The sequence below is a fragment of the Ananas comosus genome, linkage group 7 (genome assembly GCF_001540865.1).
Source record: "Ananas comosus cultivar F153 linkage group 7, ASM154086v1, whole genome shotgun sequence".
Taxonomy (NCBI): Eukaryota; Viridiplantae; Streptophyta; class Magnoliopsida; order Poales; family Bromeliaceae; genus Ananas; species Ananas comosus.
Genome location: NC_033627.1, coordinates 3,683,769 through 3,785,297, shown reverse-complemented (window position 1 = coordinate 3,785,297; position 101,529 = coordinate 3,683,769). Strand labels below are relative to the sequence as shown.

Genomic DNA, 101,529 nt, shown 5'->3' with positions numbered 1-101,529 from the left:
CCTGCATCAAACTTTCCATGTTCTCACTACAACTTTGATGCTCTCTCATTTTATGTGTGCTTAATTGGTTATCCAAAGCTAGATCTCTATGAATCATCCTTTATTGGGGATTTAGAAACCCTATCTTTTGATAGTTAAAAAGCTAAAAGCACCATGAAATTAGTGCTTCTAAAAGCACCTTATCTTTGATAAAGGGTCTTTTCTCAATTGTACTTTATCCTGGTCACTTATAAAAATTATTGGATGAGGTTACCTTGGTTCCAATAGCTAGTCATTATTGACAAGATGTAGTTGGATTGATGATCTAAATGAATCAAGCTTGACAAGGCCAACCACTAATAGGTTAGATGATCTTCACTCACACTTAAAATAAAATAAAAAAATAAAATTAGAAGGTTTAATACATGCATGAGAAAGTTCAAAAAATTTTAAAGCACTTACAAACTTCCTTTCTCTTACAATATAGTAGTTTAAACCTTTCAATTTGTAGAGTGGAAGCTCCAAAGCACTTTCAAATTTTTTGACTACTCTAAAGCATCAAAATAATTCTATTTAGAAAAATTAGAATTTGATCAGAACTAGACCTTAGACCTATTTCTGAATCGATATATAAAATCTTCATTTTGTCTCGAATTTGAGGCTTGCTTGACCTGGCCTCTTGGCTCTATCGAAATGGAAAAAATTTTAAATTTCTATAATGAAAATCAGAAACGAGATTCTGCAGCTCAAAAGTAGGTATTTTCGTTACAACCTCCGCTTCTGCTCAAAAGTAATTTTTTTTTTTTAAATATACTTTATTGTTATGACGAGTGCACAAACAAAAACGAAGAACGGCGAACGCAATAAATCACAAATAGAAAATAAAATGAAACACAAAAATTTACGTGAAATTTTTTTGCACAAAAAAAAAAAATCACGAGCGAAGAAGGAGAGAATTTTACTATGAAAAAAGGAGAGTACAAAGTTTGTGAGTACAATACGATATTTCATGCCTAGGGTAAAAAAAAGAAAAAAAAACTCTTAACGGGTTTCTTCGTTATCGGATCCAATTCATACTACGGGGGTAGAGCCTACTGCAGCCCCCGTCCGATGTCAACGGTGGGTTACAGGCTCGAACCTCTACCTACCAATAACATTTAGTTTTTTCTTCACAAAGTTCTTTTTCCAAATTTATCGCACAGTAAAATTGTTGAATTTTTCCATCGCAAAGTTTTTTCCAAATTTATCGCACAGCAAAATTATTGACAAATCGGGGGGAGCGGTCCAAATTAAAATCGAACACTAAATTTGGAGACACATCTAACATTATACTATTCAGCTGAACCAAACAGGTGCTTATCCCAAATGCAAGAGAGATGAAGCCCACCCCACTAGCTTTTAGATGAGTATTCCAAAACAATCACATACCTGCTAATGCAGATGCTTCCAAAGTGAGCTTCAATTTCATATCCTCTTTTACACCAGCAGTATACCTCTCACAGTGTTTCCATTCTTGGTTTCTGCTTTAAATTGTGTGAAATCATTAACTGATCTGTCCCCACTGCCCTGCTAGAGCTTTCTTGGAAATACTGTCTGAATTGAAATATTCCTAAAATTTTTAATGCTTTGGAAGATTCTCCCACTGGATTTCCACATGCAAACTTATAATTATTTCATAGAAAGCTTGTAATTATTGCCGACTGTTTCTGACGCAAGCGGCAAAGGACTTGGTAGTTGGTATCCGAAGTCCCAAATTCGAATCCTATTTGATTCATATTTCTAGCTAAGTTTACTGTAATGAAATGTTTCGAACTTTCACTCGTATTAACTTATTGAGCACGTGGGGTTCAAAATGGAAATCGACATCAGAATAGGAATAGAAATGGATCAGAATCGAAAGGTTTGGTTCATAAGAAGAATCAAAATTAGAATTATATTCAAATGAAAATTCAAAAAGTTAAATTTTTAATTCAAATTTAAATCTACTGTGCAAATTTGTAATCAAAATTTGAATCTAAATTTCAATGAACGAAGCAGGTAGCGTGCTACCTATTCTCAAAAAAAAAAAAAAAAATTGAATCTAAATTAAGACTCTAGTCTTTAAATTTATATGTCAAATTCAAGTTCAAGTCAAATATTTAAATTTAGAACCTAAGTCAAATGTCAAACTTATATTAGAATTTAAAAAGTGAACTTAAAAATTAAAAACTTAATTTTGAATCCATATTTCAAAATCAAATGTAAGATTACATTGTATTTTGAAATTAAATGTAGATTAGTATTTAAATTAACATAATTGTTAATGGAAAAAAAATCCTCTTTTCTTAATTCTTCTCGGAATCAAAGTTGATTTCCGCGTACCTCATCTTGGGTGGATTCGATTCCCCCAGAATGAGAATTAGAATATCGATCCCTTAAACCAGACATCAACAATAGAAATTAATCATTCCGATTCTTATTTCAAACCTCAAATCATTCAAACCAAATATGCCCTAAATTTACTTACTGTTTGCTGATTGAATTCAGCCAAATTTAAAACATATGGTGTCTCCACAAGAGAAACAGACATGCTAGAAGTTCCAACCCCCCAAAAAACTCCTTCACAAGCTATTATACAACATATTTAAGCCTAGTTTGATAATATAATGGTTAAAAGAATTATTTCTAAACTATAGAAATAAAAAAAAATTTTAATTTTTTTTATACTATAAAATTGTGATGCGTGCAACCGCGGCCGGAGAAGTATGGAGCCATCTCTGGCGATTGCACCCGTAACTTTTAAGCATTGGAGGGCGAAAGATTATAAGCCCTTATAAATTTTTTACATATTTTATTATATAAAAATAGAATTGGACCGGAATACTATTAATAGTATTTGAACTCTTTTTGTATCGATTTTTTAATCCTTGAATGAAAAATTATGGGATTAGGTTGATAGTGATCGTCTAGAATTTAGTGAGTGATTAGTTGAATATTATAATTTAAAAAATGAAATTGATCAAAGCGTAGATCTAACGGCTAAAAAATCGATACCAGAAAAACTTAAATATTATTGATATATAGTCTTCTAGTTTAATTTTATAAAAATAATATTTTTACCCATCTTATTATTATCAAATTAAGGCTTAATCTGAAGAGCAGGAGGTTGGAAATCCCTTTTCTCTCGTAGATGCATAGGTGGGAAATCATCAAACCACTCGATCTTTTGGGGTTCACAATATTACGTACGGAAATAAATAAGATATTTTTTCAACGTACTTTCTCACCGCACTCAATGCAATCTCCAGCCATACGAAGCCTAAATAAATACAAATAAAGTTAGATGTGTCCAAAAAAGTCGTTGTTGTGCGCTGGGCCTCATCAGTCATCACTCTGTGTGAACATAATTCCGGGTCAGACAAGGCTTTCCCATGAAGAATGCCTACGATTCTGGCAACTGTCGCCTTTTTTATGTAATTTTAATCTGCAAATGTTGTAACAAATTAATTAATGCCACCATTTTTATTTACACTAAATTATAGACAATTTTTTCTATCAATACCTTTTTTTTTATTCTTTTCTCTGCCATTCAAAAATCTATAGTTATTCTCAAAAAAAATAAAAAATATTCACGAGAGAGTACGTTGCGACAAAATGATCAAATTGTCTCTCATCTTATTTGGGGTCGACATGGACGGAGAGGTGGGCGAGGGCAAGGGTGAGGTGGCGGAGGCAAGCGATCGGGCTTGCGTGTGGGCATGAACAAAAAAATGGGAGAGGGCGAGCCGGCACAGCGGAAGGCGAGGTAGTGCGGCTGAGGATAAGGAAAGAGGAGGGTTTCAGAAATATTTTGAATATACAAAATAGGATATAAACGAATACCTAATGGAACAATGATGGTGGGGGTCAAAGTGAATATTTTTTATTTTTTAAGAAGGTAAGGTATAGTTTTTGAATGACACTAAGAAAAAAACAAAAAATATTGACAAAAGAATTTTCTGTAATTTAGTATTTTATTTGCACCTACTTATGCAACTCTAATGAAGGGTGTCATCCAGCTGCTCTAGATTAAATTATATTATTAGTTTTCACTTTAATTCTTAAAAATTTATAAATTGTTATAATTAAATTCAGCAGTTTAATTTAAATGACGAAATATTAACATATCACTGATATGTGAGTGATGTAGTATTTTAAATTGTTTATCGTGTTGTCAATCAGAGCACCGTCAAATCACTTCCATAATAGCTAAGCATTAATATTAATATTTAGTTAATCAAATTAGCATATAAAATTTGATCCTTATAATTTAAAAAGTTTGAATAAAAAATAGAAAAAACTTCAAAAACTTCTCTTGCGGTTTCACACTTTTTCATTTTAATACCCTATGGTTTAAAGTGTACCAAGTTAGTACTCTCTGGTTTCTTACTTTATCACTTTAGTACCATGTGATTTAAAGCGTATTAAGTTAGTACTATGTAGTTTTATTTTTGTATCAAGTTAGTACCCTGTGGTTTTATTTTTGTATCAAGTTAGTACCTTGTAGTTTTTAAACCACAGGGTACTAAAGTGATAAAGTGCGAAACCACAGGGTACTAAAGTGATAAAGTGCAAAACCACAGGGTACTAACTTGATACACTTTAAACCACAGAGTACTAAAGTGATAAAGTGAGAAACCACAAGGTACTAACTTGATACATTTTAAACCATAGGGTACTAAAGTAAAAAAAAGTGAAACCACAAGAATAGTATTTGAAGTTTTTCCTAAAAAATATAAATAAACTAAATTTTAAGGAGTGAGGCTACTATGCTGCCTTCCGTGCTTTCAGGTCGTTTACCATGTTGCGATTTTCGAATCGTCGATCGGCTCCGTTAAACTTGATCTAGAGTATTTAAAGTACCTAAAAAATAAATTATGCGATTTTTTAATATTATTTGCTTAGTGAACAAAGGGGCTCAAAATCAACAGCTGAAAATAAAAATCTTACAAAACGTAATAATATGACATTAAAATTTTAGATCAAAGATATTGATCTTGTTTTATATACTGTAAAGAATTTTCTATTGAAATTTCACGTGATTTGGATATTTCTACACCGTTAAACTTGCAAACAGCTCACTACGGTCATTAAAATTATTGAGTTTGAGCCCCTTCGATCACTAGGCAAATGATATAGAAAAATTATAAAATTTATTTTATAGGTACTTCAAATATTCTAGATCAAGTTTAACGGAGCCGATCGACGATTCGAAAGTCACAATATTGAAAACGACCTGAAAGTACAGAAGGCTCCGTGTTTTTAAAAGCACAGTAGCCTCACACTATAGAACCAAAATGTCCAAAACTTCCTTCCATTTAATTTGGACTTTCCTCTGAAGCGGCATCAAGTTCTGTTCCTAAAGTTGAATTAATTTATCTCTAAGCTTAGGGCGAGTTTGATAAAAGTATTGTTTTTATTTTTGTAAGACTCAAAAACATAAAATAAAAATATTTTTAATCTTTTCTCCAATAATATTATAAAATTTACGCCCGCATTGCAATCGGAGAAGGACGTCATTACTCCTTTATATGTGATAATTGCGAGCGCAATTTTATATTATTAATGAAAAAAATATTAGTACATTTTAATTTTGTAGGTCCTTTAAAAAGTAAAATTAATACATTTAGTCACGGCACTATTAAATTAGACATTAATAGGAGTCGAAATATTAGCTTGGGTGTTCAAAAGATGCTACCAAATATATTTGCCAACCGCGATGATTTATTTTTGAGCTTGGGTGTTCAAAAGATGCTACCAAATATATTTGCCAACCGCGATGATTTATTTTTGAACCCGTAAAAGACAATTACACTTTATATCAATTTAAGAAAAAACTTCGAATAACACCCTACAGTTTAGGACATTCTTACTTTGGTATTATAACGTACAAACTGTATTATTTTAATACTCTGTAGTTTTATTTTCTCTTTCTGTTATTCCCTCCAATAACTCTTGCGCTTAATCAGTAATAAGTTAAAACAATAGAGTACTAAAGTGAAATATTAGTAAACCATAGAAAGGAATATCTAAAGTTTTTTTCTAAATGATGTATCGGAAAAGTTAGTAAAGGACCGACAAAAAATTAATAAAAAATAAAATTACAGGAGTAGGACTTATGTGTTATTAGGAGTATGGAGGCCTCCATACTTCTAAACCATTAGTTATGATGGAACTTTCGAATCGATGATCGGCTCCGTTATATTTGATCTAGCGTGTTTAAAGTATTTAGAAAATAATTTTTGTGAATTTTCGATATCATTTACCTGGTGATCAAAAGTATTCAAAAATCAACAATTCTTAATGATTGATGTGTGCCGTTTGCAAATTTAACAGTGTAGAAGTATTTAAATTAAATAAAATTTTGATAAAAAATTCTTTATGCTATTTACAACAAGATTAATATCTTTGATCCAAACTTTTAGTGCTACATCATAACATTTTGTGAGAATTTTATTTTTTAACTGTTGATTTTGAGTTCTTCAATAACTAGATAAATGATATTGAAAAATTACAAAATTTAGTTCTAAATAGTTTAAATGTACTTGATCAAATTTATCAGAATCGGTCGTCAATTCGAAAGTTGTGTGAGCTATCTGGAGTGTTTTTTAAAATTTTTGTTTTTGGTCGGTCAGTCAAACTGCAGGTACAGAGATTAAAACTTCTCCTTAAATTGGCAGTACAGACAGTAATTGAACTTTCTTTTTTCTGAGCACTTTTTGAAGATCTGCCGCACAGGATCAGAACGTTTGGCGTGCAACCGTACAGAAAGGCAGGGGCAGAAGCGCAAGCATCCAAAAATGACGCCAGCTGGAGTCGACGCAATTGAGGAAAAATAAAAATTTTAAAAAAAACAACAACAATTAGTTAGCATAGGCGAAATCATCATCAAATGAATTAATTACTTTGGTGCGTTTGTTTCTCCGACAAAGAGTTAAAAAAAAAAAAAAAAAAAAAATACAGTCTATGGAGGTAGTCCACCACCTCAGAAAATGATTTACTTTGGTTTTATTTAAAAAAAAAAAGAAAAGATATAATTTTCGACTGTAAATAATCGCTTTTATTGTTTAGTTTATTATAACTTCACATTAGGTCGAAGTGCAAATTCTCCAAAAATATAATACTTGACTTCGAACCATGTCATAGGGAAGTCGGTCGATTACGGGCAAAAAAAATAATGATATTGAATTTTAATTTTTTCGTCATTACTTCCTGTCAAATAAATAATTAAATTAGAAACGCTTCAGTTTAATAATGTAGAAATAAACGATGAAAAAAAAAAATTATCTAAACTCTAGTTCACCTGAAAGCCTAGTTTAATATAAACTTTACATTCGGTGAAACAAATTAACAGACCCTTAGACAGTAATTTGATTGCTCTGAGAAGAAGTTTTTCACTTATTTCTTTTTTTATTTTCATTTATCAGAATTTTTTTTCTTTTTTGTAAGTCGCACTTTTAGTTCTAAAACTATTAAATAAATTATATTATTATAATCAAATCTCATAATCCAATTTAGTTGACTAAATTTTGACATTATTTTTACATTAATAACACATAAATTTTTAGTCAACTAGATTGGATTATGAAATTTAGTATAATAATTTATAAAATTTGAACTAGAAATTGTAGTAACTTAATGCTTGTCAATTAAAGTGTCACGAACCTCATAATTCGAAGACCAAAGATATATTTAAACCATTTTTTTGTCCCCAAGAAAACACAAATTGCAAACTAAATACATGTGCAATCTCTCACTAGGCTAGAAATTTTTTTTTTTCCAACTTAAATAGACACCAAATAAAATATTTCTTTCTAACTAGAAACCTCCTTTCTCTTGAAACTATTTTCAATAATTTAATTTGGCCTCAAGCAACACTTTATAAGTTTTACTCTTTATAAATTTTTTAAATAATTTATTTTAAAAAATATATTAAAGTTAGGATGGAGTGTAATTTTAACAAGAAAAGATTATTTATAAATTGGTTAAAAGTAGTTTGTTAGCATTGATTTATTAATTATATTCTCATAGAATTTATAACTCTTGTTAAATATAAAATATAAAAATATCATTAATTAGCCGCTTACAATTTCAAAAATAAATAATTATTTTATATGATATCAGAGTACTTTTAAACTTTTTCCATTGTAAGAGATCAATTATTTTGATAAATATTAAATATAATTAGCCTACATATTTTAACTCAAGTAAAATTTTTAACCAGTAATAACTAAATATTTTTTATCAAACATTGACATAAAAAAAAAGGGAATACTTCCAAAACTCCTCCTGTGGCTTCACACTTTTCCATTTTAATACTCTATGGTTTAAAGTTTATCAAGTTAGTATTCTGTGGTTTCTCACTTTATCACTTTAGTATCCTGTGGTTTAAAGTGTATCAAGTTAGTACCCTGTAGTTTTGCACTTTATCACTTTAGTATCCTGTGGTTTAAAGTGTATCAAGTTAGCACCCTGTGGTTTTGCACTTTATCACTTTAGTATCCTGTGGTTTCACACTTTATCACTTTAGTATCCTGTGATTTAAAAAACCACAGGGTACTAACTTGATGCAAAATTAAAACCACATGGTACTAAAGTGATAAAGTACAAAGCCACAGGGTACTAACTTATATACTTTAAACCACAGGATACTAAAGTGATAAAGTGAGGAAACCACGTGCTACTAACATGATATATTTTAAACCATAGAATATTAAAGTAAAAATAATTAAAACCACAAGAAAAATTTTTAAAGTTTTTCCAAAAAAAATATACCTATGATATAGTTTATAAATTTTGAGAGGTCGACAATTTGGAACGGGCACCTATGATATTTTTAAAATTTGAGGGCACGTAATTTACCCCAAATATTTAAAAATAATTAGCTGACGTGGTGGACCGGGTGCATGCACGAAAACATTGATTGTCCCCTTCTTAGATGTGTTCCAACGCGGTTTCGCGTCACCCACGTGGCCCTTCTCTCCTCCCACCCCTTTTCCCACCCACTCCTTCGGTCCTCCCCTCCTCTCTCTATCTCTCACTCTCAGACTCTATCTCTCACTCTCAGACTGTTTATAAAATAATTTTTTAAAATTTAAAATTTACGAAATAATTTTTCTAAAGTTATATTTAAAAAATTAATCATTTTTTCAGCGCGTAGATGCCAGGCAGAGTTTTTCTATGAAGGCAGAAAGACGCTGAATGATTCATCATCTTTCTAATATAACTAATAAAAACGGTGAATGAAGGCAGTGAATCATTCGTCGTCTTTTTATGCTTCTTGTCGAAATTTTTATTTTCGTAAAAATTTTTGTTCCAAACTTGTAAAAATTATTATTGAAGACTTGAGGAAGAGGGTTGGAGCAGTTTGCACTAAAGACGATGAACCGTTTACATTCTTTATGAAGACGGTTAATGATTTACTGTCTTATCTATATTTCGACCTAGTCGAAGACTTAGAAAAAATCTGACCTCAGGACTAAGAAAATTTCTGAGGGATGTAAAGTTGCACTAAATACGATGAATGGTTCACCCTTAGTGAAGGCGGTGAATCATTCATCGTTTTCATTAGTTACATTAGAAAGACGGTGAATCGTTCACCGTCGTCTTTATAGAAAAACTTCATCCTGTCGCCTATCTAGTGAAAGGAGTTTTAGTTTTCTAAATATAATTTTGAAAGATTATTTTACAAATTTTTAAAAATTATTTTGAAAAAACGTCCCTCAATCTCTCTATGTAGTTAAATTAAATAAAACACCCCTCCTTTTCATTTTTCATTTTTCATTCTTCATTTTTCACACTCCTTTTTCATTTTATTTTCATTCGTTTTATATATATATATATATATAGAGAGAGAGAGAGAGAGAGAGTTAGGCTGGTATACTATGGTAACATGAAGGTTTTCGTGCTATCAAGTTGTTTTTAATAATACGGCTTCCAAATCAACGATCGGCTCCGTCAGACTTGATCTAAATTATTAAAAGTATTTGAAAACTAAATTTTATAATTTTTCGAAATCATTTGGCTAGTAATCAAAATGTCTCAAAATTGACAATTTTAATGATCGATATGATGTATTTGTGAATTTAACGGTGTAAAGCAATTCAAATCTGATGAAATTTTTACAAAAATTTTTTTTACTACTTAAAGCAAGAACAGTACCTCTCGATCTTAAATTCAAGTCTTTTATCATTATTTTTTATAAAATTTTTATTTTAAGCCGTCCATTTTTAGACTATTCGTTTGATAAGTAAATGATGTAAAAAAATTATGAAATTTAGTTTTCAAATATTTTCAATAGTCTAGATCAAATATAGCAGAGCCGATTGTCGATTTAGAAACTATTTCATTAAAAATAACTTAGTAGTACGGAAGCCTCTGTACTACTGATAATATACCGGTCTACCCCTCTCTCTCTCTCTCTCTATATATATATAACAAGGAGTAGAGCTCACTCGCTCTTTAGGCGATCGAGGAGAGAGAGAGAGAGAGAGAGAGAGAGAGAGAGAGAGAGAGAGAGAGAGAGAGAAGGGGGGGATTGGAGTGGGGGGATCAGGAAATATTATTACAAAATGGGTGGCATGAAGTGTCTTATGCGGAGCTTCGTAGATTGCGTGAGTTGCTCCCCCTTCTTGGGAAACGAGTCCTCCGACGAGACCAAGCTGGTCGAAGGAGGAGGGGTCGTCGACGTCGACGTCGACGTCGAGGCGAAGAAGCGAGAGCCCGGGGGATGGAAATGCATGCCCTACATCATCGGTGCGTGCGCTCCCACCAATTTATCTATGCGACGACCCCCCTCCCCCCAATTATATATATACTTTGTGTAGTTTCAAAATTAAGTTTTACAACTTAATTTTTTCAGAGTTTTTCCTGATGAAAAACCTAAAGATGGGTGGGTTTGAGCCCATTAATTTTAACTATATTTGGATGTATCTATCTATCTATCTATCTATCTATGTATACATAATTGATTTTGAGGGGTTTATTTATTTAATTAGCGTGTATGATAATTAATTAATTTTCCTCCTCTTTGGAAAGCTTTTTACGGCCTAATTAGTTAATTTGGGAGCAGTACGTACGGTGCTAAAACTTAATTATATGCCCCATAGGTTCGAAGTGTACAAACACTACTAAAACTTAATTTATTGTTTTCTAACAATAAATAGTGTTATTATTGATAACTATTAATTAATTAAGAGTAATGCCAAGCGGTACACTTCAATATATAGTTTGCGTAAATTGGTATCATAAATTTTTTTTTTTTACTTTTATAAAATTTTAAAAAAATTTTACACTCTTGAACGAAAGGGTGTAAATCATGCATTTTTTTTTTTTTTTAGAATGTTAAGTAGTATTTTCTAATTTTTTTTGTTGTAGTAATAATTTTTTACAATAAATAAAAATTATTATAAATTATAGCTATAAATTTTACGATAATTATATAAGCATTTTCAAACGCTGTTGTAGCGATGATTGTGTTTGATTATCTGATCTAATCATCAATGTAAAAAAAAAATAATTAAAAAAAATAGGGAACGAGACGTTCGAGAGGTTGGCGTCGTACGGGCTGACGGCGAACTTCACGGTGTACCTGGTGAAGCGCTTCCACATGCAGCAGCTGGTGGCGGTGAACGTCGCCAACGTCTTCAACGGCACCGCCAACTTCGCCCCCCTCCTCGGCGCCTTCCTCTCCGACGCCTACTGGGGCCGCTTCCGCACCCTCGCCTACGCCTCCTTCGCCTCCTTACTGGTACACAAACACTCTCTCTTCTCCCCCCCACCCCTCCTCTCTTTCTATTTTAACTAGTTTCGACCCATTGAATATGAGCCGTCGGATAGCACTCAAATAAAAATAAATAATTAATTTTTATATGATTTTCTGTAAATATATCGAATAGTAAATTTTTTTTTAACAGAAGATAAGTAAAATGACATTTTTATCATCACAAATATACCTTCCAAAAATCCAAACTGCTAGAATTATTCAAAAATGTCTTCTCTTAAATTCTCAACGATCTTTTTCTTTTCTACCATCACAAATAATATAAAAGAAATAAAAAGATCAATTTATCTCATTCACTAATCAGAATGAATCCTAACTACAGAAATATATTTGAAAATGTTAGAATTTTTGTTAGGATAAATATAAAATGTTAAATTTTATAGAAATATATCTGTTATTTGATATGCTTATAGAGAGCTTATGTATATTTAACCCAAAAAAATATATACAAGAACTATCCTAACTGCCAATCTTTTTCGAGATTCGCACTCAGAATCAATAATTTAACATTTTATATTTTAATTGTAGTATCGAAACGTATTCTACTAAATTATTTATGTACGGCTTAATTAGTAGAATACCATCTTGGGGACGAATTTTAAAGCAAGATTTAGACGCAGCGTTGATTTTTTTTTTTTTTTTTGTTGAATTCTCTGCTTGAAGAGAATAGTTTATACTAATTAAAATTAAAGGACCAAAATAGACCGATTTGAATAAATGAAGAAGATAAAGAAATAGAAGTGTAGTTAAATGATGCTGCTTAGTTTGACTAAGATCGTGGACCGTATATATAGCATGTGAAATCGCGGTACGCATCGAAGCTCATAATTTTTCTCTAGAGATAAATAAATGAATTATACAAGTACGAACGAGGAAGCTACATTAATTATTGTGCACGTCACACCTTATATAGATTAATTTCTTAATGTTGTAGGCACTGTAATTAGGTGTGAGTATTAATTAGATTCCTCTTGTAGCAACACGACAATAATAAGTTGCTGCATCAAACAATTGCTGTGGGGCTAACATTTATGGCCCCAACCATTAATTCAGGCATTTAGGTTGGTTTTTTGTGTATTTATACTGGTCAGGATGGGTCAGGACGGGCCGGGTCGGGTCGGGTCGGGTCAAAGTAGACGAGAAAACCAAAGTTTTTAAAGTTTTCTTGAGATAGAAGTGACCGCGAATATGTTTTTTATTTGAGGAGAGCTTTCGAGAGTCTCTACGAAAGGCTCGTTTCGAGCTAGGGCAAGTTTTTCTCGAATTACCAATCGTTTTTAGCGCAAGTGGTAAAGAGCTTTCTGGTTGATTAGTGAGGTCTCAAGTTAAAAACCTAGTTACTTCACATTTTTAGCTAAATTTATTTTTAAAAAAAATAAATTAAGCGAATAGTAGTATGCTACATTTCTCTCTAAAAAAAAAAGGTTTTCCTCCAAATGGTCTTAAAACTTTTCTTGAGATAGATATAAAGATTGAAATATATTCTTATTTCTCCCAAGAAAATTTTTTAGATTAGTATGTTGGCTTAAAAGGGCTACATCGAGGCTAGATTAGATCGAGTCACAATAAAAATTAATGAACTTTGTGTTTCTGTTATCTTATAAGATTATGCATGCAATATTAATTAAAAACGATTGTGTAATTGATAACTTTGATTGAGGAGAGCGACATGTTCGACCTAGTTGATGAAATTTAAGGTGTCAAATTGTCAAAATTAAAAGTTTAGGCGCTAACTTATAAAACAAGCAAAGTTTAGAGGGTCTTTGTACTTTTTTTCTCCCCTTTTTTTATTTTCATAGAATAAAGTCCGTAGGCGAAATTCGTTGAAGAAGAGCTTGATTACAAATTTTACGGATGCAATAAAGAGCATATCATCTATTAAGTAGGGAAAAATTGTAAGTAAAATTCCAACCTAAACAAACTAACAACAAAGGAGAAGATTTTAATTAATACACGGTCCCAAACACGAAAAACTTAAAAAAAGAATAATCAAACTCTAAAATTTAAACTCGTCATAAAAGAAAAAAAAAGAAAAGAAAGTAAAACAGATAAAAATAATCACCGAGCTTCAAATCAAGTAACCTAATGCATAATTTTCAACTTTTCCGCCCCGGTAGAAGCATCCATGGCTTTGAGCGCCGCCGACGTGTTCCTAAGAAGTGATCGACAAAGACAAAGATAAAAGATAATGGGAGGGGAAAAAAAGAAGAATATTGCTATAATCGCTGAATCGGCAAATTCAATGAGCCAATTCTGTTTGCCAAATCGGCAAAAAAAAGGAAAAAAAAAAAGGGGGACAAAATTAGGGTGCAAATGTAAAATCTGAAATTTGGAGATCATGCAGCAAAGAGGTATGAGGAGATAGAGAAGTGAGCCTAGGCTTGTTAAAAGTGGGGAAAAAATTGAAATATCATTACTCTTATCCATTTTTTGAAACCTAAATGAGCTAATAAATTAGGCATGTCCTTTTCATTGCTTTTAGGAAAGATTCTATGGCCTTTATAATGTAGTTTAAGTTCACTCTCCCAAAATAATGTACCAAATGCTTTAAGTCTCATCACTCTTTATTTATTGGGGGACACCACATGGTATGAATCTCCCTACCAACCCCAATATTTCCCTACTAGGCAATGCTAGCTGTGCACCAATATTTTTCCCTAGAATTCCTATGACTTACCATTTTTTTTTTTTTCTTTCTTTTTTTTGGTCTTTACTGAGAAACCTGAGAGATTTTTTTCTTTTTTTTCTTTTGAGAGATAGGTAACATGCAACCCGCTTCGTTTATTTCATTTAAAAATAAACTTAGTTGAAAATGTGAATCAACTAGAATTCGAATTTGGGTCTCGGGTACCAACCATCAAATCTTTTGCCACTTGCTCTAGGGACGGTCGGTAACCTGAGAGATTTTTTAAACTATAGAATTTAAGAATGTAAGATGCAAGGTAGCATTTTACTTCCATATTAGGCTAGTTCAGCTTCTCTTGTATGGTATAACATCTGCTGAACCTGATCGACCACATTACCCATGAACTATACTAGCTTAGAATCTGTTAGAATGTTAGAATAAGTTATTTAGTAATAAGTTGTTTCTCATGGTGATTTGTTCTTTTAGTATATCGGCATATATATGTCTGCTTAGTTCATTACAGGCTCGTTAGGATGTTAAGATAATCTACAAAGTAATAACTTGTGTAGTGTCAGGTTGTTTTTCTTTTTTTTAAAAATTTTTTCTTTTGCTTTCAATATTGCATTTAACCTTTACATACAAAATGTTGATGGGCACTGAGGAGTTGTTGGAATGATGCATTGCACTTACCAGATGATTTATCTAGTTCCAAATATAAGATGTGAAGGTTAGATATAGTTGAGCCATTATAGACATCCGATCATACTACTTGTCTATCAGTTTCCGCATTCTTTCTGAAAAAATAAAAGAGAGGTGCCGAACAAGATATTCACGCATCTAGAGTAATTGGAATAGCTTACTTAATCCTCAGGTCATTTTCTCGGAGTAAGATCAATTACGTTGTATGCGGTGCACAATATTTCTGAAAATCAAGAACTCGAGAACTTGGAACGGACTAAATGTGATCTTCCAATTTGCAACCACACTAAAAAAATAAAAAACTTTGTTTCACACAAATTATTGAGAGATAACTTGTTCCAACATTCAAACAAGCCCCCCAAGATTTTGATAGTAGTTACTAAGTATAATAATTCCTTTATGTGATTTGATCCCCTTTTTTGCTTGCAATTTGTAAATCAGCTTAGAACTAAGTGCAAAGCCAATGAAAACTTTCATGCAAAGATTCCACCTAGCTAGTATCAAATTTTTGGCTAATGCAGCAAGAGAGTACAATTATTGCAGGGGATGGTGATCCTAACCCTGACATCAGCAATCCGGCAGCTCCGCCCGCCGAGCTGCAGCCAATCGACGGCCCTGACCGGGCATTGCGCGGGCCCGTCCCACGCGCAGCTCGGCGTGCTCATCCTCTCCCTCGCCCTGCTGGCCCTCGGTGCGGGCGGCATCCGCCCGTGCAGCCTGCCCTTCGGCGTGGACCAGTTCGACAAGGAGACCGAGAAGGGCCGCCACGGCCTCGCCAGCTACTTCAACTGGTACTACTGCACCTCCACGGCCGGAGTCCTGATCGGCATGACCGTCGTTGTCTACATCCAGGATTCGTATAGCTGGACACTCGGGTTCAGCATTCCGACGTGCCTCATGGTGCTGTCGATCGCGTTCTTCTTTCTCGGCACGAGGCTGTACGTCTACGTGCTGCCCGAAGGGAGCGTCTTTTCCGGGGTGGTGCACGCTTTCGTCGCGGCGATAAGGAAGAGGCGGCTGCAGCTGCCCGCAGCGGAGGACGCGGCGGAGCAGGAGGCGAAGCTGTATCGCGGACAGCTCGCTAAGGGCTCGCGGATTACGCGGCTTCCGTTGACACTCCAGTTCAGGTTAGGAAAAGCTGATCAATATAGTTTCCTTTGTTGGCTTAGTGGGGCCAACATTCTGCCCTGCGGCGGAAAGCCAGATTGAACTGAGTTACATTCGAAATGGCGGGAGCTCAGTTTGGACCAAATTATATTCAAAGTGGTGTGAGACTGGTTGGATTGAGTCACAATCAAGACCCACAGTTGGTTGCGTATTTCTAATAATTAGCGCCACCGATCCACACCAACGATCCGGCATACTTGTGTTCTGCATTTCTGTTTTTACATAAATTGATAGAAGTGAACTTAAACTCTCGCACATTGTCTTGTTTTTCGCTTTTCTTATGTTCAGTTGGTTGAATAAGGCCGCGATCGTCTGCGATGGCGAGGTCAAAGAAGACGGCAGCGTCGCAAACCCATGGCGGCTCTGCAGCGTGCAGCAGGTTGAGGAGATGAAGTGCCTCATCAGGATCATCCCCGTCTGGGCCGCCGGCATCATCTGCTTCGTGGCCTTGGCCCAGCAGTGGACCTTCGCAGTGCTCCAGGCCTTGACAATGGACCGCCACCTCGGACCGCACTTCCAGATCCCCGCGGGCTCCTTCGCCACCATCGCCTTGCTCACCCTCACCCTCTTCATCCCCATCTACGACCAGCTCTTCGTCCCCCTCGCTAGACGCATCACCGGTACGTAAAACAAGCCGTTTTATTGTTTCCCTCCAAAAGCGTAAACTGTTTAGAGTTAACTCCACAACAGAAAAAGCTATCCATACACTCTATTTTGTAATGTATGATTTATACCAATTCATCCAGAGAATGAAATTTAGATGAGTGGGATGTACGATATACATCTCTTTTGGAGAGGGATAGTCGTGTAAACAGGTTGTTTTTATTGAAGATATATTTGTACATGTATATATCGTAATATTTCATATTCAACAGGTATCGAGAGCGGGATAACATTGCTCCAACGGCAAGGAGTGGGCCTGGTGATCTCCGTCTTCTCCATGGTGGTGGCCGGACTGGTCGAAGAGAAGCGGAGGCGCTCGGCCATCGCCCACGGCGGCGTTTCGCCCCTCTCCGCCCTGTGGCTTGCGCCGCAGCTCGTTCTCTTGGGCGTCGCCGAGGCGTTCAACGCGGTGGGTCAGATCGAGTTCTACAACCGGCAGTTCCCCGAGCAAATGCAGTCCATCGCCGGGTCGCTCTTCTACTGCAGCGTGGCGGGGGCGAGCTACCTGAGCAGCATCATCGTCGCCGTGATACACAAGAGCACGGGAGGCGACGGGCGGCCGAGCTGGCTGAACGACAACATAAACACAGGGAAGTTGGATTACTTCTACTACGTGTTAGCCGGTATGGGCGCCGTGAATTTCGCGTATTTCGTGGTGTGCGCGCATTCCTACAGATACAAGGGCACGCCGGAGACGGCGAAGGTGGAGGCCGGAGAAGGGGGCGGGGAAGGTAAAGTAGTTCCATAAAAGCTGTGAGTTTCTTGAGCAAAATGGGAGTAATGCAGAGTAGCTAGATGATTCTCAAGGAAAATTGGTAGTGATGGGGCTTCTTCTAAGTTGTTGGATAACCTGGGAATTTTTTTTTTTTTTCTCTCAAATAGCAACAAGAGTGAGAGAGTGCGCAACACTTGTGTAGCAGAATCTATTTCTACTATTGCTACATGAAGTTACTTTGCTTGGATTGGATAGAAAGTGTGATAAGGATGATTACATATTACATATATAAATTACTAGAAGGGTGAGTAGAAGTGGAATGGTGAGTGATTTGTGTAGAGAAACAAAAGCTTTGAAATGGGAGTGGGTTTGGTGAGGGACTCAGCAACCTGCATCAGGTTTGGGAGTCAAGTTGTGTATGCTTTGTATTTTGTATACATCGACACTCAGCAATGAATACTATATTTTGTATAATGCAAATCCTTTGTGATCAAGTGCGTAGCTCCAATGCTTGATGTGATGAAAAAGGTTTTAAGTACATGTCCTACACCTCTATGATAGACTCCACAAAATCAAAAATTTAACTCATTTGATGTGTTCTGTGCGATATTCAAAAGATTTACATGACAAAAATCAAATTTGAACACCAAATCAAGTGCAGGGAATAATTTCTCGAATGCAGCACAATTGAAGCCCGAATATTCAATTTCGCCGATAAAGCATCCGAATTGATATTTTTATCTCTGGATAGAGTACTATCCCAAAATTTTGTTTTATGTTCAATAAAAGAGGCAGCTCAAACTCATGCATAACATTTTAGCTTAATTACTTACATGCACATGCAGTACCATGTCTTTAGTCCAAATTTGTTAACTAGCAACAAATATAGGAATTTCTGATGCTTATACCTCAGACGAAAAATTGTTTTACAGAGTACATGTTGCGACTACAGTATCACACATCAGTGCTCTTTGTAAGAAGATATATCCAAATACGACTACCACCCTATTGTACTAAAAATTAAATGAGTTCTACTAAGAATTCACAAATCTAATGCTGCTGTTATGAAAGAAAACATCAGATTATCAATGTTGTGTTAGTCACACTATCATCTACAAGAGTCTACAAAACTGCATACAAGGTCGGCAAACTTGGAGTTAAGGAACGATTAGGAGGTTATTCTCATTGCCGTTATTATTCACAGTGGGAAGCAGCGGGTCTATTTTCCAGGTACCATCAACAATAAACTTTATCTGCAGCATCGCGATAAAATTTTAGCAACGATAACGTAGACAATTCATCATCGGTACTAAGTAGACAATAACTTGCCTCATATCGCCCAGGATACAACTTCAGATACAACAGAAAGATGCCTGTTCTTGACTTCTCCATCCTTCTCTGCGCAATTAAGACATGAGCAACAGCAAGTGCAAGAGAGATCTAAATATTTGACATGATTCTTAATTCTTAAATTATATAGAATGAAACATAGTAGAAACTGGGATGATCTTTGTATCGTTTTACAAAAGGAAGAATATGGAGAAAGTTTGATTGAGGACAAAATGATTTAGTTAACAGGTCCAACATGTCGGATTTAGCCTTGTGCTTGTGGTAAGAAGAAATGTTGATTGAGGACGGTCTATTGATTTAGAATTTCTTGCCAACCTATTCTTCACTGATATTTTCGATGTTCCATAAGAGCCGAATTTTTCACTCATTCGCTTCATATGAATAAATTAACCACTCCGAAATAAAACTCTGCACATCACTTTCTGGTGCTGTAGGGGACACAGAGAGAATAGAGGGGGNCTAATAATTTGGCGATATAAATATACAAAGTGCATTGACTTTGCAAAAAGGAATCCAATAATGCATCATGAGCCTAACTAGATAAGGTATCACAGTTGCACTCGTAAGCATAAAGCGACCAGTTTGGGACGCCACTATACAGGAGACAGGAGACATGGTATGCTTTCAAGCATGGGCATTGGGCAAATATGGAGAGTATTTATCTTCTTCACAAACTAAAGGCTCACCAAATTCAGGTGGGGCACCATAACCCCAATAATTGCACATGGATATATCTTCTCCATGATTGCAAAGTTATCATAATCCTGTAGTCCCAAAAATGTTGAATGGATAAACCTATGGAATTTCCTTCCTCTATAGCCTAACATGCATTTCACTTGGAGAACTTTGTATCCATGATCCACATAAACTGACTGCTCAAATGCAGTGCTCAAATGTAATGCCATTCCACAAGTGGATTGATTGTGAATACTTGTCTTTAGGTGTTAGTAATTAGCATCAACAAATCAGCAACCCCTCGTTAGTACAAAAAATAGGTGGCTGCTGGCTATCCTCAAGCTTTGACACCCTTATTGTTGGATAACTAAATTTTGATCTAATCTACTAATATCCAAACTAAAACTAGGACTGCTAATATGCTTATTTGTTACATGACTTGGTCTAATTTGGCAAGAAGTACAAATTCCATTATGACATTCAGAATCAACTTATATAATGGACAGATGTGAACTATATGAAGTCTTTAAGAATTTTCAGATTATTTTTGGATGCTAAAAGTGGGAATTAAAAGGAAATTCCTGGACAGTTAGATTCATCGCAGCTGTGATTCTAAACAGGCAAGCAGAATATTAGAACACAAGACGCTGCTTGAGAGACCCAAATCTTGAGTTACTAGTTGGAGTTAATTACTTCATCCCAGCTCTGATCTAAAGTGGCAAGATAGAGCATTCAAAAGAAGTGCTCCGAGGACTTTAATCTTGAATTGTTTGTTAAAGTAAACCACTTTGGAAGTGGTTTCTTCTAATGCCTGGAACATCAGAATGACAGGCTCAGTGATAAGATGGCTATGTCAGGCTCACAAGGGTGTTCTCATTTTCCAAGATTTTGAGCCTGAACCATATGGTTCCAAGAATAAGAATTGAGCCGCAGCAGACACCTACAGTTCAACCCAAGCTCACTTTTCCTATTGAGATTTTTCCGACTCTTAACTGAAAATTAACAGCCTTCAACAATAATCAAACAAAGCACCTGTTCGGTTAGCAGGTTCAAATTCAAGCTCTAACATAATTGCAAGAAGTCTTATAACGGTACAAGATACAAAAAAGGAACTGACTAAATACAGATAGCAACAGCAGACCAAATACGAAAGCTAATCAGTAAATATCTTCTTTGAGTGAAATTAAGATCCCAAATACAAACCTGACTTGTCCATCCATCAAAAGATCCAGCCAAAAAAACCTCCGAGGCAGGATTAGGCCACACAATGCAAGCTGTACGAAGAAAGTGTAAAGCCTTCTGAGCAGCATCAAGCTTCTTCTGCCTCTCTTCTATCACCTTTTGTGCTTCACTGTCCAAAACACAACATGCTGCTAATGCTACTAAATTTAAGTAGCGTGGGAAGAAAGATCAATGTCAAGTAATGCATACATCATCTGAAGTGCCATTTTTCCTTCAAGTACTGCCAATTTGGCACGAATAGACCGTAGCTGATCTCGAGCATGCATTATCTCAGTCTCTTGGAACTCCCAAGCATCGGAGAGCCTATGCAGCTCGTCCAACGAATTTTCTTTGCCCTGAAAATCAAAAAAGCCAAAATTAACAACTTCACAGCTAAACCTACTGAGTATTTTCCAAGTTTACCTGATATAGAAACATGTAGAATCTTAACATCACCTAAGACAAGGACAAAATTTGGGAAACAAAAAAAGAAAGCCGAACTATAAAACTTATGGTAAACATCTCCATATGAAAAATGTATATTAACAGCTAAATTACTCCTAAAATATTTTGCTGATAGATACAGGTCAGGAAGTCAAAGAGCATTAGGCTCCAGAATAAATCAAATTATTAATGATGACACACCTCATGTGATAGAAGACTATTAGCTTTCGATCTTAATGATTGAAGTGCCGAGGTAAGATCTGATTCCAAATGCTGAAGACGCATACGTATCTGATTTTGCTCAGAGTACAAATTACTGCTTGCCTTACCAATTCCAACCACACTCTTGCTTGGTCGATGCATCTCGCCATCAAGTGAAACATCACTTAGCGAACCATTTTCAACAATCTTTCTGTCACCATTTGGAACAATTTCAGCAGCTGCACAAGAGAGTTGGCATAGTATGAATATCTAAAATTTCTACATTGCAATGGCACCAAATGAGAAAAAGACAACCTTGAAAGTCAGTATCAGGAAATCCTGCCCTTCGTGTGCTCCATTTTCTCCACATGCTAGAAGTTAAATTTCTCGTGTTATTGACATCTGTTAGTGTTCCATATTGCGAATGAGTACCCCCATAATCATACAAAAGTTTCTTTTCAAAATCTCGTAATATACCATTACTTCCTATCTCACTTCTATCAACTGTGATTTTGTCGTTGATTAAAACTGCATCTTCAATAGTACAGCGTCTGTTCAGTTAAGGAAATAGAATACTAGAGATTGGAAAGAAAACGAGCAGCCAATCCACAAAAAAAATGTATAAAAATCTAGCAAAGAGCACTCTCAGAAATTTTGAATGCACAATAAAAAGTGTGCCTGCGTATAAGCAACTATTACTCAATACCAAGTGATAAGTGACGACTGTTACCCAAATGTGGAATAAGAAATTCAAATGTGGGAAACCAGATTTTCAAACCATCTTTGGTTTCATCCTAAGTTATAACTAAACACTAGAATGAAAAACCTTAAACAAGTATGCCATGTAGTGACTATGCAGCTGAACATTTTGCATACAGACAAGGTACCGCATGGTAAATATGCTATAGGCGGGTGTTCAGTTAAGATGCATAAGATATAACAAATATAAGAATATATGAAAACATATGATAAATAAAAAATATCAAAGAATCAAGAAAAATAACTAAGATATAGAATTTCTGACAATCGAACTAAATTCCAGGACATTTTAAATATACATATCTAAGATTCAATTAGATTTTCTTAAGAAAAAAATTGTATGTACAAAGTAGTCTATAATCAAAATTATTAACAAAGCCCTACATAGCAAGTTTTATATTAAGAAAAAAAATTGTAAGTACAAAGTAGTCTATAATCAAAATTATTAACAAAGCCCTATACAGCAAGTTTTTTTTTATTGAAGAGGTCATACCATGCTATAAACCTACTTATTTGCTTATAGTGACTGACAATACACGATCTTCCTACGTGCTCATCATGCAGTAGTTACACGACATGCAAATTGTAATCTGTGTAGGGTTGTCACAAAACCTCATCAGCATACGCAGGTGGGCACACCGCCTCTTAGAATAATGTCATGCGGAATAAACCTGATTGTGTCAAATTATCTAAGTTCACAAAATCAGTCGTATTAACTTTATTGTATGCCAATTAAGCTTGCCAGAAGATCGTAAGTTAATATTACAGGAAAAAAGATAAAAAACTACAAGTATAGATTTTCAATAAAGAATATGAAAATATGATACACAACCATATTAGCAAGAATAAAAGGTAATCATATATAGGTATCTGAGTCAATTACCATCCACACAGTATGTGAGAGAAAGAGATTAATGCCTGTTAATGTTGAATATTATTGCTTTTATGAAAAAAGAACAATATTCGTTAGATCCGCTGAAACTGCCAGTTTTAACATCTCTTAAAACACTTCTTTGAGTGGAGTAAATTTACCTATTCACAGTTACAACTATTGAAAATTTGAAAGTGGCTTAAAATGAAGATTGTTATAGCATGTTATTGTAGTGTCTTTGTACATGTGTTCTCAGACACCAAGTATACCTCTAGCGAGATATGTCCAAGCCTACGATATGGCGTTAAGGGATGCTATGCTCCCACATCCACATAACTACACTAACATATGCTTTGCTTAGATATCACATATAGATTAGTGACCTTTCATAGCACTTCAACACGTTAAATCAAACCTGATTTTGTGGATCATACATTGTTATTAAAACACTATTGGAGTTCACTATATAATGACAATGGTGTCAGATTAGGGAAGGGATGAGCTTACTTCAAGTTTTTTATGTTTTGGTTGAACCAGTGAAACACCATAAGTACTTGTCAAACTAATTTAATCATATTAAAACTGTAGAAAATTGCAGATTTTTAGTTTGAAATATAAAAGATGTAGCAGGCAAACTATCTGAACTTTCAGCCTATTTCTTGTTGTTACACAGTCAGCATCGGGCACCTAAGTTTTTTTAACGAACAAGATGCGAAGAGGCCCAAGGGGCTCCTAGAGCCAAGGCATGAGGCACACTCAAAAGGCATTTGCCTCAATAAGTTAGGGTCAATATTCAAAAAAAATTAAGCAAAATAAGACACTCTTAAATATAGTAACAATTTGACTACGAGCTATGACATATGAGTACTGGGACAATAAATTATCACAGTGATCATTTACAAGAAAGCACATCCGGAAGAAAAGGAGACTGAATTAGCAAATGTGAATACTAAATTTTTTTTTTTTTTTTTGAGAGAAATACTAAATATTTTTGTACACTTACAAAGTAACAGTGCATGGACACTTAAACATAAAAGGTGTCTAAGCAGCGAAATAGCAGCTTCCATAGAAAAGGAAAGGCATCACATGAACAGATATTCTACCTAAGAGACTGGAGAACATTTAAACTGAACATATCACAAAGCGCGCACCAGTCGCAAAGTTGCACATAGGGTGCAGTGAGGCGCGAACCTTTGCCTCACGGCAAGACACTGGCTGAAGGCATGCCTTTTCAATTACTATTAAAAGTTAGGTTTGGTGGCAACACATTCTGAATGGAACATACATTGGTTCATCTCTTCGTCGCAACTAATATAATATGATGCCGAGTTGATAGACATAAAATTGGCAATCATGACATATATAGAAACGCTCGATCTCAGCTCAAGAAAGAAAATCCACCTGTGTCTCCCGGATCAAGAACCCCATGACTCCGCAAGGTTCGACCGTTCCTTCCTCTCCCTTCAGAACTCACAGCATACGACCAGTTCCTCTCTTTCTCCAATCTACTCAGTATCCCCTCAATCCCGCTATCCTCGGCATCCTCCTCCCTTTCCCTTCAGATATCAAACAATGCAAGAAAACATAACTTAAAAAGAACCGAAAGAAGAGCACTAAAACAATCGAAATGGTTACGAGGATCGCAGCTCACAGTGATCTCCCAGAAGAGGAAGCCTCCGAAAAATCCGAACTACTACACGAAAGCCGCTGCTGCAAAACCCTAGAATCATCTCGAGAGAGCCCTTTCTCCGGCTCGCCCGACGCGGAACTCGCACTCGCACCGCCATTGGTCTCCTTCGCCCCCTCGTCGACGTCCCACCCGAGGGCGAGCCACCCCCCCTGCGCGGCGACGGCGTCGGCGAGATCCGCGCGCCCCGAGGCGACCAGCTCCGCGCGGGTGGGGAAATCGTTGGGCTTCGGCGACCGCCGCATGAACTCGTAGATCTCCGCCTCCAAATCCCCGAACGCATCCTCCGCGGCCCTCGCCCTCCTCCCCCTCGCCGCGGAGACGGCGAACCCTAGGGCGCGGGGGCCCCTCTTGTGCTCTAATGGCGGACGGAGAGGGGGGAGGAGAGGGCGAGCTCTCCTCGGGAGAGCGAAGGGGGAGGGGGAGAGGGGGGTAGTAGGGTTAGGGCTGCGGCGGACGAAGAAGGGGAAGAGAGCGGGAGACGAGACCGTGGCGTAAGCCATTCTCCCGCATCTCGACCTCGCCCGCCCTTTTCCTTCTCCTTCGCAGCAGAGCTCGACGCAAGAATCAAACGAAGGAGAGAGCCACAGGCGCACTCTGCGGCGGAGGAAATGCGGGAGTTTTTTTAAGTTTTACGAAAGGGAAGGGGTTTTTCTTTTTATTTTATTTTATTTTATTTTATTTTTTTTGGCCGGGTCGGGGGGTGTTGACTGTTGAGGTGACGTAATGGGATAGAGACTACGTGGCGTGGATTTGGATAACACGGACTGCACGACAGCATGAGAAACATTACGTGCACCGGGTTTATCCGTACATATCATACACCGGTTTAGTAATTTGACGATAAAAAAAAAAAAAAAAAAAAAAAANTCGGTTATGATATATTATATACCTGCGATTATATCAAAAAAAATTATACATATTTCTATTTGCATCTCTGGCTTTTTTTTTTTTTTTTTGAGAGAGATTGGTCTACCCATTTCGTCTATTTCATTTAGAAATAAACTTAGCTTGAAATGTGAATCATCTAAGATTCGAACTTGGGTCTCGAATACCAACCATCAAGCTTTTTATCACTTGCTCTAGGGACGGTCGGTGGCAACGCAAATGTTAATCTTGCATGCGTAACGAGCCTATTATAAGTTCTTGGGGATCTGTTATGTTGGCATCGATCGTGTGGAAGCGTAAGTTTTTTTTAATATAATTATTAGAATCAATATTTGTACTGATATAAATTATGTAATTTTAAAAAAAAATATTAAAGAAGAAAGAAAATAACTAAACTAATACTTTATTAATAAAAAATCTCTAGTTGCGACACCCTCGATTTTATGCTGCCATATCTATCGTAGTTATTCACCTAATTAATTCATACCTAACTGTATATAATCATGAAGTCATAACAAAGAGCAAATTCAACTTTTATTTTGAATAATTATAAATCTTGCTCTAATTACATAAATTTTAAATATAATCCATGTATAATTTGGATAAACTCTACCTTTAACTAAATGATTCTATTTGGATGTCTATTGAATATAAAGATTTATTTAATATGAAGACTTTATTTTATATAATTGAAATTATTCCTCAAATGGGTTTTATGCACGAGCTCAATAAAGTTATTAAAAATATATACTCCAAAATACTATAGAAATAATAGGTAAGGACGTGTTTTGTTCATCGTAAAATTATACAAGATTTATTTAATATGAAGACTTTATTTTATATAATTGAAATTATTCCTCAAATGGGTTTTTTTAACGAGCTCAATAAAGTTATTAAAAATATATACTCCAAAATACTATAGAAATAATAGGTAAGGACGTGTTTTGTTCATCGTAAAATTATCTTAAATTTTTTTTTTTTTGTTGAAAAATGAGATTTTCGTGTTTTGTGGCTCGTTAAAAAAAAATTCAGAAATTTTTTTTTTTTTACAGATTCTAAGAAAAATAGAGGTTTTTATTTTCCGCTCGATTCGAGAGAAAACGAAAACGCGCGGCATTGGGCATGCCGCACGGAGGAAGAAAGCACATGATCCACAAGGTCCGCTCCACCTCGTGGACCGCATAAGACAGGTCCATGGACCTCTCTTTCCCCCTCTTTTATATATATATATATATATATATATATATATATATATATATATATATAGGCTGGAATACTATTAATAGTACCAATGACTTGGTGCTATTAAGTTTTCTGCCCTTAGATTAAAAGATGTGCGGTTAGGATGATGTGGGCCCCTTAGGGTTGAGTGGGTGGTTGGTTTAATAGTATAATCTAACGGATAAAAATAATCAAAGGGGTTAATTTAACGGCAGAAAACTTGATAGCACCAAGTGCTTAGTGCTATCAATAGCATGGCAGTCGGACTCTATATATATATATATATGCTTCTGAAAGTATGAAGCCTTCCGTGCTTCCAAGTCGTTTTCGGGATTTTCAAATTGACGATCGGCTCCGTTAAACTTAATCTAGAGTATTTGAAGTATTTAAAAAATAAATTTTGTAATTTTTTGATATCATTTGCCCAGTAATCGAAGGAGCTCAAATCAATAATTTTAATGGCCGTGATGAGCTATTTACAAGTTTAACGGTATAGGAATATTCAAATCATGTAAAATTTTGATAGAAAATTCTTTATACTATATAAAACAAGATCAATATTTTTTATCTAAAATTTTAATGTCATATCATCATATTTTGTAATATTTTTATTTTCAGCCGTTATTTTTGAGCCACTTCGATCATTAAGCAAAAGATATCAAGAAATCGCAAAATTTATTTTCTAGATACTTAAAATACTCTAAATCAAGTCTAACGGAGCTGATAGTCGATTTGAAAGTCCCAACATCGAAACGACTTGGAAGCACGGAGCGCTCCGTGCTTCCAGAAGCATACCAGCAGCACTCTATATTTTATATAATATAAAATAAATTCGGGTTCGGATTCGGGTTCGGTTCGGGTAGAGTCAAAATTCATATCCGAATTCATATTCGTCGGATTTCTATTTTTGATATCCATATCCGAATCTATATCCATTTAGTATCGGATATATCCGTTTTATTTGAATTCGAATTCGGATAAACTTTCGAGTATTCATTACTATTGACATCCCTAAACCTTACCAAGCATATACTTCTATAACAAAAAGCAAAAATAGAAACAAAAATAAATACAAAAAGAAAAAGAAAAGAAACAAACACCAAGCATCTCTAGACTCTAGGTGAGCTTTTTGTAGGCTGTAGCATAAAGCCATAAACATGACACAAGACAAGCATTAAAGATTCGCATGTATTTCAAAAAGTAGCAGTACAATAATAATTGACACAGCTGGAATGCACACAGAAAACAGAAATTTTAAATTAAAGATTTGGAGAGGTACTTGGGAGGACCTCGCTGTCTCCATTATGTATGCCTAATTTATTTTTCTAATAAATAAAACAGGTAGTTTACTATTTATTTTTCAAAAGAAGATTTGGAGAGGTACACACCACGCAAAAATTATAATTCAAATCTATATCTTTAGAATCATATACTGGAGATATTTTTATAAATCTCACGTGTTCGTGTCAGACTCGTGTCCAATGGAAACACGCATGAACACGCACTCGGCCCAGGTGTCCAATGGAGACACCCAAATTTTCACTGATTCCTCTTCTCTCTCTCATCCTAACCATCCAAAATGCAATTTGCACTACTCGCTCTTCATCGAGACAAGAGACTTTATTCGATAACCATCCAAAATAGTCATGTAGGCGCTTAGCTGGTGCATTCCATCAAATTTAACCTTGCTTTTATCTGTTGTCTATGGGTGATGTCACGCAGCGCGACCGCCGATTTGGTCAGTCTAGGCGCATGCACAGATCGCCGAACGGACAAAGCTTTTCCTGTCCGTCAACCAAGACTCCACTAAATAAGTACATTAAATTTTATATAGAAAAAATAATACCATACAGTTTTGCACGAGAGCATATCACAAGAGCGGGAATGTAAACCTAACTATTACAATATTAAACATTCACAGGTGAGGTACCATTTTCATCAAAATTCTTGTTCAAGACGTAAACAAAAAAAAGAGTAGTTAATGTCCAGCTATGATTTGCTCACGAAAATAGGTGTGGAAAATTTTACAATCCAAACAGAGGCCATTGTAGTTTCACCAAATTAAGGCAAACACTCTTTCAATTTGAGATATTGATATTACCCAAATCAACACCAACTTATTTGCTCACAGTTAATATCTCGCATTTATGCTACATAACAGCTTCTAGGAACTAAATCAGAGCCCAATAACATTTGATCCACTTCAGTCCTTTATGTAGCTTCAAAGTGTACTAAATTTCATTGCAGCCCCATCTACAGGCCTTGGATGAGGGAAGTGTGATATCTTTGCATTTGGATTGAGCAATTCCCACCTAAGCAATCACACAATTAGCTTTAACTACGAATTTCATAACTTAAAAACAATGTAGGGAGATAAAAGTTTGCGCGGATCATTTACTTATAACCAACAGAGAGGTGATGCAGGATGATTGTAAGATTTAATCGCGCAAGCATGTTTCCCGCGCAAATCCTCCGGCCCCCTCCGAACGCTTGGAACGTGCCAGGTTTCGCCGGTTTCTACACGAAAGAATCCAACTGATCACTATATACGAAAAGTACGTAACTAGCTGAAGTAGAATTAGGCTTTCGAAGTCTCGTAAACTTACGTCCCATCTATCGGGGTTGAAGCTCAGTGGATCGTCGAAGTTCTTCGCATCCGTGTGCAGCGATCGGATCCAAACAAGAACTTGCCATCCTTTAGGTATTCTATAGCCTGTATTCTTGTACAATTCACTTATCTACTATTGATTTACTACATGTATTTAGAACCAATCAAAAAAAAAGGAAAGAAACTTTATGTTACATACCTTGATACTCGATGTCTCGGTTGGCGACTCGAGGAACCGACATAGTTATGTTCCCTAACCTAAGTGTTTCTTCCACAACCTACAGATCCATAAGGGCAAAAAATCGATGAAATAACTCGTTGTAGTTACATGCTCATGAAATAATAAGCTAAGCTAGTGAGAAAATTTACACATGACACTATATATATACCTTAGATGTGTACTTCAATTGATATGTATCATCCAATGTGAGGAACTCCCCTTTCTTCTCTTTTCTTAGCAAGATGTTCTCTTCCTACATTTGTTTTTAGCTTAAAAAGAGAAACCAATATGCATAGTACAAGGCTATTGATCAAGTAGAACTAGTTTTTCTAGTACAATGTTTAGATAAATTACCCGTAGCTTATGAAGAACATCCGGGGTTTTCGACAAGTGATAGAGAGCCCACATTATAGCAAGTGAAGTCGATTTGTACCCCGCGAGGACGAGGGTAATGGTGTTGTCTATGACTTCGTCGTCGCTCATTTGCTTCCCTTCGTCGTCCTCCACTTGCATCAAGCCATTCATTAGATCACCGGCTTCTTCGACTCCATGCTTCTTTTCCTTCCTCTTTGCGAGTTCTTCTCTAAATATTGCTGACAATTTTCGTCGACACTGCCACAAAATCGGTATAAGAGGCCTTCTTCTTGTAGTTAAAAGTTAGTGCTAAACTTTTTTTTTTTGTTTTTTTCTTTAATTCTTGTTTACAAGAATTAATAAATAAATTCGTAGAAGCTCATTTGATCTTTTAAATGAGTACTTTTATGTTCTTTTGAGTCAAGTTAAGTCATGCGACTTATTTTGGATTAAGTGAGTCAATTAAGTTGGATCATATGAGTTTAGTTAGGGGTTAGAAGAATAAAAGAGTCAGGTAGGAGTGTGAGCGAGGAAAATAGCTTCTTCTCCTTCTTCATTTCCTTATGTAGAATTTTGTTAGGTTTGAGATGGATAACCTTTAATCTACATTTTTCCTTGTCTTGTTAACATTCATTGGTTTTGGTTGAATTTTTTATTTGGTGGTTTTTTGTTTCCTTTTGTATTGTGTTTTAATACTCTTTTGGTGAAATTGATTGATCTCAGTTTTAGAGTTATTTGAGATTATTATTATGAGCTTTATATTTTTTTTGTTTTTGTCTTCTGCGATCTTCGACGTGTAGAAAACTCAAATTTACAGTTTCTATGTATCGGAAAAAATAGAGTACTGCTCGGGTTGGAGCCGTTTGTATTCTCTTCACTTGTTCCAATTGCCATATATTTGTTCCTAATTTTTTGCCTTTCCAATTCTCTTTGGTTGCAACATTTTGGTATGATTTTAAGACTAATTAAGTAAGAAAAGAAAGGTTTGCTTCTGCAGCGTGCATGTACTCAGAAAATGTGACACCAATACACCATGTGAAGTAATAATAAGCACACTTTTTTAGTGAGAAATATATATATATATATAGAGAGAGAGAGAGAGAGAGAGAGCAGGACTATTGTGCTATTAGGAGCACAGCAGCCCTTGTGCTACTAACTTTCTAACCATCCATCAAGTTAAATAAAAGAGGGAGGAGATATTGGGGAGAAATTGGGTGTCTCAATTTTTCTTCTCCTTGAATTTCTCTTCAATATATTCTCCCTCTCTCATTCTAACCATCCATCAAACTTGATGGGTGGTTAGAAAGTTAGAAGCACAAGGGTTATTGTGCTCCTAATAGCACAGTAGCCCTACTCTACATATATATAGAGAGAGAGAGAGAGAGTTGGGCTAGAATACTATAGATAACAAAAAGACTTTTTTGCTATCAAGTTTCTAGTTTTTGGAAACCGACTGTCCCTAGAGCAAGTAGCAAAGGGCTTGGTGGTTGGTACCCGAGACCTAAGTTCGAATCTTAGTTGATTCACATTTCTAGCTAAGTTTATTTCTAAATGAGATAAACGAAACGGGTAGCATGCTATCTATTTTTAAAAAACAAAAAAAAGTTTTTAGTTTTTGGATCAATTTTTTTCATCATTTCTAACCATTGGATTAAATATTATAATCCAGTAAAGACCACTCAACCTTAGAGGAACCACTCATATCTAAGGGACTAATATCATCATAATCCTACAATTTCTCATCCAAGGATTAAAAACTTGATAACAAAAAGGATCTTTTACTATCAATAGTATTCCAACTTAGCTCTCTCTGTCTCTCTCTCCGTCTCTTTCTCTATATATAGGTTTAGAAGTTATCACCGCTTAAATATTTGGGATTAGTTGGGAAAACTAAAAGCTTTTCCACCATATATAGTCCATAAAATTACTATCCATTAATAAATATATATGGATAACATTTCTGTTTAATTCTAAGTGAGAGTAGTTTTTAGATATCTCTACCATATTTGTTGGGATTGGGAGGACATGTACCATTACTCGTGAATTTTCTGAGCCTATTTAGTGCTCAACGGTATGTGTATTCTGATTTTATGCACGTTATATTGTAGTTCAAAAAACTCCGATTTAAAAATTAGAGGCTTTTGCTTATTTATTCTTCGTTACTATTCAAAATTTTTAAATTTACCTAGAAATTATCAAAATATCTTTTTAAACCCAGAAATGGAGATATTTGAAGAAATTTTTTAAAATCAATAAGAATATTAATTTTGATCCTTCGGAAATATATAAAATATTTTTAAAATTTTGAAAGACATATTACGTACATATTATCCCTACAGTGGAAGGCATAATTGTATATATTCTCGTAGTATGTAGATTCTATCAAAAAAAGAAGAATTTGAATGGAAATTAAGAATAAATTAAACCCCATGCGCTTGTACATTGGTTGTGAATTTTTCTACCTGAAGAGCGTGATGAAATGTAGTGCCTGGAAAGTTGATGGGCACTGATCTGAACCCTGCAGCAAAGCCTTCAAAGCACCGATCTATCTCTTCGGTGACGGGCGATGGATCCATACTAACAAACATCTTGCATATGTTCTTAAATATTACCTGAAAAATTTTGTTATAAGATAGTAGCACAATTATATATTGGAGCTGTAACGATTCAGCACACTAGTACTAATATATAACTCGTTTGGCTCAAACTGCGTGCCATGCAGTTACAGTTATATTCCTCTTGTTTGATTAGATATAATAAAAAATATTGCAATTATAAATAATTTGTTTGATTGCGTGCAGTTAAGAAGTGTATTTTAAAATTTTATCATTTTATATATGTGGTATCAGTGGTGGTGGTTAGATTGCCATCAATGTAAAATAAAAATAAAAAAATAAAAAAGTAATAAGCAGGATAAGCTTATCTTTTGTTTAAAATTACTCTTTGCAATTATTACAATTCAACCTGCGGCCAATTTGAATATAGTTTTAACTGCTGCAGTTGGATTTTTTCATACAGTTTCAACTACAACACTTAGATTCAAATGTATCAAACTAAACATCGGATTTAAATCTCTACATATAAATACAATTGCATTGTAATTGCAACTATATACAACAAAATAGCCGAGAGTGGTAAATCCTTATATACCCTTACTCGTGTTTTCATCATCAAATCCAGGCATGTCAAACAAGTGATTAGATTAGATAATTTTCAGCCGCTAGCTAAGTTGTTTATGTTGGTTTTTTGTCCTTAATTATAGACTACTTCCTGCATAAAAGAAGCCCTATGGATTTGAAGTTTGAGAAATGCTATTTGTACATTCAAAAGTTTGCTGCAAATCTTACACTCAACTTATCCAAAGTTTAGACGGTTAATTTCAACATCCAATATTGAAAAACGAGGGGCGTAATTAAGATCTATATCCATTTTGGAGTGCAGAGGTATCAGCATGCCCGTGTACTAACTTAGAAAGCAGTAAAAAAATATAAAATAATGAAATAATAGGCAAGATCGGAAAGGATTTAGATCTTAGCTTAATTGAAAATAACGGTTAAAAATTTTCATGTGAATAGTGAATAATCAGCGAGAATATTGAAAACATGTAACCGCATGCTTCTCTCACATTCTTGGTCTCGACGGAGGCGTTGATCGTGCCGGCGACCGCCCACGACCGCAGGGCGGCGACGATGCTGGGCTGGATGGCGCGGGCAATCTTGCTGAGGGATTTGGGGTGGTTAGCTGCAGCGAGGACGAATGCGCGGATGCGAACGTGCTGACGGCCCTCGACGTTGCTGACGGAAGACGGCCCCACCAGCTCCACCGACGGCCACATTGACCGGAAGTCCTCCCCGCCCGACTGCAGCACGAACTTGTTGGCAGCCGGCGTGCACGCCACGATCGTCGGCTTCCCGCATAGGTGCGTTCGGTACATCCCTGCCCCCTCTCCATACCTGCACGCGCACATTTTATATCAAAAATGTAACGCCCCAGTAGTTTCATATCGGATGTGAAAATAATTTTGATTATAATATATATATATGAGGCTTACAAGTTAGTAATAAATACTGAATTTAAGTATTTTGGGTCGGTGATTTGGGCCCAACGAGTTAATATTGCTATCCGTTGTTGGATCGTTACAAAAGTTAAAAAATTTAATTTCCAAAAAATGGTTGAAACTTTCTAAAGAAGTGCCCCCCCGGTGGTTTGATCCGATCTCTTTGTTGAATAGTTAAAGAAAGGGATAATATTTAATATTCCTTTCTAAATTTTAAAAGTATCTTATTTTAATCCGGGCGCCTAAGATTAGGCCCAGCTAGTTTTGGAATCAATTTTTTAGTACAACAGTTTTAAGCACTTTGAAGCTTGACTTTTCCTATATTGTGAAATAATAACGATTAGAACTTCCAATCCAATGGAGCTAATTAATGCTTGAGAGTACCTTAGAATTTTTATTATTTTCGCGCTCTAGATTAGATATTTTGGGCAATTCATTTCCAAACTAGACTTAATTATGCTTTAAAACGATGGTTTATATAAAAGCTGTCTGACCTCTGCTTCTTAGAGTTGATGAAGTCATCCGGACGATGAACAAAGTTGAAGTACCAAAGCAAGGAGAGGGTCTCGCCGATGACGGGCAAGCCCATGTGGCCCGGCGGAAGCTTACCCCGGCCCGCGACGCCCTTACTACTACTATTGTCATCGCCACCGCGACCACCGTCGTTGCCACCACTACTATTATTATTCTTCTTCATTGATTTGATCTTTGCAGAAGTAAAGTATCGCAGATCATTCCAGTACCAAATCACCTGAACAAGGAATGGAACTGCTCCCAGGAGAAGCGCGCACCACCATGTCAAAGCCGAGGCCTCCATTTGAGAAGAAGCTATTTTGATGTGTGTGTGTGTGTGTGAGAGAGAGAGAGAGAGAGAGAGACACACACACACACACACACACATATATACACAAGAATAGGCTCACGGACGTGTGTGTGTGTGTGTGTGTGTGTGTCTGTGTGTGTGTACAGTTAAAATGTATGCACCGTAAATCTTAATTGTGAGAATCTAAAAGGTTCAAGCCAAAAGCTTGGGAACCAAAATACCACATGTTTCATAGTTTGAGGACCGAAAGTATAATTTACCCTAAGGGCATATATGTTTGGTTCATCTATTTTAGACTATGGAATTGAAATAGAATTCATTGATTCCGATAATTGTCTTTTGTTTTATAGTAATCGAATTCCGATTCCCATTCCACTCCGAAATGAGAATGACCAAATCCATTTATGATCCAATCCGGATTTGAATTCCGGATTGGCTCATTCCAAAGTAAACTATTTAAAATTATCTTTCATCAACATCTATCTCCTCTCCCTTCATCACTTTCCTCTTTCTTAATCAAAACCCTCTCTCAAAAATTTTAAATTTTTATTCCGATTTCCATTCCAATAATGAACCAAATATTTTTGGATGATTCGTCATTCCATTTTCCATTCCAAAGTAATCCGATTCTATTTTCCATTCCTATTCCAATCATGAACCAAACATACCCTAAATATAATGAAAAAAATGCACATTATTCACGTAAATTATAGACCATTTTGAATCGGCTATCTAATCTTTTAAAATTTTGATTTTACTATCTAACCTTTCAATTTGTTTGATTTGAGTTATTAAACGTTACTTTGACTTCAAAATTTAAATCAATTACTTATTAATAAATTTATAATTACGAAAGTTGTATAGAGTATACTAACTAAATCTGTAAAGAACAAACGGCGCATTCAAATTTTGAAATCAAAATATCNTTGTATTGAACACGGTGAATGGTTCACCGTGTTCAACTTATACAATTGGCCCAGCCCCGCCCGCATGGCGCTGACGTGGCGCTGACGGAGCGGGGCCAGGGCCATTTTTGCAAATAATTTTTACACAGGGCTATTTTCGAAAATAAAATTTTTTAGGGGGCTATTTGCAAAAAAAGCCCTAAAAATAAATATTTGTTCTGAACAAGTCCAGAGACCCTACTACAAGAATCCTTCCCCCAAAGAAGTTGGGAGGCTGAATTCGTAAACTTCTGACTTTTAATCAGCAATTTAGGAGCAATACTATCTATACACTCCACAAGAGGCATAAATTTTACATTACATCATCCAGTGCTATTATTATTATTTCTATTATTATTATTTTCATTCTTGTCAAACTCTTTTCTGATATAATATTGAAAAATTCTATAGGATTTGTGAACCCTTGAATGGGAGGGTGTAAGATCTACACCTCCTATTTAGGGTGTGCACCTAGCATTTTCTTTAAATATAAAGTTAAATTGCACTTTTGGTCCTCAAACTATGAAGTGCCTGACACTCGATCCTTGAATTTTAATTTGTTGTAATATTTTGACTTGAATTTTCTAAATAATTTCAATCAAGTCCCACGGTATAATTAGTTGACCAAATCGTGATGATGACGTAAGACTGACTAAGATACCATATCACTATCACATTAGCAAAGCATCATCCTTCGGCCAACTAAATTACACCGTAAATTTTAATTGTGACAATCTAGAAGGTTCAAGTCAAAAGTTATAACTAATGAGAGTTTGCAAACCAAAATACCACATGTTTCATAGCTTGAGGACCGAAAGTATAATTTACCCTAAATATAATGAAAAAAAATGCACATTATTCACGTAAATTATAGACCATGTTGAATCGGCTGCCCAACCTTTTTAAATTTTAATTTTACTATCTACCCTTTCAATTTGTTTGATTTGAATTGTTAAACGTTACTTTGACATCAAAATTTGAATTGATTACTTTACTTTAATAAATTTAGAATTACGAAAGTTGCATAGAGTATACTAACTAAATCTGTAAAAATAAACGATGCATTCAAATTTTGAAGTCAAAGTATCGTTGAGTGACTCAAATCAAATAATTAAATCAAATTATTGGATAGTTAAATTAATTTTTTGAAAGATTTGATAGCCGATTCAAAATACTTTATAGTTATAATAAATTTTGTATATTTTTATCTGAATATAATAATGCGAGAAGTATGCAAATTCCTTAGTAGGAGGCTCATATTGTGTGACACTGCAGAAGCAACAAGCACGTGGGCTGTTGTAGCCTGACCTGGGAATGCAAACAAAGAGGGAATCCCCAGTTGTTGTGGACGGGCATCTGTGGCATCTCCGTTAATAACAGCAGTATTTCTCTTCTTCTTCCTCTTGTTATTCTAAGGCCAGTTTGTATAAAAAATTCATCGTTTTTTAGCCTTTCAAAAACAGGTCACTATTTTGACTTTTACAGATTCAATCTAAATTTTTAAATAAACTAAGCAAAAAACTGTTAGTTATTTTTTCTCCCTCCTTTTTTTTTTCTTTCTTTTATTTTTGTCCGCTTCCTTCTCGCCGTTTCTTTCTCTCATTCTCATCCTGCTTTCTCTTCCTTTTCCTCCTCTTCCACTACCCCTATGTCTGCGCTGCGCTCCTCTTTATTACCTCGCCCACATCTCCGTCAACGTTAGCTTGGATATGGCAAAAATCGCAGAGGTGAGATTGCGACGGAGAGAGTGATTATGGACGGCGACAATAACAAAAGTGCCGCAGAATTTGAGGATGACAGGTAAAGAGAGCACGTTGGAGAGGGGGCGGCAGCTGCAACGGAGGGTGGAGGGGGCGTGATAGCAAAAAAAATACAGAGGATGGAAGAAAAAATTAAAAAAATTTTCTAATAAGACTATCATATGTTGTGACCGCGATAGAAAATACCAAGAAATAAAGAAGAAAGAAAAACAAGAAAACGAAATTACACTATTTGACATAAAAGTTGCAATTTTGGGACGAAAGTTGCATTATGTAAAACTATTTGAGTTAAATCTCAAACAATAACTTCTAATCTGGTAAACTTAGGTTCAAATAGTTTTAAAATATGTAACTTTCGTTACAGACAGTGCAACTTTCGTCTCAAATANGTGTGTGTGTGAGAGAGAGAGAGAGAGAGAGAGACACACACACACATATATACACAAGAATAGGCTCACGGACGTGTGTGTGTGTGTGTGTGTGTCTGTGTGTGTGTACAGTTAAAATGTATGCACCGTAAATCTTAATTGTGAGAATCTAAAAGGTTCAAGCCAAAAGCTTGGGAACCAAAATACCACATGTTTCATAGTTTGAGGACCGAAAGTATAATTTACCCTAAGGGCATATATGTTTGGTTCATCTATTTTAGACTATGGAATTGAAATAGAATTCATTGATTCCGATAATTGTCTTTTGTTTTATAGTAATCGAATTCCGATTCCCATTCCACTCCGAAATGAGAATGACCAAATCCATTTATGATCCAATCCGGATTTGAATTCCGGATTGGCTCATTCCAAAGTAAACTATTTAAAATTATCTTTCATCAACATCTATCTCCTCTCCCTTCATCACTTTCCTCTTTCTTAATCAAAACCCTCTCTCAAAAATTTTAAATTTTTATTCCGATTTCCATTCCAATAATGAACCAAATATTTTTGGATGATTCGTCATTCCATTTTCCATTCCAAAGTAATCCGATTCTATTTTCCATTCCTATTCCAATCATGAACCAAACATACCCTAAATATAATGAAAAAAATGCACATTATTCACGTAAATTATAGACCATTTTGAATCGGCTATCTAATCTTTTAAAATTTTGATTTTACTATCTAACCTTTCAACTTATTAATAAATTTATAATTACGAAAGTTGTATAGAGTATACTAACTAAATCTGTAAAGAACAAACGGCGCATTCAAATTTTGAAATCAAAATATCGTTGAGTGATCTAAATCAAATAAATCGGAAGGTTGGATAGTCAAATCAAATTTTTGAAAGATGTGATAGCCGATTCAAAATAAATTTTGTATATTTTTATCAGAATATAATAATGGGAGATGTATGCTACTTCCCTAGAAGGAGGCTCATATTGTGTGACAGTGCAAAAGCGACAAGCACGTGGGCTGATGATAGCAGAGATGGACGTCTCATCCGCGGTTGGTAAACATATGCTGTTGTAGCTTGAACTGGGAATGCAAACAAAGAGGGAATCCCAGTTAACAAAGAGGGAATCCCAGTTCTTGTGGACGGGCATCTGTGGCATCTCCGTTAACAACAGCAGTTTTTCTCTTCTTCTTCTTTTCTATTTTTTTTCCTTTTTTTAAGGCCAATTTGTATAAAAAATTCATCATTTTTGAGTTTCTTTAAAAACATGTCGTTATTTTAAATTTTACAGATTCGATCTAAATTTTTAATAAACTAAGCAAAATACTCTTTTTTATTTTTTCTCCCTCCTCTTTTTTTTCTCTCTCTTTTGTTTTTGTCCGCTTCTTTCTCGTCGTTTCTTTCTCTCTTTCTCATCCTGCTTTCTCTTCTTTTTCCTCCTCTTCCACTACCCCTACGTCGGCGCTACACTCCTCATTCTTACCTCACCCACGTCTCCGTCGATGTCGGCTTGGATATGGCAAAAACCGCAAAGGTGAGGTTACGACGGAGAGCGTGGCTGTAGACGGCGACAACAACAAGAGTGCCGCAGGATTTGAGGACGACCAGTAGAGACCGCGTGTTGGAGAGAGGGCGGCGACTGCAACAAAGGGTGAGGGAGGAGGCGTGATAGCAGAAAAAATACAAGAGCATGGAAGAAAAAATAAAAAAAAAAAAAATTTTCTAGTAAGATCATTATATGTAGTGATTGCTATAGAAAATGCCAAGAAATAAAGAAGAAAACGAAATTGTACTATTTGACATAAAAGTTGCAATTTTGGGACGAAAGTTGCATTATGTAAAACTATTTGAGTTAAATCTCAAACAATAACTTCTAATCTGGTAAACTTAGGTTCAAATAGTTTTAAAATGTATAACTTTCGTTACAGACAGTGCAACTTTCGTCTCAAATAATACAAATTTGTCTTCTTCTTTCTCCTCCTCTACTTTTTGGCCTTACATAATATTTCTCTCGAAAAATAAAATTATATTTTTTATTTTTTTATTCTTTATTTTTTTTCACTTTTTGTAATTTTTTTCGCTATCGCGCGTCATTCATCACCCTTTGCTGCTGTCACCACCCCGCCCCTATGCGCTCTCCCTTCCCGTCGTCCTCAAGTCCTGCGGCACCCTCATTGCCATTGTCGTCACCGTCCACGGTCACGCACTCCGCGGCAAAGCATCACCTTTGCGATCTGCACCATCTTCTAGCCGGTGTCAACAGAGGTGTAAGCGAAATAAGAAAGTGAAGCGCGGTGTCAATATGGGAACGGTGAAGGAGAAAAGAGAGAGCAGGAGGAGAAAGAGAACTAAAAAAGAGAAAAAAAAAACCTGTGACAACAATGAGGGAGAGAAACCAGGAGTAAATGAGAGGAGAAAAAAAAAAAATATTTTGATCAATTTACTAATTCGAATCGAATTTACAAAGTCCAAAATAAAATGATCTATTTTAGCAAAAATGCAAAACCTGTGGATTTTGTATGCATAAAGGCTTTTTTTTTTTTGTTAGTATTACTGGAGGTCCTTTTTAATATTAATTTTGTATATTGTCTGATATTTTTATTACTATCATAGGAAAGAATTTTATCAGTTGATGCACGCACTTAAGGAGTATGATATAAATTGCAAAATATCAATAACACATCTATATCTATACTTACTTTACTTCTCCGTTAAAGGAGAGTTCTGTCACCTCAAGGCCCCTAGAGACAAGTGTTCTCCTAAGGCTCTTCTCTCTCACTTTGAAAAAATTGCATGCACTCGGTTTACACACTTTTTTCTTCTCTTTTTAAAAAATTGAAAGTACCGAGGTCTACACAAATATAATATACATCAAATCTTATTTTTCAATTTAAAATTAAATATAATTTAATAATATTAATTTATATTTTATATATAAGTTTATGTATTAATATATTATGACTTTAAGTTCTCAGACATATGTGGAATTTTATCAGTATGATATTAAATACAAGTAGTAGACCCAACGTATCGATGATTTCTTCTCTTACCACTCCGTAGTTTATAGGAAAACTTCTGGTCCATATAATGATTACATATATTATCATTAACTTTTTATAATTAGGCTATAAATATTATTATTGATTGAATGCTAACTTTTTTTATAATTAGATCTATAAATATTACATATATAATCTAACTTTTTATATTAGTATTATTAAATTAAATATAAGGTTTTTATAAATGCGACCATATCTATATAAAATGTCTCTATATCAGAAATTACTAGAGTTAAATTTTTATATTCAGATTTTCAGAAAATTAAAAGACAAAATTAATTATACACTTGGTGCATCAAAATGTATCTATTTGCTTTAATATAAATAAACATATTATAGATAACCCTCAAACTATAATTTTTTGAATTAAGGCCAATCAAGTTTTATTTAGTGTGTAATTTTTATTGCTCAGTTCATTAATGGATGACCAAGAAAATTAAATTTTAAATACTAAAGTATTACTAGATGAATTATACCAAAATTTATAAATTTTTTGATAAAATTATATTACGTTAAAAATTAAAGTTTAGGAAGTTTCTATAATTTTCAGCAAAAATATTTTGGCAAAAAAAATGTGAGGAGCCTGACTCAAACTATTAAGACTTTTGCATATAGACTGCCCTCCAAATTAATTTGTATTATTTTTATAGTTGTTTAAAAACTTTTTATGCATTATTTGTGGTTATTAAATAAAATATTTATTAAAATTTATACAAAATTTGATCAAATATTTTTTACATATGTATTTTTACATGATTAGATTATATTTATTAAATTATATTTTAGTTTAAATGGTGAAACCTTATAGAACCTTGAATGGTGAACCTTATAGAAGTTTTTTTTTTTTTCCTATTTATGAAGAGTTGAAGACTAAAGAGCTCCTCCCAACAATCTTTTTTTCTATGAATTTTTTAATAATTTTTTGCATATATATTCCTTTATAAAATTATTTAGTTACTTACAAATTCTTATAAAAAATTTTGTAGCACATAAACCAATTTACATTATTTTTATTCAGATTATTTTTAAATTTATATAATTAATAGTTAAAAATTAAAATAATATAAATATTTTAATTAAAATTTTTAATTAAAATATTTTAAATCCGCAGCATCGCGCGGGTAATTCACTAGTAAGAACAATATATTAAAGTATCTAAAGTGTTTCTTTTTTTATTTTTCTTTTTTTCAAATTGCCTGCGGCCTATTAATCTGAAACCTCCAAAAAACTTTCTAAATCAACTGCACTTATAAAGGAGTGTTTGGTTTTTCAAAGAATATTCTAAAAAATAGTTTTCTGATGAAAAAAGCATTTTCGTTAGTCTAATTTTAGAAAAAAAAAAGTTATTTTTTTTAAAAAAATTCTAGATTTCATGAAAAATTAGTATTTTTATTTTCTTAATTTGTTATCCAAAAAATAAAAATTGTAAAAAGAAAATTCTTCAAAATTATAGCAAGAACAGATTCACAATTATTGTTTAATGTTTACGGGCAAGATTTTTTATTCAAAAAAAAAAAATGCAGTCACTATGTATACTGAATATATTGAGATTTTAAAACATCTAAAATATGTCAAAATAAATCTGGCCTTGTCAAACTAATATTATTAGCATCTGAAATACCCCAAGCGCAGATCCACTTCGAACTTTTAAATGAAAAATAAACATATACAGCAATGCTCCTTACAAAATGCTTAATAATTTTCCTGCCATTAGATATGAATTGACATTCCACCAATACTCTTATTTAACACATTCAACAAAACCTTGATGTAGACAAATAGCAAAAAAAATTCTGAAATAATGACTGATGTGTCTTCTTCAACAGTTCTAATGTCACCAAGCATCTTCTTCTAAAACAAAAGAAAAGGAGAAAGAACCATCAAGCATCTTAAGATGAGCTTTGTAGCATAAACATGACACATACATCAGAGAATCACAAGTATTTCAAGAAAAGCAGTAGGACGCGCACAGAAAAAAGAAGTTTCAAATTACAATTTGCGCAGGTACACACCACTGAAAGAATTAGAATTTACACCTATACCTTTAGAAATATAGTCTACACTGTTTGTCACGCTGGATTCTGCATTCTAGAGCAAAATAATAATCATACTCCCAGGACATTTTCATTAACAAACTCTCAACCAAAATTCCTAAAAACTGAAAGCAAAATAAATGACTGAATAATTAGACAAGTGTTTTTCATGAGATTGAAATAGTTAATAATGCATAAACTTTTATAATTAAACTGATTTTGTCACAACTGTAAAACCGCTACCACAATATATGCCTAGAGTAGAAGCAAAAGATCTCCAGTTGGGTATGTTGACTATTTGTGGAAATGTCTGATCGTCTGTGTTTCCCAAACCAAGCTGGCCATGCTCCCCCCAGCCCCATGTCATGATCTTTCCTCGCTCTGTCAAAATTTTCATAGTCAGTCAAGTTCTGGATTTTCTACCATTTTTCCCTATCTTTTTTTTGGCTTAGGAAAGGATTTTCTATACCTGTTAGTAGGGCAGAATGCTCAGCGCCTGCAGCAATTTGCACTACTCGCTCCCCATCAAGACAAGATACCTTCTCTAGCGTCCGCACTTCGGAAGTTTGAGAAATAAAATAAAGCCCTTAGTAATTTTATTTATGCTAAAGAAAGAGTTTGAAAGTTGAAAAAATAAATAATGAAGCATACGCTGGAATATTTGGTTCAAAGAATAAACTCAAACATGATTTATATTCTAATAGTTTTATAGTTTAACGAGAACCACAGAGTACCAAAACAATTTACAATGCAGAAGAAATGAATTGCCTAAGGGCTCAATTGCCGTGGGTGTGAAACTTATGCAAAAGAGCTATTTGAAGAAGCACCAACAGCTTTGTGATTAAGGCTTACCATCTGAGACAGCAGCACATGCAGCAGATGGAACTGATTGATGCCGCACAGGATTCACTACATGGGAACCACTTGCTGCCCAATGACGGTATCCACCAAGCATATATACTTCACCATCTGCGAGATAATCCAAAGGATTTAGAAGCACCACATGCAGCAAATCAGATGTCAGAAATTGATTACTTTATTTAGAAGCACCGCACGCAGTAAATCAGAGGTCACAATACCAGCTAGTACTATGGCATGATGCCATCCCAATGCAACTTGAGAAATCCTCAAGGATGAATGCAGAAGACGAGGGTGAAGGTCATTGGAAGCCCCACTGAATCCTCTTCCCCAGATGTATAACTCTCCATTAGCTGATATAATACAAATAAAAGTTAACCCAAGTGACGTTCACAAGAGTGCGAGGACAACTGTAATAAGAGAAAAACCAGAAACACCTACCAGTCAATGCAGCACTGTGATCTCCATTGGCGAAAAGACCCACTATTTTGCAGCTCCCAAATCCTTGAATTACTTCAGGAAGATTACATGATTTTTGAGGCTTAGACACAGAATTGCCAATTTGCCCATGTCTAGCAGAACCAAACCCATAGACTAAATCACCTGAAACCAAGAAACATATCATTTAGGTACTAGCAAATTCCTATTGCTACTTGATCAAATATTGAAGTTTGTAGAATTGACATAAAAATTCCACATTATACCAATAATGTAATGTTTACAAAGCCCCCTATGTTTCCTTAATTTTTGAGAAGCACACCTATATTTCTTCAATTATAAACCATAAAAACAGATTTAAAAAATTAACTTTTACCAGTGACCAAGGCAAGAGTGTGTCGCATCCCACATGCTATCTGTTCAACATGCTTTGAAGCGAAGAATAATACTTCAACAGGGAGGTTATATGACTGATTATCTCCTGTCCCAAGCTGACCAAATGAATTATCTCCACACATAAACAGGTGGCCTTCATCTGAGCAGAAAGAATTGAAAACACCAAACACGTTTGTCATGAGAAACAACATACTATAACCGGATAAACCAGAAAACTTAGGAGATTTTATTGGCAAAAAAACAGCAAGATATGATATAATTTCTCTAAAAACAAATACATAGCTTTATACTATATCATAATTCAAATGAAATACATGTATTGTTTTATATTTTTTTCTCGCTGTACAAGCACATTGGATGATGAATTGCTCTCTTCAGCCTCCATCCAATAGGCACGAGCATGGACCATGTCATAGGAACACTTTTTCCTGTTAAATAGATCTACAATAATGCCAAACTACAAAATGATGTCATTGTTTTCCTCTGTCTTCTTACTGTTCTTCTATTCTTTGTCCATGGCTAAATTGTTGAAGGTTCTCTACACAGTATTCATTTTAACCCATCATTGATTGGGCTAGCTTTCTGTTGAAAACTACATCTCTTCTTTCGATTTAAGTAGAATCCTATGCGACCTAAAAACAAATCTAGAAGTTTTGTCCTTTCTCTAGATACTGCTCATAATTTCCAAATGAAATCGGTTCTGAACTTCCGTAACTATCAGCAATAACTGAGACCTTTCTGAGTCCAATTTGGACACTAAACAATAGAACTCCAAGGAGGATGATTCATACATTTCCGTTGTTGCAGTTCTAATCAATTCAGTTACTAGAATAACAAGGCGTCTACCAAAAGTACCAAGCATTTGATAAAACAAGAGTAAATTGTCTCTCCTTCTTGCTTCCTGAAGTGTACTATTACTGTGTAAAGAAGGAACCTAACATCATTTTTCATCAAGAAGAAAGAAATGTAAACACCAATCAAGGTAGTAAAATTGTGGAATTTAGTCTAGAATATATGTTTTAAGGAATCAACTACATATTCAATTTTGATATTTCTGTTAATGGTCAAAGGAGGAAATTACTCTCCAGGTGGAGGGACCTGTAACAAATCCAGAGTGATTCCATCCAGCAGAAACAGAACATACAGTAAAGCTTTCGAAGAATTGTACAGGCTTCGGTTGTAAGCAATTCTCCAACTCCCCATGACCAAGCTGCCCATGTATACCTCTTCCCCATGTGAGTACTCTACCATCGCCTACATAAATACATAAGCATTCATCAACATGGCAACATTTTCACCGAGCGTATTGCAATGAATACTACATGAAATTGCACTACCTTAGCAATTTCATGTAAAATACTTTTTGAGGAAACGCACTTTTATGAACTTCAAAGAAAACACCCATTTTTGTTGTTCTGAATTTTTATTAAAAATGCAAACTCAAAACTGAAAACTCCTCTTTCTCTCTCTCACTCTACTCTGTCCCCACTATTTTCATTTTTCTTTCATGCAAACCAAACAGGCATGCCTTAAGAACTCTTCCAACTTAGGCCAATAAATTCAAATTTCTTTTATGTGAAACTAAGCACCAACTAAGTGGCATACCAAATTACGAAAAGAAACTGTTGACCACACATTTTGGCCTTATCCCTAAGAAGGTAAAACTTGAGATGGCAAAAGATTTGTTCAGATTCCGCAGAGAAAGAGATTAAGGTCCCGGTTTCTTCGGGGATTCGGCCGAGATTATCGCAATTCAGTTTCTAGATTGGGCTCGAGTTCATCGGATGAGTCGGACAAGAATTTGAATTATGACGGCTATAAATACTGCGCAGACGACCAGAGAAGGGACCTTTGTCCACAACATCATCCAACTATTGAGATGATTTTAAAGTATGAGTTAGTTCCACATTTCAGTAGAGAGTTGGGTAATAGTGTTGGCTTAAAAAGGCCAGCATTGAACCCTATGGTAAGAGGCCAGGTTGGGCCTGAGTCGCATTGGAAATGGCGGAAGATCAGGTTGGACCGAATCATATTCGAAGTGGCGGGAGGCCAAGCTGGGCCGAATCACAATCGAGACCCGCATCTATATGCTTTAAGTGAATTGTTGCTATCTTTCTAACAACTCGAACTTTTGAAATAAATGGTTAGTGCCGTCAATCCAACAAAGGTCAAACCTAATAGCAGCACTAACAGTTGGCGAAACCTCAGTAATTACAATTTCCTGAAATTTCAGCCGTAGGCTTCATCCCAAAAACTTTCGACAAGCTTTTAGAGTTCTCCGTAACTCGTACCGTTGAGAGATCAAGTCCAGCCCAAGCCGAACTGCTTGAAACTCCAACTCACTGTAATCAATTTCTGATCAATAAACCGCAATTTTTATTCTTTTCGGCAAACGTGAAACAGTAGAATCTAATCGCAGGCAAAGCTCTTCGTAGTAATCCGAAGAAAAACGCGGAGAGTTTCCAACCACAGAGCATATGCAAATTACGAAATCCGCAGCGTTAGGGTTAGGGTTTGTGCGGGTACCGGTTAAGGCAACGGCATGGGCGCCGCCGCACGCGACGCGAGAGACACGGAGAGGGTGGGAGGAGGCGGAGGAGGAGAGGGGATTGAGGGAGAGAGGTTGGGGGAGATGCTCGTCGCGCGCGGCGCCCGTCCCGAGCTGGCCATCGGTGCCAGCGCCCCAGCTCCACGCCCACACCTCCCCCCGCTCCTCCTCCTCCTCCCGCTCATCGTCATGATCGTCGTCTTCGTTGGTGGATCTCGTCTCCTCTACGGGCGCGTCCATGGCGATTCTAGGGTTTCGACTGAGATATTAGGAGAAGAGCCGTTGCAGGGTTTACGCGGGGACGAGACGGTCCGATCCATCGAGCAAGGGCCCAGTTCGCCTACCGCTGCGCGCGGGAGTGATCCCGCTAACCGCTTCATCCGTGCCGTGCCGTCCGATCAATCTCAAAACTATTTTGATCAGTAAATTTTTTAATTTGATATTTCAAATTCTAAAGTATAACAAAATTTTATTTATTCAATGTCTAAACGTTACTAATGTCGTAGTCATGTCATCCTATTAATTAGAAAAATACTTATTATACATTCACAAAAAAAAGATTTTTTTTACATTTAGACCCCGGGCAAATTTTTATTTTAAAAATAGCCATGTGAAAATTTAATTTGCAAAAATAGCCTTGACCCTGCCACGCAGGCGCCACGTCAGCGCCATGCGGGCAGAACCGGGCCCGTGTGTTAAGTTGAACACGGTGAACCATTCACCGTATTCAAACACAATGAATGGTTCACCGTGTTTAGTACGTATTTTTTACATATTGAAAAGAGGAATATGGATATCCGAAATATTATCCGAATTCAAACTCGAATAAATTATATATATATATATANATAATTTATTCGGATTTGGATTCGGATAATATTTCGGATATCCATATCTATTGACATCCCTACTCCTTATTCCACTTTTTAATATACAAAAAATACGTACTAAACACGGTGAACCATTCACCGTGTTTAGACACGGTGAATGATTCACCGTGTTCAACTTAATACCCTGACCCCAGCCCTGTCCGCGTGATGCTGACGTGGCGCCTGCGTGGCAGGGACAAAACCATTTTTGCAATTTTAATTTTGATAGGGCTATTTTTAAAATAAAAATTGCTCGGGGGCTATTTGCAAAAAAAGCCCAAAAAAAATTGTACACATCTTATACTCCATGTTCTAGAATTTAGAAACTCTTTAAAATTTTACTATTATTAAAAAAAATTGACAAGACATGATGAAAAGTGTACATATAGCATTACTCTATTAATTATGATTAATAATACAAAAAAAACATCACATCATAATAATTTAATTATGATCAATAACATAACAATAATTAATAAATCATCACATCACTATAATATGTGCCACGTATCACTATCTAAACTTGTTGGACTGTAAAATGTTGAGAAGGACCACAATATCACTAGAAATGACAGAAACACAGATGTTACATTTTTTGATAATGGTGGAACAACATTGACACACAAAATAGTAATAATAATAATAATAATAATAATAATAATAATAATAATAATAACGACCTTGGCAAAATTGTAAGTGTAGTATGTGACAGAGCCTATAAAATAGTATTTGTGTAACTCAATACCATGATAAGATGGTTGATTCACATTTAACATAGTTTTTTTTACGCAGAAACCAGGTCAAAAAGCGGCTTCCCAACTGGAATTCTTTACATACGCAAGACAATCAATTTTTTTACAGGATTAAATATCCAATTGCCGCTATCCAATTGCCACCCAGCAAAAACTCCAATATATCAGTAAAGAAGAGATTAGCCCTACAAATTATCATGTGTTGTTATACTCACAGCCTGGGATCTATATACACTTAGCCTGTTTTGCTTCAGATATATGCAAAGGACTGTCAGAGTGAAGAAAATAATTGCCGATGCCACCGCATAGCACCAGGAGTTAAAAACAAAGCTTTTTAAGAATTACTCTGTACTTTTTGCTTCCATTAGCTATTGTCCTGAACATTTTCTGCCGACATAGAAGAGTTACACCTATGGAGTTGCGAGGAAACGCTGGTTGATTTCTGAGCCTCATTTGAACCGCATGCAGGCTCCTCCTGATGCTGATTACAAGCCATCAGAGGAGAGGGGTTATCCCCAGCTTCATTGTTCTCATCGCGCTCAACTTTTTCTTTACCTGCAACTGTAAGTCCAAATTAACATACGCACAGCAAAGCAGCAGTAGGATAATGTGAATCAACCTGCAGTAGAAGCACCAGTGGACAGAGTTGTTTGTGATGGAGCAGACAAGGTCGGGATCCCCCTTTTGGCTCTAAACTGCATTCAAAGATATTTTAAAACGTAGACGACAAAGAAATTTACAGCCATTTCTTCTGCCTAAAAAGAAAATCAGTAATCCTGTAATTACCTTCATCTCTTCGCAATACTTTACAACAGCTGAGATATTCGAATAACGGCCATGCACCAAGGTATACACCCATAAAAGCAGCTTCCTCGGGATACTTAGGTCAAGGGCATCAACTACATTTTGGCTAGGTTGTACTCCTTCGGCCACTGATGGTGGCGACAATACTGTATACAGGTTGATACCTGATGGAAATGTCCCACAAGAGCACTCCCTATAGAAATTGTAAGTAGATCTCATTAAACCAACAGCAGCCTCCATATTCTCTTCTGATGTTTGCCTAATTTGGATATTTTTTAACCTACAAAGAGTCTCAAACCAATTCATATCAAGACCTTTCGATTGAGCAGGTCCTTCTTGTGGTGAAACCAAAAGCTCATCGGGTTGCAAGTCAACGTAGAGCTGAAGCCCAGTGTTCAAAGGGACCAGTTGATCGCTCAAATGTGCAGCTTCTGGTAATGGAGTAATTGACGCCAACTTTATAAGAATTGAACGGCACCATGCTAGAGAAGCGTGCCTGCATACCTTTGCAAAGTTACTATGAGACAATTTTGGGCTTTTGAAACGTTTCCTGATTTTCTCATTTAGTCCTTCAAGTGTTTCTAATCGGGCATCAATCTCCAAGAGGTGGATGTATTGGTGGATAAAGCTGACACAAAGAAGACACCCCATGAGAGAGAGCACATAGAAATCATTGAAATTTAATGCAATAAGAACGTGATTAGGCTGTTTACCCATAAAGGCTGCTCTCCGATAATTCTGGATCGTTGACTTCAGGTATTGTGCTTATTTCCGACCACATGTTTGCATGATCCATGAAGACAGTGAACATCTTCTCCAAGAGTTGCTCGAGAGAATTGGTATCACAACTAGCACCATGAGCCTCAGCATTACGAATTGCTGCCGTTATAAGTTGGATATATTTTCCAAGAGCAACCGGAACAATATCCCACAAGCACAGAGAAAACTGTTACAGAAAGGAAGTTGTTAGTGTGTGTGTATGTGTGCGCATGCGCACGCGCGAGAGAGAGAGAGAGAGAGAGAGTAATTAATATTCATCTCCAGAAAAGAACGACAGAACAGAAAAGGAACAATCCAATTTAATATATGTAATAAACTAGTTACTAGACATACCCTCTTATCAGTTCGCAGATATGTATAAGCCTTCTCCAGAGTCACTAAGTCCCTGGTCTTCTCCAATAGGTTCAAGTAGAGCAGCATATATTTACGAATGCAGCTAATGAATTTTCGCGAACTCTCCGATAAGCTGACCTCCAGACTTTTTCTGTTTCCACCAGTACCAGGATTTTTCCGCCTGAAAAAAGCAAAAAAGTGCATTCATTGCTACTGATCAGCACTGGATTTTAGTACAGCTACATAGTTTTACTGTTGAAACAAAGAAGAAACTTTACCTTCCCTTTCTCGCTGTACCATCAATTTCCCACATATTCACCGTAAACGAAGATCGAGAGGACTTGAAACAAAATGAAAGTTCCTCTTTTGCCCTTTCCAGGTCACCTGGTTCACCCCTCTTATACAGTCCTTGTGCGATCATGTATCGTGCCTTGTGGAAATGTTTTAGCTCCCCTTCTACACAAATTCCAAGGGCTAATAGACAGTCATCATAAAGGACGTGCCAGGCTTTTCCCAATAAATCAGGATCAACATTGCTTTTCTCTTTTGGAGCATCTGTAACATTTATGTCCTCGACCTCAGAAGTTGAATGTAGAAGATCTTGGTCCGTCCATCCAAACATTGTTAAAATTGCATCCTTTGTCAACGGGTTAAAGGCATATGCAGCAACAATCTGAAAAATAAGAGAAAGATAGAAGTCAAATTAGTCAATAGAGAAATTAGAATACATATTAGCACGATGAATTGCAGAATTGAGCATAAACAGCGATTGTCTCAAATAGGTAGAAGAAAGCATCAACAAAGAACTAATTATAAATAAGCATACAAAGTAGATATACAGTGGCTGAGATCAATGGATAAAATATTAAATTACGCAGAATAAATATCAGCTAAATAGTAAAACGGAGAAGACCCAAACAAATCATGACTTCTTTCAAACAAGAACTTTCTAAACTTACTATTTCCCAATCATCTCTTCCACTAACAACACAGCAGATAAATGTGCATGTGCTGCTTAGGTTTAAATGCACACTTGACAAATGGTGAAAAAAAATTGAAAATAAAGTAAGAAATGACACATAAGATACGCTATCTTAAACATACCTTCAGGGCATCCAAATTCTGCTTTCCTCGAGTATAAAGCAACTTCAATCGTGATGCATGCATTCTATAAACTGGATCGACAGCAGACGGGTTCAGAACTGCAGCTTTGCTGTAGTATGAAAAAGCTTTAGCAGGGGAGTGACCAAGCTTCTCACTGAGCTTTCCAAGGAAAAAGGCATGGAGCCACTCTGGCCTACAGTTTCAGAAGTACAAAGAATGAATTATCCAACATCTGATTAGAGAAAATTATTCCCTGGTACCAGGTGTAACTGTACAATCCATGCACCCAACCCAACCATGGCTCCCATCCCATACTTCAATACCAATTATCCAACTGCCATGACACTGTAACACCCCAATAGTTCCATATTGGATAGAAAAGATATTCCTTTCCGGTATTTAAGAAGTTACCACTTTAGTATTAATAACTTAGGCTTCGGCCAATGTCCTGGGTGCAACGAATTGCTTATTCTAGTGGCCTGAGTCTGAGTCATTGCTGAAATTAACTTTGAATTTTAAATGAGAATAACTGTCACAAGCCTGGTCAAGATAGATCAAAGATACCATACCAATCCATGTCAAACTGTGCTGTTAGAGTACTAGCACTGGCTACAGGCTATACAGAGGAAATCCTGACGAGACACTGGTGTCAAGATGTATGAGCCTTAGAAACTTGAAAGCACCTAAAAAGGGCCACCTTAAAAGGGCTTTGAAACTATAGGCAAGAAAAGCTCCAAAATCGTGCTAGTGGGGACTCTGCCATCTCTGTGCCAAATATCACGATGATACATGCCACGGCACATACTGTGTCAACCACAGACCAACAGGGCACCTTGCCACAGCATGGTAATTCTTTGTCAAATTCAGATACTGGATAGAAGGATGGTTGGCATTGTGTGGTGCATGCTTTATACAGATTTACCGGGTGCAGGAAAAATTTGCACACTCTAATAACCAAAACAGAAAAGGAAACCAAGGAATATAGTAGCGAGCATACCTAAGTGCAAAAGCCTGCTCAAAGTGTTTCATCGAATTTTGACAAAAAGCTATCCATGTTGCATCCTTTGCTGGTAAAAGAGATCTCTGATCGTAAAATGGTACGACATTCTGAATACTGTCATAGTAAACTAGGGCCAACAGTTCATGTATCTCAGCCTGCAAAACAGAAAAAGAAAGCAAAAAATTAGAATTTACTAGATAGACATATAAACCGGTGCAAAAAATCACAAGATAACAGTATGCTCTATAAGAAGAAACCTGTTGAATTGGAGTACTAGCTAGTGTTAAACTCATCAATAGGCATCTTCTACTATGCTTTCGACCCATCTCAACTCTTTGGGGCAGATCGGTGTTCTTTCTCCAATCTAAAATGTTAATGTGCTTACTGCCATCATTTAACAAGAGATCGACTTCCTGCATAGCAGGAAATAGAATTATTTCTGGAAAAGATAAAAATATTAGCAATAGATGTAATCGCCAGTATTACAGAATATGTAAATTCAAAAGACGATAAAAGAAACTTCACAAGTGCCAACTTGGTACTCAAAACAAAAAGGCCGTACCTCATCATAAATATTTGCAAGCTTCTGCCAGCTCTCAAAACGCAGAGGATTATACAACAGATCATATTTAAATAGGTTGGCATTTTGCTCTACAAATTCTTCTCCTTCCTTTTTCAGAACAAATCCAGCATACTTATCAGTAGCACTATTATCTTCAGCTTGGGCTATAAAATAATAAAGATTGGCATAAACCTCTAAGTATGGCACAGAACTGCAAGCATAAGTCAAAATATTAACTGATGATTAGTTTACCAGATTCCAGGTTCTGAATGCAAGTGCTAGAATTTATTAAACAGAGTTGCACAAGCAAACCTTTTCTTGAAGGTTTCAGGGCCTCTTCCATTTGTGAATAATAAATTCATGATGGAGTCCCGGCTTCCATTAGTTTCATATACTTCACAGAGCTGCTTTTCACACAAATCAGGGCCATCTAAGAACCTATCAATAGCATTCTCAGCCAATATATCATCAGGTGGCTGTGGAAAATGCTTTCGTATAGCTCTAAGAACTCTGCGAAGTTTAATCAAGCCAGCCCTCTGAGAGCAAAAAGAATACGCTTTGGAAATTATGGAAATTAAACAAAGAATACAGGATATGCTGTCATAGTAATATGATAAAATTATACAATAATAAGATGATCAGGTTAAGTGTGAAAAAGCTTTAGCTACTCACTGATAGAGCCTTAGCATATGGCAAAATATATTGAAATACATCAGCACATTGCTCCTTGGTTTGATAGTCTCCACGACTAGTATTTTTGTGCATTGCCAGGTCATCTTCACTGGATGAATCTGGGTTTATCTTAAGCCCATATAAGCAGAAAAAAGACTGGTCCAGGGCACTATCAATAGCTGACTGTACCTTATCTATTTCTACATTAAGAGGAAAATTAGCAACATAAGCAATAATTATTGCTATCAAAGTGGAAGTGAACTCCCTATACACAAAACTTACCATTTTCTTCCTCAGAATTCTCCTGCTCATCGATAGAAGAAAGGTCACCCAGAGTGATTTCTTCTAGAGTATTTTTGTCCAGAGGTGTATTTTCTTCTTTCCCATTTGTACCTACATAAGTGTAAACAAATATAACTATATATAAATATAGTAGACAAAATAACATGAAAACACCCATTTGATTTTTCTTTTCAGCGGGAACCTACAATGTTGTGATTTTAGTTTCACATCTAGGGCCAGAAGATGCTTAATTGCAAATTTGAGAAATGTTCCTTCCTCCCCTTCGCCATCTCTACCAGCACAGCAGAGACCGTATTCCGCAAGCAAATCATGGACCGCAGCAATTAAGTCAACCTGCAACACATTGCAACACAAACTAGTATCACAAAATAGCTGTAAAAGAAAAGAAAACAGCTTATAGGTTAATTAAGGTTGAAAAAGAAGAATATTACTTGAGTTTTGACAGAAACAGAAGGGTCGAGGTGCTGAAGTTTGCAAAATGCGATTGCTGAATCCACAAGGCACCAGCTGTCTAACTGGTCTGCATGATTGGATGTCACAGAACTCGAAAGTCTTCTGATGAGGATCATTTTCACAGCAGCACACATGACCGTCAGGAGTAGAGATTGAATATCGGAAATGGTGTTAACTAATGAACTGAAGCCATCATGCCAGTCCTGCAAATGCAAACACATAGCAAACAGACACTCAACTACTGAACTCAGTAAGCTAAGGTGATCATCTAGATAAACTCAGGTAGTAAAAATCTGCAGGGTAATTTGCAAAAGAATGATTTTTTTATGCCAACATAGTTGAAGTTTGGGGTAACAAATAAATAAATTCAATCATGATTTAAAGATTGGGGGGTACAAACCCAAAAAACCTACACATACACACACACACAAAGAGCAAGGATTTAAATGCCGTGGCAAGGGGTCATGCCGAAAACTTGCCGGCACGGTACGTGCCGGGCCATGCCGATGCGTGCCGCTCACAAAAAATACATGTGTACCAATACATAATGGTATAAAATATTTATTTTCTTTAGCAACAAAAANTTTGAAATTTGAAATTTGAACTTTTTGAAATTTGAAATTTGAAGTTTGAAATTTGAAATTTGAAATTTGAAAATTAGAAAGTTGAAAGTTGAAATTTGATATTTGATATTTGAAATTTGATATTTGAATTTTTTAAAATTTGAAATTTAAAATCAAAATTAAAATTGAATTTTAAAATTTAAAATTTTATATTGAAATTTAAAATTTAGAAATTGATACATCTTTAGAAGCCCAAAATAGTGGAATTTTTTTTTCTTTGGTTAAAGTAGATTATAAGTTTACTCTATTTTTTGGAGTATAGTATAACTATACTCCAAAAATTACGTTATTTTTTTTTTCTTTTAAATACTTTATAGAATTATTTTTCTACCGGCTTAACATAATTTAACTATGTTACGTTTTTAAAGGTATCCAAGCGGGGACTTTAATGTATCCCAACTGAGATACATTTTCTTTTCCAAGTGCAGAGATGCGTTCGATGGAGTTTTGGAAACTCCACTACGCCCTTGTCCTACTACACTTGTCTACATGGTGGACTCTTTTCTCCCTCTTTTATTCCTCGTCGTCTCCTCCCTCTCCCCATTGTCCTCATCCTCGAACGCTCCTCCCCTCTCCAAATTACTCTTTTTTGTCGCACAGCTACGTCCAAATCGAACCCATAATAGGGAGATCACCCAAAAGAGACTCATTCATCTCATAGAAGAAGTGCCCAGCTCCCTTTTCGCCCTCAATTCCAATAAAAATCTCATCTTTGTTCGCCTCTTTGCTTCTTTACCCCATGGCTTCTGCAACCTTTGCTTTATCAGTAGCTGTGATCACTTCTCCCGGTAGCAGAAAGAAAACCCACTCCCCATAAGAAGCCCTTTCCCCTCTTCTTCTTGTGCTCCTCATTTTTGCCTCTATTCCCATTCAAAGTTGTCATTTTTATGCTCAAAGGTTGGTCTTTTAACCCCCTTTTTAGTCCCTTCCCCTTTGCTTGTTGTGTGAAAGATGGTGTTCTCATTAGCTATCATTAATGCTTACAGGGTTCTGCTACAGTCGTTTCATCTACTGGTCCCTCCCCTGTATTGTGTTCATTGTCGTCAGCATCATCAACATTGGCTTTGGAAGCAGAATTGGAAAAGCCCACTTCAATTCTTGCAAAAAGGGTGCTTTTATGTGGCTCAATTTGGGTTGCTCTCACTTGTGTTTCCTGCATTGTATGCGGGCCGTCTCGCGCGGCGGATGATGCTATCAAAGCCTCGGGCTTTGGATTGAAGGTCGCGGCGGCGCTGCGGAGCTCCGGCTGGGCCGACGAGGCGATTGTCTTCACTCTCGCCACCCTTCCTGTTCTCGAGCTTCGCGGGGCCATTCCTGTTGGGTATTGGATGCGGTTGAATCCAGTCCATCTAACCGTCCTCTCGATTCTTGGGTTTGTTCCTTCTCTTTCTTCTTATATATCCAATATAAGAGATGCCCATTAGTAATAGTAGAGTTCTTGCAATTGAGAGTACCTTATTCTGGATTATATGTTTGGGTTAAGCCTTGATGATTGTGATGTATATTGTCTCTATGAGCAAACTTTTTTACTCGAGAAGCATAAGCTAATTCTGTGAGATTGTTGGGGTATTATGTTCCTGCTTGTTCGATTAGCTCTGATCAAACAACACTTTTGTCAAAGCACACGTCTTATAGCACGGTTAACTTAAAAGGCTTTCTTTTTCTTCTTATTCAGGAACATGGTTCCGGTGCCATTCATCATTCTCTACTTTAAAAAGTTTGCATCTTTCATATCTCAAAAAAGTGCTTCAGCTACTCGTTTCGTGGACCTTCTGTTTGAGAGAGCTAGGGCAAAGGCCGGGCCGGTCGAGGAATTCCAATGGTTGGGCCTTATGCTGTTCGTTGCTGTTCCCTTTCCCGGAACGGGGGCTTGGACTGGGGCTTTTATCGCGTCGATCCTTGACATGCCGTTCTGGTCGGCCGTCTCTGCGAATTTCGTAGGGGTTGTTCTGGCTGGGTTTTTGGTAAATTTGCTCATGAATCTTGGTCTGAAGTACGCAACCATAACTGGCGTGATTCTGTTCTTTGTGTCGACAGTAATGTGGAGCATCTTGCGGTCGCTTAAAAAGTCAACAAGTGCAAAATGACGGTAATCCTGTATTAACTCGTTTATCTTCAGAAAGGAGTTCAAGCTGCAACTTTACTTTTATCCTGGTAAAGAGTTTTCTTTATGCTGTGGAGAAAAGGGAATTTAAGTTTTAGCACTTAATATAGGTTAGCTTGAAATTTGTATTGTGTTTGAGATTCGATGCCATTCAATCTCCAATCTCACTGCCAACAACTTGTTTTCTGAACTGCCTAATGTTAGATTATTTCAGGGTGTGTGTACAATTTTGAATTGGATTAATTCTTTGAGCTGCGAGTCATCTTCTCTTTTTCTTGTTGTACTTGTGTATTAGGAACTTATGACACAATTTCTGAAATCGCCGACAGCAGAAACTGTACCAAAAAATAAAGAAAGAAAAACAAGTTCCAATCTTTCCATAATATGTCCAACGCAGTTTTATCTGTCAGCATAATAATCTAGATCCTGAACTCCTGAATTAAACTTGCATTATTTAGTCAATTCTAATGCTGAAATTACTTCTTTCTGCTTTACTTTTGGTGTTATTGCTCTTGCAATGGGGTGGAGATGCTTCTGTTAATACAATTTACTGAAACCACCAGCATCATTCGAGATGGAGTGAATCATATGCATGAAATGTTAACCCAAATTCCATCTGTCAGAATCAGTTTTCTGCTGCAATGAAAAATTTGCGACGTTTGTCCGTTCTTCGTTTTACTGGGGGTTCAAAAGGCTCTGTAGGCCATTGTCATTTCCAAATTGTGATATCAACATGATATCTTTTTTGCCAGTAAAAATCCCTGTATAAGGGGGTTGTATCATTCTCAGAAGCAAATTTATTGTCTATCTATCTGTACTTCTATTTGCTTGTTTGTGAGCTCACTTGTAAAGCTGTCATATGTATCTTTGCAAGCAAATCTTTACCAGATCTTTCTATTGCTATAATGATTATGTGATCTGAGATCAAATTTGTCTTTAAGGAGGCGTTTGGTTCGCACTATAAAATATTACTAGGAATAAAAAGATGCCCGAGAATCTTATTTCTATTCATCCTATTACTATGAATGTGATATTTCGGTGTTTGGTTCGTACGGTCATATTATTTAGTAATATTATTTAAGATTACGAAAAATACACTATTTATTTATTTATTTTGTTAATTAATTTTAGATAATGTTATAAAAAATTTCAACATTTTTTTAGAAAAAAAGGAGAGAGAACATAGGGTAGAGAGAGAGAGCATGATTAAAGAAAATAGGAAGAGAAATAGAATTGAGGTTAGAGGGAGTGAGAGAATTGAGATTTTAGAAAAAGAGGGAGAAAGAGAGCTTAGTTTAGAGAGAGAAAAAAAAGTTAAAGTTTAGAGAGAAAAAGATAAGTTTAGAGAGAGATATGAGGTTAGAGTTTAAAGAAAAAAAAAATACCAACTAGCCGACGGGTGGGGAGAAAGAAAAAGATTAAACATATTATGATTATCCAATCCATTAATATGAGAATACCCATCATCTCTCAAAGGAATGAGATTAGTAGTTTGGGATAAATTTCATTCCCAATTAAATCTAATATTACCAATTAGATTATTTAGTGCATTTAGTCAAACACTGTCATATTTTTTTTATTTATATTTGATTATTATAAATCTTAAAAAGATAGCGCGAACCAAACGCACCCTAAAAGTTAAAAAAATCTGATTATAGTGGCAAAGTAGAATAGATGGAACAATTGGTTTAATGTAAGTCTATGTGAGTTATTATAAGTCTCTTACTTTGTATTATTTTCTTTTTGGCTAAAATTATATAAAACCTTCCATCAATACCCGTTTTTTCAGTTTCTTCCACTGACTTTTAAAAATTTACATTTTGTATTCTTAAAAAATAAAAAATGTTTACAAAGAGGTACGGTGTTAGTTGTAACGACAAAATAATCAAATTGTCCTGTTTTCGTTCGTCTCCTCCCCAACTCTTCTCCATCCGCAGCCTCTCCTCCTCTGTCCTCTGCGTCTCTCTCGACTCCAGCTTCAACTCCCGCTTGCTCCACTTGCTCCCCCTGCTCCTTCTGCACCTCCACCGCCCCTCCATTTAGCGATGGTGGGGAGGAGCTTAGGGTGGGCATGGACGAAAGGGTGTGCGAAAGCGAGGCGACTGAGGAGGGGGAGGGTGCAGGTGTGGGCACAGACGGAGCGGTGGATGAAGGCGAGGCGGTAGACTAGAGGAAAGCGAGGCAGTGTGGGCGAGGAGGTCGTCAGAGAGAAAGGAGGCGGCACTGCTGAGGAGAGAGGTCTGGAGGTATTTTGGGTATAAGAAAAAAAAAAATAATAATAGAATATAGATGGAAGCCTTACAAAATACTGACGGCGAGGGCCAAAATGAATATTTCTCATTTTTTAAAGGGACAAAATATAGGTTTTAAAAGTCAGGGAGGAAAAAATGAAAAAACGAATATTGATAAGGAGGTTTTATGTAATTTAGCCTTTTTTTTTTATAGGTATAACTAAACTTTCTCGCTAATCTCTATATTACTGTAAGCAAATCTATTGCTTTAAATAAATTTAATAATTTTATTATTAAGAGATACTGGTTAAAGGGCTTTTTTTGCATTTAGCTCTCTGGCAAATTTTTATTTTAAAATTAATCCTGTCAAAATTTAATTTGCAAAAGTAGCCCTAGGCCTGCCACGCAGGCGCCACGTCAGCGCCACGCGGGCGGGGCTGGGGCGGTAGTTAAGTTAAACACGGTGAATTCACCATGTTTGGTATGTATTTTTTGTATATTGAAAAGAGGAATAGGAAATTTGTATTCCTTTTTTTTCTCTTTTTCAAAAATTCGAACCCGAACCCGAAAATTAAATTAAAATCCAAACCCGGATCCGAACCCGACGGATTTTAAAAATTCATATCCATATCCATATCCGACCAAAAACTCGAAACCCGAACCTGAATCGAGCAGGTTTTAAAAATTTATACCGTTGGATGAAGATTTAAGAAATAAAAATTATTAAATATTTTATATATTGTATAAATAAATAAAAATAAATTTTATATATATATATATATATATATATATATATATATATATATATATATATATATATATATATAGTTTATTCGGGTTTGGATTCGGATAATATTTCGGATATCCATACCTATTGACATCCCTACTCCCTATTCCTCTTTTAAATAAAAATACGTACTAAACATGGTGAACCATTTACTGTGTTCAAACACGGTGAATGGATCACCGCAATTCAATTTAACACACGGGCCCGGCACTGCCCGCGTGGCGCTGACGAGGCGCCTGCGTGGCCGGCTCAGGGCTAAATGCAAAAAAAGCCCCTGGTTAAATAATAAAAAATATATAAAATAAATCTTTATGATAAGCAGTTTAAACTATAAAGTTTGATTGCGTTATTTGATAAAATTTTCAATTTATTTTGCTAAAATTTCTTAATTCCAAACAAATCAGAAATTGACAACCCTCAGTCAAAAAATTATAGTTCAGGGAGCTTTTTTCAGACTCTAATAATATAATTGAGGGGGTCTCTATGCATTTATCATCTGCACTAGGACTTTTCTTTTAAAATACTTTTTAAATTTATAATTTATCAAATAATTCTGTCAAAATTTTAATTTGTAAACTAATTTTATTTTATTTTCGTGGAGCAGTGGCCAGTGAAAGATGGTGCATTCTTTACTATTTACGAAAGATGGTAAATCATTCATAGTATTTAAAAAATAATAAATTATTCATTATTTTTAAATTGTTATTATTTATGCAGGTTGTTATGCTTTAAATTGAATTTCTAAGACTTAATGGATAAGTTATTAAGATTTATGGGGTCAAATTATAGGTTGGTTTTTAAATTTTTTTAGTTGTTATTAGAATTGTATTTGAAAGATATAACAGAAAAATCTAATTTATCTTTTTTTTGAAAAAAAGGGCAAATAATTTATACTTTTTTAGCTTTATTTAGATATTAAATAAATTATTTGGCCAAAATAAATATTTTTAAAATTTTGCTTAAACAAATTATAAATTTTCTGAGAGTTATTATATATAAAAAAGAAAAAACTTCAAACATCACCCATGTGATTTTGTACCCGTGTGATTTTGTACTTTCTCATTTTTAGTATTATGTGATTTACAGTATATCACTTTTATACCCTGTAATTTTATTTTAATTCTTTGTTATCTTCTTCCACTGATTTTTTTTCGTTACATCAGTATTAAAGTGAGTATCCGAAAGTTAACATAAGGACGGATGAAAAGAAAAAATAAAATTATAAAATACTAAATTAATAAACTTTAAACTATAGAGTACTAAAGTGAAAAAGAAAAGTGAAATCAGGAAGCGTGTATATTTCTGTTGCCACACGGTACGGGATTTCCAAGCCTTGGGCCCCAAGAAAGATCCCGACCGTCCGATCACCATCAACCGGTGATACGCGTACTCGCATTCCATGATTCTTCTAGAAACAACGCGCGCCCTCTCCTCCCTCCTATTTCAAACACCGCCGCACCATCGATCCCAAAATTTTCTCATCACGAGTTTTTAGATCTCCGCTCCCAATTTTTTCCATTTCGCGATCTCTCTTCTTTATCGTAATCTCACAAAATGCCTCGTCGAAGCTCCGGAGGTAACCAATCCCCTTCCCTCTCATAATTTGATTGTGATTGTAATGCTTTTTTTTTTTTTGAACCTCCTTGTTTGATGTGTGTTTTGGGGGTTTTTTTTTATCTGTTATGATGTAGAATTAGGGTGTAGTTCTTGCCCATGAGATAGGTAGTTAATGTGGAGTTGTTCCGTCGCAAAAAGCTTTTGATGTGAAGTAGTTTGGTTGCAAAATGGATCGATCACGATTTTGGTGATCGATTTATCGTTTTATGTCTTTGTAGGGCTATTTTTTTTGTAGTTTCAAAATGGATGTATCGCGTATTTGGTGATCGATTTCTTGTTTACGCCTTTCTAGGATTACTTTTTTTTTTTTTTTTTCTAGTTGCAAAATGGAATAGTTGTTACAGTCAAAGGCATGTATGTGAGCATAAAATTCAGCAGTGAAGCACTTTTTTTTCGTTTTTTTCCCTCCTAAAGTTCCATTTCAGTTCTTTGTCTTTAAAATCACCCATTTCTTTGATTTATGCCTTCCAGATTTGTTTGCAAACTCTCTGCTTCTCTCAAATAAACATCTTCTTTTTCGTTCTCCCGAAAAAACAAAAGAAAAAAAAAAGAAGAAACCATGGGTGTTCTATATCTCCGTTTTGGGTTTTCTGTAGTTGACTATAGATATAATATTTCTCATTCAATTTCTAGCTTTAAGTTAAGTGTCATTAGGTTAATGGTGTTATTCTTGATAAAAATACTACTGTTATTGTTGAGCTAATTATATTGGGCCTATTTCTTATTTGGGCCTTGCTATTTGGGCTATGTAATTTGGTGAAGTCAAAATCTTCTCTTTCTATATTTTCTTATCATGTATGTGGGCCCCTATTTGTAAGCTTTTGGATCATGGTTCTTTCAATCCAAAGGCCCATATTGTTAGTCTTTTCTCTTAGGGAGCTAAAGTGGGATATTAGAATAGAGAGAAAAAAAAATAGAGAGAGAAGTAGAGAGTGAGAAAAGAAGTGGGAGAAAGAAAGAAACTCTAGAGTTGGTTGTGATCTTGGTTTTATCAAGAAGGAGGTGAGATCTTCCTTGTGAGGTGTGGTTTATACCATTTGGATAGAGCTAGAGATTGTTGGAGCTCTCTTTTATATCTTGGAGTTGAGGTGATATTTCTCCCATTTGAATCTCTCTTGTAATCTCCAAATTTATAGTAGAAGCTTCTTTTGCATTGTTCTCCCGTGGATGTAGGCATAGCCGAACCACGTAAATCCTTGTGTTCTTGTGATTAGGTTTATTTTGTTATTGCTCTTGTACTTGGCTCTCCATTTGATGCTTGTAGAGGGTGGATTGTGAAATTGCCCACCAAGTGTTTATGAAATTGCCACCAATGTTTTTCACCCTCATTTGACAACAGTTTTTTTTTATAGTGTTATTAGGGAATGAGTTGGGGTCATAATTTCCCAATTAGGATCTTAGATTTGGTGAATAAATAAGATGTCGAGGAAAAGGAAAAGAAAGGAGTCGGATGATATGCTAGCAAACACAGAAGGATGTTAGTAGTAGTCCCATGGCATTATTGCCCAATTTAGGCTCTTATTGTCCTTTTTATTTATTTCACTATTCAATTATACGTAAGCTTAGTGTATTGACTCGCCTCCTCTTCACAAATGGAAGTCGAAGAACCCATCTCATAGTATTTATAGTTTGGATGGTTCTGCTCGCACAGTTTCAATTATCAGAAGAACATTATGAATCTTGTTCGCTTTTGTGATCTATCATTTTAAGCAACGTGTTCATGTTGGGTGATCTTCGTTGACGATCGTACTTGCCATCTTCGGATCCTAAGGGGGTGTATCTGGCAAAGAACTTGAAGAAAAGGATAAATGCTAAGCTGCTTGTTCGCAAGCTTTTACGTTATTGCATAATTGGCTCTTGTGGAATTTGTAATGATGCGCCAACAAATATTTCGTATAATTCCCTCTGGGAGTTCCCCAGTTAAACTAGAAGAAGCAAGTGCGTCAAATGGGATCTGCTTTTGCAGCCCAGAAGCTCATCTTGATTTATCACTTTTGCCACTAACTCCAGTAACTCTAGAATATTTGTTTGGAAATGCTTCTCTCGAGTATAGAAGCAATTCCAGAACTTGACTAAGTAGGCACAAAAGACTTCTTTTCTTGGAAAAGTGAGAACTTATCTGTGCTTTTTTCTACTAAATCAGTCACTTGAACTTTGCCTACTAATTCCATTCATTGGCAAATGGTATGGCCATCAATGATGTTTCTTTTCCAAATAGAAACATGTATTATGTAATCGAATAAGTTGTAGGCTTGTGGGATCAGAAGCAGTCGCGAAAGGCCTTGTTCGTTACAGGTTGACTAATCAAGCACCAAATCTTCCTTTTCTTTGAATTTGTTATCTAATTAGCGAAACTTTATTCGCTTTTTGGTTGTACGAACTGGATTTATTTAACTAATTTATCAATATCTAGTGTCTTCTCTGTGCTTTTACCATTTTTTTTTTTCTATTGATTTTACTATGTATAGTCTCTGTTGTCTCCAACTGTGTTTTCTCATTCTTACAGGACGTGCAGCACCTCGTGCCGCTCCTCGACCTTCCCCAGTCAGGAATCCTCCTCAGCCCGGTAATTTCTTTTCTGCTATTCATGTTTTTATGATGAAATGAAAAAAAGAAAAATTAATTGTAGATATCATGTGGAGTCGTTGCATGCAATTTTAACTCTTCTTGTTCTGCTTGTTCTAACATTCTCATTATCTATTTTGGCTCAACTAAAGCTGCTCCCCCACCGGCACCTCCTGTCCAGGGAGGAGGATCAGTCCTGGGCGGGTTGGGTTCTGCTATAGCTGATGGTATGTGGCAGTTGATCCATAATTTATTTCTGCATTTTGGCTTAATAAGAGTTATTCGGGGACCTCTAATTTACTGTATGGGTGTTTTATTTCCCTTTCTATGCCCTTTCCCATAGGCATGGCTTTTGGGACCGGAAGTGCTATTGCTCGTAGAGCTGTTGATGCTATTGTTGGCCCTGGTGTAATTCAGCATGAAACGGTTGCCTCTGCTACACCTGTGGCGGAAGCTTCTGATGCATCAAGGAGTGGTTCTATGGGTCGTGATGCGTGCAGCCTTCATTCTAAGGCCTTCCAAGATGTAAGTACCCTCCTGTTCTTCTGTTCTCTGTTTCCCTAGTTGCATTTTCGCACTCGTTGATTGCTAGTAGTAGGAAGTTGTATTACTCGGCCGCTGATATATGTATCTTCTTGCGAGATGTTTCTTTTTACGGGTGTCCTAATTGTTCTCTTCTTGCAGTGTATCAACAGCGACGGAAGCGATATCAGCAAGTGCCAGTTCTACTTGGACATGCTGAACGAGTGCCGCCGCGGTGGTTCTGGCGAGATGCTTCGAGTTTAACTGAATAATATAAAATAATTGATCAGATATTATTTTGTGCAGCAGCTCATTTCTTTGTGCCCAAAGAGTAACTGATGTTTATTGAATAATTTCGTCCGACTGTCGAAACTATTCGTATGACTATGTGCCGTATATTTCTTTGAACTCTTGTTATTTTTGAGTTTAATTACGGGACACAAATGCATACTTCTACTCTGAGAAACTGGAAATGAGAACCGTGGATTTGAAAATATGGACAGTGTGATTTCCTTGTTGAACTCGTAACAATATTTTGTCGTGTTGGAGCTTACGAGGTTTGCTTAGCTAGAGATGTTTGAAGCACTAGCAGGACTTTTGTTTGAGAATTGCTGCTAATGTGTGAAAATCTCTCTTAAGTACAGAACCATTAAATTTTCTGGGTTTCGAAAACAACACTTCTTATGCTAGTCTGCTTTTTCTTTCATATTTTCCTTCTGCAGCTGTGGTTTCTTTGTAAATTGGTCATATGTGGTAGTCTTACGCTTTACACTGTTACATTTTACTACACTCTAACTTGCCATTTCTTAAGTATGTCGGAACTATCTCTTTTCTACCCAAATTTCCTTCCACAATCTGCAGTAATTTGCCATTTCTTGAGGGTTGTTGATTATTACGGACCTTGGGATGAATCTTCTTTTTCGTCGTCGAACTTGCCTGTAATTGAGTTGTTTCAAATTTTGATCTGAGAAATATTGATTTTATCTTGTAAGATGAGATTTATAACACAGGTAAAATGTATCCTAGTCCCAGAAAAGAGCATCAGTTGATGTTTGCTGTGTCTTTCAGTTCCAGAAAACCGAAAAGCTCATTCATTCAATAATAATCTCCAGTCCAGTCCAGTCCAGTCCAGTCCAGTCCAGGTGGAAAACCAGTAAGGTCAACCGAGATTAATCAAATCTAGTTTTCCTTATTGGTACATCTGAGGAAAATGTTCATGTACAAGTTAAAATGGATGGTCATCCGATTACTCATCTTCTATGGGTAAAGGCTTCAACTGCGGCAGTTTTCCCTTAAGGAAGCTCTTGCAAAGCCTCTGCCACGCCTCGCGGTCCGGCTCCCGCACTTCTAAGCTTGCTTTCGCATCTTCGGCATGCGACATCTGCAATGTCAAACCTCCATTTTAGTTTCCATTCGCGAGGAAGTGTCTCAACATAGATTGAAATTCAGATTAAAATTTGCAAACTACAGCAATAACACAAACTCAAAAGAAGTAACCAACACTATTTTGATACTACGAGCTCATGTACCCGTGGTGTAGCTAGATTTACAGAAAGCATCTGGCAATTAAATCTAAACATTAATAGTGATATTTTCAGGAAGGTAGTGATATTGAAGTCGAAGCTGCTTCGGCAAGAGATAAAATGTTCTTGACTTGATAACACCATATATCATAAAAAACTAATTGCTTCATCAAGAAGCGCATCAATTTAACACCAAGTGATTAGGCTCAACATCAAAGTGCTCAACTTAACACCACATGATTAGGCTCGATATCAAAGTACACAATTCAAAACAAAGGATTGTGCGCTACATTACGCTGAAAATTTTGCGATTTTAAGTCATAAGAAATTTTGTTATGAAATTGTTCATACCTGAATAAGATTGCGTTGGAGAAGGCGATCAATGAGGTGCAAGAGAATGTCTTTGGTATACTCAGGGTGCCCTTGAATGCCCATGACATGATCTCCATACCTAAACATCTCTATCCCAGTTTTTTCTGATCTAGCCATCACCTCTGCATTAGGAGGGAGCTCCCACACCTAAAAAGCTTCAAAACTTATTGAGTTTCTCGAATATTCATGAATTATATGATTCTACACTCAGATGCAATAGAAAGGCGAATACGAATAATTGTCGCATCTATAGATGTTATACTTTGTTTTTAACTAAAATGGTTGAATTTGGTATACCTCATCGCGGTGGCATTCGATGACAGGGAGATGAGAAGGGATGTGGAGGGAAGAGAGAAGCTTCAGTGTAGAGTTAGAAGGGTGGATGCAGGTCACTCCTATGTCCCATCCATTTACGGCTCGGCCCGTCTTGCCGCCTAAAGCTCGGCTTAAAATCTACATATACAAAAAATAAATAACTGAATAAATAAGGTATTTTGTGAATTGTTCTAAGGAATTCTTGCAACAACAACTAAAACAAAAAAAGAAAAAAAAAAGAAAAGAGCAAGAAATATGCTAAATAGTTAAGCTACTACTGTTAATCAAACAAAAACACCAGCTTCTTCACATTACCACTATTAACCAAAGATTATGGCGAGTCCAAAACAACTAAAGTCAAATCTTTTTTATTAAGAGAAAACTTCAAATACACTTGTGGATTACCCTTTTTTTTCACTTAGTACCATGTGATTTTAATTGTACTGATTTCTATTTCGTTTTTTCTTGCATTTTCTTGTTATTTCCTCCGTTAAAACTACCGTGTGCTACGCATGTGCATCATAGGTTGTTGCTTTTCTGACGTAGGGACTCTTCAAAAACTCCTCAAAACTGATCAGGATTAAATCCCAAGGAGTTCCATACCTTCCTTATCAATTTTTCATATCCTTTTTATCGACTCCTATAGATGTGTATAAACATCTCCAAGACTCCACCGCATGTGTGCAGTAAGTTATAGTTTTAACGAAAAACAGTACAGTTAAAACTACAAAATAACGGAAAACAGTACAGTTAAAACTACAAAATATTAAAGCTAAAAGCGATAAAGGGAGAGGGTACAAGAATTTTTTGTTTTCTATTATTAATTTCTAACTCTTCATTTCAAATGATCATTAATGTTGGCATTTTTCCTAAAAAAAATCTTTAAAGAATTTGTCATAGTACATGTTTTTTTACATCCACATTCCGACATTTTCCTGTTATTGATTCTCTAAAATCCCAACAAAATAAGAAAAGATCGTCTTCTACGGACAATAACGTACCAGCTGTGTCACGGTACGACACCTCGTGACCCACGCATCAACAACAAAAATTGTCATAAAGGACAAAAAGTGACTGCACCTTTTCATATGCAACATACGTATTAATTTTGTTTTTTGTGGTGTTATTATATATTAATATTTGACACCCTTGCACTCTTCTGATAGGGACCATACGGTTCATAAATTTTTCTTAAACATTTTTAGTATTAAAAATCATTGATCAGAATAATAATTTACACAGACAAGCAACACAAGCAACACTGCTCATGCTGATATTGCTATGATATTAATTATTTGAACATTAGATTAAATCATCTATTAATAATTTATATATTAGGAAAAGCTTTTTCCCTTTGTGATTGCAACCTAATAAAAGGGTTTAACTTTTGCTTACTGAATGATTTTAATATTATAAATACTTTTAGTAAGTCAGTTTATGATACTGTTACTAATAAATAAATAGTATTTACTATTAATTTTGTAGTCTTTAGATTAAATAATATTCCACCTATATCATCCCATTAAACCCAAGAAATTCATCAAAGACTAAATAATAATACATAGTAAATACTTTTTTTTTTGGGCTCCTATAATAGTATAATAATAATTTAATTTATTTCAAAAAAATTAGGTTTTCCTTTTTCTCTTTCTGGCATGAAAATCTATAAGATATTATTATTATTTTTTTATGTCAAAAATATTTTCAATCTTCTCAACTGTGAATATGATGAGGGACAAAATAATCATTTTATCATCACAGTTCACACCGTACCCTCGCGTAAACATTTTTCATTTTATAAGCCGGCAAAATGTGAATTTTTAAATGATAGAAAAAAAAAAGAAAAATGAGGTTTTGATAGGAAGTTTTCTGTAATTTAGCCTGGATAAAAGAAGAAATAAAGGGGGACCTGGTGTCCGAAGCAGAAGCCGAGGAGGATGGTGGTGCGGGCGGCGGCGAGGGTTTGGAGGAGGTGGGCGAGGTGGGCGATCCAGGGGTCGGGGCCGTGGGCGTCGCTGCAGCTGCCGGTGACGACGAAGCCGTCGAAGGCGGCGGCGTCGGCGGCGGTGGGGAGCTCGCCGCGCGCCGCCCGGAAGAGGTGCCAGGTCTCGCCCTCGTCCCCGAGCAGCCGCACGAACATCTTGAAGTAGCCCCCGTGCGCCTCCCTCACGTACTCCGGCTCCTCCTCCGCGCACATCAGCACCCCGTACTTCTTCTTCCTCTTCCTCTTCTCCTTCCCCGCTCCCCCCCTCGCCACTTCCACTTCCTCCTCCTCCTCCTCTTCAACAACAACAACACCCCCTCCCCCCATCTCTCTCTCTCTCTCTCTCTCTCTACACCCTCCCTCTTCTGATTTGTGGATCGATTTTGAGGGGAATGTATTAAGAGAGAGAGAGAGATATAGAGAGGGGGGAAATGAATGTATAGAAGAGGAGGAGAAGGGGAAATGAGATTATGAGGGAGAGGAGTGTTTTATGAGGAGAGGGTGGGGGGAGGATGGGGAAAGTTAGTGGGCATGGTTTACGGCTTAAATTACGGAAATATGCCATTTTTTTTTTTTTTTGGAGTCCGGATACAATGATATTAAATTTTCTGTGTTAGATCAACCTTTGATTATCTTTACTTGTTAGATTATAACTATTCAATCAACCACACACTCAACTTTAAAGACCACTATCATTCTAACCATACATCGATTCATTGAAAAATCAAAAACTTTTTTTTTTAAGAGATATCCTAACTGCATATAGCTTTATTCAAAAATCAAAAACTTCGAAAAATAAACTTAGCTATAAATGTGAATCAACTAGAATTCGAACTTAGGATCTCGATACCAACCACCAAGTCTTTTGCCACATGCTCTAGGGACGGTCGGTAAATCAAAAACTTAATAGCACCAATAATTTAGTGCTATTAATAATATTTGAGTCCGGCTACTATGCTATTACTAGCACAAAGCACTTGGTGCTACCAAGTTTTCCGCCGTTAGATCTACCCTTTTGGTCATTTTCACCCGTTAGATTATACTATTCAACCAATCACCCACTCAACCCGAGGGGTCCCACATTATCCTAATCGCACATCTCTTAATCCAATGACCAAAAACTTGGTAGCACCAATGACTTGGTGCTATTAATAGCATAGTAGCCTAGTTCATAATATTTTAATCTAATTCTTTGTTTTTTTGCACTTTTTCTTTTTCTTTAAGCGAACAGTTTGGTTAACTTGAAAATAAAAAGAATTCGTTTTTTCTCGTCCGTTTAGTTATAAAAATATATATATACTTTTTAAAACTCTTCTTTTCAAATTAATAAAAAACTAATATTTTTATTTTTGAAATAAATTTAGAAAGTAAATTTTTAAAAAACTTGTTTTCTTGGATACAAAACGGATGAAAAATCGAAAAAAAAAATTTCATGAAAACTTTTTTAAAAAAAAAAAAAATTTACACACTTTTTTGATAAACCACACATCCCGTGATGCTATTGTTTTATAACATTAGTGTAAGACTTGTATCTAACCTTTGACTTAAACACAAAAAATACTTCCATAAATATTTATTTATTTTCTTTAATTTTTAAAAAATTATGTTTTATTCTATCAAAATTTTTAGCTAATACATTTAACCAACCATTCCTTAGAATTTTGTCATTATTTTGTTTATTTTTTATAATTTATATAAAAAATATTTTTAAAAATAAAAAATATATTAAAAATTATTTTTTTATTACAAAACAAAGAGCTCTCTTTATTAATGCTATAATCTTTTGAAAATATTTTTAAAATTTTAAGAAGTCAAATTTAAAAGTGAGAGAAAAAAAAGTAAAAAGTGAATAGTTATTGAGAATTTTCTATCTTTCAGCATTAACTATTTCATGGTTGGAATTTATTTACTAATTATAAGAAATTTTTTTATCATTAGATCCTCAAATGAGGGGGTGTAAAATGGTGGGATCCACATGGAGCATTTTTTTTAAAAAAATTATATAAGCGACCATATCCCTACAATTCATTTTACTTATCCTCGAACGTCCTAATATTTTTACTTGTCTTAGCACTTACTTCACATTTTTTAAAATTTTTTTACTAAATCTCAAAAAAAAAAAGATTGATAAATCCTACAGCCTCATGGATGGAGGATTATAGAGTTTATAATCTTTTTGAATTGTAGACTTAGTGGTTTTCAAATTGAATATAGTTAGAGACAAAGCAATTGTACCTGCATCCAATCTATTAAAATGAAGGGTTACTTGTATACAGGTCCCAGCAAACATAGTAAATTACAAATATATTTATATAAAGTTCAACTTTCATAAATTATTCCTACAAAAGTTCTAATATTTTCAGATATATTTTTGTCGTTAGAATCAGTTAAAAAAATTTAGTTAATCATAAGTTAAATACTTTACCTTATTTAATTTTTGATATTTTTATCTCTTTTATATTATTCTCTTATAACTTTTAGAGGGACATATTTGTGATAGCAAAATTGAAAATATAAACAGGTTTCTAACGGTTCTTTAACGGTAATATACCAGAGGGATATATTTAAAAACATTAGAAATTTTGCAAGAATAATTTATGAAAGTTGAAATTTACAGGAATACATTTGTAATTTATTATATTTATGGGGACCTATATGCAATTAACCCTAAAATAAAAGACATAAATTTTTACTTAATTATCTATAATTAAACATTATATTTATGAATTTTATTATTATACTTGTTTAGAGACCCGCGCGATATAGCGAATAGAAATTATTATAGTAAAAATTTGTAAATTACATAAAAAAATAAAAATGAAATGATCATATTAAAATTTACAAATTAAATAAAGAAATAAAAATGTAAAAAAGAAATATCAATATATAACTACATTTTGGGAATTATTTTTTCAAAATTTTGGATACATTATTGATTTTTAGATTTCGGTGAAATTTATGAAACCTGATTAGAAGGCAGTTGATCTTGTTGGTAATAACACATTTATTGTAATATCCAAATAATGTAGGGACTTATCCATATAGTTTACTCTACAAAATTAATTCTAGTAGAAAACAAAAAAAAGGCAAAAAATAAAAGTAAAAAAAGGTACGAATTGAATCCAAAAAGTTCAAAAAAGATCTCTTAAAAAATAAAATATTAATACTAATAAATTATTCACGGCATAAAATCAAATAATACTAAGACATAAAAAAAAAGAAGAAGAAGTTACTATTCCATTAAGAAAGAACCGCATCCCGTCACAGAGATCATAGGCTCTTCTTTGATATCTGTGGTGGTGGAACTGCATGCCGCTGCTGCCCACCGCCATCGCCACCTCGTTCTTTAACCGGCTACCACTAGACTTGGCAAACGGGCAGGTTGGGTAACCCGCGGGCGGTTCATTGTACCGACGGGTTACTTAGGCATGGATAAAATTTACCCGCAAATTTTTAAGTAGTCAACATCTTTACCCATACCCGCCCGCGGGTGGGTGGGTGGGTATGCGGGTTACCCGCAATTTTTTTTTTATTTTTTTCTCTTATATTTTTTAAGTGCAAATACATATATAAAAGTTTTAAAAATATAACATAATTCATTATTTAAAATATCATAACATATAATAAAAATATTTAAANTTTCGATGAAATTTATGAAACCTGATAAAAAGGCAAGGCAGTTGATCTTGTTGGTAATAACACATTTATTGTAATATCCAAATAATGTAGGGACTTATCCATATAGTTTACTCTACAAAATTAAATCTAATAGAAAACAAAAAAAAGGCAGAAAATAAAAGTAAAAAAGGGTACAAATTGAATCCAAAATAGTTCAAAAAAGGTCTCTTAAAAAATAAAATATTAATATTAAATAAATTATTCACGGCATAAAATCAAATAACACTAAGACATAAAAAAAGAAGAAGAAGTCACTATTCTATTGAGAAAGAACCGCATCCCGTCACAGAGACCATAGGCTCTTCTTTGATATCTGCGGTGGTGGAACTGCATACCGCTCCTGCCCACCTCCATCGCCACCTCGTTCTCTAACCGGCTACCACTAGACCTGGCAAACGGGCAGGTTCGATAACCCGCGGGCGGGTCATTGCACCGGCGAGTTACTTAGGCATGAGTAAAATTTACCCGCAAATTTTTGAGTAACCAACATCTTTACCCATACCCGCCCGTGGGTGAGTGGGTGGGTATGCGGGTTACCCGCAATTTTTTTTCTTTTTTTCTCTTATATTTTTTAAGTGCAAATACATATATAAAAGTTTTAAAAATATAACATAATTCATTATTTAAAATATCATAACATATAATAAAAATATTTAAAGTTTTAAAGCAAAAAAAAATTCGTAATATAAAAGACGCGATAAGAAATTAGGGTTAGAATTTTTATGATGGATAAATAAAAATATATGTATTTTAATTAAAATATGTATTTTTTAATTAAAAATATATATGTGCGGGTACTCGTAGGTATCCGCGGGTTATCCAAAATGCCAACAGCTTAATGGGTACCCACCCGTTTTACTCGTAATTTTTTGGGTTTGAAAAGTTGGTACCCATACCCGCAAATTTGCGGGTAACCCGCGGGCACCCACGAGTATGGGTCGAGATTGCCAGGTCTAGCTACCACCACCACCACTGCACGCTATGCGTTATTTCTGGATTGAAAGGAATGAGATAGAGAAGAGAAGGCGGAGGAGCGGGTGGTAAAAAAAAAAAGAAGAGAATTTGAGATAGAGGAGTGGAAGGGGCAAGTGGGATGGACTAAACAAAAGTTGAGAGGGAGGAGACGGAGGGGCGTTTGGGGGAGGAGGGAAGAAATCCAAAAATTTTAATTAAATGTGCCCCTCCTAATTAAAGAGAGAGAGAAAGTGGGTCCTATGAAAATAATTATTCTTAATATTTAGAGAAAAAACGGGTCTTACATTTTTTTCTAAAACGCGGGATTGAGAGGGGAAGACGGAGGGGCGCATGGAAAGAGAGAAGGAATCCAAAATTTTAATTAAATGGCCTCTTCTAATTAAAGAAAGAAAGGGAAAGTGGACCCACTAAAAAAATTATTCTTAATATTTAGAAGAGAGGCAGGTCCCACATTTTTTTTAAAATGCAGATTGAGAGAGAGAGAAAACGGAAGGGCGTTTGGAAGGAGAGAAGGAATCCAAAAGTTTTAATTAAATGGCCCCTCTTAATTAAAAATTGAGAGAAAGTGGGCCCCACTAAAAAACTTATTTCTAATATTTAGAGAAGAGGCGGGTCCCACTTTTTTCTTAAAACCTGAGGAGTGTTTGAATTCCATAGAAATTTATAGTATATTATATATTCTATTTCTAAAGAGTTAATATGTACTTGTTTTGGGATAATTTTTAATGTACTAAATAATTTATTTATTCCTGGACGAGCAAAGTTCTTCTATTGATTTCAAAAATCTTTCTCAAATATTCTTTTAAATATAAATATTTAAAAAAATAATTTTTATATTTTGACCAAAATATATTTATTAACTAAAATATTTTTTAAATATAATTTTTTTTTTACATAAAAGATAATATCATCATCTCATAAGTCCAACTGTTATATTATCAATAGTACGGAGGCTTCCGTACTATCATATTATTTTTCGATGATGCGACACATTAAGCTTGATATATATTATTGAAGGTATTTGAAAACTAAATTTCATAATTTTTTGATATTATTTACCTATCAAACAAGTAACCTAAAAATGAATGGTTAAAAAATAAAAATCTCATAAAAATAATGATAAATGACTTGAATTTAAGATCAGAGATATTAATCTTACTCTAAATAATGAAAAGATTTTTCTATAAAAATTTTATCAGATTTAAATTATTTTACACCGTTAAATTCACAAACGCATCACATCGACCATTAAAACTATCAATTTTGAGAACTTTTGATCACTAACTAAATAATGTCGAAAATTTATGAAATTAGTTTTCAAATATTTTCAATAGTATAGATCAACTCTAATGAAGCCGATCATTGATTTGAAAGCCACATTATTGAAAACAATTTGATAGTACGGAAGCCTCCGTGCCACCAAGAGCATAGTAGCCTAGCTCCTATTTCATAAATAAAATGATAAAAATTTATAAACGCACTTCTTAATCTTACACAACTAAGGCTTAGTTTGGTATTGAAATCTCTCTGACGCATTAGATAAAATGGAGTTGAGGAAAAAATATATAAAGATATGCTTCTGCGTTCTCTGATTAGACCGCAGAAAATATATCATAACCGATTAATTGCGATACATGCAATGTAATATTACATACGGAAACAAACAACATTTTTTTTTATTATCCTTTCTGATCGTGCATAACACAATCTCCCTACAATTTCAAATGAAGCCTAAATAAATTAGGGAAAACTTCAAGAAACCCCCCGTGGTTTTGCACTTTTTCATTTTAGTGCCCTGCGGTTTAAAGTGTATCAAGTTAGTACCCTGTAGTTAGTACCCTGTGGTTTCGCACTTTCTCACTTTAGTACTCTATGGTTTAAAATGTATCAAGTTAGTATTCTGTCATTTTATTTTTGTATCAAGTTAATTAGTACCCCGTGGTTTTATTTTTCTCTTAATGAAATATTAAACCACAGGGTACTAAAGTGATAAAGTGCGAAACCACAGGGTAAGACACTTTAAACCATAAGATATTAAACCACAGGATACTAAAGTGAGAAAGTGTAAAATCACAGGGTACTAATTTAATACACTTTAAATAACAGGATACTGAGATGAGAAAGAATGAAACCACCGGGGTATTTGAAGTTTTTTCTATTTTTAATACAATGCATTCATAATTACCTCCAATCAGATGGCCCCTTAGATGTCGTGGCGGTGGCTCATTGGTTGAGACCTGGAGTTGTGACGAATTTGACGTGTTGACATGCTTGGGCAAGAATAGAGAGAAAGGAAGACAGAGAAAAGAAAAGTGATTTACGTGGAAGAATCTCCGTGTCATTTCTTTTTCTTTTATTTTTTCTTTTTTTTTGGGGGCTTTGCTTCCTAACAAAAACGGCCCACTTTTTTGCTTTTCCAACAGCCAACCAACTTGAGTCAGGAAAGTCTCCGGAGAAAGGCTAAATTACGCTTGGTCCTTCGTCGAAATTTAATTTTTTTAAATTTTAATTTATTATAAAGTTTTATAATTTAAATTTTATAGTTTAATTTGATTAATTAAATATAGACATATTACGTGAAAGTGATTTGGTATCTTAATTATTATTATTTCAAAATTTGGTTAAAATCCTAATAAGAATTTTTACCCATACTTTTATTCCTAATATCTAGATATATTATTTTAGTTTGAATTCCGTAAGAAATTCCTTCTTTCTTATGGTATAGTGTATCCGGATTTACTTTCTAGAAAAGAAGTCTATGGCATATTTTTTACATTAATGACACACCGGTATTTAGTCAAAAAAAATTAGAATATGTGATTTAATTTGTAACAATTTAAAATTTGACTAATAAATTATAATAAAATTAAATTTGAAGAGGGAAGTTCCTCACGTCTCATACTTTGAGGATTAAAAGTATAATTTCAATTTAGCACGACGAAAAGTAAAAAAAAAAAAAAGAAAGTTAATTTTATATTCAAACAATTCTTAAAACCTTAACGTGAGACCCCCGGTAGTCTATATATAATATATAATATAATATATAATAAGGCTAAAATTCTTAACCCGATTATAATATTTTGGACGGTGACTAGGTCCAAGAGGTTAAGAGAATTAAGCGTATTAGTGCTAGAGTAGTCCTAAAATAGGTGACCTCCTGAGAAGTTGGGTGGCCACAGTTGGTATCAGAACCAATTACTAGCCGGAAATGTAAGATGAGTCTCGACTGAGCCAAATTATATAGTGGGAAGAGCGAGACTCTTATACCGATGACGGTTGTATGAAGAGTGCGGCTTCTCCACAACATCACTTAAAGCTGGCGAGACAAGTCTCGCATCGTTTAGTATTTGTGAATCTGAGCCCGACGATCGAGAACGTCAGAACTTAAAAAAGAAGAAAGTATGAGATCCCAGATAGTGCTATAACTCTTAACCCAGCTATAGCATAGATATAATAGAGCTAAAATTTTTAAACCGGCTATAATATTTTGGACAGTGACTAATTTCAAAAGATTAAGAGAGTTAAGCGCGTTAACACTAGAATAATCCTAAAATGAGTGATCATTTGAAAAACTGGGGCGGCACACTTTATTAAGTATTAAATGGGAGGGCCTAAAATTTTGGAAAATTTTTAGCTCATTTTTTATTTTTTGTGACATCTTACTACATTCCACATTAAATCATCCGGAAGAGAAGAAGAGTATGGAAGTGGTACACTCGGCTATCACATTAATAATTTATAAATAAGATTATATAATTTTGGCCATTGATTTAATTTTAAACGACTTATTAATACAAGTGGATTGAATCGTTACCATTACTATGTGTATAATTGGATCGGCACCTTATAATCGTAGGAAAAAAAAAAGAAAAAACTTCAAAAACTCCCCTGTAGTTTCATAGTTTCGCACTTTATCCCCTTGTGGTTTAAAATGTTTCTAATTGCCTCAATGTGGTTTCATTTTTATTTTTTCGGTAGTTTTTTCGTTAATATTTTATTAAATTATATACAAAAAACTTTAAATACCCATTTAAATTTATCAAATATTTACTTTGGTACCCTTTAAATTAACTTTATCACTGGATAGATAAAAAAAAAAATTGATAAGAAAAAAGAGAAAAAAGAAACCACAGGGAGGCAAATTGATACATTTAAACCACAGGGGGACAAAGTGAAAAACTACGAAACCACTGGAGTTTTTTAAAGTTTTCCCCAAAAAAAAAAAAAAAAAAAGAACTAGCTAGTATTAGATAATTTATTTTAACAACCAAACTTGCCAAAATTGGAGAGGTTTTTTACTTGAAGTCAAAACTCTCCTTGATTGGGTGATCCCAATCAAAGAGAAAATATAAGACGTGTCTCTCACCTCATTGAACAAATACAATTTTTTTAAAAAGGATTAATTTTATATAAAATTTGAACTCTAGTGTCTTAATCCGCATCATGCACTAAGCATATGATTGATTAAATTAAATTAAATTAATGGGAACACGACGCAGCAGCAGCAATTGCTAACGCGGAAATAAATCAGCGACTGCTCAACTTGTGCTGGACGCAGAATTGGTTTTAGATTATTTTTTTTAAAAAAAAGTTAAAAAGATAAAGGGTTAATTTTATGCCGCTCTGCTTACAAAGATCATCTTTCATTTATTGTCCATGCAAAAATTCTGATATTTTCAAATATATTCCTGTCGTTAGAATCCGTTAGAAAAATTTAGTTAACCATAGATTAAATATTTAATCTTTGTTAGTTTTTTATATTTTTATTCTTCTTATATTATATTGTTATATTTTTTAAAGGGACATATTTATGATGACAAAATTGAAAATATAAATGATTCTTTAGCGGTAACAAACTAAAGAGTCATATTTGAAAATATTAGAACTTTTATAGAGACAGACGACATATGAAAATTAAATCTTGTAAAAATATATTTATCATTTACTGTATTTGTAGAGATCAGTACAAAATTAACCCAAAGATGTAATAATTAAAATAATAGCAAATTAAAGACACTGTTTTATATTGTTTGAAAAAAGCCAATGATAATATTGTTTACAAATGGGATAGAAAGAGTTGAACTTTTGCTTTTGGTGAGCATGGATTGTTTCATGCATAAAAGAAAGAATTGAATTTGAGTGCTTTTGTCAGCATGGAGGACTACGTTTTTGCGCATCCAATTTAAAATAAGATCTGACGCAGGCCTAAGACAGAAAAAAAAAAAAAAAAACAAGAATGAAAAAGGAGAAACATACGAAGAATCAATTCATCGACAACGACGAAATACATTATTATTTGACTCTAAAAATTTAATTATATTAACTGAAAGCTACATCTTTTTATAGGGTCCATATCCGAATTCTCTTATAAACGAAGATAATAAATTCTAATACATCTCTACACCTAATCCGATCAGAAATAATCAAATAATCAGACTCAAAATAAAAAAAAAAATACATAATTTTTCAAAAATAACATAAAAATGCAAAAAATGACGGCCTAAACACTTGAATTTAGGTCTCAAACTTGACCGGAATGGCTTCCCTCTTTGATGTGTAAATTTTAAAAAGTATTTTCTGAATTAAAGTTGCAGCTGAAATTTAGACACTTATTAGCGAAAAATTATGACCGTTTAAAATGTTTCTCATACCGATTGTAAAAATTACCAGACTTAATAAAATTTTCAGCTCATCTTGATTAAGTCGCACTTTTTCAGGAACTCAAACGCTAAATTGGCTACATCAAGATCTCTAAATTGGTGATAATTTGAAGTCAAATTTAATAATTTTGTTAAAATACTTATTTTATAAATAATCGTGTGATCTTAAAAAAATGGATAAAATTGAAAAATAAATAAGACAAAATATTTTAAAAAGATGTTAACTTTGTCAAATCATTAACATTTTAATTTTAATGATTGAACAGTTGGTTGGGACGGTGGTGGGGCGAGAGAGAAATAAAAATATTTTGGCTAGATTTCTAAAAATCTAAATTCCAAAAAAAACTTCAATTTTACAAAAAAATAAAATTAATAGATTTTTTTATGCAAATTGACCTACACTATTTCTACTTCCATTCTTAGCTTGTGACATCATTGGGTCTAATTTCAAGGAAGCCAAAATGGATATTTCTACTTCCATTTCCAAGAAAATTAAAGAAAAAAAAATCAATAAAAGGACACTAATGAATGGGATTAGATCTAATGGATTTTGACCACATTTCAAGCTAAATTTGACATGAAATTCGAATGGAAAATCAAAGTCTAGCAGATTAATTTTGAATCAACTTTAGACCAAAAGCTGACCCCAAAGACAATTTGAATATGTTACTGTGGATCTTAAGTTATTCCCAGTCCAAATTTTATCAGATTTTGCCCCAAAAAGATAAAGATATTCCAATGAAGGTATTCACTATATCACTCTTTACTAAAATTTACACAACTAAGGAACCCCTCTCATTCACCTATGGTAAAACTGATGTAGCACGCGCGCTGCGCGTGTAGAATGAGTAAAAATTTTAGGTGTGATCTAGCCTCTCTCTGTTACTTTGCACTAGGGCTGATAATCATATTCGCTCTTTGTGAACCAACTCTTATTCAGCTAGAAATGAGCTTGAGATCGATTATTCTTTTAATAAACAAGTTAAACGCGAGCTCAATTTTTTAGCTCGAAATCTTAACGAGCCGAACACAAGTTAGAATCTAGCTTGCTACTTGAATATATATATATATATTACAAATTTTACTACTATTTGGATTTTAGGTCAATCCAAATATAAAGACACATATATTTTATGAATTTTAATTATTGGATTGAGATTCTAATATTTTAATATTTTTAAGCATTTCATCCAGTAGCAAATAGGTCTGACAATCTAACTTATTATTCATACTTCAGTCCGTATTTGATTCATTAATAAATAAATCAGAGCTGAATTTTTCAGCTCGATATTTTACTGAATCAGCTCATGTTCAACCCGTTGGCAGTCCTATTTTGTGCAGCACCAAAGATCATACTTACCACAGTGATCTGTTATCATCCGAAGTACTATTTCTGAGGACGAAAATTTGAATTTCCGTATAAATATTTGGTCAGAAAAATAAAGGTTCGAGCCCGGGGGTTCTGGAAAGTACGTGAAGACAACTTTAAAAAAAAAAGAAAAAAAGAAAAAAAGGACATGAGATGGCACTTTCTACAGCAGCTTGAATGATCCTACTGGCCAAATTCCATAACCATCAGTGAAACCAACAAACCCCTTCCATTGTTTCTTCTTGCTTGGTGGCCACTTTATATTGGCTTGGTTGCTTTGGTGTATTTTAATCACCTCTATATATCTAACTAAACAAATAGGTGGGCAACCTAACCTAACACACCACCCTTCTATTTAGTAGTGTGGGCTCATCTACATGCAAGTTATACAAGTTGTAAGGCAACTGAGGGGCCGTTTGGTTAGATATAATTACAGTAAAAACGCATGTAATTAGAAATATAGTCTGTAGCAACTTTATGTATCTTGTTTGATTCGATGTAGTAGAAAGTTCTGCAACTAGAAATAATTTATTTTGTTACATGCAGTTGAGAAATGACTTTTAAAATTTTATCATTTTATATATATGATGGTAAGATTATCTTCGCTGTAAAAAAATTTATTTTTTGTTTAAAAAATAAGTAAGGAGGTAAGCTTACTTTTTGTTTAAAGTTATTCTCTTCAACTGCTACAGTTGGACCTCTTCTTACAGTTCCTACTGCAGCAATTGGAGTTAAATACATCAAATCAAATATAGAATTTGTATTTCCATACAGTTACAACTGCCGTACAGTTGCAACTACATGCAACCAAACGGTCCCTAAGAGCGATCTGAACACGAGCGAGCTGATCTCAGCTCGTTAAGATTTCGAGCTGAAAATATTAGCTCATGTTTGACACGTTTATTAAATGAGTAATCAATCTCAAGCTCATTTCGAGCTGAATACGAGCTGGCTCGCGAATAGCAAGCTGAATTGCCCGCACTAAATGCAACAAAGGATCAAGCAAGCAATAAACAGAAACATATATATGGTAAAAGTGTATGAAGACCCTTTGAACTATAATTCATTTTAAAATGGCCCCATGACTTCATTTATTTTACTCATATTTCCTAAAACTTTTAATTTCAACCATTCGAATGATTTTAGTCGATCACATAAAAAACTTTATCAAATTCATTAATAATTCCCTCTAATTTATAAATTTAGTCATTTATTTGCATATAGAAGCTAAAATAATTAACAACTACTAGCTAGTAAAACTATTAAATTTAACAAAAGTTTTTTATTTAATTAACCAAAATAGCTCAAATAAAAAATTTCAAAAGTTAAAAGATAGTGTAAGGGGCCTATTTCAAAATATCCAATAGCTGAGGGGTCCTAGAACATTTTAACATTTTTTGAAAAATAAAAAGAAAAATTCTTGATACAAGAAACAACTTGCCCTACATTGAGCACCTAATTAAGCCTTGTGCCTATCTCATGTCTTTTTTATATATACTTTTTTAAAACCACGTGAACTATGAATTAATTATATTTTTGCTCGCGTTTTTGTTTTTCCCTTATTGATGCATGGTTAAGTCACTTATAAATCATTTTCTACAAATTTACTTTGCTGGATGATTCGCAAAATTCTCTATTTACATTTGTTGTTTTGTTTAGGAAAAAAAAAAGAAACAAAATTCAATAGTAACTTTTTGTTTCTTTATTCTTTTGAAAATAGATAAGTTGCTAATTAAAGGGAAAAAAAACAAAGATAGAATGTGAGTGATGCTAAAAAGCACACTAATTGTGCCATTCTTTTCATTTTAAACAAAAAAAAAAAAAAAAAAAACTGAAAAACATGAAGTTCATGAATCATCACCAAAAGTGGAATATATAGATCAGAAAACCACCAAGAAATTAAAGTAAGAGTACAAGTGCACCACTAACACCTTATCTTAAACCATAAAAAGCTTGGAAGTTCCATGTAAAACCATTTTTTACTTTTTTTAGCATCATATCACCATATCTTTTATTTTCAAAATCTCCATATTTATCTCATGAACCCTTAGGATCTCCATACTTATCTCAATGTTTCCATTTTTTTTGACAAATTTCATTTTATAGGTCCATACTTCAACACCAAGCACAAAACGAGAAAAGCCCTTCAATTCATGCTATTCTAGTAAGCACTGATAATTACTAATCATGGAAACATCAAAACTTAAAATGTTACATTTCTTCTGCAGCTATTATTCATGATGTTTTAAGAGACAACCGACATGAAAGCCTCGCCAACAATTCCCACAAATGATTCATGTGCATGAGAATCTTCATCTTATCTAACAGCCACTAACTCCGGAAGTTTCGTACCGAGAAAACACGTGGTTCCGAGTATCTGAGACCCACTTCTTATGATATTTGTTTTCTTGTTGACTATAGTTCAACTCAACCAAGCAGAATAGCAAAAGAAAATACCTAATCTTCCTACCTTTTATGTATGCACTTGTTTGACGGGGTTCTAATTTGAAAGGGACTAAATTATCGATGCAAGTAAAACGAAACCATCAAAATCAATTGACTTCATCAGTTAGATAGGCTTTTATCTAAGTGGTTTGAAAGATATACTTTTACAGCCTATTGATTTTGGTTTGTTGTCGCGTGTTTATGACACTATCAAAGGTCTTAATCCTAAATTCTAAACAATAATGTATCATTATGTCAGCATTCCTAGAAGATGAGGCATGTGAAACATGCATTACAAAGATGATTGAGCCTGCATAGTGGCAGTAGAAAATGATGGCGGAGCCGGCGGATAATGGATTTGTGGTCAGAATGAAGAGCATGGAAAGCAGGATAGAGTGTAAAACTTAACTAGTACGTTAGTAATAGCGACAGAGGTAAACAAGATGCTACTCGTGTGGTGGAAAATCTAAAAGAAGGTTACCAGTTATAGCTTTCTAGTCCCTCAATAGCTAAGCATATTCCGATCATATTCTAATGTGCGACTATTTAGGCCACGATATACTCCCACAGTTGAAAACCCAACGTTCTCATCGAGAACATTCACAGGTCCCTAATCTCCTCCCAATACACATCTATATGGTAAATCGAATGTATGTAGGCTTAGAATGGGTTAACACATGATATGCACGACTAACTGGCCCCCATATTGAGCATGTTAGCATATTTTGAGCGCAGCTTTAATGCAATACGTATAACCCAACTAGTCTGTTAGTACTAGTAATGAGATGGGCCTTTAACTTGTTACTACTCATAATATAGCTCTTCTAAGATGGATATATGTTATTGGTTAACAATAAGTGCAGGTATCAGCATATTGTATTGTTTACTCGGAAATAAATTGATGTGGATAATAGAAACGGAACTTTCTTATAGGTTAAGAATCAATTGAACTTCTAACTAGTTAAACTAAAGATAGAACTAAAGTGTGGTTTTACTTCCAATACCATTGTCGCATAACAGCACGGAAATAAATGAGCAGATTCTACAACCTAAAATTATATTGGCATAATCTAATCTGCTTCATACTAGTTCCTCATGGCTTGAATTTGGATTCGCTGTTTATACACAATACAGCGTAATCCAACGATTTAAGCACAAATTTCTTTCGATATTCTGTGAAATAAATTTCCTTACTAACAAGTAACATGTAGAACATATAATCAGTAGGCCTTTATAAACAAATTAAGATATGGAAAGAGAAATTCAAAACTCATTAAATGTACTATCTTTCATGTACAGGCCGTAACATAAACAAGAAGATGCCACCGGCAACTGAAACATTAAGCGATTCGAACATACCTTCCATAGGAATGCTGACTAGATCACAGTTTTCTAAGGTTTCTTTGGACAGGCCGTTGCCCTCACTGCCTAAAACCAAGCACAGAGGCTTACCGGCAAATGTATCTGCTAGTTCTTGAGATAGCAGGGAAATACTCTTAGAACCATCATCATTATTTTCCGGATGACCTGCCAACATCTTCATATCAAATTCGGTTTTTAAAGTCATTAGATGAGACCAGTTGCCAGAGACAATAGGGAGCTGAAAAGAGGCTCCACGAGCTGCTCGAAGAGCTTTCTCATTAAAAGGATCACAGCAACCAGGAAGAAGATAGATGCCATCCTGCATGACATTTGGAAAACTGAGTTAATTTAAACCTGAAGAAGAATGCTAGGGAACCATAGAGAAGACAATTACTGAGAGAACATTGCAAACAAATGATGGTGAAATTCTTATCTCCGGGCAGTAAGAAACTTTTAGCAAGATCTTATGTAATAATTGACAAACTTCTAATAACTACGTTTCTTCCGGCGGTAAAGATTGAAACATGTTGTTAGTAACTTTTTACCGGCCTACTGTAAATTGTGGAAAGATAAAAAAATATTGTGAAGGATTCGAGATTTTTTCAAGAATTTTGAAACAAAAAATAGTATTTTATGTGAAAATCAGTTGTTTGAAGGGGGAAAACAAAAGCATCCATGATGTTGAATGCTTACATATACATATTTAAGTCAACTTACATATTTAAAAAATTCAGTCTAAACGAGGAGAAACTAGGAAGTGAATATTATACCCAATTGAAAGCACAAGCTGTTCGTATCAATGTGCCAAGATTGCCAGGGTCCTGCAAATAAATTATGCAATATATTAATGTTGCTAAAATTTAAATATATAAAATGCATAATTTGAAAGCAGACTCAAGATTAATGGCAAACACAAGGAGAATAATAGTAATTGAGCTCGTGATTATGACTTTCGGCAAAGAAGAAGAAGAATCACTAGATTTCAAGATTGGGGCATTACAGGCTGACAAGAATGAAATTTCGCTGCAGCCTTCTCCTGACCAATTTATGCTAAATAAAATTGGAAAAAAAAGAGCTAGTAATATTAGAGATGAGTTGCATGAATAAAACAGCATATTAATTTTCAAATACCTTTCAGGAGAGAAAAAGGCTAGGACACCTTTGCTTTACTACATATATTGATTGGAAGAGTTCTCATGCATCAAAACATTCGGAGAAAACATTATATTTCTTGCTACATAGCTCTTGCAATTACTTCTACAGATTAATCAGCAAAATAAATATATTGTGGTAGGCTGAAACTATTCCAGCGATACTCTTATGATTTGCACCTGAATTCCATCGAGGACTAAGATACGATAAGGAGAATTGAACGAGCTAAGAAAGGCCATTTCTTCTCGATCACTTTCGAGGTCATAGAAGCTCTTAGGCATCTTCATAACAGCAATTGCTTCAGTCGAGTCAACAGATTGCATTCCAGAAAGTTTCTTCATAACAGTAGGATTTGTGTACACAACAGAATTTGAATAATCATCGAGTCCTCCAGAAGCCTCGCCACCATCTAACAGAAACAAACAATCCACTATAGAGGACTCACGGTCCTTCAATTTCCAGAATCTGAGTATCTCCCTGCACTTTAGTGAAATTTTTAGTTTTTTTCAGAAGGATATTGAGGAATATTGATGATCAAGAGGATACAAACTTTAATGCAAATGTTATAATATTAGACATCATTTCAGAGCTAGAAGCTTTGTAAATGTTCATAGTAGCGCACAAGGAGCATGGAAAATCTTGAGACGAGAACCCCACATCATCTGTCTATAATTGGTCCACTTCTATATATCCTACTTAAGACTTAGATCATAGATTTACTTGCGGTGCATGGATGTGCCAATAAAGAGCCTTTTCATGTTCATCATGCATTGGCAAGTGGTATGATAGTATATAGTGGTCCAAGGCTACAGTACCAACCAACTTGGCAATCTGCTAGTTTTAGATCGAGAAAGCCTTAGGCTCCATTTAGGATTGCGAAAAGGATTTGTTCTATATGGTGAGAAAGTGCAATAGAAAAATATTCCGCTTGCTGCTACGATAAATATTACGTTGTATAGATCACAATGATTCAATTAGGATATAATTTCTACAATCCCACTAGAAAAGGCAGAAGCACATTGCTTTTTCTCCAACTCCTTTTTGTCCAATAGATTAAAATAACCCTCATACCAAACAAACCCTAGATAAGGAGCAAGAATAATAACCAAAAAGATTTAACATCAACCAGAGTAATTCAGAGTATCTTTGAGGTTGCTTAATATGTTTTCGGTGATACTTCAGCATTTTATCTCCGAAAGTTGAGAGAAAGGGAGCAAATGTTATTTTCTCTTCCTTTCTTCCAATTGTCCAAAAAACACGAGATAAAAATTATTTTCTTTTATCTTTTTTTATCTCCTTTATTTTTTCCACTGAAGATAGAAGCAAAAGGGTTCATCAAATTGAACATTTTTTCTTCAAATTTTAAGGGTTTACACACACATTGCAGGTTCCATCTTACTCCATGTGGTTTACTCCTTTTCAGATCCTAGCACCACCAACGAGGTACGTGACCGCGGCAAGAGCGTCACGGAGTAGAGGACCTAGCGAGGTCTAATGTACCCCTTTTTGTAACAAGAAAGAGACTTATAATATTTTGGGAATAAAATGATGTAAACTTAATGAAACTTCATTTAGTTCAATGTTTCAAGTAGTTGTAGAACTTTATATGTTTAAAGTTGAATGTTCAGTTTATTAGTGCACTCTAATATTGCTTGTACACCTATCATGTATGAATGTATAGGTTGATATATGTTACCGCTTCATTTGAGCAGGGAAGGTCTTGTCTGTTTGGTGGGTCAGGGCGCGTGCCCGAGTGGCCCAAAATTGGGCAGTCTCGGGTGACATTCCCAAAATCTGGAGGAATTTAATCAACAAGTGTTGGCTTCTGGAAAGCCTACTCAACAGCGCTTCTATTAATCATTAAAATTCAGATTTGATGGCGAAAGAGAGAGGGGGGAGGAGTGATACTTTCTCTTCTTCTTCAAGTTATCCAACCAAGGCAAGAGAAAATTACTTTTTTCTTTTCCTCTCTTTTCTCTCCTTTTATTTTTCTCCTCTTTCCATCCAACAAAAGCTTCAACTTTTCGCCAAGGAGAATAGCAAAAGTTCAAATTGAGCCTTTTTTTTAAATTTTAGAGTTTTACAGAACCATTGTGGGTTGCAAAATGTGAGGGACTTTAATCAAACAGTTAGTGGCTTGCTGAAAAGCACTATTCAATGCGCTTCTATCAATCAGAAAAATTTAAAGTTTAATAGTAGAGAGGAGAGAAAGATAGATAGTTTTACATACACATAGCGGGTTCTAAAATTGGGGGAATTTAATCAAACAGGTGGTGGCATGTCGAAAAAGCTCTATCCAACGGCACCTCGGCGCTTCTATCAATCACAAAAATTCAGAATTTAACAGAAGAGAGTGAGAGAAAGAGAGAGAGAGAGGTTTAGAGCACATTGCGGGTTCTAAAATTTCGGGGGATTTAATCAAAGTGGCGAGCATGTCGAAAAAGCTCTGCTCAACGGCGCTTTCATTTTAAAAAAAATAGAATTTAATAGTATCGGAGAGAGAGGGAGAGAGAGAGGGAGAGAGAGAGCAAGAATTTGCGGGTTCCAAAAATTGGGGGAATTTAATCAAACATGTGGTGGGCATGTCGAAAAAAGCTCTGCTCAACGGCCCTTTCATAAATTTTAAAAAAAAAAAAAAACAGAATTTAATGTATACGAGAGAGAGAGAGAGAGAGAGAGAGGTTTAGAGACACATTGCGGTTCCAAAAATTTGGAGAAATTAATCAAACAGGTGGTGCTTGTCGAAAAAGCTCTAAAAGAGAGAGATGTGGGGGGAGTGTTAGGGCATGAGGGACGTACAAGATGGGGGTGAGGCCGACGAGGAGAAGGACGGGGAGGAGCGGCGGTAGGAGGAGCTGAGGCGGAGCCTCACACAGTGCTTCACCAGCGGGTTCGACACGCTCGTTATCCTCCTCTCCTCCTTCCCCCCACCAAACGAAAACTGCGGCTCCCTCCCGCCGCCGCCGCTGCGACGGCGCGCGGCGCGCGGCGGCGGCGAACGGAGAGCACATCACCGCCGCCATCAGCCCAACAAAATTATCACGCTAGAGAGCCGCTCGATCCTACTCAAATTCACATATTTATTATTTTAAGGATAAAGTTCAAATATCACTGTTTCTTACTTTTTTTTCACTTTAAGTACCGGCTAAGTTTAAATGTATCAAATTAATGTCATATGATTTCAATTTTATTTTTTTCGACTTTTTCGTTAAATTATATACAAAACACTTCAGATACTCATCTAGATTTATCGAATATTCACTTTGGTACCCTTTAGTTTTAACTTTGTTACTGATTTAAGAAAAAAAATTAATAGAATAGATAATAAAAAAATAAAAATAAAGATACATTTAAACCATAGGATATTAAAGTGAGAAAATGAGAAACTATAGAGGTAGTATTTGAAGTTTTTTCTTATTTTAAAACCTAAATTTATTTACCAGTATATAGTAAGTAAAATTTAAATTTAAATTTAAAAGACTAATTATAAATTTTTTTTTGTCACTTGCGCAAATACACTCTCTCCAAGGGATGGAACGATCGTAAGTGGAGTTCTGATCCAATCCAAGCCCACCTCAGTCCCCCACAGGCCACAGAAAATTATTCAAGTTTTTTCAAAATTTTTTAATTATTGTGCGTGAGAATGTTCATATCTAAATTCTATAGGTAAACTTGTAAAAATTTATCTGAATTATGAATGATTTTGAATTAACTATCTAATATTTTTTTAAAAAAATTTTATTTTATTTACTATTCAAAATTTTATTTATTTAATTTAAATCACTTAACGACGTTTTGGTTTCAAAATTTAAGCTAACAACTTGCTTTAACTAATTTATGGTTGCGAAAATTGCATAAAGTATATACTAATTAAACTTGAAAAATAAACGATATATTCAAATTTTAAAGTTAAATTGGTGTTAACTAACTCTGGAGAAAAAGGATTTGGACGGACTAGCAGACAGATCCAAAAAATATAAAGAATATAAAAATAATAATACTAAAAGTCCGAATATTCGGATCCTTATCTGCTTTTATCATATATTCAGAAAATTTTCATTTTTCAAAACCATATTCGTATCCATATTCAATTGGATCCGGATATTTTTTACATGAATACAGATATTATCGAATACGAATACGAATACGAATATTTTCGAATAATATCCGATTGGCATTCATCCCTAGCTAAATTGCATTTCTAATCCTCAGCTATAAGATATGCAACACTTCAGTTCTCATATAATAATTTAGTTGACTAAATATTAATATGCCATTAATATGGAGCAATATTATTGTTGATAGCATAACAATGACTCAAATTTCACATCATAGTCACATCAAGCTCACATCATCGCTCAATTAATTAAATTGAACTCTAGAATTTAACTACAATAATTTAAAAAACTAGAACTAAAAATTATAGCAAATTAAAATTTGAGAATGAAAATGTCACGTGCTTTATCCTTTGAGGACCAAAAATACAATTGTTTTGCCATAAAAATTTGCTATTAATTTGAATAACAAGGTGCTACATTTTACAAACCACAAAGTAATAAATACTGTGCATTTAACAAATCATAAGATGATAACACCAATAATATTTTACTGCCCTATGACTTGCACCCTAGAGTCTGTAAAATGTAGAGAAAATCTAGATCTTCCAAACTCAGATGAGTGCTTCACTCAAAACTTACTTTCAAAGTCACATAGATAGCCATGTTGCCTAGGGTACAAATTAAGGTAACCTCATAGCTTGGTACTCAGAAGGGTTGAGTAAAAGGATTACACAACATACTAAGATGTACAGTAGTAAAGCTTGATCACAATATACAACAAGCAGTAAAGCAAAATTGTTTTAAAAAATGATACACAGCTCTTCACTGCTACAGGTCCCAACATCCATCTTTGGTGTCAACCTACATTGCAAGTCTCTCCATGCATGATAATGTGTTCTGTGTATCGACTTATGGATACATCGCGGAACATCGTTATATGATTCCAATATCCAATAAGGCCTTCAATAATTTATCCCCCTGCTCGACAAGCTTGGCACAATCTATCGGACAATATAATTATCAACAATCTCCGAGGGAAACATTACAAATCCCAACCATCTCTCCTACTGCTAAAACCCCATTTATTGGCAGCCAAGTTCCCATATATCTCCGAGAACCGACGAATGCACTCACTCCTAACATGGTAATGCGCTTTTGTATTCTTACTAATGGCTACACCAGAAAACTTTGATGTGTCGATTGCCCACGAAGGCTTCACATACTCTACTGTCCTATCCAATGAACTAGCATTCACATACAAGAAGTTCAAAAGCACATCCTCACAGTTAAACTGTTTATCGACCATCTCCCTTCCCACCTTCGCCCCCTCGCTCCAATACCTCTCAAATGCCAATTTATGATCAATGAACGCCGCCCCTGTTAATATCATATTATAGCCCCCTTTCCTTCGCGCATAATTCTCGTCGTGGTATTCCAATGGGCTCCCATCAGCAAGGCGTGGATAAAAACCAACAATTCTATCGGGATTCTCCCGCCATACTTTGAATCCGCGCTCCAAATCATCACATGTCATCATGATGTCATCATCGAGCTCGAAAACAGCTCGAGTCTTTATCAGCGGGTCTATGTTAAACCTGTTATTCAAAGAGTTCCTCTTCTCCACTCTGATCCTTATAGGCACGGCAGAGTCAAAGTCGTTCTCTTTTGGGGGTTGACCTCTGTTCCACACCACCACTATCTCTTTCACCGAAGAGCATCGAGAGTAATGCTTCACGAACATCTTTAAGTTCCAAAGGCGAGCGTCGTAAGTCATGGTTAACATGGTGAACTGTGAGTAGTGCCCCTTAACCATATAACCCTCCTCAGAACCATTGCCGCCGTAGACATAATGAGTGCCAATACAAGTCAAAGCAACTAAAGTTACAAATATAATACTTAAAACCAACAGCCCTCTACAAGTTTTAGTGTTGATTCTTCCATGAAGAGGAGAGCTTAGCTTATTTACATGGTTAAAAAACCAGCCAAGTTTCAAGTAGAGGAAAACCCGTGGCTCTGCCTGAAAAACATCACTTCGCTTTCCTAAAATAGGAAGGCACCGACTGAGGGGCAAAATGCACTTTATTGCACTCAAAAGCACGCCTGTTAAAATAACAAGAATTATTGCGGCCCCAAATGCTGCGTATCCTATAAAGAGCCTTTTAACTGAATCGCCTGAGGGCACTCGATCACCATCCATTACCGCAACCCATTTACCTGATTTAAGCTGTTGAGCATCTAAGTGATGGGTTCGGGCACCGTTCCATGCATTTCGACCCTTACGGGGCCTTTCCAGACCGAGTGGGACTTCAATTTCCTCATATCTGTCAGTTGTGAGGACTTGAATTCTGAATAGACGGATACTCCGTCCATATGTGCCACCGCAGTCTTGCCCAATTCGATAGAGGCTTCCATTGTATATAAATGGCCGGCCTGCATTTCTGGCACCTAAGGTTTTATCAATATTATGAACTGGGTTTTGTTTGTGCGGTTTCCAGGGACCGAGAGGTGAGGTACTGTACCAGATTTCAAGCTCTCCATTCTTTTTGGCACCAAAAAAACTGAAATCCGATCCAAAAAGCCAATGATAGCCATCATAATATATAATGAATGAATCAATAAGGGGTCTCTTCAAAATGACCTTCGCTAGTTTCCATTTGAGTGGAAATTCCAATGCACGGTAGAGACGGAGATCTCCCTTCTTACTGCCTTCCGGCATCATGTAGATCTGTAACCTCGAAAGAACAAAAGAAAAGGCATGAAGTCATGAGAAGTTCAATAAAGCAAAGAGCACCTCGAATTCCAATATTAAACAATTTAAATTTAAACGGCGACTGCGGAATCGTACTTGGTCCTGGTAGCTGAATATATATGGATAAGAGAGATGCCATTCTTCATCTAGCACTATACCCAGTTGCTCCCATGTCGCACCATTGTCCTTGCTCACAGCAACCCCTATGTCTCCTTGCAATGTGACGGAATTCTTGGTCTCAAAAAACAAATAAAAAGTATCTCCCTGGAGATGTAATTATTTTCAACATCATTACGTTATCCGCTATAAACTGACGTAATACAATATCTCAATGAAAGAAACCATTAATAGTTCGGCATACTCGGTTTAGTAACAATTTACAGATGTTAGAACTTAGGTGAGTGGACGTGGTCAATAAATAGTAGATAATACTTTAATTGTTAACACAGTGAATGTGAATTACCCATAAATACTAAGGATAAAGAGATGTATACTAGATGATATACATAATGAATGATCCCTGTCCGGACACATTTTGTTTCCAGTCAAAATGCACATCAAATAACACATGACGAAAGGCATTTAGAACTTAATACTAAGTAGAGAGATACATATATGCATCAATTAGTCGAGTCTGAAAGAAGCACGCAACACCTAATAGAAGATATCTGAGATCCGTGCAGTGTAATCCTGTGTGTCAAATGTCGACAATAAGCTAATTTTACAGCAGGGAATTGGAGAACATGGGCACATCAAATGATTAATATCTCGAACTTTTTGCAAGTAAAGATATTTTTGTGCCCCCCAAAATGAACTTTTCTGTGCCTACACGAGTGCGCAACATGGAGCATCCAATCTACAACTATACACTCAATGATGCCACTGAAGTGATATCCTCGCATTAAGTGTGTCGAAAATTCAAATCTTTAGTATCAGTTTGAACACAAACCTTGATGAAGAGGAAGGGATCGGCGACGAAGTTGCTGGGGAATCCGGCCTCCGAGACAGAGGCGCAGGTGACGACCGGGTTCGCAGCCGGCCACGCTGCGCTCTCGTTCCTCCACTCATTCCACTGCTCCAAAAACCACAAAACACAACAAAATTAACCAAATCCAATCTTTAGAACAAACTAGTAGATTTGCAAGTTAAAAAAGAGAAAGAATTCGAGCTCACGAGTTCGATGGGCTCGAGGGAGAAGGGCGAGTCGCCGAAGAAGACGCCAATGGCCCAAGAGCCCTCGCCATCGGGGCGGCAACCTAAAGAGGAGGAGGAAGAAGAAGAAGAAGAAGAAGACGCCATGGCCGCCGCCGAGGAGGAGGATTTGGAGGAGACGGGGAGGGGTTTGGGGAAGGGGGAGAAGGTGAGCCAAGCGAAGAGGAGCGCGACGGATCCGAGGAGGAAGAAGGAGGAGACGAGGAACACCGCGGCGGGGGATCGTAGCATCCGCCGCCACATCACCCTCCACCCCATGGTCTCCTCCTCCTCCTCCTCCGCCGCCGCCGCCCTCACCGGAGCCTCGCCGGAGCCTCGCTTGGCGACGGTGCTAGGGTTTCCGAAATTTGCGTTCGCCGACAAAAGGTCTCCGCTCGACTCCGAAACCAATCCGCATGCTTCAAGGTTTTAATAAATAATAAATAAAAGAAAAGGGTGGGAATTTATTAATTTATTTTTTTTTTTTAGGGGTCTAATTTGGGGGGCCACGACGACGCGTTCTCGTTCTTCGCCCTCGTCGTCGTCGTCACGGTCGTGGACTCGTCGAAGCTTCGAAGTAGACAATGAGAAAAGTCGCCGCCGTGGACCTGGTGCATGTTAAATTATCCGTACATCTGGTGCATCCATATATATAATACACCCCATGCACCACACTTATAGAGAGGAAGTCTACTGTATCACACTTATACTGCATCATCAATAATCAGCTGATCACATCTCACTTTTTGAAAGAAAGTTTACCAAAAATATTTTTCCAATAACCATGATAGGATGGTTGAACCCAAAGAAAATATTTTGATTGACTGGGAACGTCATATCAGTAATATAACTGATATATTCTAGTCTTTTTCACTTATAGAAAGGGAAACCAACTAAGCTCTCATTTTAAAAGAGTAGGGCATGCATTAGAAATAAAACGGATAGTATGTTATCTGAAAATATTCGCATTCATAAGCGGTATTATTCGTGTTCGAATATAAAATTTTCAAATTTGATCGAATATAAAATTATTTGAATATTTGAAAGAAACTAAATGTAGATACATATATTTTTTTTTTCTAATAGATGAGAACAAATAATAAAAGTTGAAAATAGATTCAAACTCTTCTTCAATCTTGATACTTGCATTTTATAACTACAATGAAAAAAAATGACTCTTTTGTGTTACAAAGTTATACAAAATTACATATAAAGTGTGCTATAATAACGATTGTTAATTTTAATAAATTAGCTCGAGAAAAAATACTTATTAAACTATTTGATAAAATTTAAAGAAGTATAATTACCTAATTGAAAGATTATATACTTTGTGTTACAAAAATGTTAAAGTTGCCAAGGCCTTTTCACTAGTAAAGATTACAGACTTATAGTTTTACATACATTCTTTAAATGTTAAAAAAATACATCTAATTTAGCCCTTGTTTGAGCAAAAAATAAATCCAAATGCGTGAAAACAAATTTTTTATTTTTTTATTTTTTTAATAAGATGTCATCTCATATTGGAAACAAAAGATATGTATTGCAAGCTAATTAATTATGACGCTAGGCGAGCAATTTATTTGTAAACATTTAAATTACATAACATTTATATTTTAATAAAATGAACAAAAAAAAATTACAAAGATGCCCCATAAGGTCTTTGATTTTGATTTTGAAGCTCCATTTGTGGGTTGTAGGAGTTTTGGCTCACGGTGCACCTGGTGCATGCAACAATTTCCACAATTCCAAAGTCAGACAGGGTCGTTCTTGCGCAATTGGCGGAAATTTTTGCATGCACCCAGTGTATCTTACGCTTCGTGAACCACAGTGGCGCACTGAATATTTGGTGACCAATGTTGTAAAATCAAAAGAACTAATCCGATATATATGATGAATAATATTTAGATAATCTATGAGTAACTTATAAAAAAACTATTTCTTAGATATCAGATAGTCCCAAATTTCAACAAAATTTAATATATATATATATATATAGTCAGTTCGTACGAAATTTGATGTTTCAGAATTATGATTTTTAACTAATAAGTTTCTTGAATACCATATAAATAGTTAATAAATTAAATTCTGATTTAGTAGTGCATGCAGTGCTGCACAGTTAAGTAGCTGTTTTCGCGAAAATAAAATGTGTTGTTTGGTTTCTCAAAAATATGTTAAATTTTTTTTTTCAAAAAATAGATTTTTATGGAAAACTGAAAAAAAAAAAAAACTCATTCCTTTTCGTTTCCCGCCTGTTTGGTTTAAAAAGTAATATTTTATAAAAAAAATTCAGATTTTTTAAAACCTAGTTCTTTCATTTTTAAAAAAAAACTAAGAAACAAATTAAGCCACTAATTTTTCATAAGACTTTTTTAAAGAAATATAATTTTTTTTTTTTATAAATTAAACAGCCAAAATTTTAAAAAAATTATGAAGAAATTTTCTGTAAAACCAAAGAACCCAGGTGGGAGAGAGACGAGTGGAAAGTGGAAACGGGCGTGACTTGGTCCATTTCCGATAACGGCAGGTCAATTACGGCGCCTCAATAGTAGAAAGAGGCCACAATGGGATTCTTCTTCATTAACTTTTATTTCAAAAGGATTCAAAAATAGGGGCTCTACGAGGATATGAATTGGGCCTGCATGGTTGTTCCCAAAAAAAAAAAGAAAAGAAAAACCACCTAGCTTTTAATTACTATAATAATCCTACTTCCACACTACTGAAAAAGTCTAAAATGTGACAGTCACTGACATAATGAGTCTGACCTATTATATTGCCCTTTTAAAATTCATCCATCTTACCATATTTTTTAAAAAATATTTTTATTATAATTTTCTTTTAAAACGAGATATAATTGACTGAAAATAAATAATGTGACGTGGCTGTCATATAATAAAATTCTTACACTACTAAAAAGCTTAAAAATGTGAAAGTCATATTATTGATGTGGTGTCTCCAACCAATCAAATTACTTTTCTCGAATTCACCCTTACACTACTAAAAAGCCTAAAAATGTGAAAGTCATATTATTAATGTGATGTTTCCAACCAATCAAATTACTTTTCTCGAATTCACCCATAATGGGTTGTAACTGCCGCATAGTAGACTTTCTCCTACACTACTACATATCATTATAATTGTTATCCAAGATAGTAGTAATACTACAGATACACCCTAAAGCGAGGGATAGATTTTACACTCATTTCACCCTAAGGTCATTCTTATCACATCAATTTTTTAAAATTTTATTAAAAATCAATTCGATTTTTATCGATCCTAAAATTGTAAGTGTAAGATGTACACCCGTTTTAGGAATGTACAAGAAGCCTTTTCCTAACTGCTATTCAAAACTTTTAAATATACTCCTCTATTCCTAAACTATCCCCCTAAACCCCAATTCCAATTAGCAAACTTTCTCAAAGAATATTTTTAAAACCCAAGCATTTTGGTCAATCAGAAATAAATTAGATAATTTTGAAGTTGCTAAGAGCATGTTAGATACTATCCCTTACTTTTTATTAAAAATAAAAACATTTGTGGACCATTGGAATAAGCAAGGGATGCACTGGATATATTTCCCCAATTGCAAAAGCTTAAAATTTTTTCACACAGCAGTAACATCATAACATCTAGTTCAGGGTAACTTCTGTCAAACAGCCAAAATTGTTTAGATACCAGAATGACTAATAATAAGTTAACAACAACAAGCCAACAAGAGATCACCTTTTAGTTATGAGATCATCTCCACACAGATCATCAAAACTTGAAGTTCTTAGAAACATCGTTACATTGTTTCCGACAAAAGATGTACGAGATCATCTGCGACATCAAAAGGGCGGAGAGTGCGGAAGCTTACCAGCAGTTGCCCAACTACAGCAGTTTGGGCAATGAATATAAAGATAACTCGATTAGATATAGTAGCTGCATTTTGCCCAAATTTTAGCTGAACTTTGCATGTGCAATGAGAACTCATTCGAGTGAACGCAGGTAAAACAATTTACACGCCTCGATGACTTCCAGATGCCACATTGCTTCTCGGTCAGGGTATGGTGAGAGATCGACAATTTTGTGGACCTGCAAATAGGAAAATTCACAATTCCAACTAAATAATCTGGAGAGCATTATCAATGTAATATAAATTTTATGTTCTTTACTATTCATACTGTTGTCATGTGGTGTGTCCACATTGACTGGTTCTAAAACAAGAAACTCGATCTGATTTCAGTTTCTAGATATGTTGGTTATCCAGTTTGTGAGTTTCCGCTGGCCTCTAATTCCAACACATGCCAAAGCAAAAACTAAATCGGTAAACTTTACCTGTCCTAAGGGGATGCTCCTCAAATCTATTGTTATGGTCGTCCCACATAGGGCATAGAGTGTAAATGGCAATTGATCGCGCACAAAATAAAGATTATCCAAGACGAAATAAGTATTTGAAAGGGTGAGAGTGATGCATTAATCAAAAACAAGGTTTAAAATTGATTTAAAGGCTTGGAAAGAATGCACGACCGGCTAACTATTAAAGCCTGCTATCCTTTTATGCTTGGCCTACAGCTCTTTATGCTTTATCCATCCGATTTCTTCGTCTCACAAAATACCACCCAAAAGCCTGATTGAAAATCTTACAAGTTCTACCGACCGTAGCTAGCGCAGTTGGCTAAGAACTCGAGATCTCGAATTCAAAACCTAGTTGCTTTGCATTTCTAATTAAGTTCATACTGTTCCAAACGACTCGGATTGCGCTCCCTGATTATTTTCTTTATACCAAAGAAACCATCCCTCAAAGCCATGATCCTTCAACAGCATTCAATGAAACGACCAACCATCAAACGTCTTCAAACAACTTAACACTACTTAACAGGACGACGCCAAACGCAGCGCGCATATCAAATTTCCGATCAACAAAGGATTATTCTCAGAACACATATCAGATTAGTAACAGACTCAGACAACAATACAATTAGGTCCTCTGTGCATGCCCGGCCCCATCTTGATCGATACATCATATCCTCAAGGGCCTTCTAGCAATTAATAGATAGAAGAGAACTTGTAGCTAGACAATAAGGCGAGAGTCATGAAACTCGAAAAAGCTTAAGCTACTAAGTAAAGAATCCCAGGTGTGAGTAAAAATGTACCTTGATGAGGGGCAGAGCATTAGCAGATTGAAGGGCGGTGAACGGTCCCACAACCATCACATACATACCTGAGATTGTAGATTTCTTCGTCGTTAAAGAGTTTTATATATATATATATATATATAGGGGGAGAGAATGAAGGAGTAGCATCTGGGAATTGGGAGGGTCACCCTTTTTCCACTCCTGAGGGTGGGATTCGGGGGAGAGGGAGAGCTCGACGACGCCGGAGCCGTCGTCGAGGAGGAAGCGGCCGTCGCCGTGGCCGGAGAGGAGGACGCCCTGCCTGCAGGAGTAGCGTCAATCAAGGGCTAGAGAGAGAGAGACAAGACAACAAAGGGGATGGAGAGAGAGAGAGAGAGAGAGAGAGAGAGAGAGGACCTGTAGCCAGGCGCGTTGGAAGAGGATGCCGAAGAGGGTCATGGCGGCGGCGGAGGAGGAAGAAGAAGAGGAAGAAGAGGAGGAAGGCTGCACGTCGTTCAGGTGGCAGCAGAATAGCTTCAGCGCCGCCAGACTGTAGTCCATGATGGCCGGCGGACGCCGGTAGGCCACAATGGTAGTAAGGCGAAGGGGTGAGCTTGCACGACAATTAGGGCATATTTGTATTGGTTTTTTTTTTTTTTGGAAAACTTCAAATACCACCTATATGATTTCGTATGTTCTAAAGTACCCTATAATTTTTTTTTTATTATCAATTTTACTATTTTTTTTTTTCTTAAATTAATGATAAAATTAAAACTAAAAGGTGCTAAAATGAATATTCGATAAATCTAAGTAGATATCTAAAGTTTTTTATATACTTTAATCAAATACTAACAAAAAAATTCACAAAAAAAGAAAAATAAAATCACAGAGCACTAAATTGATACATTTTAAACCACATGTTACTAAAGTGAGAAAGTGAGAAACCACAGGGGTGGTATTTAAAGTTTATCTTTTTTTGTTTTTCAAACATTTAGCCGCTTTTTTTTTTTAACAAATAGGTCCGACAAATTTATATTTGTATAAATGACTTTCTAACTGTGAGGCAAGGACCATGCTAGACAGACAAGGTCATGTGATGTTTTTAAGTTAAACATGATGATCTAGTCAATGTGTTTAAATACAATGATTGAATTATTGTATTTTTTAATATATTTTTTAATTTCTATTATCACTAAGTAAAAGAATAAGGCGGTCACCGTCTTTAAACATAATGATTGAATCACCTTATTCAACTTAACATGCATTCTTTCGTGGCAGGAAGAGAACTATTTATGCAAATATAAATTTACTGAAGCCATTTATATAAAAATAGTTTTGAAAGATTAAATGCAAAAAAAATTTATTTGTATTTCTCCAATTCGAAGGTTGAATTTATAAGTTTAAGAAAGTATCTCGATATTGACCGTCCTTAGAGCAAGTGGCAAAGGGCTTGGTGGTTGGTACCCAAGACCCAAGTTCGAATTCTAGTTGATTCACATTTTCAGCCAAGTTTATTTCTAAAATGAAATAGATGAAACGGGTAGCTTGCTAGTTTGCTACCTATCTCTCTCAAAAAAAGAAAAAAGAAAAAAGAAAGTATCTTGCTATCAAAATCACAAAATTATCTGAATTCTTACTCATAAGTGTGTAGATTTTAGTTGTTTGATTTTACGAATGCAAGTTGACAAAATTTACGAATTTTAGATCGATAACTTCCGACGTTTCACTTCTAAACTAGTCTTACGAAAAAAGGGCCTAAACTTTCTTAAATAGTTTAATAATCAGTCACCTCAAGTGCAGTTAATAAAAGACTATTTGATCACATATAATTGTACTATAATTATAATTTCACATAAATCCTAATGATATTTAGTTTGATCTATTTGAATCTTATTTTTGCAGTGAGAACTCGACAAAGATATTCAAATACAGCAATTGAAACTACGTTGNGTATCTTCTCACTTTAATACCTTATAATTTTATTTTTTTTTTATTATCAATTTTACTATTTTTTTTTTAAATCAATAATAAAATTGAAACTAAAAGTTGCTAAAGTGAATATTCGATA

At 35.2% G+C, this 101,529-nt stretch overlaps 11 protein-coding genes across 18 annotated transcripts; 3 read left to right on the top strand and 8 right to left on the bottom strand.

Moving 5' to 3' along the window:
- LOC109712284 (protein NRT1/ PTR FAMILY 2.13-like) lies at window positions 10,478-18,143 on the top strand. The gene is made up of 5 exons (XM_020235761.1): window positions 10,478-10,752; window positions 11,529-11,746; window positions 15,648-16,231; window positions 16,560-16,891; window positions 17,147-18,143. Exons 1-5 carry the CDS (start codon window positions 10,569-10,571, stop codon window positions 17,680-17,682), a joined length of 1,854 nt encoding a protein of 617 aa, XP_020091350.1. The 5' UTR covers window positions 10,478-10,568; the 3' UTR covers window positions 17,683-18,143.
- On the bottom strand, window positions 18,532-25,500 carry LOC109712285. Of its 5 annotated transcripts, none has more exons than XM_020235764.1 (8): window positions 24,822-25,500; window positions 24,572-24,726; window positions 21,856-22,074; window positions 21,541-21,779; window positions 21,106-21,251; window positions 20,878-21,025; window positions 18,979-19,042; window positions 18,532-18,902 (listed from the first exon to the last, which is right to left on the bottom strand). In XM_020235764.1, exons 1-7 carry the CDS (start codon window positions 25,358-25,360, stop codon window positions 18,980-18,982), a joined length of 1,509 nt encoding a protein of 502 aa, XP_020091353.1. In that variant the 5' UTR covers window positions 25,361-25,500; the 3' UTR covers window positions 18,532-18,902; window position 18,979. The 5 variants fall into 5 exon arrangements, with proteins under 5 accessions (XP_020091353.1, XP_020091351.1, XP_020091352.1 ...); XM_020235762.1 differs by having other exon boundaries at window positions 18,979-19,047; window positions 24,822-25,498; XM_020235763.1 differs by having other exon boundaries at window positions 18,979-19,047; window positions 21,856-22,068; window positions 24,822-25,498.
- On the bottom strand, window positions 28,854-35,109 carry LOC109712300 (ent-kaurenoic acid oxidase 1-like). Its single transcript, XM_020235790.1, has 9 exons — window positions 34,700-35,109; window positions 33,774-34,101; window positions 32,611-32,760; window positions 30,149-30,406; window positions 29,964-30,047; window positions 29,774-29,852; window positions 29,573-29,679; window positions 29,365-29,483; window positions 28,854-29,278 (listed from the first exon to the last, which is right to left on the bottom strand). The coding sequence occupies exons 1-9, from the start codon at window positions 35,104-35,106 to the stop codon at window positions 29,188-29,190; spliced, it is 1,623 nt and encodes a 540-aa protein (XP_020091379.1). The 5' UTR covers window positions 35,107-35,109; the 3' UTR covers window positions 28,854-29,187.
- LOC109712376 (ultraviolet-B receptor UVR8) lies at window positions 43,012-47,963 on the bottom strand. 3 transcript variants are annotated; one of them, XR_002216834.1, is made up of 9 exons: window positions 47,433-47,961; window positions 46,005-46,160; window positions 44,887-45,045; window positions 44,514-44,675; window positions 44,294-44,425; window positions 44,067-44,183; window positions 43,684-43,770; window positions 43,224-43,595; window positions 43,012-43,032 (listed from the first exon to the last, which is right to left on the bottom strand). XR_002216834.1 is itself a non-coding variant. In XM_020235925.1 (8 exons), the coding sequence occupies exons 1-8, from the start codon at window positions 47,692-47,694 to the stop codon at window positions 43,423-43,425; spliced, it is 1,248 nt and encodes a 415-aa protein (XP_020091514.1). In that variant the 5' UTR covers window positions 47,695-47,961; the 3' UTR covers window positions 43,197-43,422. The 3 variants fall into 3 exon arrangements, 1 of the variants encoding a protein (XP_020091514.1); XR_002216835.1 differs by lacking the exon at window positions 46,005-46,160 and having other exon boundaries at window positions 47,433-47,963; XM_020235925.1 differs by lacking the exon at window positions 43,012-43,032 and having other exon boundaries at window positions 43,197-43,595.
- On the bottom strand, window positions 49,042-55,307 carry LOC109712759. Its single transcript, XM_020236512.1, has 15 exons — window positions 55,065-55,307; window positions 54,819-54,966; window positions 54,613-54,723; window positions 54,331-54,530; window positions 53,971-54,194; window positions 53,659-53,869; window positions 53,354-53,509; window positions 53,094-53,251; window positions 52,097-52,289; window positions 51,271-51,665; window positions 50,993-51,173; window positions 50,593-50,825; window positions 49,862-50,507; window positions 49,695-49,770; window positions 49,042-49,636 (listed from the first exon to the last, which is right to left on the bottom strand). The coding sequence occupies exons 1-15, from the start codon at window positions 55,305-55,307 to the stop codon at window positions 49,440-49,442; spliced, it is 3,372 nt and encodes a 1,123-aa protein (XP_020092101.1). The 3' UTR covers window positions 49,042-49,439.
- LOC109712758 lies at window positions 56,449-58,075 on the top strand. The gene is made up of 3 exons (XM_020236510.1): window positions 56,449-56,481; window positions 56,696-57,081; window positions 57,385-58,075. The coding sequence occupies exons 1-3, from the start codon at window positions 56,449-56,451 to the stop codon at window positions 57,794-57,796; spliced, it is 831 nt and encodes a 276-aa protein (XP_020092099.1). The 3' UTR covers window positions 57,797-58,075.
- Window positions 62,261-66,031, top strand: LOC109712893 (uncharacterized protein C6C3.02c-like). 2 transcript variants are annotated; one of them, XM_020236691.1, is made up of 5 exons: window positions 62,261-62,407; window positions 64,955-65,014; window positions 65,166-65,240; window positions 65,357-65,538; window positions 65,698-66,031. In XM_020236691.1, the coding sequence occupies exons 1-5, from the start codon at window positions 62,386-62,388 to the stop codon at window positions 65,797-65,799; spliced, it is 441 nt and encodes a 146-aa protein (XP_020092280.1). In that variant the 5' UTR covers window positions 62,261-62,385; the 3' UTR covers window positions 65,800-66,031. The 2 variants fall into 2 exon arrangements, with proteins under 2 accessions (XP_020092280.1, XP_020092279.1); XM_020236690.1 differs by having other exon boundaries at window positions 65,160-65,240.
- Window positions 66,552-70,191, bottom strand: LOC109712892 (gamma-glutamyl peptidase 5-like). The gene is made up of 4 exons (XM_020236688.1): window positions 69,655-70,191; window positions 67,728-67,883; window positions 67,410-67,577; window positions 66,552-66,916 (listed from the first exon to the last, which is right to left on the bottom strand). The coding sequence occupies exons 1-4, from the start codon at window positions 70,054-70,056 to the stop codon at window positions 66,782-66,784; spliced, it is 861 nt and encodes a 286-aa protein (XP_020092277.1). The 5' UTR covers window positions 70,057-70,191; the 3' UTR covers window positions 66,552-66,781.
- On the bottom strand, window positions 85,065-89,410 carry LOC109712377 (putative TrmH family tRNA/rRNA methyltransferase). The gene is made up of 4 exons (XM_020235926.1): window positions 89,170-89,410; window positions 86,550-86,847; window positions 85,989-86,039; window positions 85,065-85,537 (listed from the first exon to the last, which is right to left on the bottom strand). The coding sequence occupies exons 1-4, from the start codon at window positions 89,391-89,393 to the stop codon at window positions 85,139-85,141; spliced, it is 972 nt and encodes a 323-aa protein (XP_020091515.1). The 5' UTR covers window positions 89,394-89,410; the 3' UTR covers window positions 85,065-85,138.
- Window positions 90,914-94,920, bottom strand: LOC109713021 (glycosyltransferase family protein 64 protein C5). The gene is made up of 4 exons (XM_020236933.1): window positions 94,351-94,920; window positions 94,127-94,249; window positions 93,274-93,441; window positions 90,914-93,153 (listed from the first exon to the last, which is right to left on the bottom strand). Exons 1-4 carry the CDS (start codon window positions 94,645-94,647, stop codon window positions 91,471-91,473), a joined length of 2,271 nt encoding a protein of 756 aa, XP_020092522.1. The 5' UTR covers window positions 94,648-94,920; the 3' UTR covers window positions 90,914-91,470.
- Window positions 97,981-100,095, bottom strand: LOC109712428. Its single transcript, XM_020235988.1, has 4 exons — window positions 99,879-100,095; window positions 99,671-99,779; window positions 99,501-99,568; window positions 97,981-98,439 (listed from the first exon to the last, which is right to left on the bottom strand). Exons 1-4 carry the CDS (start codon window positions 100,020-100,022, stop codon window positions 98,335-98,337), a joined length of 426 nt encoding a protein of 141 aa, XP_020091577.1. The 5' UTR covers window positions 100,023-100,095; the 3' UTR covers window positions 97,981-98,334.

Excerpts from the sequence above, each read along its gene's own strand:
- LOC109712284 (XM_020235761.1), top strand. The coding sequence starts at position 10,569 with ATGGGTGGCATGAAGTGTCTTATGCGGAGCTTCGTAGATTGCGTGAGT. Across the intron at positions 16,232-16,559 it reads CCGTTGACACTCCAGTTCAG|TTGGTTGAATAAGGCCGCGA; the intron begins GTTAGGAAAAGC and ends TCTTATGTTCAG. Across the intron at positions 16,892-17,146 it reads CCTCGCTAGACGCATCACCG|GTATCGAGAGCGGGATAACA; the intron begins GTACGTAAAACA and ends CATATTCAACAG.
- LOC109712285 (XM_020235762.1), bottom strand. The coding sequence starts at position 25,360 with ATGGCTTACGCCACGGTCTCGTCTCCCGCTCTCTTCCCCTTCTTCGTC. Across the intron at positions 22,075-24,571 it reads TCTTGATCCGGGAGACACAG|ATGCAGTTTTAATCAACGAC; the intron begins GTGGATTTTCTT and ends GTACTATTGAAG. Across the intron at positions 19,048-20,877 it reads TTGATGGATGGACAAGTCAG|AGAAGGATGGAGAAGTCAAG; the intron begins GTTTGTATTTGG and ends TTAATTGCGCAG.
- LOC109712300 (XM_020235790.1), bottom strand. The coding sequence starts at position 35,106 with ATGTGTGTGTGTGTGTGTGTGTGTCTCTCTCTCTCTCTCTCTCTCTCA. Across the intron at positions 29,484-29,572 it reads TCAACCCCGATAGATGGGAC|AAACCGGCGAAACCTGGCAC; the intron begins GTAAGTTTACGA and ends TCTTTCGTGTAG. Across the intron at positions 29,279-29,364 it reads CACCTCTCTGTTGGTTATAA|GTGGGAATTGCTCAATCCAA; the intron begins GTAAATGATCCG and ends GTGATTGCTTAG.
- LOC109712376 (XM_020235925.1), bottom strand. The coding sequence starts at position 47,694 with ATGGACGCGCCCGTAGAGGAGACGAGATCCACCAACGAAGACGACGAT. Across the intron at positions 44,184-44,293 it reads TCATGCCATAGTACTAGCTG|ATGGTGAAGTATATATGCTT; the intron begins GTATTGTGACCT and ends ATTATCTCGCAG. Across the intron at positions 43,771-44,066 it reads ATGTGCTGCTGTCTCAGATG|TGCGGACGCTAGAGAAGGTA; the intron begins GTAAGCCTTAAT and ends AAACTTCCGAAG.
- LOC109712759 (XM_020236512.1), bottom strand. The coding sequence starts at position 55,307 with ATGTGTTTGCATTTGCAGGACTGGCATGATGGCTTCAGTTCATTAGTT. Across the intron at positions 53,252-53,353 it reads CTAGTACTCCAATTCAACAG|GCTGAGATACATGAACTGTT; the intron begins GTTTCTTCTTAT and ends TCTGTTTTGCAG. Across the intron at positions 49,637-49,694 it reads CACTGGTGCTTCTACTGCAG|TTGCAGGTAAAGAAAAAGTT; the intron begins GTTGATTCACAT and ends TTGGACTTACAG.
- LOC109712758 (XM_020236510.1), top strand. The coding sequence starts at position 56,449 with ATGGCTTCTGCAACCTTTGCTTTATCAGTAGCT. Across the intron at positions 56,482-56,695 it reads CCTTTGCTTTATCAGTAGCT|GGTTCTGCTACAGTCGTTTC; the intron begins GTGATCACTTCT and ends TAATGCTTACAG. Across the intron at positions 57,082-57,384 it reads ACCGTCCTCTCGATTCTTGG|GAACATGGTTCCGGTGCCAT; the intron begins GTTTGTTCCTTC and ends CTTCTTATTCAG.
- LOC109712893 (XM_020236690.1), top strand. The coding sequence starts at position 62,386 with ATGCCTCGTCGAAGCTCCGGAG. Across the intron at positions 65,015-65,159 it reads CAGGAATCCTCCTCAGCCCG|CTAAAGCTGCTCCCCCACCG; the intron begins GTAATTTCTTTT and ends ATTTTGGCTCAA. Across the intron at positions 65,539-65,697 it reads ATTCTAAGGCCTTCCAAGAT|TGTATCAACAGCGACGGAAG; the intron begins GTAAGTACCCTC and ends CTCTTCTTGCAG.
- LOC109712892 (XM_020236688.1), bottom strand. The coding sequence starts at position 70,056 with ATGGGGGGAGGGGGTGTTGTTGTTGTTGAAGAGGAGGAGGAGGAGGAA. Across the intron at positions 67,884-69,654 it reads GCTTCTGCTTCGGACACCAG|ATTTTAAGCCGAGCTTTAGG; the intron begins GTCCCCCTTTAT and ends TTGTATATGTAG. Across the intron at positions 66,917-67,409 it reads TCCAACGCAATCTTATTCAG|ATGTCGCATGCCGAAGATGC; the intron begins GTATGAACAATT and ends TTGACATTGCAG.
- LOC109712377 (XM_020235926.1), bottom strand. The coding sequence starts at position 89,393 with ATGGCGGCGGTGATGTGCTCTCCGTTCGCCGCCGCCGCGCGCCGCGCG. Across the intron at positions 86,848-89,169 it reads GTCGGCCTCACCCCCATCTT|GGAGATACTCAGATTCTGGA; the intron begins GTACGTCCCTCA and ends ACTAAAGTGCAG. Across the intron at positions 86,040-86,549 it reads TAGTCCTCGATGGAATTCAG|GACCCTGGCAATCTTGGCAC; the intron begins GTGCAAATCATA and ends ATTTATTTGCAG.
- LOC109713021 (XM_020236933.1), bottom strand. The coding sequence starts at position 94,647 with ATGGGGTGGAGGGTGATGTGGCGGCGGATGCTACGATCCCCCGCCGCG. Across the intron at positions 93,442-94,126 it reads ATCCCTTCCTCTTCATCAAG|GGAGATACTTTTTATTTGTT; the intron begins GTTTGTGTTCAA and ends TTACATCTCCAG. Across the intron at positions 93,154-93,273 it reads TATTCAGCTACCAGGACCAA|ATCTACATGATGCCGGAAGG; the intron begins GTACGATTCCGC and ends TCGAGGTTACAG.
- LOC109712428 (XM_020235988.1), bottom strand. The coding sequence starts at position 100,022 with ATGGACTACAGTCTGGCGGCGCTGAAGCTATTCTGCTGCCACCTGAAC. Across the intron at positions 99,569-99,670 it reads CCCTCAGGAGTGGAAAAAGG|GTATGTATGTGATGGTTGTG; the intron begins GTGACCCTCCCA and ends CTACAATCTCAG. Across the intron at positions 98,440-99,500 it reads ATGCTCTGCCCCTCATCAAG|GTCCACAAAATTGTCGATCT; the intron begins GTACATTTTTAC and ends TCCTATTTGCAG.